This window comes from Salmo trutta, unplaced genomic scaffold (genome assembly GCF_901001165.1).
Source record: "Salmo trutta unplaced genomic scaffold, fSalTru1.1, whole genome shotgun sequence".
Lineage (NCBI taxonomy): Eukaryota > Metazoa > Chordata > Actinopteri > Salmoniformes > Salmonidae > Salmo > Salmo trutta.
In genome coordinates, this window is record NW_021823154.1 from 1,226,536 (window position 1) to 1,339,684 (window position 113,149).

The 113,149-nt window shown below is 41.9% G+C and overlaps 3 protein-coding genes across 3 annotated transcripts; 2 read left to right on the top strand and 1 right to left on the bottom strand.

Moving 5' to 3' along the window:
• Positions 1-19,122: 19,122 nt before the first annotated feature.
• Positions 19,123-26,452, top strand: LOC115189378 (uncharacterized). Its single transcript, XM_029747947.1, has 11 exons — positions 19,123-20,312; positions 20,396-20,569; positions 20,849-21,022; positions 21,918-22,091; positions 22,171-22,344; positions 22,984-23,157; positions 23,677-23,723; positions 23,860-24,433; positions 24,720-24,763; positions 25,387-25,542; positions 26,421-26,452. Exons 1-11 carry the CDS (start codon positions 19,159-19,161, stop codon positions 26,450-26,452), a joined length of 2,877 nt encoding a protein of 958 aa, XP_029603807.1. The 5' UTR covers positions 19,123-19,158.
• A 103-nt stretch (positions 26,453-26,555) lies between these two features.
• On the top strand, positions 26,556-33,766 carry LOC115189424 (NACHT, LRR and PYD domains-containing protein 1b allele 3-like). The gene is made up of 7 exons (XM_029748049.1): positions 26,556-26,713; positions 26,846-27,060; positions 27,249-27,511; positions 27,669-27,797; positions 32,519-32,645; positions 32,721-32,750; positions 33,234-33,766. Exons 1-7 carry the CDS (start codon positions 26,565-26,567, stop codon positions 33,566-33,568), a joined length of 1,248 nt encoding a protein of 415 aa, XP_029603909.1. The 5' UTR covers positions 26,556-26,564; the 3' UTR covers positions 33,569-33,766.
• A 14,738-nt stretch (positions 33,767-48,504) lies between these two features.
• Positions 48,505-74,310, bottom strand: LOC115189403 (protein NLRC3-like). Its single transcript, XM_029748013.1, has 17 exons — positions 74,228-74,310; positions 68,027-68,193; positions 66,115-67,915; positions 65,858-66,031; positions 62,071-62,244; positions 61,729-61,902; positions 61,103-61,149; positions 60,414-60,966; positions 59,411-59,502; positions 57,176-57,213; positions 56,137-56,201; positions 55,790-56,004; positions 55,342-55,601; positions 55,056-55,184; positions 49,625-49,751; positions 49,520-49,549; positions 48,505-48,884 (listed from the first exon to the last, which is right to left on the bottom strand). Exons 1-17 carry the CDS (start codon positions 74,296-74,298, stop codon positions 48,550-48,552), a joined length of 4,452 nt encoding a protein of 1,483 aa, XP_029603873.1. The 5' UTR covers positions 74,299-74,310; the 3' UTR covers positions 48,505-48,549.
• Between the last annotated feature and the right edge of the window lie 38,839 nt (positions 74,311-113,149).

The window sequence follows — 113,149 nt, forward strand, 5'->3', positions numbered from 1 at the left end:
ATGTATTGTAAGTGCATAAAAGCAGAGCCGGGGCCTGAGAAAGGGAGTTGTTCCGCGGACCGGCTCGGCTTTACTACTCTGTATTAAAGTCTATATTGAATTTACAAAGTTCTTGTAAGAAGTATTATTCTTAAGACAATTTTCCACGACATATTTTGGCGAGCATGCCAGGAGTCTGAAGAGTCCTCAGATAACAGCGTTTTTGGTTGGTGACGGTTTCCCTGGACAGTCTCGCAAACGGGTGGCCGCCCAACTATAATAAGGTAAGCTTGTTCTTACAATAGTTGAAATGTTTGTGTAGATTGCTTCAGAGATCCAGTCTCAACGAAGGAGACGCCACGTAGGTCTCTCTATCTAAAGAACTCCTAAAAACCCAGTAATACAAGGAGAGCTTTTTAAATTCAATGAACTGCATGCATGAATTGGGGGATTGCTATATGTAATATATGTACATTTTGTGAGGACTACATGCATAGTGAGTTGTGGACCTGCCGGGGTTGGGAGTTTAGCGGGGAGGACTTGCGCTTGCACTGATTGGACCGTTCTAACGGACCCACATGCGTGGTCTGGTTGGGTGGGGTTGTCCCGTCTGATTCTACTTGGCCGAGTCCGACTGTTTCAGGACCTGTTTTGGGATGTGCGTTAACACAGCCCAATCAACCTGATCAGGCGGTTCGTGTTGGGTGTGTGATTCGGGCTGCTCCTCTTGCGAGACCGCTCATCTGGGGACCTTGTGTGGCCCGGGAGGTGTGTGCGCCTGCTCACTGCTCACTGCCTGACCTGGTGTGGGGCTACTGCTACTGCATGCGTGTGGTCAGAACAAATTAATGAATAGATAGAAAATCCTGTGATACCGCTTCGAACAATATTTAACAAAGGACTGCTTGGACAGGCTATTTTGCTATGTGGATCTGCTAGGTTTGAAGAGCTACATAAATAAATAGATAGAAATCCTATACGATCGCGCCTGGGAGAAAATTAGAAGGCTTGATTGGGTGGGTTGTTCACAAAACCGCTCGAGAAACGAGGGTCTGTATGAAGTGAATAGGCAGGGCGCAGGAGAGATTCGACCTAGGATAGGCGAATGGTAACTGCAAAAATGAGTCAGGGCGCAGGAGAGATTCGACCTAGATAGGCGAATGGTAACTGCAAAAACTAATCCTATGGATAATAACGCTCCGCCTTGCTAACGGGGTCGGAAGATCAGTAGGGCGCACCGCGTAGCTGCTCTGAGGGACAGAGGATAGTACGGGTGGGCGAACTGAAAAAATCCTATAAATGCAAAGTTATCCTGTGTTGAGGAAGTGTATCAGGAATAGACTGAGGTTTATAGGTCGCTTTAGGTAAGGCGAGGTGTGAATAAACGAATGTGAATAAAGAGTGTATGAACGTAAATGGGAGAGGAAGGGAAACTGACCCGATTAGGCAGGACTTCCGTCATACCATAAAAAACTGAATGAGTGGAAGCTTCTCTGTGTTGAGGAAGTGAATCAGAGAAGCTAAAAACTGCAGTTAAATATAGAATAGGTGTGTGTGTGTGCCAACTAGTCAAGGGGAAGGAATGCGCAAACCTCTCTGTGACAGTTGATTGAGTGTAATTTGAGAAGGGCGTGTCTAGAGTGTACTAGGAAGAAGAAATAATAAATCAATAGATATTAGACAAAAGGAACCATGTAAAGATAACACGTTAACATAATAAAAGTGTTAAATAACTATTCTGGAATGCATAGAACTTGTGGTAATGTCACGTCCTGACCAGCAGAGGGCATATTGCTTAGTCTAGGTCAGGATGTGGCAGGTGGTTTGTGCTTGTTTAATGTTGGTGATTGGGACTTCCAATTGAAGGCAGGTGTGTATAGTTGCCTTTGATTGGAAGTCCTATATAGGTGTGTGTGTTTGTCTTTGGGGTTGTGGGGAATTGTTCTTGCACTGCGTTTGCATAGCCTGTGAGACTGTCCATGTTGTGAGTATCATTTATTGTTTTGTTTTCCGGTGGATGCTTTGCCTTTTACCATTAAAAGAAAATGAGTATCCACAATCCCGCTGCGCCTTGGTCCTTCTCTCTCCCATACGACATATTCGCCGAGGAGCACGACATATTCTGTGATAGGTAAAAAGTATTAAACAAGACACATAGTATATACGGTGTGTGAAGTGAGGAGATAGAACATACAGATAAGCAAAATATATACTATAAGGTTACAATAAACTCAGGCTAATTAGAATAAATAGTAACAACAAATACATAAAGAAGAAGGACCAAGGAGGAAAACAGTGGGTAACACTGTAGCTGCAGGACTCTTAGGAAGTTACAGCATCTAGGAGAGAGAGTGGGTCTGGAGAGACTCTACAAGTATAGAGAATAGGTAGGATAAATTAGGAATATAAGTAACAATAGGATGGAATATCATAAGTGAATACCCGGTAAACTGGATAAATAGAATCAAATAAAACCAGAATAAGAAGCTCAATTTACCAGTGTTTTGAAATCAGCATTCTATCATCAGAAAAGACACTGGAGATGGGGGCCAGATATGACTCTGATCGCCTCGCAGACGTGCGAGGGGTGAGTAGAGCCATAAAAGCCATACAATATCAAAACGTAAGAAGATAGCTCCCTGTTTTAGATATGGGACTATTAGATATGTGTGTAGGGAAACACTGGAGCCTGGTGCAGTGGCAGGAAATGCAGCTTACGAGAGTTTGCATCCTTTTCAATAGAGCAACAACTAATCGTTTTGAGGTTAGTAAGAATGGAACTTTCACATAGCGGTGTATGATCTCTGTTCGATCAATGAGGGGTTCGTAGAGATTACAGTTTCTATGTGACGGAAGACGTATTAGATCATGTTTTACCTAACTGTTATTAGAGCACCGATGGGATTTACAAATGGTTCCACTTGGTATCATTTTGCATTGAAACAATCGATAAAATACGAGGATGATTTGTTATTGGCGTCGAACGACGGAAAATAAACTTATATGAGAGATCACCACCTTAGTAAATTAATTGGAGGAACAGGCAAAGCAAAGTGTAACATATTTGAGGTTTTCAATTTCTGAAGGCAAGACTTAACCCGGGATCGGGTAGAAACTGCATTCTGTGGCATGGCTAAACTCTCCGCGCATGCTCAGGAAAACGTAAGGGGTTTTCAATATTGTTAGACATTGTATACCGTCATTCTCTGAAACTGCTAAAACACTTGTAGAATGGAATCAAGAGCGTGAGGAAATGTTTGTCGGTTTAACCTGTTTGGTATAGGGGGCAGTATTGAGAATTTTGGAAAAAATATGTTCCCATTTTTAACTGCCTCCTACACCAACTCAGAAGCTAGAATATGCATATTATTGTTCAGGTTTGGATAGAAAACACTCTGAATTTTCTAAAACTGTTTGAATGGTGTCTGTGAGTATAACAGAACTCCTATGGCAGGCAAAAACCTGACAAGGTTTCAAGCAGGAAGTACCCTGTCTGACAAGGAGTCGTGCGTCTTACCTCTTTTTATTGAAAAGTAAGGATCTTAGCTGTAACGTGACAATTCCCAGGGCTCCAATAGGCTCTCAGAGCCCGCGAAATAACTGAAGGTTTACGAGGGAACCTCAGGTTGAAACATATTATCGCCTTTTGTAAGTGGATGCTCGGAGGACCTTTCAATGATGCGCGTGCATGAGTCGCTTCTGAGGAGAAATTTTATTCGGCTGTTTAGGCTCAATGCATACTCCCGGTCGGAATATTATCACTTCTCTACGACATAAATGGCATAAAAATTGGTTTTAAACAGCGGTTGACATGCTTCGAAGTACGGTAATGGAATATTTAGACATTTTTGACACGCCAATGCGCCATGCGCGACACCGCGAAAAAGCATTCTAGAACTCACGAACAAAACGTCGCTGTTTGGATATAACGATGGATTATTTGGGACCAAACCAACATTTGTTATTGAAGTAGAAGTCCTGGCAGTGTATTCTGATGAAGAACAAGCAAGGTAAGAACATCTTTCTTATAGGAAATGTGATTTTGGTGGATGCTGACCTGGGTGGGTATCTAAATAGCTAGCCCTGTAATGCCGGGCTATGTACTTAGATTATTGCAAAATGTGCTTCATCCGAAAAGCTATTTTAAAATCGGACATATCGAGTGCATAGAGGGGTAATGTATCTATAATTCTTAAAATAATTGTTATGCTTTTTGTGAACGTTTATCGTGAGTAATTTAGCAAACTGTTAGTAAATTCACCGGAAGTTTGCGGTGGTTATGCTTTTTCTGAACGTCACATGCTAATGTAAAAAGCTGGTTTTTGATATAAATATGAACTTGATTGAACAGACATGCATGTATTGTATAACACAATGTCCTAGGTGTGTCATCTGATGAAGATTATAAAAGGTTAGTGCTGCATTTAGCTGTGGTTTGGGTTTATGTGACATGATATGCTAGCTTGAAAAATGGGTGTCTGATTTTTTCTGGCTGGGTACTCTGCTAACATAATCTAATGTTTTGCTTTTGTTGTAAAGCCTTTTTGAAATCGGACAGTGGGGTTAGATTAACGAGATTCTTGTCTTTAAATAGCTGTGAAATAGTCATATGTTTGAGAAATTGAAGTTATAGCATTTCTAACGATTCAAAAATCGCGCCACTGGATTTCAGTGGCTGTTACGTAGGTGGGACGAGTTCGTCCCACATGTACCAGAGAGGTTAAAGAGGTAATTGGGTTAAACGCCAGCATTGGGATTGCCAAATTTAAATTAAAAACTAACTAAAACATTTTAAAAGTTATGAACATGGTGATGGATTGAAACAAACATTTAATGATTGGAGTAAGGATAGTGGAATTATAATTATAATATTCAGTGTAAAAGTAATACTATTGGCTTGCTGACTAAAAGGTAACATTGTGAATACTAACGAAATGTACACTTTCTTTTCCAGAAGGGGTTTTCATTTTCTCTTGTCAGAAATGTCCTTGGAGACTGCGATACTGGGGAAAGCAGTTAGTGATAGTCGGCTGCCTTGAGATTGTAAAAATAAAAAAATAAAAAAATAATTTGCGGTTGGAAGCAAACAAGCAACTAGTGCGATGTTTGAAATGAAGGTATGAATAAACATTACTATTGTTTGGTTTTATAGTTAGATAACACTAGTAAATTTGAGCAGGAAAGTTATGTATTCTGGACATTGTAATCTGTTTGAATTACGTCCTGACTAACAAGATGATAAAACAGCATCAACTTTTTGAAGGTTCTACAGTGGTTAACCAATAGTTTTGTATTATATACTAAACTAATGACACAGGTTAAAATGATAAGATTACTGGAAAGGCCTCTGGGATTTAATTTGGATGGACCTTTTTCAATTCAGTTTTAAACTGGGTATACAGGAAGATGGAAATGTTTTGAAATGTGTCCAAATGGTTTCTGAAGGACAGGGACAGAGAAGGGAGAGGAACAATTTAATGGTGTCAAATGCCCTGAATCCTAAGAATTTCCCGTGAAGACTGATCAACTTCACTAGAAATTATTGGAACAGGTGGGATTTAAATATAAAATGACTAAGAAACACCAGTCTCTATGCAGAGTGTACAATTACTTTGAAATTCTATTATTTCCATATGAAAATGATGAAGAGTTGTAATCTTAAATTGACTAGTTACTCAAATAATTGTATTTTTGATTTAACATATTGTTGTTGAATCATGTGTTCATAGGGAAAATTATCAGTTCCATGGGGTTATGGTTTTTGGGTAAATATACAAAGGTGCTTTGTTCAGTCTGCATATAGAAGGGAATATCTGTTAACAAGGGATGACAGTTACTCCAAATGGATTATGATATAAGCAAAGATGATTTCATTTTGTGTTTTTATTTCAATACAAAATTTGCTACATTGGGATATTGAAGTTTGCGAGGGGTTATGTTGTTAAATTATCTGTAACTCGTCAGAGATCACCAGTAGAATAAGAGAGTTATAATGGAAGGTGATGTCAGAATGCTTTAATACATGGGAGAGATATTTTTACCACAACAAGTGTGTGTGAAGCTCAAAACCTCCCTAACCGGCTGAAGAGTGAGGGACAACTGCGTCTGATGACCTGTGAACTGTATCTGAAATAGACATGCTGGAATGATATGTGAAGGAAGACTAAAGGGGAATAGGTTACTGACCTTTCATTACCTGGCCTCTCATGACAGAAAAAAACAGAGGAAAAAGGGGGCTGTAATATGAATAGATAGTACTGGTACTACAAGTTTAGTATAAATGTACATTTTTAAGGGGATGAGGCACTAAGGACTGAATTCTGATTTGGGTTGGACAATTTATAAAACGTTGTAGTTATGATTTGGACATAGAACTGTTTAAATTTACTAGGCCTAGGGAAGCTCTGGAAACTAAATCCTGAGACAGGGAGGTTGACAGAATTTACAGAAGATTAGATTAAAGGTTTTTGTTTATTTTGTTTTATTATGTCATTAGAAATGTAATGTTAAATTGTATTGATATAATTAATTGCATAAAAGGTTTATAGTCTGTTTTGCGATAACACACAAGGATGAAGGAGGAGACCAACATAACATGGGCATAGAACGTAACGGATGAACGTTTTCCCCAGGTTCAGTTACATTATGAGTAGTGGTTTAGTTACATTATGAGTAATGGTTTAGTTACATTATGAGTAGTGGTTTAGTTACATTATGAGTAGTGGTTTAGTTACATTATGAGTAGTGGTTTAGTTACATTATGAGTAGTGGTCATAGAACGTAACGGATGGACGTTTTCTTCAGGTTTAGTTACATTATGAGTAGTGGTTTAGTTACATTATGAGTAGTGGTTAGTTACATTATGAGTAGTGGTTTAGTTACATTATGAGTAGTGGTTTAGTTACATTATGAGTAGTGGTCATAGAACGTAACGGATGGACGTTTTCCCCAGGTTCAGTTACATTATGAGTAGTGGTCACTTATTACAAATATGCAGTTATTGTGATTTCATTTTCTTGTCTGATCAATTTATTTTTTGTTTTAAGGAACATAAGTGTGTTTATTGTTCCTGAGGAGGGAATGATATAAATTGACTAAAATTGATTTGAGAATGTTTTGGTATGCATCAAACGGTGGAAGGAAATTAGAAGTAGGAAATTGTGATATGGGTTAGAAGTTAGAAAAACTGTGACTACATTGGGGATCTGAGGGGGCTCATAAATGAAGGTTGTGATAGTAGAGGGGTGTTATTTCTAGAGACTATGTATATTATTAGAGGAAGATAACTCACAGAAGAGAAAGGACAGCTGGCTGTCTAAAATATAGGGATGCACAACATAAGGACAATTCTAAGTAAATTGAACATTACACATACCTAGATTATGGTAAGAGTAAAAGTGATAGTGGTGAAATTTTTGAACACTATGGTAAAAGTTTAAGAGAGTTATGACTTGGAGTTTTAAAAGGTTGGATATTCTTCCAACTAGAAGACACTTGACTCATTACATGTTATTCTAACAGCAGTTGCTGTAGGGACCATAATTTGGCTATCATTATGTATAAGTATATCTGTGGCAGGAGGCCAGGTATTTGAGACAGAATGTTTACATAGGGCTGTTATTTAAATATTACAAAGTAGTGATCTTGACATAAGAGGAAAGTCTGTTGTCAGGAAATAACCCATGTGTTAGTGTGTATGTCCTCAGGAGAAAAAGCAGCACACAAGAAGCCAGAAATAACCAAGGGCACGGGCTGAATTCTGGAGATTGAGTGTACATCAAGATACACCAGGCTGGGGGTATACTTCTTACAGCACCTGCAGTGGTAAAGATCATCATGTCTCTCTTCGGTGGGCGCATAATTCTCACAAGAAGTCAGGTCCAGCTGAATAATGGGTGAGCTTGAAAACACCATGACAGAGGACGTGGAGAGAGCAAGAGAGACTAGATTCCACTGTAGACATACAGTTGTTGGGTTTGGGAGCTACTTATTTTATTGGTTAATGCATCATATGAAAAAGGACAGATGTTAGGGTAATTGTGCTCTAAACAACATGTTGAAGGCAATAATGTGAAAGCATATACAGTGTTGAATTGAGAAGATAAGATATAATGTTGATTAGGGATATGCCTATCGGGTGAAATGGAGCAGATGGGAAACAAAGTGAAAATGACATGACTTGGGAACACCTCTCAGAACCTGGGGCCGAAAGGGGAAGACTGGGTGGAAGCATGAGGAAGCTTTTTAGTGCTTTTATTTTTGTGGATTCCAGCAGAAAAGTATCCTGGAGGCATAGAGTCAGGTGAAGAGAGAGTGGGAATTGTCATGGTCTCAGATTTCGGTTTTCATGAATATATTTATGCATGACATATCACATTGTCAATACTGTTGTGTTTTTGTTTTACACTTTCCAGGTGCTTAGGAACCAGAAGGAGAGGGGTCGCCAGCTTCAGCTGGAATGTTAGTTGGTGTATGATGAGTGATGGAAATAAGTGGATGTATGGTGTAATCATAAAACAGAGGCCATAAGTCTCTAAGAAGGGCTATATAAATAAATTTGATTTGATTTGAATGCCTCACAGAAAGAAGGCAGAAACCTGAGCCAGGACCAGAGGTTCCACGTCTGGTGATCCAAGGTGACCAGGTCCGAGTGTTCCAGAAGAAAGGAATGAGCCAAGGAGGGAGGGTCCCTACAAGGTGGCTTGAACAACGTTAACTGCTGTCCAGGTGAAAGGAATGAGCCAAGGAGGGAGGGTCCCTACAAGGTGGCTTGAACAACGTGAACTGCTGTCCAGGTGAAAGGAAGCAACACCTGGTACCATCTAAACCACTGAACCAAAGTCCCGTCGGAAAGGAGGAGACAGGCAGGAGACAGGCAGGAGACAGGCAGGAGACAGGCAGGAGACAGGCAGGAGCCAGGCAGGAGCCAGGCAGGAGCCAGGCAGGAGCCAGGCAGGAGCCAGGCAGGAGCCAGGCAGGAGCCAGGCAGGAGCCGAAGAGGAGGTGGATCGAGGAGCAACTTCCAACAGCAAACAGACACTCTCTCCTGAATATACAGAGAGTCCAGGGATGGGGAGGAGTGACATGCCTGTTGCTCCTGATGACATACCTACGCTGGCAGATACCCTTGACAGAGGTGCTGTCCAAGGGGACGTAGAAACAACGACAGGAGAATGGAAAGGAGACTTTCTGTCCTCACATGGTCTTCCTAACAAACAGTGAACCAGGACAGATGAAGAACGGTAGAATGGCCTTGACAGCAACAGCGACAAACCTAGAAGAAATTGTAAAATCACCTCCCACTAGAGATTAGTACACAACAGCTAAACGTAGGATGGACAATTGCAATTTGTGTAGCAAATCACTTTTGTCTGATCTTTTAATAGTACCTGAACTTGCATCTTTTGAAGAATGTGTTAGATGGAAAATGTTCAATGTATTCAGAGAAAATACTGCATACCTTTGTGTAACATAGAATGCAGCTTGGCATTAGGTAGCACTAAAGGTAGAAGTGAAATAAACAAAAATATGTTGGGAGAACATGAATGTGCAACATATGACTTAAGAACTGAATTAAATGGTCCTCATAATGATAGGTTTACTATGGTAAAAAGTAGATATGAATGTTTCTACAGCTATGGAGATAATGGGATAGATGTGAGAAACACTACAGTTAATTGTTAAACTATTTGGGTGTTAGAAACTGCAGGAGTTAGTAAATTTGATGATAAAAGAATGATTATGGATCACAAAGGTACATGTGGTAATATAACTCAAGTAACACTATCTCTTGCAATATTAAAGAATCAGGACATGATTGCAATGATTATGGTGTTCAAGAGTTTCCTGTTTTAGTAAAGCTCCTGATTATTATGTGCTTGATTGAAAACTGGACTGATGCAATATGTATAACCTGGTAATCTGCTTTTAATACTGTTCAACATACCTTGTCTCAATTGAAGCTTATCCTCAATACTGACAAAACTAAACTACTGGTGTTTTCTAAAGCAAGAAATAGACCTCTGAACCTTTCACCTATTACTACCTGTCAGGGCAAGGAGATTGAGGTTGTAACCTCATATAAATATCTTGGAATTTTGATTGATGATGGCCTCTCTTTTAAAATGCATATTCAACAACTTACAAAAAAATTGAAGCTGAAATTAGGATTTTATTTTAGGAATAAGGCTTGTTTTTCTTTTGAAGCCAGAAGGAGGCTAGTATCAGCTACATTTATGCCTTTACTAGACTATGAGGATATTTTATATATGAATGCTTCCGCTCAGTGTTTGAGATCAATTGACACCCTTTACCATGGCACTTTGAGATTTATTTTAAATTGCAAAACCCTTACGCACCACTGCACTTTGTATACCAGGGTTGGCTGGCCTTCTCTAGTCACTCGTAGGCTCAGTCACTGGTTTACTTTTATTTACAAAGCCATTTTGGGTTTACTACCTTTTTATTTGGGCATTTTTATTGTTCAGAAATGTGGTGGGTACTCTCTTCGTTCGCGGGACTTTATCTTGCTAACTGTTCCAAATGTCCGAACTGAATTTGGTAAAAGGGCTTTTATGTACTCTGTGCCATCGTCTTGGAATGCCTTACAAAATACTTTTAAACTGGAAGAACTTGTCCCGATTGGTATTTTTAAATCACTGATGAATGATCTTGAGACTGATTCCTTGACATGTCAATGTTTTTAATTTGCTGTTTCTGATTTTGTTATATTCTTTGTTAATTCTATGGTTCTTACTAGATTACTTGTAGTTTTTCATGTTGTTTGTCTAATTTTTGTAATGACTTGGCGCTGCCTATCTTGGCCAGGACGCTCTTGAAAAAGAGATTTTAAATCTCAATGAGCCTTTCCTGGTTAAATAAAGGTTAAATAAAAAAAATAAAAAAATAAAAAAAATAACCTGGTAATCATTTACTATGGAGTGTATTGTCTATTTTCCTTTCTACCTTTGACAAGGGATAAATTAATTTAGAACTTCTGAATTTTGTATACTTAAACTTGTGGGTAAAATGTGGAAATTCCGGTTACAAGTGTCCATGGATCATGTCCTTAGTCTTGTCATGACGTTGGCCTCTTTGGGTACAGGAAGGACAGTTGATCCCCTCCCCTTTGTACCATCACCCAATCTACCTTCCCCCCAACCCAGGGTTGTAAAAATTCCAAGAGGAGAATCTACTACAACATGTTTCATAGAGAGACAAAGGAAATTCTTCCAACTCATAGAATTGGAGAACCGAGCGACATGTGTGTTCTGGAGAAGATATGGAAGATTGATGAAGACTCCAGCTACGAACTGATCCGCTTGGTACAATTTTGTGATACTCAGAAGAGACAATATAGCCATATTACCATAAAACTGTTTATATAATAGCCTCAGCGATGAGACTGGCATCATAATGGTTGTATAAAATGTATTAATAAGGATAAAGCTATTTGTAATACATTGAGATGCTATGTACTGATGTTAATGTGATAGAATTGTATTTCTGTAACCAAGTCTAACTCAGTCATAGGCACGCCCCCAGGGACACATACAGGACCAGGCGTCATTTGACAAGCCTGTTCTATGGGCACTATAAAACACCCCCTGATTTACATTTCTACAGACCAGGCCTACACTCCATTGCGAGTTGGCTCATAGGTTCGACCATCCAAGTACTCTACTGAAAGTGAACTATACCACGTGGTTAACTTTTACTATCGAGACCGACAGAATGAGAACAAGTCTTTGATATTAATTATTAGTCTGCAGCTAAGTAAATTATATCATCGAACGCGAAGACCAACCACATCCATTCTATGACGACATTAATGAATGTCGCTCTGAAAGATCCATTCTAACCGAGAGAGAGAGAGAGAGAAAACGCGGACAAACTCTCCATCAGAACATAACTCTTCCAAAGGGATCCCGACGACACATGAGCGTAAATATATATTGATTGCAATTGTTCCCGAATGAGTGAGCCTTCAATTGTCAATTGTGAATATTAATGAACTCTGTGTAACTTCTCAGCTTACCGTTTATGACCCATTGTCTAACAGACCAGCCATGCTTGTTAGCCATTAGGGCACATTACTATACCAATCCTTTGTGATGATAATTACTGTTTGTATGTTTTCTGTTAATTACTTAGTGTAGTAAAGAAATTATTTTAAGACAATTGATGTATCGATGATTTTAGTAAAGACTGGGTTCGTGCAGATACAACAATTTACGACGTTTGGGAATGAGACTTGACGCGAGGTAAAATACACCATTCAAACCAGAAGATAATCGGCCTATATTATAATATAGGAAAGTTATATTAGGAAAATTATAACTTTGTAATCTGAATATTTTTCTTGGTGCCCCGATCTCCTAGTTAATTACAATTAAACGATTAATCAGTTTAATCGCGTGATAATAATTACAGGGAGTTAATTGATAAACCTATCTTCAGTTTAATGGTACCCAAAGACACGACAGTCCTTTAGCAAGTGTTTTCATTTGGGATTTCACTGTTGTTACAGAGGTGTCTGCAAGGAAGGATCTTGTTTAAGTGTCGTATTTAGAATGACTATAGAAGGGTTTTCTTATTTTCTTTATGTTTTAAATAACTGAGATAACCTCAGGCAAGGCTATGTATTACATGCTCATGCTTCCTCATAGTATACCGATTTGTTATCATTTCTATTCTAAGTTTGACTGGATCTTTTACTCCTATATATATATGTTATTGAAATGGAGATGTTTTGTCCAGTATATAATTATGCTTTATCTTTTCACATTTCGTTCAACAAACTTACTATTCTATGATTATTATCGTTTTGCTTCCATCCCTATTTTCTCTAGTTTAACCATGTTTTGTGTGGGACTAATTAGTCCCAGAGGAGGGATTTATGTGGGAGAAAGGTAGACGTGCTGAAGGAAGGAAAAAACCTAGATACATTAGCGAGGGGAAGAGGAGACTGGCATCTGGCACTAAGTGGAGATAACAGGGATATATGGCCAGATGGATGAACCTAAGTAGGGACCACACAACGGCCAGGCAAGCTAATGTATGGCCATGACTAAATATATGGCCAGATGGATGAACCTAAGTTAAGTAAACAAGGCCCGGATACACTTAGAGAGAAACACACGAGAGGATAACAGGAACACAACCAAGCGTAAGCATGCATTGCATGCATTATTTTCTTATCCACATGAGGAGATTTTGGCCACCATTATGTTAGAAATAAGAGCAGATATGAGCGTTATCCTCAGATATGGGTGTTATCCATAGGGTTGAAAGATAATGGTGGCAGAAAGCATAGGGGGCTTTACTTCATTTACATAAAGGATGGACCTATGTATTATATGTGCATAAAAGCAGAGCCGGGGCCTGAGGAAGTCAGTTGTTCCGCGGACCGGCTCAGCTTTACTACTCTGTATTAAAGTCTATATTGAATTTACAAGTTCTTGTAAGAGTGTTATTCTTAAGACAATTTTCCACGACAGGATCTGAGAGGGTGGTCCGGCTCTAGGACCTGAGAGGGTGGTACGGCTCTGGGACCTGAGAGGGTGGTATGGCTCTAGGACCTGAGAGGGTGGTACGGCTCTAGTACCTGAGAGGGTGGTTCGGCTCTAGGATCTGAGATTGTGGTGTGGCTCTAGGACCTGAGATTGTGGTGCGGCTCTAGGATCTGAGATTGTGGTACGGCTTGTGCCAATATTCCATGTAACTCTTATGCTGTGAAAACTTTCAGCCCCGGGAACCAGGACCAGGAACCGCTCCGCCGAAATCACTATGATTTCTATCTTCCTGGACCTTCTCTCCACCTTGGCAGTTCCCTTAATTACCACAGCTATAAAGGCCACAAAGTCCACCTTCTCTCCACCTTGGCAGTGCCATTATTTACCACAGCAATAAAGGCCACAAAGTCCACCTTCTCTCCACCTTGGCAGTGCCATTAATTACCACAGCTATAAAGGCCACAAAGTCCACCTTCTCTCCACCTTGGCAGTGCCATCATTTACCACAGCTGTAAAGGCCACAAAGTCCACCTTCTCTCCACCTTGGCAGTGCCATTAATTACCACAGCTATAAAGGCCACAAAGTTCACCTTCTCTCCACCTCAGCAGTGCCATTAATTACCACAGCTATAAAGGCCACAAAGTCCACCATCTTAACCTTTAAAATGTCAGGATCCTGTTGGTGAAAGGAAACCCCTGCATCCTGCAGTGAAGGCCTATCCACCACCATGGACTCTTCTGATGCACCATTCAAACCCTCAACCCTTTTCACAGCTGCTGCATATGAAATGCTCTGTACAACCCTGACTTTGGCCACCTCGTTCTCTTTCCCACTTGTGGGGCATTAGGAAGACGTGGAATCATGGTTCCCACAGCAACTGCACTGGAGTAGGGAGAGACTCCATAGAGCCGTACTACCCTCTCAGGTCCTAGAGCCTTAGAAGGGAGATATGGAGAACTACAGAAGGAAGAAGTTGGAGTTTTGTTTGTTTTGGCTATGTACTATTTTTATTAGTGTGGATTAAGTTAGTTTCACTATTACGCATGGATTTATTTTAATTTGTTTTTTATTTTTGGGTTTCAAACCGTCCAGTTGGTGGCAGCAATACATATTTTTTGTGTATCGTCCGCCATAAAACCACAGAAGAAGAAGCAGAAGAAGAAGAAGAAGAAGGGACGTTGTCGGGGAATAAAGATGTTTCATATGTGAGTAGCGTTCTTTCACAATTTAATGTAGAAATCGAGAGAGAGATGATTTAGGGGGTAAGACATCCGCCAAGTTAATACAATATTGATTTAAACTTTCAAGAATTATTATTTTAGGCTTATTTACATTGTTGTTGATTCATAGTGATCAGCCTAATCAATAAGATGTGATTTGATATAGGCTACAGGGCTATGAGGTATGGTATTATTGTTATAGGTGACTGACAGCACATTAAGGTGATTATTATCTGCATGAAATATTGTGGAAACTGGCTCACTTTCACTTCCTGAAAGAAGACGTGCATCAGAATTATGTATAGCTGTCATTAAATAAAATAGTCTGTCTCGTCAAGTAAATGTGATGTTCAACAATGTGCATATAAACTATTTAAATGTAGGGCTAAATCACATGTTAAGTTTAAAGCTTTCTGGTGACAGATCAGGAAGGCGGTGGTCCGTTTGGCGACTGCAGGTGCGCTCGATATAACGTCACCGGCTCATCTATGCGCATTGTGAACCCCGGGTTGAATCATCAGCACTCCTTTTCTCAGAATGTAAACCCCGGTGCGCCGGGCGAGATAAACTGATCGCACCTCAAGTGAACTCAAGCACTGCACTGCAGCATGCGTCTATTCACTAAACCAGGGATGGACAACTGGCGGCCCGGGACCAGTAATAAAACATTGTTTTGGAACTCAGTCTGGGTCTCAACTTACTGTTGACCGTTAGAATAATAGAAAACACATGGTGCAGTGTGTAAATGTGGTTCTGTATCAGCAGTCAGTCTATTAGCCCATGTTAGCTACATGTTTTTAGATGGTAAATTAGGTAAATCTCCCAAAATATCAAATTGGGTATCAAATGAAAGCTAAGAGTTTATGTTTTGGAGAACTCAGAAGGCAACCATTTTCAATCTTAAAAATGATGCATAAATAATGGTTTTGATTTCTGGTCAAACAGATGGAAAAGGGGTCTTAGAAAACATCTACCAGAAACAGTCTAAAAAGGTTTTAAAAATACATCCAAACACAATAATGTTGAAGTTAAGACCCCTGACAACTAATATCAACACTTATATTTAGTTTTGGATAAATTATTGCCTTCTGTTAGTTTAAAAAACATTGCCTTGTAATTCTGTTACCAAACAACACATACACAGTATCTTTAAGATATTTGTAATTTCTCTCCTCATTAGGAGGGAGGATCATGAAAGTTCACCGAAGTACCAATTTAGTTTTTACTGATTTATTAAGTGATTAAAACTCCATTGCAAAATGTGCAGAATTGCAGGAAATGAACATTAAATGTGTTATATTCGCTGTTAAGAGGGGAGCCACTAAATATGTTTTGCTCGGCGAGGTGTAAGGTTGTGGGGTTACTAATATACATTTTTACTTATGAATTATTAAATGATTAAAACTCGTAATTATGTTACCAAATCTAAAGCTAAAATAATTAAGAAACTCGTTTGAAAAAATAAAACTATAATCATTGATTCCAAAAATAAAATAAAAACCATCATAAATTATGTTATGTTTTTTTTTCTCCCTTCTATACATTGTCTGGTAAATGCTGCCAGGAAATGATGATGTTTCAAATAGGCCTAACTTGTTCATCACTAGTCTCCCTAGACAGACAGGTTGCCTCCCACAATGTACCAATGTTCCTGCATGCAAGCAAAGACTGTCTATTATATTGAGAAGATACTCAAGTGACCGCTCTAACAATGGAAATGCATGTCCTCAAAGAGGGAAGGCAGGCGGGAGGAGGCGAGATCTGGTGAGACCATGTAGCCATTATAGCCTCTGTGAAAGCATGGGCAGTGCCATTGAAGATATCTCCATTTTAAAGTAGTACATTTTCTTATTCATTGGCTGATTGCTCCCAACTCATAGGAATTCCCACCCAGTTGACTACTTTATAATGGTGGAAGGCCTCAAGCACAATGTCCATTCTAAAACAGATTATATCCATGATGAGACCTCCATCTCTATGACAACAGGCACAACTCCAATATAAAGTATTTTCCCTCGTAACAACCTAACCATTACGAAACTTCTATTAGATCAAATAAGCCTCACGTAGCAAATTCGTAATTCCATTTTTTGTTGACCAAATTCGACAAACTCTCACTGACCTCCATACAACAACTCCTCACATCGTGGGCTTATTTTCGTGGACAGAGTTTTCACTGAGTAAAACCTCTCGCTTCGCCTCTTCCTCTCTGATACATGTCTGTAGAAGTTTCTGAGGTCAGTTGGGACAGAGAGGAAGAGGCGAAGTGAGAGGACTTACTCTGCCCAAAATCTGTCTTTTATTTTATTTCACCTTTATTAAACCAGGTAGGCCAGTTGAGAACAAGTTCTATGAGAGTGTGGAGTTACGTGAGGCTTATTTGATCTAATAGAAGGTTTGTAATGTTTAGGCTGTTACAGATGTACTGATATAAGTGGATGGATGTTGCATTCCAGTGTTATGATACTGATGATTTGTCTCCATAGATGGTTTGTTTATGTTTCTACGGTTGTTGTTAGAAGGAGTAGAGCTGTAGGCCTACAGCTCCATCTAGTGGTTGAGTTGGGGACAACAGATGTTGACAAATGTCAGCAAATGGGGATGCAAGTCAAATCAAATGAATAACATATTGGACTGTGTATGTTTGAATACAATATGAAGTCTGATTTAACTCTTGGACCTCAGACAGTAAATGTGTTGTTAATGGTTCTTCAGCAATGTTCAGAAATATTGACTGTTCTGTTATTTCTTATTGCAGCTGAGTGAGTTGTGACTTACATCTAAAATGAGTCTCTCTGGGGAGAGAGGGGAGGAGACCACTGCCTCTAAAACGAGTCTCTCTGGGGAGAGAGGAGGAGACCACTGCCTATAAAACGAGTCTCTCTGGGGAGAGAGGAGGAGACCACTGCCTCTAAAATGAGCCTCTCTGGGGAGAGAGAGGAGGAGACCACTGCCTATAAAATGAGCCTCTCTGGGGAGAGAGAGGAGGAGACCACTGCCTATAAAATGAGCCTCTCTGGGGAGAGAGAGGAGACCACTGCCTCTAAAATGAGTCTCTCTGAGGAGAGAGAGGATGGGACCACTGCCTCTAAAATGACTCAAGACACCAGTTCTAAGAGGTAAGAGATGACATGTAAAATATACAGTTCTCTTAAAGATATAAAACTAAAGAGAAAAGTGTTCCCAAATTACATTAAATGTAGGTCTATATCATTAATTTAAAAGACAGAAATGGATTTACCAATTGCAGACTGTAGCTTTATAAAGAAACATCAGGACTTCTAGAAGTTCCACTATACAGTTGTTAAAATGAAGTAGATGGGGTATTGATGAGATATTGATGAGGTGATCTGTCTCCCTGTTTTGTTCAGTGTCCAGAAGCCCAGAGCAGAGTCCCTTACAACCAGCCTGCTATCAATGAAGAGTGATCAGCCACCTGCTTTCAGCCAGGAACCATTTCCAGATGACAATAAGGAAGTGGAGAGTTTGGACAGTGACGATGCATTAAAGATCACACACAACCTTCTGGACAGAAGAAGTAAGACTGTATTTCATACAATATTACAAAGAACGGTACAAAGGCCCTTATAAAACACGCACACACAAACTTATGAGTCCCAACTCTCATTGTTTTCCTACAGGTCAAACTCTGCTTACAGTCCAACAAGACATTAAGGCTATACTGAAACACAAGTATCAACACATATCTGAAGGAATTGGACACCATGGAAACCAAAGTCTGTTAAAGGACATCTACACAGAGCTCTACATCACAGAGGGTGGAAGTGGAGGGCTCAATAATGAACATGAGGTTAGACAGATAGAGATGGCATCCAAGAAACAAACCACACAAGAGACACCAATCAAATGCAACGACATCTTCAAGCCTTTACCTGGACAAGACAAACCTATCAGAACTGTGCTGACAAAAGGAATCGCTGGCATTGGAAAAACAGTCTCTGTGCAGAAGGTCATTCTTGACTGGGCAGAGGGAAAAGCGAATCAGGACGTTCATTTCATGTTTCCTCTTCCTTTCCGTGATCTGAACCTGAAAAAGGACCAATACAGTCTGATGCAACTTCTTTCCCACTACTTCCCAGAGCTGAAAGAGATTGACAGCATTGAAGATGGTGAAACCAAAACTGTTTTCATTTTTGATGGTCTGGATGAGTGTCGACTTCCTCTAGACTTCAAAAACAATGAGAAGTGCTGTGATGTCACGAAGCCAACCTCAGTGGACGTGCTGCTGACAAACCTCCTCGAGGGGAATCTGCTTCCCTCTGCTCTCCTCTGGATAACCACACGACCTGCAGCAGCCAATCAGATCCCTCCTGAGTGTCTTGACCAGATGACAGAGGTACGAGGGTTCAATGATCCACAGAAAGAGGAGTATTTCAGGAAGAAAATCACAGATCAGAATCTGGCCAATGAAATCATCACACACATGAAGACATCAAGGAGCCTCCACATCATGTGCCACATGCCAGTCTTCTGTTGGATATCAGCCACTGTGCTTGAGATGATGCTGAAAGAGGCAGAGAAGGATGAAGTCCCCAAAACTCTGACCCAGATGTACTCACACTTCGTGCTCATCCAAACCATTGTGAAGAACAAGAAGTACAACAAAGCCACAGAGACAAACCCAAAAGAACTGTCTCAGTCAGACAAAGACATGATCCTGAAACTGGCAAAGCTGGCTTTCCAACAGCTGCAGAAGGGCAACCTGATCTTCTATGAGGAGGACCTGAGAGAGTGTGGCCTTGATGTCACAGAGGCATCAGTGTACTCAGCATTGTGTACAGAGATCTTTAAAGAAGAATCTGGGTTGTACCAAGAGAAGGTCTACAGCTTTGTGCATCTGAGCATTCAGGAGTTTCTAGCAGCAGTGCATGCTTTAGAATCATGTCTGGACAAGAAGGAAAATGTTTTCCCCCCCAAAGCAGTCACCAGTGATGATGATGATGAGGAGAAGGATGATGACGAGGATGATGGTGACGACAATGATGATGATGATGATGATGATGATGATGAGGAGGAGATTGATGATAAGCAGGACGAGGAGGAGGAGAACAATGACGAAGATGAGGATGATGACGACGACAATGATGAAGAGGAGTCATTCCAGTTGTCTGACTTACACATGAGCGCAGTGGAGCAGGCCTTAAAAAGTAAGAATGGACACCTGGACCTGTTCCTTCGCTTCCTTCTGGGTCTCTCACTGGAGTCCAATCAGAAACTGTTACGAGGCATTCTGACACAGACAGGAAGTACAACACAGACCAATGAGGAAACAGTTGAGAGAACAGTCAGGTACCTTTCATACAAGATCAACCAGGAATCCTCACCAGAAAGGATCATCAACTTGTTCCACTGTCTGAATGAACTTGGTGCCAACTCTCTAGTTGAAGACATGCAGACCTCCATGCGATCAGGAACTCTTTCAGAAACAAGACTAAAACCTGACCAATGTTCAGCCCTGGCCTACCTGTTGCTGATGTCAGAGGAGGTGCTGGAGGAGTATGACCTGAAGACATACAACACATCAGAGGAAGGTTATCAGAGGTTGTTGCCGGTAGTGAAAACCTGCAAGAGAGCACTGTAAGTTCTGTTATTGAGTTGATGTATACAGTATCATTATAATGAAGGATTTGTATATCTAACAGATTATCTCCTCTCTCAAGACTGGATCACTGTAAACTCACATATGAATCCTGTGAGGCTCTGGCCTCAGCTCTGCAGACACCAAACTCCCCCCTGAGAGAACTGGACCTCAGCAACAATGACCTGAGAGACAGAGGAGTGAAGCTGCTCTGTGTTGGACTAACCAGTCCACTCTGCAACATACAGACACTAGTGTGAGTTAAATATCTTCAGTATCCACTGTTTTTATACTGTTTATATATTGATAGTAATTATGTGTTATTATGTTTTTAACATTATTTGAACATCTTGGTAAATATGCAGAAACATACATGAAATGTGATAAATATATGAAACTAAGGTTAAACATCTTGAGTCAGTTAGTATGTTTTTAACATAGTCTAGTCATGTCCTTCTGTTATTGTCTTAATGCATCTCATTATTCTTAAAGCTTTGCATATTTAACAGTGTATTGACATATCTCCTCTCTCCAGACTAGTTGACTGTAAACTCACATATGAGTCCTGTGAGACTCTGGCCTCAGCTCTGCAGACACCAAACTCCCCCCTGAGAGAACTGGACCTCAGCAACAATGACCTGAGAGACAGAGGACTGGAGCTGCTCTGTGTTGGACTAACCAGTCCACTCTGCAACATACAGACACTAGTGTGAGTTAACTTTCTTCAGTATCCACTGTCTTTATAGTGTTTATATATTTGTAGTTATTATGTTAACATTATTTTAAAATCTTGGTAAATATGCAGAAACATTCATCAAATGTGATAAATATATCAAACTAAGGTTAAATATATTGAGTGATTTAGTATGTGTTTTTAGTAAAAAATATAAACTATAGGAACCAAGACTTAAAAATAACTGATATAGGTCACAAGATGGAGGGAATGTTGGAACATAACTAACAAAATTGAAGTTAGCAAAAATATATGATTTATCCAGTATAAACTAATGTATAGAGTTTATTACGCGAGACAAAATTAACAAATTGTACAGCACAACGACAGAGTCATGTCTTAAGTGTGAAACTAACAATGAGTCAATAATTCATGCTTTCTGGGAATGATATAATTCCAAAACTTATGGGAGGAGTTAGAAGTTGTCTGTCAGAAGTATTACAATGTAAACATACTTTGAATCCGTCTGTCTGCATAATTCATGACATGGTATATGGGGGGTGTAGAGAGATTCCCAATGACATGGTATATGGGGGGTGTAGAGAGAGACCCAATGACATGGTATATGGGGGGTGTAGAGAGAGACCCAATGACATGGTATATGGGGGTGTAGAGAGAGACCCAATAACATGGTATATGGGGGGTGTAGAGAGATTCCCAATGAGCTGGATGATTCTCTTCTCATCAATCATCTTGTAAAAACATATACTACAAATATATAAATAAATATAGATAAAAAAAATTAAAAGGGTTGTAAAAAGTATGTTTTTAACATTGGTTAATCATGTCCTTCTGTTATTGTCTTAATGCATCTCATTATTCTTAAACCTTTGCATATTTAACAGTGTATCGACATATCTCCTCTCTCCAGACTGGATGGCTGTAAAATCACATATGAATCCTGTGAGACTCTGACCTCAGCTCTGCGGACACCAAACTCCCCCCTGAGAGAACTGAACCTCGGCTACAATGACCTGGGAGACAGAGGAGTGGAGCTGCTCTGTGTTGGACTAACCATTCCACTCTGCAACATACAGACACTAGTGTGAGTTAAATATCTTCAGTATGAGGTATTATGTGGATGTTTTAAACATGTGTTTATCATGTGCTCTTCTGCCCTCTAGTCTAGGTCAGTGTGGTCTGACAGAGGGTTGCTGTTCACATCTGGCCTCAGTCCTGAGTTCACCCAACTCACAACTGAAACAACTGGAACTGAGAGACAATGACCTGCAGGACTCAGGAGTTACACTGCTGTCTGCTGGACTGGAGGATCCAGACTGTAAACTACACACACTGGGGTAAGTACAGCTGTTTCAGTCAGGTCTGTACTGAGCTGAGTTACACTGCTGTCTGCTGGACTGGAGGATCCAGACTGTAAACTACACACACTGGGGTAAGTACAGCTGTTTCAGTCAGGTCTGTACTGAGCTGAGTTACACTGCTGTCTGCTGGACTGAAGGATCCAGACTGTAAACTACACACACTGGGGTAAGTACAGCTGTTTCAGTCAGGTCTGTACTGAGCTGAGTTACACTGCTGTCTGCTGGACTGGAGGATCCAGACTATTAACTACACACACTGGGGTAAGTACAGCTGTTTCAGTCAGGTCTGTACTGAGCTGAGTTACACTGCTGTCTGCTGGACTGGAGGATCCAGACTGTAAACTACACACACTGGGGTAAGTACAGCTGTTTTTCAGGTCTGTACTGAGCTGAGTTACACTGCTGTCTGCTGGACTGGAGGATCCAGACTGTAAACGACACACACTGGGGTAAGTACAGCTGTTTCAGTCAGGTCGGTACTGAGCTTAGTAAAACAAGTACTCTGAAAATCTGACGTTTCTTCACAATGTTTGCGTCATGGACAAATGTATGGGTGTCCTACAAGATGATTGACACCAGTACACCAACCTAAACAGCTGTTGTGTCTCTCTGTAGGCTGTCTGGCTGTCTGGTCACAGAGGAGGGCTGTGCTGCTCTGTCTTCAGCTCTGAGGTCAAACCCCTCCCACCTGAAAGAGCTGGACCTGAGCTACAATCACCCAGGTGACTCTGCAGGAGGACTGCTTTCAGCTGCTCTGGTGGATCCCACATATAAACTGATGAAGCTGAAGTAAGTCAGAATATATGTCCTAATAGTGTGAGCAGTGGTTGTGTCATATGTAGTGTAGTAGGGTTAGAAACATGAGGACATGATGGTAGAATTAAGGGGAAGTTTACCCAGCAGGCTGAGCACTCCAACACAGCATACATCATCACCACATGAATACTCTTCTTCTGCATCTCTGATATCCTGTTGGAATTGTACTCCGTTCTGTATGCAGTAGGTAGGATAGAATACCTGTATGTCTCTAGTAATGAATTGTACTCTGTTCTGTATGCAGTAGGTAGGATAGAATACCTGTATGTCTCTAGTAATGAATTGGACTCCGTTCTGTATGCAGTAGGTAGGGTAGAATACCTGTATGTCTCTAGTAATGAATTCTATTCCGTTCTGTATGCAGTGGGTAGGATAGAATACCTGTATGTCTCTAGTAATGAACTTGGATAGTGCACCAGAACACAACAATATGGTTTAAATGTTGACTGCTTTATTAGGTCTTTGTCAGTCAATAACCTGTTTGTCCTACAGTGTGGATCATGGTGGAGAGTGCAGGCTGAAATCAGGGCAGAGGAAATGTAAGTCATTTTAATCCTAATTACCTGCATATTCAGAACTATAGTAACATAGTAACTAATCAATACTTGTTCTGTACCTACAAAACAACATGTTATATGAAGATGTGGTTTGATTAAACTCTCCTTTTGTCTACAGATGCCTGTCATCTCACCCTGGACCCAAATACAGCAAACCCAAACCTGATACTGTCTGAGGGGAACAGGAAGGTGACACGTGTGAAAGAGGAGCAGCATTATGAAGACCATCCAGACAGATTTGACGGTTGTCACCAAGTTCTCTGCAGAGAAGGCTTATCTGGATCTCGTTATTACTGGGAGGTGGAGAGGGATGGTGACAGGGATGGTGACGTGGCATTCATTGGTCTGGTGTACAAAGGAATAAAGAGGAAGGGACAGGAGAGTGAATGTTGGATTGGATTCAATAGGAAGTCCTGGTGTTTATTCTGCTATGATAAAGGTTATCACTTTTACCATGCTGGAGTCCGTACGAGATCCATCCCTCGTCCTCATTCTAACAGAGTTGGAGTGTATCTGGACTGGCCAGCTGGTACTTTGTCCTTCTATAGTGTGTCCTCCTCTGGTACACTGACACACCTTCACACAGAACACACCAGATTCACTGAACCCCTCTATCCTGGGTTTTGGTTTTCCCCCTCCTACTCAATGACCTCAGTGACCCTGTGTCAGATAGATGTCCAACACATTCAGAGGTGAGTCATAGCAATGTTTCATCATTTGTTTCCTCTGGAATAATTTCTATAATTACATTAGTAGTAGTGGTGTGTTTTAATGTGTTCTGTTGGACCTACAGACAGTTAGATTAGTAGTAGTGGTGTGTTTTAATGTGTTCTGTTTGACCTAGAGACAGACTGTATGTATGCTATATCAAGCCTTTATAAGTTGTATTTAGTTTAATCGCTGTCTATCTTTCTGCTTCTCCAACACCAGAGACCATGGTGGAGAGAGTTGTATCAAGCCTGGACCTGAGGACACCAGAGACCATGGTGGAGAGAGTTGGATCAAGCCTGGACCTGAGAAATGTGAGTGTTAACTGATAATTGTTTTTAAATCAAAATTGTTTTAAGCGTTCATTGTAGTTGAGTCCCAGTCAAGGAACCCAATCATGATCTATTTGGTCAATACAAACTTAAAGGTAGAGTCAGCAATATGACGTAGATGCACATAGTAAACAGCATAGTGGGTCAATTTCCACAACAACTAAGAGTGTTGTAGCACAAGGCTAAACTTCTCCGCTGTTTTGGTCCCGTGACTAACACTCTGTAAGAGAGTGAAGAGAACCCTTGCACATGGGCTGATACTGTGTGTGACTGTGTGAGAGAGAAGTCAGGCATCTTGCTCATCACAATATCTGTGGTGCTGCTCGTACAACATCATTTAACTGACTCTACCTTTAAGCTCTAATCCTAGGATCTACCAGAAATCAGGCCCCCAACAGCTAAAAAACATGGACCAGAACGATGTTGTTTCCTGCTTCCACAAACATTAATTAATATAACACTAATGTCAGATTATGGTATGCTAATGAGTGTACATTCTGAGACTGTTGATCACTAATATTCATTTTTATCTCAAGTCTATTTAATAATTATTAATTCAATATTCCATGAGATTGTCCATTTTAAATAACTACTTTTGACTTCAGGGATTCCTCAGAGCTGTAAGACTTGTGTCCATGTTGAGGTAAGTCATAATGTCAATTCTTACTTTTACATACCTGCAGGAGTCAGGCACAGTCTCAAAGCCAGGTGTGTACTGACCAACCATTCATACTGGGATATAGACAGTCCTGTGTTCTGCTTTAGTAATATAAACACAGTCTCAAAGCCAGGTGTGTACTGACCAACCATTCATACTGGGATATAGACAGTCCTGTGTTCTGCTTTAGTAATATAAACACAGTCTCAAAGCCAGGTGTGTACTGACCAACCATTCATACTGGGATATAGACAGTCCTGTGTTCTGCTTTAGTAATATAAACACAGTCTCAAAGCCAGGTGTGTACTGACCAACCATTCATACTGGGATATAGACAGTCCTGTGTTCTGCTTTAGTAATATAAACACAGTATCAATGCCAGGTGTGTACTGACCAACCATTCATACTGGGATATAGACAGTCCTGTGTTCTGCTTTAGTAATATAAACACAGTCTCAAAGCCAGGTGTGTACTGACCAACCATTCATACTGGAATATAGACAGTCCTGTGTTCTGTTTAAGTAATATAAACACAGTCTCAAAGCCAGGTGTGTACTGACCAACCATTCATACTGGGATATAGACAGTCCTGTGTTCTGCTTTAGTAATATAAACACAGTCTCAAAGCCAGGTGTGTACTGACCAACCATTTACACTGGGATATAGACAGTCCTGTGTTCTGCTTTAGTAATATAAACACAGTCTCAAAGCCAGGTGTGTACTGACCAACCATTCATACTGGGATATAGACAGTCCTGTGTTCTGCTTTAGTAATATAAACACAGTCTCAAAGCCAGGTGTGTACTGACCAACCATTCATACTGGGATATAGACAGTCCTGTGTTCTGCTTTAGTAATATAAACACAGTCTCAAAGCCAGGTGTGTACTGACCAACCATTCATACTGGGATATAGACAGTCCTCTGTTCTGCTTGTAGTCATGCAGGATTTTAGCTGTTGTCATATTTTGTAATTCGACAGTTGAATTGATAAATCACCAGCATTCCATGTAACATTGAATAAATACATTTGATTAGTTACTTTGGTTAATGGGCCAGTTTCCCAGACACAGATTAAGTCTAGTCCTGGACCGTAAAGAATTTTCTATTGAAACTTCCATTGAGCATGCTTTTTAGTCCAGCACTAGACTCAATCTGTGTCCAGGAAACAGGCCCCATATGTATTACTGACATGCTTGTCCTTGTTCAGGACTCCACACACTGGATTCAGATTGAACCCTTGACTTCTACTGTCCAGGGAGTGACAGTGTTCAGGTAAAATAACTACTTTTAACATTTCATTCCACTTGCTAGTGTATTTCCCCATTACCTTTGGGAATAGTCTTCTAATCCAACCTCTCCATTTGACGATTGACCCTCTCTACCATATCTTGTTGTTGCCCTCAGACACAGGACACCCAAAGGGAGTTATGAGTGCACAGTGTCTGGGCTCCGCTGGCTGTGTGAGAGAGATGTCATTCTGAAGTATCACTTCAGGAACTGGGAACCCTACAGTCACCGTCTGAAAGACATGCAGTACACACAAGGTGGTCCAGTGCTGGACATCACTATGGAGTTAGGTGAACTGGAGGAAGTTCATCTGCCACACTGTGTCTGTTTAGGTAAAACCAAATAGAAATAGTATTCAGAAAGACATTTCCATGTAACTGAGTTTCACTTCCTGAATTAATTAATTAACTATTCTGGGAGTTTGAGTTTACTGTGATCTGGTACTGCATATTCTTTGTGTTTTAGTTGGATGAAAACTACAATATTTGTCTTTCTGTCTCCTTTTTATTGTGTTGTTCAGGGACCAACCCTTCCCTGAGGAATGAGATGAAGATTCTTCATGTAGAGGAACATGGAGTGTCTTTAGAGGAAGTGCATGAGGTCACCAGATTCCATGCTAAGATTCTCCATCCCAAGTTCTCAGTTATCTCTCTGATACTGAGATTACTGTCTTGGAACGTCGATGTCCACTGTGAGCTGATGCTCTATCTGACAGTGATGAAGGAAATAAATAAACTAATTCCACATCTATACCTGTTCCCCAGTAACCCCGGCCAAATACTGGTGAGGTATCATTATTATAGAGATGACCTTAACTAACCAGTGGTGCAGTTTATGTTTACACTCATTAAATGAAGATAAGTGTGTTGCTAGTTTTATGAATAATGTTTGAATTAGACTATACATTGACTGCCTGTGTATTCCATGCCTCGTTTCGCAGTCTGTGGAACAACAGGAATCAAAGTTTCAAGGGTCTAAAAGGTTTCCTAACACAAGACCAGAGCAGTCCTTCAAACTGAATAGTTCCTTCAGACTGAACATTCCCTGTTCTACCTCCATCACTCCACCGGTACAGTTTTAGTTGACTTAAAAACATGTATCTGACATTTAAGTTACAAGTCACATCTCTCTCTCTCTCTGTCTCTGTGCATGCTGGCAGTGTTTGGTGCATGCTGGGTATTGTATGAGCGAATGTGAGTGTTGTCTTGAGTTAGATCGCCTGTGGTTTCTTTCTTGTTTACTTTTCTTGGTGGTTTTCCTTTTTCTGCTGATTCAGGTTTTTTTCAGTGGTAGAATTAGATATATTGTATTTCTTGTTGAATTGTTCTGGTTTTGGTGGGGATGGCGACCCACATGGGGATGTCACTGGAGATGGCGATGGCAGTGGAGGAGATGCCCGGTACGAGATATGTGGTACAAGTGAGGAGTGTTGAGAGGGATGTGGCAGAGGGGAGTCAGGGGTCTGTGGCCTCAGTTGAGGAGGATCAGGAGAAGGATATGGATATTTCTGATATGATAGCAGCTGGCGATGACTCAATCAATCAAGGTTAGACAGGTTGTATGTATCTGATCACTACTGTAGTAGTTAATGAAGGTGGTGTCGGTGCAGCAAGGTTAGACAGGTTGTATGTATCTGAGCTCTACTGTAGTAGTTAATGAAGGTGGTGTCGGTGCAGCAAGGTTAGAAAGGTTGTATGTATCTGAGCTCTACTGTAGTAGTTAATGAAGGCAGTGTCGGTGCAGCAAGGTTAGACAGGTTATATGTATCTGAGCTCTACTGTAGTAGTTAATGAAGGTGGTGTCGGTGCAGCAAGGTTAGACAGGTTGTATGTATCTGATCACTACTGTAGTAGTTAATGAAGGTGGTGTCAGTGCAGCAAGGTTAGACAGGTTGTATGTATCTGATCACTACTGTAGTAGTTAATGAAGGTGGTGTCGGTGCAGCAAGGTTAGACAGGTTATATGTATCTGAGCTCTACTGTAGTAGTTAATGAAGGTGGTGTCAGTGCAGCAAGGTTAGACTGGTTATATGTATCTGAGCTCTACTGTAGTAGAGTTGTAAGATAACATTACTCCTGTGGGTTTTTCTGATCCCCATATTGTTACTATTGATATTCACTTGTCCTGTTATTAAGGTCAACACCTTATTGGTATTTTAATGTGAAGATATTACATGACGCCATGTTTTGGGAAAAGTTTTTGTTGTTCTGGGAAAAATGGACGGTTATTAACCTGTTAGGGTATAGGGGGCAGTATTGAGACTTTTTTGAAAAAAGATGTGCCCATTTTTAAATGCCTCCTACACCTACCCAATAACTACAATATGCATATACTTATTATATATGGATAGAAAACACCCTAAAGTTTCAAAAACTGTTTGAATGGTGTCTGTGAGTATAACAGAACTCATTTGGCAGGCAAAACCCTGAGACAGATTCTGACAGGAAGTGGATACCTGATGTGTTGAATTGACTTTGAGCCTATGCCATTGAAAAACAAAGGGGGTGAGGTATATTCTGGCACTTCCTATTGCTTCCACAAGATGTCCCCAGCCTTTACAAAGTGTTTTGAGTGTTCTACAGTGAGATCTGACCGAATAAGAGCCATGGAACGTGATGGTCCATCATTCACCCTGGCGCGCGATTTGATGGTGGGTACTCTCATTCCGAAACGTTTTAAAAGAAAACCCAATGGTCCGCCTTGAATTTTATTCATGTTCTGGTTAAAAAAGGCCCTAATGATTTATGCGATACAACGTTTGACATGTTTGAACGAACGGAAATATATTTTTTCCGTTCTTGAAGTGAAGTGAAGTCCGGCTGGCTTAGATCATGCGCTACAACACGGAGGTTTTTCGACATAAATGATGAGCTTTTTTGAACAAAACTACATTCGTTATGGACCTGGGACTCTTTGGAAGTGACATCTGATGAAGAGAATCAAAGGTAATGGATTATTTATATAGTATTTTCGATTTTAGATTCCTCCAACATGGCGGTTAGTCTGTATCGCGATGCGTATTTTTCTGGCGCAGTGCTCAGATTATTGCAAAGTGTGATTTCCCAGTAAGGTTAATTTAAAATCTGACAAGTCCATTGCGTTCAAGAGATGTAAATCTATAATTCTTTGAATGACAATATAATATTTTAGCAATGTTTTCTAATATTAATTAATTATTTTGTCGTCATGACTTGACTGCCGGTATTGGAGGGAAACGATTTCCTGAACATCAACGCCATAGTAAAACACTGTTTTTAGATATAAATATGAACTTGATAGAACTAAAAATGCATGCATTGTCTAACAAAATGTCCTAGGAGTGTCATCTGATGGAGATTGTAAAAGGTTAGTGCATAATTTTAGCTGATTGTATGGTTTTGGTAAAGCCTGTCTTTGAATCGACAATGCATTGCACACCGCTATTGTCAATGTACTCTCCTAACATAACCTAACTTTATGCTTTCCCCGTAAAACCTTTTTGAAATCGGTAAACGTGGTTAGATTAAGAAGATGTTTATCTTTCAAAGGCTGTAAGTTAGTTGTATGTTTGAGAAATTTGAATTTGTACATTTATTTGGTTTCAAATTTGCCGCTCTTGAAATGCACCTGCTGTTGATAGGGTGCGCCACAGGTGGCACGCTAACGTCCCAGGTAGCCTCAAGAAGTTAATTAGAATTTGAATCCTTGAGACAATGGTGGGAGGTTGGGAAGTCCCAAATATGTGTGTCTTGTCAACAGTATACTGCTCTGTCTAGTATTGAAGTTAAAGAGACTATCAGGGCCCTTGAACAGGACATAAAATCTATTGAATTGAAGTTGCTCTCTCAGAGGGACCCCGGAGCCCCTGGCATCAATGTTTTACCATCTGAGTTCTATAAGCACTGAGGTGCTACCCCAGCTGTCTATTGGGGGGGATTTTTATGAAGTGGTGTGTGAATCTTTTCATGAGGATTCTCTTCCTGTATCCTGCCAACGTGCTGTGCTTTCATTGTTGCCAAAAGGGAGGATTTGGCCCTTTAAAAAAAACTGGCAACCTGTTGCATTGCTGTGTGCAGAATATAAAATGATATCTAAGTGTCTCTCAAACAGGTTGATAGAATATCTGGGGCTGTTGGTCCACAAGGACCAGTCTGACTGTGTACCTGACCGCTCTATCGTTGAGAACTGGTTTCTGATAAGAGATGTTTCAGACGTTTGTAAACTGTCTGATGTGAATGTGGGTTTACTTTCATTGGATCAGGAGAAGGCTTTTGACTGTGTGGACCACCAGTACTTGTTCAAAACAATGCAAGCCTTTGGGTTTGGGGATGTTTTTTTTGTCTTGGATGAGTTTACTGTATGCTGGGGCCTCATGTATGATGAAGGTGGGGGGGTGGGTTGAGCTGCCCCATCCCTGTCCAAAGGGGCATTAGGCAGGGATGCCCAACTTCAGGACAGTTATATTGTCTGGCAATTGAACCAATGCTTTGTTTTTTAAGAGCGAGGCTTACTGCTTTCTCTATGCCAGGGGTTATGAAGGGTCCCACGATAGCACTGTCTGCATATGCAGATGACGTGACAGTTTTTATTACAGGGGGTGAGGATGTTAAGGTTCTCTCAAACGCTCTAAAGGTGTGTGAGGGGGTCTCCTCAGGTAGAGTTAATTGGGGAAAGAGTGAATCGCTGTGGGCAGGTCAGCTTCAGAAAGGGTCCACTCCACGGTTGGGATGAAGACTTTTTCTAGGCTCCGATGTCTTTCTAAAAAATAACTGACATGGTGTAGTGGAGAAGGTGTGTTCCAGATTGTCTAGGTGGAAATGGGTGCTACCCCAGCTGTCTTATAGGGGAAGGGTGCTGGTAGCTAATAACCTAGCCACCTCTACCCTGTGGCACAGACTAATGATTCTACAGTCTGATACAAGAGCTGTCCATTTCTTCTGGTCTGGACAACATTGGATTAAAGATGCAGCCCTGTACCTGCCACTGCACGAGGATGGAAAAGGCCTGGTGGACATCTCTTCTAGGATCATGGCTTTCTTGCTTCAAGCAGCCCAGAGACTGTTGTACAGTGATGGTTCTAGCAGCCCAGAGACTGTTGTACAGAGACGGTTCTAGCTGGGTGGATACAGTCTACACATTGATGAGGAGAGCAGGCTGTTTGGGCTTAGACAAGCACCTTTTCCTCTTAAAGCTGGAGGGGGGTGATTTGTCTGGCCTGACTCCATTCTATGGGTCTGTTATGCAGGCTTGGAGAGTTTGTCATGTTGGGGAGGGGTGTCCATTCTGTGCTGAGTCTGAAACTCTGGCACATCTGTTCTTACAGTGTCCCAGGTTGGTGGGGATGATTGACCTGATCAGTGGTTGGTTCTCCGCTCTGGGAGAGGTTTTCTCTTCCCAAATGCTTATATTTGGGACAAAGTCCAGGTTTAGTAGAAGGGGTGTAGTTCTCTTAACTTTGTGTCGGGGGCAGCTAAATTAGCAATTTGGAAAACATGAAAGAACAGTATTCGGGGACAAGGGTCTGTGGACGTGGTGGGAATGCTGGAGGAGATGTTGGCAGCCAGACTGAGGGTTGAGTTTGCCTGGACAGGGGTCTCTGGACGTGGTGGGAATGCTGGAGGGGATGTTGGCAGCCAGACTGAAGGTTGAGTTTGCCTGTTACAAAATGATTAACATTGATCTGTTTGAGTATATGGGTATTCAGAGGCTGTTGTGTTGTTACTGTGGAGGAAGATTTGGTGTTGTGTTTTTAATTGATGTTTAACCATGTTTTTGTTTAACCTCTCTCTCTCTCCCTCTCTCTCCCTCCAGAGGATTCATCTCATAAATAGAGACACCACACCAAGCTTTTTCAAGGTGGTTATGGAAATTACAGGGATTGAGATGGAATTAATCGGTGATGATGAGAGGACAGTATGGAAAGAAACTCTACAAAAATGTAGGAGAATGTCAATCATCACTTTTTCTGACAGATGCTGTTTAGAGTGATATAACATATTTTTGTTTCTTTCAGATGAATACATCTCTGACACCCATTCAACTAGTAAGTAAACATGAGAGATACAAACCAATGACTTGAGGGTCAGTCAACATGGTTTACTGTAGGACCTGGACTAGTCCTGATTAGAAAAGACTATCTTCAAGAAGAATGACATCTCCCCCAGGACTTTATGTAGATTAGCCTGGTTCTGAATGACCCAATGACATCTCCTCCAGGACTTGATGTAGATTAGCCTGGTTCTGAATGACCAAATTAAATCTCCTCCAAGACTTTATGTAGATTAGCCTGGTTCTGAATGGCCCAATGACATCTCCTCCAGGACTTGATGTAGATTAGCCTGGTTCTGAATGCTCCAAACTGTTTTTCTATGTCTGTGAAAGCGTCCCTAAATGTGAATATGTGATATGTTCAGGTCGTTATTGTAAAAGATAATGTTTTCTCAATACTTTTATTTTAGTAGTCTGCTTCTAAATGACTGAAATGTAAATGTAAAAATGTAGTTATTTTGTAACCTGACTCTCTCAGGTGCTGTGTTGGGGGCAGGAGGTCCGGCTGAGAGCAGTCTGACTGGTTCTGCAGAGCAGCAGCTGCTTTCTGTACGGACAGAGTTTGTGAAACGAGTGTCAAGACCTGTCCTGAATGAACTGCTGGACGGACTCCTGCAACACACAGTCATCAACCAGGAGGAAATGGAGTCAGTGAAGGTGATAGCTGAGAGGGCAGAGAAGGCACGTGACATCATCGACATGGTGTTGAGAAAAGGAAATGAGTCATGTTCCAGGATGATCAACCTTCTTGGGGAGCTGGACCCCTGTCTTTGTTCACTGCTTCAGATCAACAGTGTTGGAGTACCAACCTAATGGTAGAATGGATAGTAACAGTGTTGGGGTACCAACCTAATGGTAGAATGGATAGTAACAGTGTTGGGGTACCAACCTAATGGTAGAATGGATAGTATCAGTGTTGGTGTACCATCCTAATGGTAGAATGTATAGTATCAGCGTTGGGGTACCAACCTAATGGTAGAATGGATAGTAACAGTGTACAAACGTTATGGAGAAAAAAATATTTTATATATTGTATATATATATTGTGTGTGTGTGACGACCCTCCCGCTCTGTCACTCTGTGACGACCCTCCCGCTCTGTCACTCTGTGACGACCCTCCCACTCTGTCGCACTGTGACGACCCTCCCGCTCTGTCACTCTGTGACGACCCTCCCGCTCTGTCACACTGTGACGACCCTCCCACTCTGTCACACTGTGACGACCCTCCCGCTCTGTCACTCTGTGACGACCCTCCCGCTCTGCCACTCTGTGACGACCCTCCCGCTCTGTCACACTGTGACGACCCTCCCGCTCTGTCACACTGTGACGACCCTCCCGCTCTGTCACTCTGTGACGACCCTCCCGCTCTGCCACTCTGTGACGACCCTCCATCTCTGCCACTCTGTGACGACCCTCCCAGTCTGCCACTCTGTGACGACCCTCCCGCTCTGCCACTCTGTGACGACCCTCCCGCTCTGTCACTCTGTGACGACCCTCCCGCTCTGTCACACTGTGACGACCCTCCCTCTCTGCCACTCTGTGACGACCCTCCCTCTCTGCCACTCTGTGACGACCCTCCCGCTCTGCCACTCTGTGACGACCCTCCCGCTCTGTCTGCAGAATTCTTTCTCTTTGATCTTGTTTTCTTTAATAGGATGTCAGTGGGCGGAGCCGGATGGGTCGTCAGTGAAATGGGACACACCTGGGCTCGGCTGTGTCCCGGGGATAAATACACCTTTCCCCCATTCATTGAGGAGACTCTCTCCACCCAGACACAATGTTGTTTTTGGTTGTGGCATTTTGGGGCTTCGTTGTGTTCATTTGTTTTGGCACCTCTCAACAGCCCTCATTATCACCATCTGTGAACACATCCACTACTGACTACACACCCCATTGTTACTTGTATATAGTTGACTTTATTTAATAAATATGTTTATCTATATCTCCACATTGTCTCCCTCTTTGTTACGGACTATGAGCCGGTTCATAACAGTGGATCAGAATTAGAATCTGAATCATTTGGACCGGGGAGAACTGATCCTAGATCAACACTCCTATTCAACACCATGGGGTGTATTCACTAGGAAACAGACCTGATCCTAGATTATCACTCCTATTCAACACCATGGGGTGTATTCACTAGGAAACAGACCTGATCCTAGATCAACACTCCTATTCAACACCACGGGGTGTATTCACTAGGAAACAGACCTGATCCTAGATCAACCCTCCTATTCAACACCATGGGGTGTATTCACTAGGAAACAGACCTGATCCTAGATCAACCCTCCTATTCAGCACCATGGGGTGTATTCACTAGGAAACAGACCTGATCCTAGATCAACACTCCTATTCAACACCATGGGGTGTATTCACTAGGAAACAGACCTGATCCTAGATCAACCCTCCTATTCAACACCATGGGGTGTATTCACTACGAAACAGACCTGATCCTAGATCAACCCTCCTATTCAACACCATGTGGTGTATTCACTAGGAAACAGACCTGATCCTAGATCAACCCTCCTATTCAACACCATGGGGTGTATTCACTAGGAAACAGACCTGATCCTAGATTATCACTCCTATTCAACACCATGGGGTGTATTCACTAGGAAACAGACCTGATCCTAGATTATCACTCCTATTCAACAGCATGGGGTGTATTCACTAGGAAACAGACCTGATCCTAGATCAACCCTCCTATTCAACACCATGGGGTGTATTCACTAGGAAACAGACCTGATCCTAGATCAACCCTCCTATTCAACACCATGCGGTGTATTCACTAGGAAACAGACCTGATCCTAGATTATCACTCCTATTCAACAGCATGGGGTGTATTCACTAGGAAACAGACTTTCACGTAGAGTAGGCCAGAAGGCTAAACTGGAAAACCTAAACTCTATCAAAATAAAAAGATGGCGGAGCCGCAAAAGTTCTTCTGTGCGTTTATTTACATAGTGATTCCGGAACAAAAACAACAGTACTGCCATCAAACATATACCTTATGGGACAGTTAAAAACAATGCTGCCCCATCCACAGCTCAATCCAAAATGCCTCTCCATGAACTGAAAGAGAGGCTCCTTTTGTAGGGCTAGCCCCTCCCCTCAGAACAATTAACACTAATTAATTAAGCAATTACCTATTCAAACCTTCATTTTCCGTTTAACTAAACATACTAAAGTATATACATTGCAACACGTTTTTTTATGAAACAATATCACAATATAGCATTTACAAAATTACATCACTACTGAGAGTGTCTTTCAATATGGTCATTTACATTCATATAAAAGGCTTTGTGCATTGTATGGATTTTAGAGCTCTCATAAATAAACGTTTTGACCATTGTTGGCTGGGTCTCCATCTGCTTCATTCAACCAGAATCTTCCACACTCTGGTGGGGCAGACTGAGTAGTTTAATTGAAGTTCGGTTTAAGAACATTGATAACTTAATTCCCGTAACAATTTGGTCCTTCGAGCCGGATTCCAAAATCTGTCCCTGTCTTCCTAAGGTAACACGCCAAAAACTTTGCACGGGCGGGTCATTGACTCTTAAATTAAAGACCTGTCCCCTGAAATTGGGGTTCCATAACAGTCCGGTAAATATCTAGGGTCGACAGAAACGGTGACGGAATCCAACCAACATTGCTTTTCCCAGCCTACAAGACGAAGGTCAATAAACCTTTATTTACAAATTTGGGGGAATGGTTTAAGATATCTTGGACTTAATGTTCTAAATACTTGGAATTTACCAATAATAGGAGCTTAGTTATTCTACACAGATTCACTAAGGTGTTTTTACTTTGTGAATTAACAAAATTGATAAGGGAGCAGGTCCGCAAAGACCTGAGGTACATGTGCACTACCATAAATAAAACTAGCTTAATTAACCTGTTATGGATAGGGGGCAGTATTTTCACGGCCGGATAAAAAACGTACCCGATTTAATCTGATTATTACTCCTGCCCAGAAACTAGAATATGCATATAATTATTAGCTTTGGATAGAACACACTCCAAAGTTTCTAAAACTGTTTGAATGATGTCTGTGAGTATAACAGAACTCATTTGGCAGGCCAAATCCTGAGAAGATTCTGTACAGGAAGTACCCTGTCTGACCATTTCTTGCCCTTCTTGATTATCTCTATCCATTACAGAGGATCTCTGCTGTTACGTGACACTTCCTACGGCTCCCATGGGATCTCAGAAGGTGGCAAAAAGCTGAATCGTGGCTTTGCAGGCTCTGGCTGAAAAACATTAGCGCGTTTGGATAGTGGCCAGTAACAATACTATGAGACTCAGGCTCGTGCACGAGAGGATAGCATGCTTTTATTTTCTCTCTCTTTGTACGCTTACACGCTTTCCCGGTTGGAATATTATCGCTTTTTTTCGAGAAAAATGGCCTGTTAACGAATGGCAAATTAACCATAGATCCGAATCAAGAGACATACCTAAATAAAGTCCTAAATTGAGGAGAGGAGAGGCTATAAAATAGGTTTAGTGAGATAGGACGGTAATTCTATGCGAACAAGATAACTGAAATGGTCAATTAACAAGAGTGAGTTAACCATAGATGCGATTCAAAAGACAACACTGAAATAAAGTCCAAAAAGGAGGAGAGGCGAGAGCATTAAATTAAACAAGACGAGGTAAATTACTTATAGATCCAAATTAACAGATTGGAATTAAACAAAACAAGGTAAGATAATCATACATCCAAATTAGTAGTCATAATAGAACAAAACCAGGTTAAAGTGAAAAGCAAATACACATAGATCGTGAGCATAGAGTGGTAGCACCCACATAGAGAGGAGTGACAAAATTCTAGATTGTGAGAAGAAGACACATAGATTGTGATACACATAGATGTTTTAAATTGAATTAGAGTTTTAATATAATTGTTATGCTTTTTGTGAACGTTTATCGTGAGTAATTTAGTAAATTGTTAGTAAATTTGCCGGAAGTTTGCGGGGGGTATGCTACTTCTGAACGTCACATGCTAATGTAAAAAGCTGTTTTTTGATATAAATATGAACTTGATTGAACAAAACATGCATGTATTGTATAACATAATGTCCTAGGTGTCATCTGATGAAGATCATCAAAGGTTAGTGCTGCATTTAGCTGTCTTCTGTTTTTTTGTGACATTATATGCTTGCTTGAAAAATGGGTGTCTGATTATTTCTGGCTGGGTACTCTGCTGACATAATCTAATGTTTTGCTTTCGTTGTAAAGCCTTTTTGAAATCGGACAGTGTGGTTAGATTAACGAAAGTCTTGTCTTTAAATAGCTGTAAAATAGTCATATGTTTGAGAAATTGAAGTAATAGCATTTCAAAGGTATTTGAAAATCACGCCACAGGATTCAACTGGCTATTACGTAGGTGGGACGAATTCGTCCCGCCGGTCCTAGAGAAGTTAATAATAACGGTAGAAAGCACTCACATAGAGATTAATAGTAAGTACACACAAATTGTGAGAAAAGCATAATAACAATGATAGTTATTGGATAACCATGGGTGGCAAATCCTCAAAGGAGGTGCAGGAATTAACGGGAGATGAGCGATACATGGAGTTAAATGTTATAAAATAAATATTTATTTCGGTCCAATGTGGAGAAGGAAGTATGAATTTGATGGAAGTTTGGATGTAGAAAAGTTGGGACTAATGATCAGAAAGATACATAAGGTATGTTGGGACAAGACAGGGAAACAGCAGGTCAAGGGTTAGATATAGCCAGGGTGTGGCTGTCTGAAGCCCGGAGAAGAAGGCAAGAAGGCAAGTGTAGAGAAAGAGAGAGAGAAGGTTTGAAGAAGGATATCAGCAGGGGGAAGACAAAAAAGGATGTGCGTGTGAGATAGGGTTATTGCCCAGTTAAAAGTCATAAGTTCGGTAACTCGTATATGTGTGAGACCTTATAACTTATCAAAAGTCACAATAGTAATTATTCCTAAATTCTGAGAAAGAGAAAAAGAGAGAGGCAGAGTAAACGGGAGCAAGGTTAAGGAGAGTAATCGCAGGCGAAAAGCTTAGACAATTACATTAAGGCTATGTTCTGGAAATTGTATCGGTAGTACGTGCCTAATTTTATGACTACAGACATTTAGAAATAGGGTTGTTTGCGAGGAGTCTCCATCAGTTCAATAGCACGTTGGTGGTTCAGCGGTAGAATTCTCGACTGCCAGGCGGGAGGCTCTGGTTTGTTTCTCAGCCTATGCATCAGTGGATTAAAATTTGAAGTGCTGATTGTCATTCAACTGTTGGTATATTTTGCCTGGAAAGATAAGGTTGTTAGTGGTTGTTTAAGATATAAACCGAACGTTTTGATAGCTTGTTTAGTTTAAATTGAAGAGACAGTTACCTAAATCTAATGAATTATAATGAGAGGATAGGTGACTGCGATAGAATAGCACCGACCAAAATGTGTTTTTATTTGAAAGGAGTTTTATTAAGTATTTTGTTAATGTGGTGATTTACATGGTACATTTAAAGTCGTAGACATTTCATAAGTGTGAAGCCGAAAGAGAGGAGAAAGTTGTAACATACAGTGGGGAGAACAAGTATTTGATACACTGCTGATTTTGCAGGTTTTGCTACTTACAAAGCATGTAGAGGTCTGTAGTTTTTTTTCATAGGTACACTTCAACTGTGAGAGATGAATCTAAAACAAAAATCCAGAAAATCACATTGTATGATTTTTAAGTAATTAATTTGCATTTTATTGCACACACATATGGAATCTTAGAAGTTATACACACATAGAATCGTTGAAGGAAGGGCAGACGGAGAAGTTCTCCCCCACACTGCTGAAACCTTGAGGGTTGGGGAGTAGCAGGAAGGAAGGAGGGGGGCCAGGAGGAGAAGATAGGAAGAGAATTTAGTTTGGTTTGCTTAGCTTTAGGATATTAATTCATGGAGCGACTATCGGCTCCATTGGCATTTATTTTAGTTTTGATTTTAAGTTCATGTTTGGTAAATTCGCTAGGAAGAGATATGATGATTTTGTTGAAAGTAGTTGTTACCCTAACTAAAAGGGGAATGAAAGCGTAGTTGGTTTCAGGAACTAAGGTGTTAGACACCGAACCACTGCCCAGACACTATTCTGCACAGCAGGCCGAAATAGCAGCATTGACTAGAGCCGGCGAGATAAGAAAGGAGAGAAAAGTTACTATTTACACAGACAAGCACATAGGCATTTAAAACCATACAAAGCAGCACAGATAAATCTTAAAGCAGAGAAGACACTTGACAGAGAATTGTTACAGGATAGCCGAGAACGAATGACCCAGGAAGAATTGGACATGTGGAAAATGAAAGGGGCAATCCTACAAGATAAGGTCTGACATAAGGATAATTTACTACTCTTACCAAAGACATTATTTAGATATGCAGCAATACATGGGCAGAGCCATGTATCAACAGGGGGGAAGGATGGTAGAGCAGGTGATAGAACAGGTTAGGAAACACTGCAGGTTAGGAAAGAGTGGTGGCCTAGAGGATAACTACTTAATGGCCTAGAGGATAACTACTTAATGGCAAAGAGAATAATTACTTGAAAAAAAAATGTAGAATATCCACTCCAACATTTGGAAATGGACCTTATTGAATTACTCCGAAGAGAGGGGAAGAAGGGGTGTTTAACAATAATAGATAAGTATAGCAAATGGGTAGAAGTGTTTCCAACTTACTTGGTGGACATGATTATGGTAGCTAAAATATTAGGTCAAGATATTATCCCTACAGTTGGTTTACTAGGATCTATCTCTTTAAATGATGGATGACATTTAACTAATCAGGTTGAACAAATAGAATGCCAGAGTTAGAGATACCAGAACAGGTAGACATGGAAGTTGAAGAAATACTAGCAGAGCACATGAGAAGACTGTTTGTTAACCAAACCCATATGTCCAAGATTTTGTGTACAACAGGTGAATTACAGGAGAAGGTGATTCACTCAATCCAACCAGGAGACTGGGTGTGGATCCTTTCCCTGAGGAGAAAAGACTGGAAGCATCCCCGTTGGGAAGGCCCATACCAGGTTCTGCTAAACCACTGCCTTTGCCATTAGAAAAGCTAAGAGAGTCACTTGGGTCCACGTTATCCACTGCAAGAAGGTATGTACACATATGAGCACTGCTGATCACACACAGAGTTAGGAGAAGAACCGAGTACCAACAGGGTCCGGGGGTTACCTCCTTAACGAAGATTCCCTATCCCGACCGTTCATCACTGTGTGTGCTCCTAGAGGTGTGAGTATGGGGCGGTACCTAGCAGACCGACTAAGGGCAGGAGAGGGTTGGCGGTTTTTGGGAAGAGTAGGGACTCTGAGCTGCATCATAGTCTTGGTAATCTTTCTGATATATACAGATCCACCACCTTCTGGTACTAATTAGATGACACCGTTGTCATTGAGAAGAAGTAAAAGATAAACTATATAATACAATGATGAGTGACTTATAGAATAAAGAGGCAAAGAAGATCAGAAGATGTAGGATTTAAGGTAAACATTAAACAATTCCCTAGGAAAGCAAATAACTTTACAGGGATTGGGTGGGCCAGATTGAAGTACTCGGCCAACCTACCTCGGTTCACTTTAACTTCTTGAGGCTACCTGGGACGTTAGCGTTCCCCCCGTGGCGCACCCTATCAACTGCAGGTGCATTTCAAGAGCGGCAAATTTGAAACCAAATAAATGTACAAATTCAAATTTCTCAAACATACAACTAACTTACAGCCTTTGAAAGATAAACATCTTCTTAATCTAACCACGTTTACCGATTTCAAAAAGGTTTTACGGGGAAAGCATAAAGTTAGGTTATGTTAGGAGAGTACATTGACAATAGCGGTGTGCAATGCATTGTCGATTCAAAGACAGGCTTCACCAAAACCATACAATCAGCTAAAATTATGCACTAACCTTTTACAATCTCCATCAGCTGACACTCCTAGGACATTATGTTAGACAATGCATGCATTTTTAGTTCTATCAAGTTCATATTTATATCTAAAAACTGTGTTTTACTATGGCGTTGATGTTCAGGAAATCGTTTCCCTCCAATACCGGCAGTCAAGTCATGACAACAAAATAATTAATTAATATTAGAAAACATTGCTAAAATATTATATTGTCATTCAAAGAATTATAGATTTACATCTCTTGAACGCAATGGACTTGTCAGATTTTAAATTAACCTTACTGGGAAATCACACTTTGCAATAATCTGAGCACTGCGCCAGAAAAATACGCATCGCGATACAGACTAACCGCCATGTTGGAGGAATCTAAAATCGAAAATACTATATAAATAATCCATTACCTTTGATTCTCTTCATCAGATGTCACTTCCAAAGAGTCCCAGGTCCATAACGAATGTAGTTTTGTTCAAAAAAGCTCATCATTTATGTCGAAAAACCTCCGTGTTGTAGCGCATGATCTAAGCCAGCCGGACTTCACTTCACTTCAAGAACGGAAAAAATATATTTCCGTTCGTTCAAACATGTCAAACGTTGTATCGCATAAATCATTAGGGCCTTTTTTAACCAGAACATGAATAAAATTCAAGGCGGACCATTGGGTTTTCTTTTAAAACGTTTCGGAATGAGAGTACCCACCATCAAATCGCGCGCCAGGGTGAATAATGGACCATCACGTTCCATGGCTCTTATTCGGTCAGATGTCACTGTAGAACACTCAAAACACTTTGTAAAGGCTAGGGACATCTTGTGGAAGCAATAGGAAGTGCCAGAATATACCTCACCCCCTTTGTTTTTCAATGGCATAGGCTCAAAGTCAATTCAACACATCAGGTATCCACTTCCTGTCAGAATCTGTCTCAGGGTTTTGCCTGCCAAATGAGTTCTGTTATACTCACAGACACCATTCAAACAGTTTTTGAAACTTTAGGGTGTTTTCTATCCATATATAATAAGTATATGCATATTGTAGTTAATGGGTAGGTGTAGGAGGCAGTTAAAAATGGGCACATCTTTTTCAAAACATTCTCAATACTGCCCCCTATACCCTAACAGGTTAACTCCTGATGAGTACCAGTGTTATAGATACAAGAATGGCACCGAGAACTTAGATGAATTTAATGGCTGTAATGCAATCGTTAATGTGACTGACAGGTTTGGAAGTACAGAGAAAATTCTTAACCTCACAGCAACTATAACTGAGGTAGGGTGGGCTAGTACCAGTAAAGGACGCAAACGACAGAAATGACCAAAAAGGGTGGTTAGGAAATTGCGCCCCGGGGTTATTGGTCCAACCAGGTCGAGTTAGTCATCAGAGGCCAGTTATAGGAGGCTAAAGTAGACACAGGGGGAGTTTTGACCAGTATGGGAGTAGCTTTGCCTAGAATGATGCTGTTGGCGTCCTCAGGGAAGTTCCAGATGAATACAAAGCTGTGAATCAAATGGGTGAAGACTTTACCACTACATTCTTTTGGTAGTTGACAGTAAATAAACATGTGGATTGGATTAATGACATCATTGGATTAATGACATCTATTATAATCAACAGAGATTCATGAGTGAAAACGGGGATGCAGTAAAGGGGTTCTCTGACCAATTATCCGCCACCTCCCTCATGACCTGGTAAAATAGACTGACTCTCGATATGTTATTGGCAGAAAAGGGCGGGGTATGTAGAATGATTGGGGTTCATTGCTGTACGGTTATTTTTTAAATAAACACAGCTCCAGACGGATCAATGTTGTAATCACTGTGTTGTGGGCTGCTTTCACCTGTATGAGTGTGTTTGTATTGTGTGGTTGTTGTTTGGTCCCTTGTGCGAGAGGTCTCATTTCCAGGGTTCTGGAGAGATCGATAACGGAGCAGATGGTGAGATACGGACCAATTCCAAGTTCAGACCAGTGGGACGACAAATATCTGCCGCTGAGCCTGGTGGAGGATTCATTCAATTATGAGGAGCCCATGTTAGATGAGACCATCTTTAGTGTTTAGGAAGACTGTTTCTTTAAAGGAAGGTCATAACAAAAATCCTAATCTGAAGAGTTATGATTGGAGATAGGCTTCGAACAGTCATCGATAAGTATGTGTTGACAGTATATGCATTTGTTTTCTTTGATGTCCTGAATTAGTTTGATTTTGTGTGAAATTTCTGAATCCAATAAAAATAGATGTGTTATAGTGTATGTGAAATATTTAGCTAATAGGGAGGATTGTAATGGAAATTATATGATTAAAGGTTTGACTAAATGATTTCACTCAGAAACCATATAACCTGTTGAAATGTATTAGAAATTATAAGGCTATAATAAGGTGTTATTAACTAGGCACGTCAGTTAAGAACATATTTTTATTTTCAATGACAACCTAGGAACGGTGGGTTAACTGCCTTGTTCAGGGGCAGAATGACAGATTTTTACCTTGTCAGCTCGGGGATTCAATCTTGCAACCTTACGGTTAACTAGTCCAACGCTCTAACCAACTGCTTTACATTGCACTCCATGAGGAGCCTGCCTGTTATGCGAATACAGTAAGAAGCCAAGGTAAGTTGCTAGCTAGCATTAAACTTATCTTATAAAAAAAAATCAATCAATCATAATCACTAGTTAACTACACATGGTTGATGATATTACTAGTTTATCTAGCCTGTCCTGCTTTGAATACAATCGCTTACGGAACACGTTGCTCCAACCATAAACATCAATGCCTTTCATAAAATCAATACACGAGTATATATTTTTAAACCTGCATATTTAGTTAATATTGCCTGCTAACATGAATTTCTTTTAACTAGGGAAAATGTGTCACTTCTCTTGCAAACAGAGTCAGGGTATATGCAGCAGTTTGGGCCGCCTGGCTCGTTGCGAACTGTGAAGACTATTTCTTCCTAACAAAGACAGCCGACTTCGCCAAACGGGGAATGATTTAACAAAAGCGCATTTGCGAAAAAAGCACAATTGTTGCACGACTGTACCTAACCATAAACATCAATGCCTTTCTTAAAATCAATACACAGAAGTATATATTTTTAAACCTGCATATTTAGCTAAAAGAAATCCAGGTTAGCAGGCAATATTAACCAGGTGAAATTGTGTCATTTTGCGTTCATTGCACGCAGAGTCAGGGTATATGCAACAGTTTGGGCCGCCTGGCTCGTTGCGAACTAATTTGTCAGAATTTTACGTAATTATGACATAACATTGAAGGTTGTGCAATGTAACAGGAATATTTAGACTTCGGGATGCCACCCGTTAGATAAAATACGGAACGGTTCCATATTTCACTGACAGGAAAAACGTTTTCTTTTCGAGATGATAGGTCATTAATATGGTCGAATCCAGAAACTAAGGCTCGAATTTCTGTGTGTTATTATGTTATAATTAGGTCTATGATTTGATAGAGCAGTCTGACTGAGCGATGGTAGGCAGCAGCAGGCTCGTAAGCGTTCATTCAAACAGCACTTTCGTGCGTTTGCCAGCAGCCCTTTGCAATGCATTGCGCTGTATATGACTTCAAGCCTGTCAACTCCCAAGATGAGGCTGGTGTAACCGATGTGAAATGGCTAGCTAGCTGGCCGGGTGCGCGCTAATAGCGTTTCAAACGCCACTCGCTCTGAGACTTGGAGTAGTTGTTTTCCTTGCTCTACATGGGTAACGCTGCTTCGAGGGTGGCTGTTGTCAATGTGTTCCTGGTTCGAGCCCAGGTAGGAGTGAGGAGAGTGACGGAAGCTATACTGTTACACTGGCAATACTAAAGTGCTTATAAGAACATCCAATAGTCAAAGCTATATGAAATACAAATCATATAGAGAGAAATAGTCCTATAATTCCTATAATAACTACAACCTAAAACTTCTTACCTGGGAATATTGAAGACTCTTGTTAAAAGGAACCACCAGCTTTCATATGCTCTCATGTTCTGAGCAAGGAACTTAAACGTTAGCTTTTTTACATGGCACATATTGCACTTTTACTTTCTTCTCCAACACTTTGTTTTTGCATTATTTAAACCAAATTTAACATGTTTCATAATTTATTTGAGACTAAAATGATTTTATTGATGTATTATGGCTTACTCGTGTTCTTCCATGCCGTCCCTGGGAGGGGTGCGTCACTTGAGCGGGTTGAGTCACTGACGTGGTCTTCCTGTCTGGGTTGGCGCCCCCCTCCTTGGGTTGTGCCGTGGCGGAGATCTTTGTAGGCTGTACTCGGTCTCAGGATGGTAAGTTGGTGACTGAAGATTTCCATCTAGTGGTGTGGGGGCTGTGCTTTGGCAAAGTTGGTGGGGTTATATCCTGCCTGTTTGGTCCTGTCCGGGGGTATCATCGGAAGGGGCCACAGTGTCTCCTGACCCCTCCTGTCTCAGCCTCCAGTATTTATGCTGCAGTAGTTTATGTGTCGGGGGGCTAGGGTCAGTCTGTTATATCTGGAGTATTTCTCCTGTCTTATCCGGTGTCCTGTGTGAATTTAAGTATGCTCTCTCTAATTCTCCCTTTTTCTTTCTTTCTCTCTCTTGGAGGACCTGAGCCCTAGGACCATGCCTCAGGACTACTCTTTAAGGAATACCTGGAATAGGACAAAGTAATCCTTCTAAACCCCCCCCCCCTAAACGATTTAGATGCACTATTGTAAAGTGGTTGTTCCACTGGATATCATAAGGTGAATGCACCAATTTGTAAGTCGCTCTGGATAAGAGCGTCTGCTAAATGACTTAAATGTAAATGTAAAATGATGACACCTTGCTGTCCCCAGTCCACCTGGCCGTGCTGCTGCTCCAGTTTCAACTGTTCTGCCTGCGGCTATGGAACCCTGACCTGTTCACCGGATGTGCTACCTGTCCCAGACCTGCTGTTTTCAACTCTCTAGAGACAGCAGGAGCGGTAGAGATACTCTCAATGATCGGCTATGAAAAGCCAACTGACATTTACTCTTGAGGTGCTGACCTGTTGCACCCTCGACAACTACTGTGATTATTATTATTTGACCATCTTGGTCATTTATGAACATTTGAACATCTTGGCCATGTTCTGTTATAATCTCCACCCGGCACAGCCAGAAGAGGACTGGCCAACCCTCACAGCCTGGTTCCTCTCTAGGTTTCTTCCTATGTTTTGGCCTTTCTAGGGAGTTTTTCCTAGCCACCGTGCTTCTACACCTGCATTACTTGCTGTTTGGGGTTTTAGGCTGGGTTTCTTTTTTTGTTAAGTTAAAAGGCTGGGTTTCTTTTTTGTTAAGTTAAAATAAGTGTTCATTCAGTATTGTTGTAATTGTCATTATTACAAATAAAAAAATATAAAACAATTCGGCCGATTAATCGGTATCGGCTTTTTTTGGTCCTCCAATAATCGAGGTCAAGAGGTCGACCTCTAATTCATATTCTAATTCTGATACACTGTTATGAACCGGCTCATAGCCCGTAACAAAGAGGGAGACAACGTGGAGATATAGATAAACATATTTATTAAATAAAGTCAACTATATACAAGTAACAATGGGGTGTGTAGTCAATAGTGGAAGGGAGTGGATGAGTTCACCGATGGTGATAATGAGGGCTGTTGAAAGGTGCCAAAACAAATGAACACAACGAAGCCCCAAAATGCCACAACCAAAAACAACAGTGTGTCTGGGTGGAGAGAGTCTCCTCAATGAATGGGGGAAAGGTGTATTTATCCCCGGGACACAGCCGAGCCCAGGTGTGTCCCATTTCACTGACGTCCCTTCCGGCTCCGCCCACCGACATCCTATTAAAGAAAACAAGATCAAAGAGAAAGAATTCTGCAGACAGAGTGGGAGGGTCTTCACAGAGTGACAGAGCGGGAGGGTCGTCACAGTGTGACAGAGAGGGAGGGTCGTCACAGAGTGACAGAGCGGGAGGGTCGTCACAGAGTGACAGAGAGGGAGGGTCGTCACAGAGTGGCAGAGCGGGAGGGTCGTCACAGAGTGACAGAGCGGGAGGGTCGGCACAGAGTGACAGAGCGGGAGGGTCGTCACAGTGTGGCAGAGCGGGAGGGTCGTCACAGAGTGACAGAGCGGGAGGGTCGGCACAGAGTGACAGAGCGGGAGGGTCGTCACAGTGTGGCAGAGCGGGAGGGTCGTCACAGAGTGACAGAGAGGGAGGGTCGTCACAGAGTGACAGAGTGGGAGGGTCGTCACAGAGTGACAGAGCGGGAGGGTCGTCACAGTGTGGCAGAGCGGGAGGGTCGTCACAGTGTGGCAGAGCGGGAGGGTCGTCACAGTGTGGCAGAGCGGGAGGGTCGTCACAGAGTGGCAGAGCGGGAGGGTCGTCACAGAGTGACAGAGCGGGAGGGTCGTCACAGAGTGACAGAGCGGGAGGGTCGTCACAATGTGACAGAGTGGGAGGGTCGTCACAGAGTGACAGAGTGGGAGGGTGGTCACAGTGTGACAGAGTGGGAGGGTCGTCACAGTGCGACAGAGTGGGAGGGTCGTCACAGAGTGACAGAGTGGGAGGGTCGTCACAGAGTGGCAGAGCGGGAGGGTCGTCACACACACACAATATATACAATACATACAATGTTTTTTTCTCCATAACGTTTGTACACTGTTACTATCCATTCTACCATTAGGTTGGTACACCAACACTGATACTATCCATTCTACCATTAGGATGGTACACCAACACTGATACTATCCATTCTACCATTAGGATGGTACACCAACACTGATACTATCCATTCTACCATTAGGTTGGTACCCCAACACTGTTTCTAGCCATTCTACCATTAGGTTGGTACCCCAACACTGTTACTATCCATTCTACCATTTGGTTCGTACCCCCACACTGTTACTATCCATTCTACCATTAGGTTGGTACCCCAACACAGGTGATCTGAAGCAGTGAACAAAGACAGGGGTCCAGCTCCCCAAGAAGGTTGATCATCCTGGAACTAGACTCAGTTCCTTTTCTCAACACCATGTCGATGATGACTCGTGCCTTCTCTGCCCTCTCAGCTATCACCTTCACTGACTCCATTTCCTCCTGGTTGATGACTGTGTGTTGCAGGAGTCCGTCCAGCAGTTCATTCAGGGCAGGTCTTGACACTCGTTTCACAAACTCTGTCCGTACAGAACGCAGCTGCTGCTCTGCAGAACCAGTCAGACTGCTCTCAGCCGGACCTCCTGCCCCCAACACAGCACCTGAGAGAGTCAGGTTACAAAATAACTACATTTGTACATTTACATTTCAGTCATTTAGAAGCAGACTCCTAAAATAAAAGTATTGAGATAACATTATCTTTTACAATAACGACCTGAACATATCACATATTCACATTTAGGGACGGTTTCACAGACATAGAAAAACAGTCTGGAGCATTCAGAACCAGGCTAATCTACATCAAGTCCTGGAGGAGATGTCATTGGGCCATTCAGAACCAGGCTAATCTACATCAAGTCCTGGAGGAGATGTCATTGGGTCATTCAGAACCAGGCTAATCTACATCAAGTCCTGGAGGAGATGTCATTGGGCCATTCAGAACCAGGCTAATCTACATCAAGTCCTGGAGGAGATGTCATTGGGTCATTCAGAACCAGGCTAATCTACATCAAGTCTGGAGATGTCATTTGGTCATTCAGAACCAGGCTAATCTACATCAAGTCCTGGAGGAGATGTCATTGGGTCATTCAGAACCAGGCTAATCTACATAAAGCCCTGGGGGAGATGTCATTGTTCTTGAAGACAATCTTTTATAATCAGGACTAGTCCAGGTCGTACAGTAAACCATGTTGACTGACCCTCAAGTCATTGGTTTGTATCTCTCATGTTTACTTACTAGTTGAATGGGTGTCAGAGATGTATTCATCTGAAAGAAACAGAAATAGGTTATATCACTCTAAACAGTATCTGTCAGAAAAAGTGATGATTTACATTCTCCTACATTTTTGTAGAGTTTCTTTCCATACTGTCCTCTCATCATCACCGATTAACTCCATCTCAATCCCTGTAATTTCCATAACCACCTTGAAAAAGCTTGGTGTGGTGTCTCTATGTATGAGATGAATCCTCTGGAGGGAGAGAGAGAGAGGTTAAACAAAAACATGGTTAAACATCAATTAAAAACACAACACCAAATCTTCCTCCACAGTAACTCAACACAACAGCCTCTGAATACCCCATATACTCAAACAGATCAATGTTAATAATTTTGTAACCGGTCAAACTCAACCTTCAGTCTGGCTGCCAACATCCCCTCCAGCATTCCCACCACGTCCACAGACCCCTGTACCCGAATACTGTTCTTTCATGTTTTCCAAATTGATAATTTAGCTGCCCCCGACACAAAGTTAAGAGAACTTCACCCCTTCTACTAAACCTGTACTTTGTCCCAAATATAAACATTTGGGAAGAGAAAACCTCTCCCAGAGCTGAGAACCAGCCAGTGATCAGGTCAATCATCCCCACCAACCTGGGACACTGTAAGAACAGATGTGCCAGAGTTTCAGACTCAGCACAGAATGGACACCCCTCCCCAACATGACAAACTCTCCAAGCCTGCATAACAGACCCATAGAATGGAGTCAGGCCAGACAAATCACCCCCCTCCAGCTTTAAGAGGAAAAGGTGCTTGTCTAAGCCCAAACAGCCTGCTCTCCTCATCAATGTGTAGACTGTATCCACCCAGCTAGAACCGTCACTGTACAACAGTCTCTGGGCTGCTAGAACCGTCTCTGTACAACAGTCTCTGGGCTGTTAGAACCGTCTCTGTACAACAGTCTCTGGGCCGCTAGAACCGTCACTGTACAACAGTCTCTGGGCTGTTAGAACCGTCACTGTACAACAGTCTCTGGGCTGCTAGAACCGTCACTGTACAACAGTCTCTGGGCCGCTAGAACCTTCACTGTACAACAGTCTCTGGGCTGTTAGAACCGTCTCTGTACAACAGTCTCTGGGCTGTTAGAACCGTCACTGTACAACAGTCTCTGGGTTGTTAGAACCGTCTCTGTACAACAGTCTCTGGGCTGTTAGAACCCTCACTGTACAACAGTCTCTGGGCTGTTAGAACCGTCTCTGTACAACAGTCTCTGGGCTGTTAGAACCGTCTCTGTACAACAGTCTCTGGGCCGCTAGAACCGTCTCTGTACAACAGTCTCTGGGCCGCTAGAACCGTCTCTGTACAACAGTCTCTGGGCTGCTTGAAGCCGGAAAGCCATGATCCTGGAAGAGATGTCCACCAGGCCTTGTCCATCCTGGTGTAGTGGCAGGTACAGGGCTGCAGCTTTAATCCAGTGTTGTCCAGACCAGAGGAAATATCCACCAAGCCTTGTCCATCCTGGTGTAGTGGCAGGTACAGGGCTGCAGCTTTAATCCAGTGTTGTCCAGACCAGAGGAAATATCCACCAGGCCTTGTCCATCCTGGTGCAGTGGCAGGTACAGAGCTGCAGCTTTAACCTCTCTAGCGTATGTGGGACGAACTCGTCCCACCTACGTAACAGCCACTGAAATCCAGTGGCGCGATTTTTGAATCGTTAGAAATACTATTACTTCAATTTCTCAAACATATGACTATTTTACAGCTATTTAAAGACAAGAATCTCGTTAATCTAACCCCACTGTCCGATTTCAAAAAGGCTTTACAACGAAAGCAAAACATTAGATTATGTCAGCAGAGTGCCCAGCCAGAAAAAATCAGACACCCATTTTTCAAGCTAGCATATCATGTCACATAAACCCAAACCACAGCTAAATGCAGCACTAACCTTTGATGATCTTCATCAGATGACACACCTAGGACATTGTGTTATACAATACATGCATGTCTGTTCAATCAAGTTCATATTTATATCAAAAACCAGCTTTTTACATTAGCATGTGACGTTCAGAAAAAGCATAACCCCCGCAAACTTCCGGGGAATTTACTAACAGTTTGCTAAATTACTCACGATAAACGTTCACAAAAAGCATAACAATTATTTTAAGAATTATAGATACATTACTCCTCTATGCACTCGATATGTCCGATTTTAAAATAGCTTTTCGGATGAAGCACATTTTGCAATAATCTAAGTACATAGCCCGGCATTACAGGGCTAGCTATTTAGATACCCACCCAGGTCAGCCTCCACCAAAATCACATTTCCTATAAGAGAAATTTTCTTACCTTGCTTGTTCTTCATCAGAATACACTGCCAGGACTTCTACTTCAATAACAAATGTTGGTTTGGTCCCAAATAATCCATCGTTATATCCAAACAGCGACGTTTTGTTCGTGAGTTCTAGACACTACCAGAATGCTTCTTCACGGTCCCGCGCATGGCGCATTGGCGTGTCAAAAATGTCTAAATATTCCATTACCGTACTTCGAAGCATGTCAACCGCTGTTTAAAACCAATTTTTATGCCATTTATCTCGTAGATAAGTGATAATATTCCGACCGGGAGTATGCATTGAGCCTAAACAGCCGAATAAAATTTCTCCTCAGGAGCGACTCGTGCACGCGCCTCATTCAAAGGTCCTCTGAGTCGACACTTACAAAAGGTGATAATGTGTTTCAGCCTGAGGCTCCCTCGTAAACCTTCAGTTATTTCCCGGGCTCTGAGAGCCTATTGGAGCCCTGGGAATTGTCACGTTACAGCTAAGATCCTTACTTTTCAATAAAAAGATGCAAGACGCACGACTCCTTGTCAGACAGGGTACTTCCTGCTTGAAACCTTGTCAGGTTTTTGCCTGCCATAGGAGTTCTGTTATACTCACAGACACCATTCAAACAGTTTTAGAAAATTCAGAGTGTTTTCTATCCAAACCTGAACAATAATATGCATATTCTAGCTTCTGAGTTGGTGTAGGAGGCAGTTAAAAATGGGAACATATTTTTTCCAAAATTCTCAATGCTGCCCCCTAGCCCGTAGAGGTTAATCCAATGTTGTCCAGACCAGAGGAAATATCCACCAGGCCTTGTCCATCCTGGTGCAGTGGCAGGTACAGTGCTGCAGCTTTAATCCAGTGTTGTCCAGACCAGAAGAAATGGACAGCTCTTGTATCAGACTGTAAAATCATTAGTCTGTGCCACAGGGTAGAGGTGTCTAGGTTATTAGCTACCAGCACCCTTCCCCTATAAGACAGCTGGGGTAGCACCCATTTCCACCTAGACAATCTGGAACACACCTTCTCCACTACATCATCTCAGTTATTTTTTTGAAAGACATCGGAGCCTAGAAAAAGTCTTCATCCCAACCGTGGAGTAGACCCTATCTGAAGCTGACCTGCCCACAGCGATTCACTCTTTCCCCAATTAACTCTACCTGAGGAGACCCCCTCACACACCTTTAGAGCGTTTGAGAGAACCTTAACATCCTCACCCCCTGTAATAAAAACTGTCACGTCATCAGCATACGCAGACCGTGCTATCGTGGGACCCTTCATAACCCCTGGCACAGAGAAACCAGTAAGCCTCGCTCTTAAAAAACAAAGCCTTGGTTCAATTGCCAGACAATATAACTGCCCTGAAATTGGGCATCCCTGCCTAATACCCCTTTGGATAGGGATGGGGCAGCTCAGCCCCCCCCACCTTCATCATACATGAGGCCCCAGCCTACAGTAAACTCATCCAAGACAAAAAAAATGGCCCCAAACCCAAAGGCTTTCATTGTTTTGAACAAGTACTGGTGGTCCACACGGTCAAAACCCTTCTACTGATCCAAAGAAAGTAAACCCACATTCACATCAGACAGTTTACAAATGTCTAAAACATCTCTTATTAGAAACAAGTTCTCAACGATAGAGCGGTCAGGTACACAGTCAGACTGGTCGTTGTGGACCAACAACCCCAGATATTCTTTCAACCTGTTTGAGAGACACTTAGATATCATTTTATATTCTGCACACAGCAATGCAACAGGTTGCCAGTTTTTTTAAAGGGCCAAATCCTCCCTTTTGGCAACAATGAAAGCACAGCACGTTGACAGGATACAGGAAGAGAATCCTCATGAAAAGATTCACACACCACTTCATAAAAATCCCCCCCAATAGACAGCTGGGGTAGCACCTCAGTGCTTATAGAACTCAGATGGTAAAACATCGATGCCAGGGGCTCCGGGGTCCCTCTGAGAGAGCAACTTCAATTCAATAGATTTTATGTCCTGTTCAAGGGCCCTGATAGTCTCTTTAACTTCAATACTAGACAGAGCAGTATACTGTTGACAAGACACACGTATTTGGGCCTTCCCAACCTCCCACCATTGTCTCAAGGATTCAAATTCTAATTAATAACCGTCCATTTTTCCCAGAACAACAAAAACTTTTCCCAAAACATGGCGTCATGTAATATCTTCACATTAAAATACCAATAAGGTGTTGACCTTAATAACAGGACAAGTGAATATCAACAGTAACAATATGGGGATCAGAAAAACCCACAGGAGTAATGTTATCTTACAACGCTACTACAGTAGAGCTCATATACATATAACCAGTCTAACCTTGCTGCACCGACACCACCTTCATTAACTACTACAGTAGAGCTCAGATACATATAACCTGTCTAACCTTGCTGCACCGACACCACCTTCATTAACTACTACAGTAGTGATCAGATACATACAACCTGTCTAACCTTGCTGCACTGACACCACCTTCATTAACTACTACAGTAGTGATCAGATACATACAACCTGTCTAACCTTGCTGCACCGACACCACCTTCATTAACTACTACAGTAGAGCTCAGATACATATAACCTGTCTAACCTTGCTGCACCGACACCACCTTCATTAACTACTACAGTAGAGCTCAGATACATATAACCTGTCTAACCTTGCTGCACCGACACCACCTTCATTAACTACTACAGTAGTGCATAGATACATACAACCTGTCTAACCTTGATTGATTGTTTGAGTCATCGCCAGCTGCTATCATATCAGAAATATCCATATCCTTCTCCTGATCCTCCTAAAACGGAGGCCCCAAGCCCCTGACTCCCCTCTGCCACATCCCTCTCAACACTCCCCACTTGTACCACATTACTCGTACCGGGCATCTCCTCCACTGCCATCCCCATCTCCAGTGACATCCCCATGTGGGTCGCCATCCCCACCAACACCAGGACAATTCAACAAGAAATACAATATATCTAATTCTACCACTGAAAAAAACCTGAATCAGCAGAAAAAGGAAAACAACCAAGAAAAGTAAACAAGAAAGAAACCACAGGCGATCTAACTCCAGACAACACTCACACTCGCTCATACAATACCCTGCATGCACCAAACACTGCCAGCATGCACAGAGACAGAGACAGACAGAGACAGAGACAGAGAGCGAGATGTGACTTAAATGTCAGATTCATTTACTTAGTGTACTAAAACTTTACCGGTGGAGTGATGGAGGTAGAACAGGGAATGTTCAGTCTGAAGGAACTATTCAGTTTGAAGGACTGCTCTGGTCTTGTGTTGGGAAACCTTTTAGACCCTTGAAACTTTGATTCCTGTTGTTCCACAGCCTGCGAATTGAGGCACAGAGTACACAGCCAGTCAATGTATAGTCTAATTCAAACATTATTCAGAAAACTAGCAACAAACTTATCTTCATTTAATGAGTGTCAACATAAACTGCACCACTGATTAGTTAAGGTCATCTCTATAATAATGATACCTCACCTGTATTTGTCCGGGGTTACTGGGGAACAGGTATAGGCGAGAAATTAATGTTTCCCTTTTCACTGTCAGATAGAGCATCAGCTCACAGTGGACATCTACGTTCCAAGAAAAGATATAGCTCAGTATAACAGAGATAGCTGAGAACTTGGGATGGAGAATCTTAGCATGGAATCTGGTGACCTCATGCACTTCCTCTAAAGACACTCCATGTTCCTCTACATGAAGAATCTTCATCTTATTCCTCAGGGAAGGGTTGGTCCCTGAACAACACAATAAAAAGGAGACAGAAAGACAAATATTGTATTATTCATCCAACTAAAACACAAAGAATATGCAGTACCAGATCACAGTAAACTCAAACTCCCAGAATAGTTAATTAATTAATTCAGGAAGTGAAACTCAGTTACATGGAAATGTCTTTCTGAATACTATTTCTATATGGTTTTACCTAAACAGACACAGTGTGGCAGATGAACTTCCTCCAGTTCACCTAACTCCATAGTGATGTCCAGCAATGGACCACCTTGTGTGTACTGCATGTCTTTCAGAAGTTGACTGTAGGGTTCCCAGTTCCTGAAGTGATACTTCAGAATGACATCTCTCTCACACAGCCAGCGGAGCCCAGACACTGTGCACTCATAACTTCCTTTGGGTGTCCTGTGTCTGAGGGCAACAACAAGGTATGGTAGAGAGGGTCAATCGTCAAATGGAGAGGTTGGATTAGAAGACTATTCCCAAAGGTAATGGGGAAATACACTAGCAAGTGGAATGAAATGTTAAAAGTAGTTATTTTACCTGAACATTGTCACTCCCTGGACAGTGGAAGTCAAGGGTTCAATCTGAAGCCAGTGTGTGGGGTCCTGAACAAGGACAAGCATGTCAGTAATACATATGGGGCCTGTTTCCTGGACACAGATTGAGTCTAGTGCTGGACTAAAAAGCATGCTCAATGGAAGTTTCAATAGAAAGTTCTTAAGGTCCAGGACTAGACTAAATCTGTGTCTGGGGAACTGGCCCATTAACCAAAGTAACTAATCAAATGTATTTATTCAATGTTACATGGAATGCTGGTGATTTATCAATTCAACTGTCGAATTACAAAATATGACAACAGCTAAAATCCTGCATGACTACAAGCAGAACACAGGACTGTCTATATCCCAGTATGAATGGTTGGTCAGTACACACCTGGCTTTGAGACTGTGTTTATATTACTAAAGCAGAACACAGGACTGTCTATATCCCAGTATGAATGGTTGGTCAGTACACACCTGGCTTTGAGACTGTGTTTATATTACTAAAGCAGAACACAGGACTGTCTATATCCCAGTATGAATGGTTGGTCAGTACACACCTGGCTTTGAGACTGTGTTTATATTACTAAAGCAGAACACAGGACTGTCTATATCCCAGTATGAATGGTTGGTCAGTACACACCTGGCTTTGAGACTGTGTTTATATTACTAAAGCAGAACACAGGACTGTCTATATCCCAGTATGAATGGTTGGTCAGTACACACCTGGCTTTGAGACTGTGTTTATATTACTAAAGCAGAACACAGGACTGTCTATATCCCAGGATGAATGGTTGGTCAGTACACACCTGGCTTTGAGACTGTGTTTATATTACTAAAGCAGAACACAGGACTGTCTATATCCCAGTATGAATGGTTGGTCAGTACACACCTGGCTTTGAGACTGTGTTTATATTAGTAAAGCAGAACACAGGACTGTCTATATCCCAGTATGAATGGTTGGTCAGTACACACCTGGCTTTGAGACTGTGCCTGACTCCTGCAGGTATGTAAAAGTAAGAATTGACATTATGACTTACCTCAACATGGTCACAAGTCTTACAGCTCTGAGGAATCCCTGAAGTCAAAAGTAGTTGTTACTTAAAATTGACAATCTCATGGAATAATGAATTAATAATTATTAATTAGAGTTTTAATAAAAATGAATATATACTAATCAAAAAAATAAAGGGAACACTTAAACAACACAATGTAACTCCAAGTCAATCACACTTCTGTGAAATCAAACTGTCCACTTAGGAAGCAACACTGATTGACAATACATTTCACATGCTGTTGTGCAAATGGAATAGACAACAGGTGGAAATTATAGGCAATTAGCAAGACACCCCCAATAAAGGAGTGGTTCTGCAGGTGGTAACCACAGACCACTTCTCAGTTCCTATGCTTCCTGGCTGATGTTTTGGTCACTTTTGAATGCTGGCGGTGCTTTCACTCTAGTGGTAGCATGAGACGGAGTCTACAATCCACACAAGTGGCTCAGGTAGTGCAGCTCATCCAGGATGGCACATCAATGCGAGCTGTGGCAAGAAGGTTTGCTGTGTCTGTCAGCGTAGTGTCCAGAGCATGGAGGCGCTACCAGGAGACAGGCCAGTACATCAGGAGACGTGGAGGAGGCCGTAGGAGGGCAACAACCCAGCAGCAGGACCGCTACCTCCGCCTTTGTGCAAGGAGGAGCAGGAGGAGCACTGCCAGAGCCCTGCAAAATGACCTCCAGCAGGCCACAAATGTGCATATGTCTGCTCAAACGGTCAGAAACCGACTCCATGAGGGTGGTATGAGGGCCCGACGTCCACAGGTGGGGGTTGTGCTTACAGCCCAACACCGTGCAGGACGTTTGGCATTTGCCAGAGAACACCAAGATTGGCAAATTCGCCAATGGCGCCCTGTGCTCTTCACAGATGAAAGCAGGTTCACACTGAGCACGTGACAGACGTGACAGAGTCTGGAGACGCCGTGGAGAACGTTCTGCTGCCTGCAACATCCTCCAGCATGACCGGTTTGCGGTGGGTCAGTAATGGTGTGGGGTGGCATTTCTTTGGGGGGCCGCACAGCCCTCCATGTGCTCGCCAGAGGTAGCCTGACTGCCATTAGGTACCGAGATGAGATCCTCAGACCCCTTGTGAGACCATATGCTGGTGCGGTTGGCCCTGGGTTCCTCCTAATGCAAGACAATGCTAGACCTCATGTGGCTGGAGTGTGTCAGCAGTTCCTGCAAGAGGAAGGCATTGATGCTATGGACTGGCCCGCCCGTTCCCCAGACCTGAATCCAATTGAGCACATCTGGGACATTATGTCTCGCTCCATCCACCAACGCCACGTTGCACCACAGACTGTCCAGGAGTTGGCGGATGCTTTAGTCCAAGTCTGGGAGGAGATCCCTCAGGAGACCATTCGCCACTTCATCAGGAGCATGCCCAGGCATTGTCGGGAGGTCATACAGGCACGTGAAGGCCACACACACTACTGAGCCTCATTTTGACTTGTTTTAAGGACATTACATCAAAGTTGGATCAGCTTGTAGTGTGGTTTTCCACTTTAATTTTAGGTGTAACTCCAAATCCAGACCTCCATGGGTTGATAAATTGGATTTCCATTGATTATTTTTGTGTGATTTTGTTGTCAGCACATTCAACTATGTAAAGAGAAAAGTATTTAATAAGATTATTTCATTCATTCAGATCTAGGATGTGTTATTTTAGTGTTCCCTTTATTTTTATGAGCAGTATATAAGTGAGCAACAGTCTCAGAATGTACACTCATTAGCATACCATAATCTGACATTAGTGTTATATTAATGAATGTTTGTGGAAGCAGGAAAAAACATTGTTCTGTTCCATGTTTTGTAGATGTTGGGGGGGCCTGATTTCGGGTAGATCCTAGGATGAGAGCTTAAAGGTAGAGTCAGCTAAATTATTTTGTACGAGCAGCACCACAGATATTGTGATGAGCAAGATGCCTGACTTCTCTCTCTCACACAGTATCTGCCCATGTGCAAGGGTTCCCTTCACTCTCTTACAGAGTGTTAGCCACGGGACCAAAACAGCGGAGAAGTTTAGCCTTGCGCTACAACACTCTTAGTTGTTGTACAAATTGACCCACTATGATGTTTACTTTGTGCATCTACGTCATATCGCTGACTCTAAGTTTGTTTTGACCAAATAGTTCATGATTGTTTTCCTTGCCTGGGACTCAACTATAACGAATGCTTTAAAACTATTTGGATTTAAAAACAATTATCAGTTAACACTCACATTTCTCAGGCCCAGGCTTGATCCAACTCTCTCCACCATGGTCTCTGGTGTTCTCAGGTCCAGGCTTGATCCAACTCTCTCCACCATGGTCTCTGGTGTTCTCAGGTCCAGGCTTGATCCAACACTCTCCACCATGGTCTCTGGTGTCCTCAGGTCCAGGCTTGATACAACTCTCTCCACCATGGTCTCTGGTGTCCTCAGGTCCAGGCTTGATCCAACACTCTCCACCATGGTCTCTGGTGTTCTCATGTCCAGGCTTGATCCAACACTCTCCACCATGGTCTCTGGTGTTCTCAGGTCCAGGCTTGATACAACTCTCTCCACCATGGTCTCTACTGTTGGTAAAGCAGAAGGATAGACTGTGATTAAACTAAATACAACTTAGAAAGGCTTTATATAGCATACATACAGTCTTCATAAGACACACAACAAGTTTATATGGGGTGAGAGAACAACTCCCTATGTAGGGCGCATTGCCTAAATGTGACATAACCCACTATGTCAACTTTCGTAGAGGCAATACTAATGAAGACATTGCATATCTTGAGGAAAGCCCTTAGAGATGTGAAGTCACCAGGTATCATGAGTTACATACCCCCGGTAGTGATGAGAGAGAGAATGACATTACAGAGAGGCTGTTCTATTTAACAGGTTCTGATGCCCTATAGTGGTTACAGAGAGAATGACATTACAGAGAAGCTGTTCTATTTAACAGGTTCTGATACCCTCTAGTGGTTAGAGAGAGAATGACATTACAGAGAGGCTGTTCTATTCAACAGGTTCTGATGCCCTCTAGTGGTTAGAGAGAGAATGACATTACAGAGAGGCTGTTCTATTTAACAGACTGAAATTAAATAGAGGACAGGAATCTACTAACACATTAAAACACACCACTACTACTAATCTAACTGTCTGTAGGTCCAACAGAACACATTAAAACACACCACTACTAATGTAATTATAGAAATGATGAAACAAATGATGAAACATTGCTTTGACTCACCTCTGAATGTGTTGGTCATCTATCTGACACAGGGTCACTGAGGAGGAGGAGGAGCAAACCCCAAACCCAGGATAGAGGGGTTCAGTGAATGTGGTGTAGAATGTGTAAAGGTGTGTCAGTGTACCAGAGGAGGACACACTATAGAAGGACAAAGTACCAGCTGGCCAGTCCAGATACACTCCAACTCTGTTAGAATCAGGACCAGAGATGGACCTGCTGACTCCAGGATGGTTAAAGTGATAACCACAGTGAGAGCAGACTAAACTCCAGGACTTCCTATTGCCTCCAATCTTACTGTCATCCTCCCATCCCTTCCTCTTCATTCCTTTGTACACCACACCAATGTCAGCCTTGCCACCATCCTTCTCCACCTCCCAGTAATAACGACATCCAGACAAGCCTTCTCTGCAGAGAACTTGGGGACTACAGTCAAATCTGTCTGGATGGTCTTCATAATGCTGCCTCTCTTTCACCCGTGTCACCTTCCTGTTCCCCTCAGACAGTATCAGGTTTGGGTTTACTGTATTTGGGTCCAGGGTGAGATGACAGGCATCTGTAGACAAAAGGAGAGTTGAATCAAACCACATGTTGATATAAAATGTTGTTTTGTAGTTACAGAACAAGTATTGATTAGTCACTATGTTACTATAGTTCTGAATATTCAGTTAATTAGGATTGAAGAGACTTACATTTCCTCAGCCCTGATTTCAGCCTGCACTCTCCACCATGATCCACACTGTAGGAGAAACAGGTTATTGACTGACAAAGACCTAATAAAGCAGTCAACATTTAAACCATATTGTTGTGTTCTGGTGCACTATCCAAGTTCATTACTAGAGACATACAGGTATTCTATCCTACCTACTACATACAGAGCAGAGTACAATTCATTACTAGAGACATACAGGTATTCTACACTACCTACTGCATACAGAACAGAGTACAATTCAATACTAGAGACATACAGGTATTCTATCCTACCTACTGCATACAGAACAGAGTACAATTCATTACTAGAGACATACAGGTATTCTACCCTACCTACTGCATACAGAACAGAGTACAATTCATTACTAGAGACATACAGGTATTCTATCCTACCTACTGCATACAGAGCGGAGTACAATTCCAACAGGATATCAGAGATGCAGAAGAAGAGTATTCATGTGGTGATGATGTATGCTGTGTTGGAGTGCTCAGCCTGCTGAGTAAACTTCCCCTTAATTCAACCATCATGTCCTCATGTTACTGACCCTACTACACTACATATGACACAACCGCTGCTCACACTATTAGGACATCTATTCTGACTTACTTCAGCTTCATCAGTTTATATGTGGGATCCACCAGAGCAGCTGAAAGCAGTCCTCCTGCAGAGTCTCCTGGGTGATTGTAGCTCAGGTCCAGCTCTTTCAGGTGGGAGGGGTTTGACCTCAGAGCTGAAGACAGAGCAGCACAGCCCTCCTCTGTGACCAGACAGCCAGACAGCCTACAGAGAGACCCACAACAGCTGTCTAGGTTGGTGTACTGGTGTCAATAATCTTGTAGGACACCCATACATTTGTCCATGACACAAACATTGTGATGAAACATTAGATTTTCACAGTACTTGTTTTACTAAGCTCAGTACCGACCTGACTGAAAGAGCTGTACTTACCCCAGTGTGTGTAGTTTACAGTCTGGATCCTCCAGTCCAGCAGACAGCAGTGTAACTCCTGAGTCCTGCAGGTCATTGTCTCTCAGTTCCAGTTGTTTCAGTTGTGAGTTGGGTGAACTCAGGACTGAGGCCAGATCTGAACAGCAACCCTCTGTCAGACCACACTGACCTAGACTAGAGGGCAGAAGAGCACATGATTAACACATATTTAAAACATCCACATAATAACTCATACTGAAGATATTTAACTCACCCTAGTGTCTGTATGTTGCGGAGTGGACTGGTTAGTCCAACACAGAGCAGCTCCACTCCTCTGTCTCCCAGGTCATTGTAGCTGAGGTCCAGTTCTCTCAGGGGGGAGTTTGGTGTCTGCAGAGCTGAGGCCAGAGTCTCACAGGATTCAAATGTGATTTTACAGCCATCCAGTCTGGAGAGAGGAGATATGTCAATACACTGTTAAATATGCAAAACATTAAGAATAATGAGATGCATTAAGACAATAACAGAAGGACATGATTAACCAATGTTAAAAACATACTTTTTACAACCCTTTTAATTTTTTTTATCTATATTTATTTATTTATATATTTGTAGTATATGTTTTTACAAGATGATTGATGAGAAGAGAAGCATCCAGCTCATTGGGAATCTCTCTACACCCCCCATATACCATGTCATTGGGTCTCTCTACACCCCCCATATACCATGTCATTGGGTCTCTCTACACCCCCCATATACCATGTCATGAATTATGCAGACAGACGGATTCAAAGTGTGTTTACATTGTAATACTTCTGACAGACAACTTCTAACTCCGCCCATAACTTATGGAATTATAGCATTCCCAGAAAGCATGAATTATTGACTCATTGTTAGTTTTACACTTAAGAAATGTTTTATTTATTTATTTTCATTTAGGCAGGAGTGTCACGTCCTGACCATAGTAAGATGTTATTTTTATGGTAGAGTAGGTCAGGGCGTGACAGGGGGTGTTTTTTTGTTGTTTATTCTATATGTTCTATTTCTATGTTGGTTTGTTTGGGATGATCTCCAATTAGAGGCAGCTGGTCCTCGTTGTCTCTAATTGGAGATCATACTTAAGTAGGGGTTTTTCTTCCTGGGTTTTATGGGTGATTATTTTGAGTAGTGTTTGTTTCTCCTCTGCGTCACGGTTTGTTGTTTTTTCAGTTTATTTATGTATTGCAAAGTTTCACAGAGTAAATAAAATGTGGAACGACACACACGCTGCACCTTGGTCCTCTCCTTTTGACAGCCGTGACAAGGAGGGAACAAACTGAACAGTACAGCCATATGTAGGGATGGCAGGAGGGGACAAACTGAACAGAACAGCCCCATATAGGGATGGCAGGAGGGGACAAACTGAACAGAACAGCCATATGTAGGGATGGCAGGAGGGGACAAAATGAAAAGAACAGCCCTATATAGGGATGGCAGAAGGGGACAAAATGAAAAGAACAGCCCTATATAGGGATGGCAGGAGGGGACAAACTGAACAGAACAGCCCTATATAGGGATGGCAGGAGGGGACAAACTGAACAGAACTTTTTATTTCACCTTTATTTAACTTGGCAAGTCAGTTAAGAACAAATTCTTATTTACAATGATGGCCTAACAAAATGTAAAAGGCCTCCTGCGGGGACAGGGGCTGGGATAAAAAAATATACAAGACAAAACATACATCACGACAAGAGAGACAACACAACACCACATAAAGAGAGACCTAAGACAACAACATAGCAAGGCAGCAACACATGGCTACACAGCATGGTAGCAACACAACATAACAACAACATGGTAGCAACACAACATGACAACAACATGGTAGCAACACAACATGACAACAACATGATAGCAACACAACATTGTAGCAGCACAAAACATGGTACAAACATTATTGGGCACAGACAACAGCACAAAGGGCAAGAAGGTAGAGACAACAATACATCACACAAAGCAGCCACAACTGTCAGTAAGAGTCTCCATGATTGAGTCTTTGACTGAAGAGACTGAGATAAAACTGTCCAGTTTGAGTGTTTGTTGAAGCTCGTTCCAGTCGCTAGCTGCAGTGAACTGAAAAGAGGAGTGAACCAGGGAGGTGTGTGTTTTGGGGAAATTTAACAGAATGTGACTGGCAGAACGGGTGTTGTATGTGGAGGATGAGGGCTACAGTAGATATCTCAGATAGGGAGGAGTGAGGCCTAAGAGGGTTTTATAAATAAGCATCAACCAGTGGGTCTTGCGGTGGGTATACAGAGATTACCAGTTTACAGAGGAGTATAGAGTGCAGTGATGTGTCCTATAAGGAGCATTGGTGGCAAATCTGATGGCCGAATGGTAAAGAACGTCTAGCCGCTCGAAAGCACCCTTACCTGCCGATCTATAAATTATATCTCCGTAATCTAGCATGGGTAGGATGGTCATCTGAATCAGGGTTAGTTTGGCAGCTGGGGTGAAAGAGGAGCGATTACGATAGAGGAAACGAGATCTAGATTTAACAGGCCTGATAGAGGAAACCAGGTCTAGATTTAACAGGCCTGATAGAGGAAACCAGGTCTAGATTTAACAGGCCTGATAGAGGAAACCAGGTCTAGATTTAACAGGCCTGATAGAGGAAACCAGGTCTAGATTTAACAGGCCCGATAGAGGAAACCAGGTCTAGATTTAACAGGCCCGATAGAGGAAACCAGGTCTAGATTTAACAGGCCTGATAGAGGAAACCAGGTCCAGATTTAACAGGCCTGATAGAGGAAACCAGGTCTAGATTTAACAGGCCTGATAGAGGAAACCAGGTCTAGATTTAACAGGCCGGTGCTGAAGGAGGACGAGCACCCAGCAACAGTCAACAACTATTTTAAAGTTTAATGCTTAAAACCAGCAAATCAAATTGTTTGGGGACAGACTTGGTGGAGACAACCGAGCACTGAAGGTGTTCCTAGGTAAAGATTTCCACTTCACCACCTTTGGAAGATGACTGTCGTTCTGCTGTAGAATTTGTTAATTTTGACTCGTGGAATAAACTCTATACATTAGTTTATACTGGATTAATCATATATTTTTGCTAACTTTAATTTTGTTAGTTATATTCCAACATTCCCTCCATCTTGTGACCAATATCAGTTCTTTTTAAGTCTTGGTTCCTATAGTTTATATTTTCTTCTAAACACATTCTAACTCACTCAAGATATTTAACCTTAGTTTGATATATTTAGCACATTTGATGAATGTTTCTGCATATTTACCAAGATGTTAAAATAATAACTACAAATATATAAACTCTAAAAAGACAGTGGATACTGAAGAAAGTTAACTCACACAAGTGTCTGTATGTTGTAGAGTGGACTGGTTAGTCCAACACAGAGCAGCTCCACTCCTCTGTCTCCCAGGTCATTGTAGCTGAGGTCCAGTTCTCTCAGGGGGGAGTTTGGTGTCTGCAGAGCTGAGGCCAGAGTCTCACAGGATTCATATGTGAGTTTACAGCCATCCAGTCTGGAGAGAGGAGATATGTCGATACACTGTTAAATATGCAAAGCTTTAAGAATAATGAGATGCATTAAGACAATAACAGAAGGACATGATTAGACTATGTTTAAAACATACTAACTCACTCAAGATATTTAACATTAGTTGCATATAATTATCACATCGTATGTATGTTTCTGCATATTTACCAAGATGTTCCAAAAAAAATGTAAAACATAATAACAAATAATTACTACAAATATATAAACACTATAAAGACAGTGGATACTGAAGATATTTAACTCACACTAGTGTCTGTATGTTGCAGAGTGGACTGGTTAGTCCAACACAGAGCAGCTTCACTCCTCTGTCTCCCAGGTCATTGTTGCTGAGGTCCAGTTCTCTCAGGGGGGAGTTTGGTGTCTGCAGAGCTGAGGCCAGAGATTCGCAAGATTCATATGTGAGGGTACAGCCATCCAGTCTGGAGAGAGGAGATAATCTGTTAGATATAAAAATCCTTCATTATAATGATACTGTAAACATCAACTCAATAACAGAACTTACAGTGCTCTCTTGCAGGTTTTCACTACCGGCAGCAACCTCTGATAACCTTTCTCTGATGTGTTGTATGTCTTCAGGTCAAACTCCTCCAGCACCTCCTCTGACATCAGTAACAGGTAGGCCAGGGCTGAACATTGGTCAGGTTTTAGTCTTGTTTCTGAAAGAGTTCCTGATCGCAGGGAGGTCTGCATGTCTTCAACTAGAGAGTTGGCACCAAGTTCATTCAGACAGTGGAACAAGTTGATGATCCTTTCTGGTGAGGATTCCATTTCGATGTTGTTTGAAAGGTACCTGACTGTTCTCTCAACTGTTTCCTCATTGGTCTGTGTTGTACTTCCTGTCTGTGTCAGAAGGCCTCGTAACAGATTCTGATTGGACTCCAGTGAGAGACCCAGAAGGAAGCGGAGGAACAGGTCCAGGTGTCCATTCTCACTCTTCAAGGCCTGGTCCACTGCTCTCCTATGTAAGACAGACAACTGTATTGACTCCTTCTCTTTATCATCACTAGTGGGGGAGAAAACATTTTCCTTCTTGTCCAGACATGATTCTAAAGCATGCACTGCTGCTAGAAACTCCTGAATGCTCAGATGCACAAAGCTGTAGACCTTGTCTTGGTACAGCCCAGATTCTTCTTTAAAGATCTCTGTACACAATGCTGAGTACTCTGATGCCTCTGTGACATCAAGGCCACACTCTCTCAGGTCCTCCTCATAGAAGATCAGGTTGCCCTTCTGCAGCTGTTGGAAAGCCAGCTTTGCCAGTTTCAGGATCATCTCTTTGTCTGACTGAGACAGTTCCTTTGGGTTTGTCTCTGTTGCTTTGTTGTACTTCTTGTTCTTCACAATGGTTTGGATGAGCATGAAGTGTGAATACATCTGGGTCAGAGTTTTGGGGACTTCATCCTTCTCTGCCTCTTTCAGTATCATCTCAAGGACAGTGGCTGATATCCAACAGAAGACTGGCATGTGGCACATGATGTGGAGGCTCCTTGATGTCTTCATGTGTTTGATGATATCATTGGCCAGAATCTGATCTGGGATTTTCTTCCTGAAATACTCCTCCTTCTGTGGATCATTGAACCCTCGTACCTCTGTCACCTGGTCAACACACTCAGGAGGGATCTGATTGGCTGCTGCAGGCCTTGAGGTTATCCAGAGGAGAGCAGAGGGAAGCAGATTCCCCTTGATGAGGTTTGTCAGCAGCACGTCCACTGAGGTTGGCTTCGTGACATCACAGCACTTCTCATTGTTTTTGAAGTCTAGAGGAAGTCGACACTCATCCAGACCATCAAAAATGAAAACAGATTTGGTTTCACCATCTTCAATGCTGTCAATTTCTTTCAGCTCTGGGAAGTAGTGGGAAAGAAGTTGCATCAGACTGTATTGGTCCTTTTTCAGGTTCAGATCACGGAAAGGAAGAGGAAACATGAAATGAACGTCCTGATTTGCTTTTCCCTCTGCCCAGTCAAGGATGACCTTCTGCACAGAGACTGTTTTTCCAATGCCAGCGATTCCTTTTGTCAGCACAGTTCTGATAGGTTTGTCTTGTCCAGGTAAAGGCTTGAATATGTCGTTGCATTTGATTGGTGTCTCTTGTGTGGTTTGTTTCTTGGATGCCATCTCTATCTGTTTAACCTCATGTTCATTATTGAGCCCTCCACTTCCACCCTCTGTGATGTAAAGCTCTGTGTAGATGTCCTTTAACAGACTTTGGTTTCCATGGTGTCCAATTCCTTCAGATATGTGTTGATACTTGTGTTTCAGTTTAGCTTTAATGTCTTGTTGGACTGTCAGCAGAGTTTGACCTGTATGAAAACAATGAGAGTTGGGACTCATAAGTTTGTGTGTGTGTGTGTGTGTGTTTAATAAGGGCCTTTGTACCGTTCTTTGTAATATTGTATGAAATACAGTCTTACTTCTTCTGTCCAGAAGGTTGTGTGTGATATTTAATGGATCCTCACTGTCCAAACTCTCCACTTCCTTATTGTCATCTGGTAATGGTTCCTGGCTGAAAGCAGGTGGCTGATCACTCTTCATTGATAGCAGGCTGGTTGTTGGGGACTCTGCTCTGGGCTTCTGGACACTGAACAAAACAGGGAGACAGATCACCTCATCAATATCTCATCAACTTCATTTTAACAACTGTATAATGGACCTTCTCTGTATAATTCCTGATGTTTCTATTTAAATGAATCCACATTTGGGAAAACAGCAGCACTGAGTGGTATCTACTCTGTCTTTTATAAAGCTAGCCATCTTCAGTTAGCTAGCCATTTTCAGTTAGCTAGCCATCTTCATTTAGCTAGCCATCTTCAGTTAGCTAGCCATCTTCAGTTAGCTAGCCATCTTCAGTTAGCTATCCATCTTCAGTTAGCTAGCCATCTTCAGTTAGCTAGCCATCTTCAGTTAGCTAGCCATCTTCAGTTAGCTAGCCAGCTTCAGTTAGCTAGCCAGCTTCAGTTAGCTAGCTATCTTCAGTTAGCTTCCCATTCCAGGTCAGGCTTCATCCATACTATGATAGTGTATACGTCCACTGCTAAGTCTAGTAGGCTTATAACTGTGTGTCGCACATGGCTAGTCGAACCCCAAACTCTTCATTTAGGCAGGTTAACTCAGAGCTAACTCCACTTATCCTGAATGAAGTGTCTGAGCCACTAGTTGAGGACCAATGAAATCAGATACCATTCCTCTCACACAGATTGGGTCATCCTCCCCTTCATTTGAGGAAGATGACCGATGTAAAGATTGGATTAATCATATAGCTCTGCATTGACATGATTGGTTGACGGTAGGTGGGGGCGGGAGGTCCTGTATAAACACAAACTCACTTCCTTGACAACAGCTCTGCACTGCTCCTCAAAGAACAGGAAGTATGAACGCCCTGACTTCTACAAAGGCCGTATCACCGTAAAATGCTGCATGGCAAATGCAGACGTCAGATTGATCATGCAGAGCCTTTATTTTTGTATTTAACCTTTATTTAACTAGGCAAGTCAGGCAAGTCAGCGGTGCTGCAATCTACTGCAGAGATAGCCTGCAGAGTTCTGTCTAACTATCCAGGTCTGTACCCAAACAATTTGAGTTCCTACTTTTAAAAATCCAACTTTCCAGAAACAAGTCTCTCACTGTTGCCGCTTGCTATAGACCACCCTCTGCCCCCAGCTATGCTCTGGACACCATATGTGAACTGATTGCCCCCCATCTATCTTCAGAGCTCGTGCTGCTAGGTGACCTAAACTGGGACATGCTTAACACCCCAGCCATCATACAATCTAAGCTTGATGCCCTCAAACTCACACAAATTATCAATGAACCTACCAGGTAAAACCCCAAAGCTGTAAACACGGGCACCCTCATAGATATTATCCTAACCAAATTGCCCTCCAAATACACCTCTGCTGTTTTCAACCAAGATCTCAGTGATCACTGCCTCATTGCCTGCATCCGTAATGGGTCTGCGGTCAAACGACCACCCCTGGTTACTCTTCAAAAGTGCCTTCCTACCATCTTAAATAAGCATGCCCCATTCAAAAAATGTAGAACTAGGAACAGATATAGCCCTTTGTTCACTCCAGACCTTACTGCCCTTGACCAGCACAAAAACATCCTGTGGCATTCTGCATTAGCCCCCATGATATGCAACTTTTCAGGGAAGTTAGGAACCAATATACACAGGCAGTTAGGAAAGCTAAGGCTAGCTTTTCAAGCAGAAATGTGCATCCTGTAGCACAAACTCAAAAAAGTTCAGGGACACTGTAAAGTCCATGGAGAATAAGAGCACCTCCTCCCAGCTGCCCACTGCACTGAGGCTAGAAAACACTGTCACCACCGATAAATCCACTGTAATTGAGAATTTCAATAAGAATTTTTCTACTGCTGGTCATGCTTTCCACCTGGCTACCCCTACCCCGGCCAACTGCCTTGCACCCCCCACAACAACTCGCCCAAGCCTCCCCCATTTCTCCCCATTTCTCCTAGCTGATGTTCTGGAAGAGCTGCAATATCTGGACCCCTACAAATCAGCCGAGCTAGACAATCTGGACCCTCTCTTTCTAAAATTATCTGCTGGAATTGTTGCAACCCCTATTACTAGCCTGTTCAACCTCTCTTTCATATCATCTGAGATTCCCAAAGATTGGAAAGCTGCCGCGAACATCGCCCTCTTCAAAGGGGGTGACACTAGACCCAAACTGCTACAGACCTATATCTTTAATATCCTACCCTGCCTTTCTAAGGTCATCGAAAGCAAAGTTAACAAACAGATTACCGACCATTTTGAATCCCACTATACCTTCTCCGCTATGCAATCTGGTCATGGCTGCTGGTCATGGGTGCACCTCAGCCACGCTCGTGGTCCTAAACGATATCATAACTGCCATCGATAAGAGACATTAATGTGCAGCCGTATTCATCGACCTGGCCAAGGCTTTCGACTCTGTCAATCACCACATTCTTATCGGCAGACTAAACAGCCTTGGTTTCTCAAATGACTGCCTTGCCTGGTTCACCAACTACTTCTCTGATAGAGTTCAGTGTGTCAAATCGGAGGGCCTGTTGTCCGGACCTCTGACAGTCTCTATGGGGATGACACAGGGTTCAATTCTCGGGCCGACTCTCTTCTCTGTATACATCAATGATGTCGCTCTTGCTGCTGGTGATTCTCTGATCCACCTCTACGCAGACGACACCATTCTGTATACTTCTGGCCCCTCCTTGGACCCTGTGTTATCAAACCTCCAGACGAGATTCAATGCCATTACAACACTCCTTCCGTGGCCTCCAACTGCTCTTAAATGCAAGTAAAACTAAATGCATGCTCTTCAAGCAATCGCTGCCCGCACCTGCCCACCCATCCAGCATCACTACTCTGGACGGTTCTGACTTAGAATATGTGGACAACTACAAATACCTAGGTGTCTGGTTAGACTGTAAACTCTCCTTCCAGACTCACATTAAGCATCTCCAATCCAAAATTAAATCTAGAATCGGCATCCTATTTCGCAACAAAGCATCCTTCACTCATGCTGCCAAACATAACCTCATAAAACTGACCATCCTACCGATCCTCGACTTTTGCGATGTCATTTACAAAATAGCCTCCAACACTCTACTCAACAAATTGGATGCAGTCTATCACAGTGCCATCTGTTTTGTCACCAAAGCCCCATATACTACCCACCACTGCGACCTGTACGCTCTCGTTGGCTGGCCCTCGCTTCATACTCGTCGCCAAACCCACTGGCTCCAGGTCATCTATAAGTCTTTGCTAGGTAAAGCCCCGCCTTATCTTAGCTCACTGGTCACAATAGCAGCACCCACCCATAGCACACGCTCCAGCAAGTATATCTCACTGGTCACCCTCAAAGAAAATTACTCCTTTGGCCGCCTTTCCTTCTCTATCGAAACTACAAATACTTATGAGTTACGTTGCACTTCCTAAGGCTTCCATTGGCTCTCTAAAGCCTTCAGAACGTGGATTGAGGCGTCTCCTGTCTCTGGGGAGATAATAGGAGCACAGTTTGTCAGTGGACTGCCTGGTGACTAAGAGATTGGAAATGCGCATTGACGTGAGAACGCTGTTTTTTCTTTTCCTCTCTGAATGAAAACACTATAGTCCGGTTGGAATATTATCGCTATTTTACGAGAAAAATACCATAAAAATTGATTTTAAACAGCGTTTGACATGCTTCTAAGTATGGTAAAGGAACATTTAGAATTTTTTTGTCTCGATATGCGCTCACTACCCTTTGGCTAGAGACCTGAACGCACGAACAAATCGGCGGTATTTGGACATAACTATGGATTATTTGGAACAAAAACAACATTTGTTGTGGAAGTAGCAGTCCTGGGAGTGCATTCTGATGAAGATCAGCAAAGGTAATACAATTTTTCTAATACTAATTCTGAGTTTAGTGTGCCACGAATTTGGCGGGTGTCAAAATGGCTAGCCGTGATGGCTGAGCTATGTACTCAGAATATTGCAAAATGTGCTTTCGCCGAAAAGCTATTTTAAAATCTGACATAGCGACTGCATAAAGGAGTTGTGTATCTATAATTCTTAAAATAATTGTTATGTATTTTGTCAACGTTTATGAAGAGTATTTTTGTAAATTCACCGGAAGTTTATGGTGGAAAATATATTTTTTCTGAACATCATGCGCCAATGTAAAAAGCTGTTTTTGGATATAAATATGAACTTGATTTAACAAAACATATATGTATTGTATAACATAATGTCCTAGGAGTGTCATCTGATGAAGATCGTCAAAGGTTAGTGCATAATTTAGCTGTGTTTTGGGTTTCTGTGACATAATTCCCTGCTTGGAAAATGGCTGTGTGATTATTTGTGTCTATGTACTCTCCTAACATAATCTAATGTTTTGCTTTCGCTGTAAAGCCTTTTTGAAATCGGACAATGTGGATAGATTAACGAGAGTCTTATCTTTAAAATGGTGTAAAATAGTTGATTGTTTGAGAAAATTGAATTGTGGTATTTTAGTACTTTTTGTATTTCGCGCCATGTCTTCCCATTGGCTGTTGGCTAGGTGTCCCGCTGGCGGAACGGGGTTCCGCTAGCGGAACGTCTAGATGTAACAGGTTAAGCATCTCCAATCCAAAATTAAATCTAGAATCGGCTTCCTATTTCGCAACAAAGCATCCTTCACTCATGCTGCCAAACATACCCTCGTAAAACTAACCATCCTACCGATCCTCGACTTCGGCGATGTAATTTATAAAAATAGCCTCCAACACTCTACTCAACAAATTGGATGCATTCTATCACAGTGCCATTCGTTTTGTCACCAAAGCCCCATATACTACCCACCATGGTCGGAACTGGAAGCACAAGCATTTCGCCAACCATTCATTCATAAAAGTGGGTACTGTGTGACAGAGTGATAGACTGTTTTGTCATCATGAAAGACAGGTGGATGGCATTTGTGTTTCTTTACAAGTAGGGTGAGTCAACATTATCTTTCTACTTGCACACACACAGCCACATCATATTTAGCTTATGTTGATTGGACTAAATTATTTTTGGTTGAACTGGTGTTGGAATAGTGGAGGCAGCTCCTGTTTTCTTTGTGACTTGCTGTAACTCTCTGTGGTTCTAAATCAATAGTTGTTCTGTGGTCAGAAAATGTCAGAAACATTACCTTGACCATGCTGTAGGTCATATAACTGTTTGTTACATGCAGTATGCTTTGTGGACTTCACTGGACAGAGGTTTCTATCCGGTTTTGTGATAAAACAAAGTTGTGGTTGAATTTATTATCCGTCTTATTGTCTAGGCCTTTAGTCCTATATATCACTGTGTCTTATTGTCTCAGCCTTTAGTCCTATATATCACTGTGTCTTATTGTCTAGGCCTTTAGTCCTATATATCACAGTGTCTTATTGTCTCAGCCTTTAGTCCTATATATCACTGTGTCTTATTGTCTAGGCCTTTAGTCCTATATATCACTGTGTCTTATTGTCTCAGCCTTTAGTCCTATATATCACTGTGTCTTATTGTCTAGGCCTTTAGTCCTATATATCACTGTGTCTTATTGTCTAGGCCTTTAGTCCTATATATCACAGTGTCTTATTGTCTAGGCCTTTAGTCCTATATATCACTGTGTCTTATTGTCTAGGCCTTTAGTCCTATATATCACGGTGTCTTATTGTCTCAGCCTTTAGTCCTATATATCACAGTGTCTTATTGTCTAGGCCTTTAGTCCTATATATCACAGTGTCTTATTGTCTCAGCCTTTAGTCCTATATATCACGGTGTCAAGGCATATGAACTAACAGGTTATAGAGCACACAATGAAATGATCACAACACATGGGTTTTAATATGGCTGCCTCCCCCAGTGATTTTACCCACGCACCACTACTGATTCAGAGTTGACCAAATCTGACTCTCTAACTCCTCATATCTGATGAACAGTGATTTGTTGACACCGGAGGGAGAAGAGCATCCGGCAGCGTGTGCAACGATGTCCGAGAGGGAAAAAAAACTGTGTTCGTTGTTTGTAGTAACATCTTTGTTGTTGTAACATCCCAAATGGATGGTTTCACCATTAAGGAATCTGGCTTTAAGAGAACTGTATATATTTACAATTAATCGCTTACCTCTTAGAACTGGTGTCTTGAGTCATTTTAAAGGCAGTGGTCCCCTCCTCTCTCTCCCCAGAGAGACTCATTTTAGAGGCAGTTGTCTCCTCCTCTCTCTCCCCAGAGAGACTCATTTTAGAGGCAGTGGTCTCCTCCTCTCTCTCCCCAGAGAGGCTCATTTTAGAGTCAGTGGTCTCCTCCTCTCTCTCCCCAGAGAGGCTCATTTTAGAAGCAGTGGTCTCCTCCTCTCTCTCCCCAGAGAGACTCATTTTAGATGTAAGTCACAGCTCACTCAGCTACAATAAGAAATAACAGAACAGTCAATATTTCTGAACATTGAAGAACCAATAACAATGACAACAGTTTTACGGTCTGTGGTCAGAGTTTAAACAGAGACTTCATGTTGCATTTAAACATTTACAGTCCAATCTGTTATTACTTTGACCTGGATCTCCATTAGCTAGTCGACCTGGTTGGATCCCCTGACTCCATAACAACAGCTGTCTACATGGGCTCCACACACAACTAAAATACATTATAGACATCTACTTTACATTGAAAGACGGTAGTAGACATTACAATGTGCAATCAATCGCCTATAACAACTCACTACCTCATAGCCTATAACATCACATATTAATTAGGATAATCAATATAAATCAACATAAAAGCCTACAATTATTATTCTTGAAAGTTGAAATTAGTATTGTAATAACTTTACAATTCTGCGGATGTTTTACCCCCTAAATCACCTCCCTCTACAATAGTCTAAGTTCTCAAACACTTTTCTATAATAAATTGTAAAAGGCTACAAACCTCAAACATGTTTCTTCGACCGTTATTTCTCTACTTCCTTATAAAATGTTGGCTAATTCCCATTTCAACACAGTGGTCGGGTTCAACACGTATAGCTTTATATTATATGTTCATATTTATGTAACATTAAGTCCCCTAACCCGGACGAAGCTGGGCCAAATTGTGCGCTGCCCTATGGGTCTCCAGATCACGGACGGTTACAGCCCGCGATCGAACCCGGGTATGTAGTAATGCAGTGTCTTAGACCGCTGCGCTACTCGGGAGCTTAAGTTAAAATAGCTGACAGATATTTCTTCCTAACCCTTTAAGAGAATACAGCCGACACACCATCGTTTCTTGTTCTGGTTTAGTAGTAGCCTACAAGGTGACACGCATTGCTTTGTTATGCAAGAAAATGTCCAAAAATTGACACATTGGTTTGTCTGGCAAGTACGTTTGATTATGCAATGATAATAATAATTCAGAGCTGGACCGACTTTTGGAAACCCTGATTTAGTCAACATTTACATCGTTTATGTGCCAATATGTTGCATGTCACTTTTACTTGACCGACTGGACGAGACGGACTAGTTTGTTTAGCGACAGATTTACAAAATTCCGACGCACGTCGTCTTTCAGGAATTGAAACAACGCAAAGTGTCGACTGTGTTGGGGATCATCGGATAGCAAATCACGATAATGTGCAATCAATCACCTATAACAACAACTCACTACCTCATAGCCTATAACATCACATCATATTAATTAGGATAATCAATATAAATCAACATAAAAGCCTACAATTATTATTCTTGAAAGTTGAAATCAGTATTGTAATAACTTAACAATTCTGCGGATGTTTAACCCCCTAAATCACCTCTCTCTACAATAGTCTAAGTTCTCAAACACTTTTCTATAATAAATTGTAAAAGGCTACAAACCTCAAACATGTTTCTTCGACCGTTATTTCTCTACTTCCTTATAAAATGTTGGCTACTTCCCATTTCAACACAGTCGACGCGTTCAACACGTATAGGTTTATATTATATGTTCATATTTATGTAACATTAAGTCCCCAAACCCAGACAACGCTGGGCCAAATTGTGCGCTGCCCTACGGGTCTCCAGATCACGGTCGGTTACAGCCCGCGATCGAACCCGGGTATGTAGTGATGCAGTGGCTTAGACCGCTGCGCTACTCGGGAGCTTAAGTTAAAATAGTTGACAGATATTTCTTCCTAACCCTTTAAGAGAATAAAGCCTACACACCATCGTTTCTTGTTCTGGTTTAGTAGTAGCCTACAAGGTGACACGCATTGCTTTGTTATGCAAGAAAATGTCCAAAAATTGACACATTGGTTTGTCTGGCAAGTCCGTTTGATTATGCAATAATAATAATAATTCAGAGTTGAACTGACTTTTGGAAACCCTGATTTAGTCAACATTTACATCGTTTATGTGCCAATTGTTGCATGTCACTTTTACTTGACCGACTTGACGAGACGGACTAGTTTGTTTAGCGACAGATTTACAAAATTCCGACGCACGTCGTCTTTCAGGAATTGAAACAACGCAAATTGTCGACTGTGTTGGGGATCATCGGATAGCAAATCACGATAATGTGCAATCAATCACCTATAACAACAACTCACTACCTCATAGCCTATAACATCACATCATATTAATTAGGACAATCAATATAAATCAACATAAAACCCTACAATTATTATTCTTGAAAGTTGAAATCAGTATTGTAATAAGTTTACAATTCTGCGGATGTTTAACCCCCTAAATCACCTCTCTCTACAATAGTCTAAGTTCTCAAACACTTTTCTATATTAAATTGTAAAAGGCTACAAACCTCAAACATGTTTCTTCGACCGTTATTTCTCTACTTCCTTATAAAATGTTGGCTACTTCCCATTTCAACACAGTCGACGCGTTCAACACGTATAGGTTGTTTTTATATTATATGTTGATATTTATGTCATATAAAGTGTTCATACACTTCATGCAGGTGTTCAGCCCATAAATTCATATTGTATCTGGTAAAAGTGGATTTGTATTAATGTGATGTGATTGAGTGATGTTTTGCAGTGCTACCAGCAGGGGGCAGTGGGACAACAACCAGGTTCGGCAGAAGGACGCTGGACGGGTCATATCTGTGTTGTTATGGTAACATGATAGGATGGGGAACCAATGATAGACAATGATTCTGCAGAACCCCAAAACAGACTGATTATAATGTATAGTATATGATGTTACATTGAAATAATCACATTTATTAAAGACCAACTCACAGAGACACATAAATACATTCCATAACTTTCATTTTATTTATTGAAAAGGAATTTGACAGGGATTCTGCACATCAATCAACATTTCTGTAAATGTAACAGATTTAGCCAGTTAGCTAGTTTTCAACTGTAGTCCCTGGGCAGGTAGATAAACATTTTAATAAAAACTAAATACATGTTTTTGCACTAACACAACTGATTCTTCTAATCAAAGGCTTGATGATAATTAGTTAATTAGTTTAATCTAAGGTGTTCGTTCTCGGTAAAAACTAAAACATGCAGCCCTTTGGGGTCCCAGAGGAGAGGTTTGGAATACACTGACTTAGAATAATGTGATACAAATTAACTCATTATTTATTAATTATCTCACCAATTCACACACAGACACACACACACACACACACACACACACACACACACTCCTTCCCGCTAAATTTAGACCATGTGTATGCACAGTTTCTAGTGGTTGAAGTATTGCATTTCAAGAAGGCCAGTAGATTAGTATTTAGTGTAAATGTGGGATATGATGGACACGCTTATTCATAACAATAAAAAGGTTAATAACAAGATGCAGTAATTTACCGTTACTGAGAAGAGAGAAAATCCATTTAGTTTATCTTTGCATTTTAAAATAATTATAAATAGCCATCTATTTCCTAGGCTTTTATTTATTTCGTTTCCATGATCGTTGCATAATAAATTCCTCACCTTTTCTGTGATGGTTTCATACTCACGAGGTAGCATATAGGCCTATAACGAGGTTACCATTCATCCCATCTCTCGTTTAACTGGACCCACTTCACAGCAGGAAATAGATGAGCTATTTCAAGTATTTTGCTCTATGCAAAATACCAGGGGCCACATTTGTAAACGTTGACTACAGACAAAATATGCCACAAAACATGCTTGTGCCAGTTTTCACACAAATGTTGTCATTTATAAAAAGTGAACTTGACGTGAGAATGTGCTAATCCTCCCGCTAACTTTAGACCAGGCATCCTTACAGTTTCTAGTGGTTGAAGACTTGCATTGCAAGAAGACAAAAGTAGACTAGTAGTAGCCTGGTGCAGATGGGGAATATATAACGAGACTCTTATTCAGAACTAAAGAACAGGTAGACCTGGCTAAATATAATAACAAGATGCAATCATTAGCTGTTAGTGAGAAGAGCGAAAATCGATGTATCTTTACATTCTATAATAATTAGAAGTAGGCATATATTTCCTGTTATTTATTTCATTTCCATGATCATTGCAGAATAAATCCTATACTCGCCAAATATCTTATAGGCCTATAACAAGTTAGGATTGGCTACTATTCGTCCCATCTCTCATTTAATTCGATCTCCAAGGCATTTCTAGTTGATCGCCAAACATTTCTGTAAAAACCCAACGATAAAGTCTTGTGTTTCTATTCTTTGTTATTAGTCTCGGGCTGTTGGGGTTAGGTGCTGCTGCCCTACGCGCCGGGTAGGCAAACTGTTGTGCCATTTCATGTGTCTGAATGTACAAACTGTTTCCATTTCTTGTGTCTGAATGTACAAACTGTTTCCATTTCATGTGTCTGAATGTACAAACTGTTTCCATTTCGTGTGTCTGAATGTACAAACTGTTTCCATTTCATGTGTCTGAATGTACAAACTGTTTCCATTTCGTGTGTCTGAATGTACAAACTGTTTCCATTTCATGTGTCTGAAGGTACAAACTGTTTCCATTTCATGTGTCTGAAGGTACAAACTGTTTCCATTTCATGTGTCTGAATGTACAAACTGTTTCCATTTCATGTGTCTGAATATACAAACTGTTTCCATTTCATGTGTCTGAATGTACAAACTGTTTCCATTTCATGTGTCTGAATGTACAAACTGTTTCCATTTCATGTGTCTGAAGGTACAAACTGTTTCCATTTCATGTGTCTGAAGGTACAAACTGTTTCCATTTCATGTGTCTGAATGTACAAACTGTTTCCATTTCATGTGTCTGAAGGTACAAACTCTGCTCCCCGGTGGGCCTGGGGAGGAAATCAAGAGCACCACACGTTTAAAACCATGACTAGAAAGAGACTGTCAATGAATACAGCAAAGAGCTGCTGTTTTTTTGAGTGAGTTCATATTAAGTTCTTACTCAGCACAGTCAACACTTTGTATTCAACACTTTTATAAGCCATAAAATGCGCGTTGTTCCTATTTCCACTCAGCTGTGCCTCACAAGTAATACACAATGGATCTATTACCGGTGTGATCATACAGCCTACCTCAAATATATATATTTTTAAATGTCCCGAACAACAATGCATTGGCAGGTAAATTAAAGCAAAGCCAGTATGTGGTGATAATGTATTGGGCCTATAGTTTACTGCACAAACCTCATTGCTACAGAACTGTTTTTAATTGGTTATTGTTGCATAGGCTTACATTTATTAAGTCATGGTAATAAAAAATCAGAGCGGTAGATCTCTGCTTGCATTTAGACTCAGAAAGTGATCTTGACTCAGAAAAGGTTGGTGACCACTGCTCTGTGCGATCCGATCCGAAGCACATTTTAACATTACAACAGACGACTCACCTTTTACATTGCCGTTTGTAGTCTACGTCTGAATATTGTAATGTGACATTTCTTGCGTAGACAATTTAATTTATAAACATAAAACTTTATCATAATCATTGAGTAATAAATTCCTCACCTTTTGTGTCCATGATGAGGTCATATTCCCGATGTAGCCGTACAACAAATAACCATGGGCATTTCTCATTTAATTGGGCCAATTAGAGGCTATTATTTAAAGTTTATGCAGATGACATGGTGCGCGGTTTATAACATACAGCAGAAGTAACAGGTGAACAGACAGCTGATCTGGTTTATAACATACAGCAGAATGTAACAGGTGAACAGACAGCTGATCTGGTTTATAACATACAGCAGAATGTAACAGGTGAACAGACAGCTGATCTGGTTTATAACATACAGCAGAATGTAGCAGGTGAACAGACAGCTGATCTGGTTTATAACATACAGCAGAATGTAACAGGTGAACAGACAGCTGATCTGGTTTATAACATACAGCAGAATGTAACAGGTGAACAGACAGCTGATCTGGTTTTTAATGGTTTATAACATACAGCAGAATGTAACAGGTGAACAGACAGCTGATCTGGTTTATAACATACAGCAGAATGTAACAGGTGAACAGTCAGCGGATCTGGTTTATAACATACAGCAGAATGTAACAGGTGAACAGACAGCTGATGTTTTGCATTGAAGTGTCTAGGTTACCTATAAACTGTCGTTGATTTATTTTTTTTCAAGTAGACAATGTTTCAGAAATTGTGGGCACTGCAGCATATTTAGGTTCGGGAAAAAGTCAATGCAAAAATTACTGAATTCAAACGATCAGTTTATAGGTCCACAACAGTTTGCAATTGCTTTTGTCTTTCAGAAACGGTCAGATATGCCTACAGCAAATGTCACTGTAAAAGAAAACATTCTGCCAACACCTCCAAATGTCACGTCCTGACCAGTAAAGGGGTTATTTGTTATTGTAGTTTGGTCAGGACGTGGCAGGGGGTGTGTTTCGGGGTTTGTTGGGCTATGTGTTTATGTAGAGAGGTGTTTGTTTAGAGTGTTCCGGGGTTTTTGTATTATGTTCTATGTTAGTATATTTCTATGTTCTAGTCTAGTCTTTCTATTTCTATGTTTAGGGTTGTTAATTGACCTTCAACTGGAGGAAGCTGTTCCTGACGGGACTGTTTAGTGTCGTTTATTTTTTTTGTATACGTGTTGATTTTGTTTTCTTTCTTCAAACAAAAAAGAAGATGAGTATACATATTCCCGCTGCGTTTTGGTCTACTCCTTACGACGCCCGTGACAGAACTACCCCCCACCAAAGGACCAAGCAGCGGAGGAAGGAGCAGCAGAGGGACTATGGGGAATCATGGACATGGGAGGAAATTCTGGACGGGGCTGGACAGGGGCACCAGGCTGGTTAATACCGTCGCCCACTGGAGGAAATAGAGGCAGCCAAGGCGGAGCGACGCCGTTATGAGGCATTATACGCGCCGATGGGCAAGTACGAGAGGCACCCCCAAGAAATGTTTTTGGGGGGGCACACGAGGAGATTGGCTATGGCAAGCAGTAGACCTGATCCAACTCCCCGTGCTTATTATGGGGAGCGTGTGGAGACAAGAGCGCCGGTGTATGCGGAAGTGCGCACGATCTCGCCCATGCGCACGTACAGTCCAGTGCGAGAGATTCCAGCCCCTCGCAAGTTCCGTGCTAGAGTGGGCATCCAGCCTGGAAGGAGGATGCCTGCGCAGTGCATCTGGCCACCGGTGCGCCTCCTAGGCCCAGGCTACCCTACGCCTGCTCTACGCACGGCAACCATCAGCCCTCTGCACAGCCCAGTTCGCCCTGTGCCAGCATTCTACTCGTGCAGGGCTACTATTACCATCCATCCAGGACGGGTTGTGCAGGAGGTGCGCTCCAGACCTCCAGTGCTTACCCATGGCCCGGTGTATCCAGTTCCTGCTCCTCGTACTAGCCCTGAGGTGCGTGTCTCTAGTCTGGTGCCTCCTAAGCCAGCACCACGCACCAGGCCTCCAGTGCGTCAGCCCAGTCTAGTACATCATGTTCCCGCTCCTCGCACTAGCATTGGGGTGCGTGTCTCCAGTCTGGTACCTCCAGTACCAGCTCCATGCACCAGGCCTCCAGTGCGTCAGCCCAGTCCAGCTCCTCCTGCTCCTCGCACTAGCCCTGTGGTGCGTGTTCCTAGTCTGGCGCCTCCGAAGCCAGCCCCACGCATCAGGCCTTCAGTGCGCAGTCCTGTCCAGAGTGTCCGGCAACAGTGCCCCGTCCAGAGTGTCCGGCAACAGTGCCCCGTCCAGAGTGTCCGGCAACAGTGCCCCGTCCAGAGTGTCCGGCAACAGTGCCCCGTCCAGAGTGTCCGGCAACAGGGCCCCGTCCAGAGTGTCCGGCAACAGGGCCCCGTCCAGAGTGTCCGGCAACAGTGCCCCGGCCAGAGTATCCGGCAACAGTACCCCGTCCAGAGACGGACCACAGTCCGGAGCCTGCAGAGACGGCCCACAGCCCGGAGCCTGCAGAGACGGCCCACAGTCCGGAATCAGCGCAGCCAGAGTCGCCCTCCATTCCGGAATTGGAGCTCCCAGAGTTGCCCTCCATTCCGAGGTCTCCAGCAACGCGCATCAGCCCGAGGTCTCCAGCGACGCGCATCAGCCCGAGGTCTCCAGCGACGCGCATCTTAGCCCTGAGACTTCAGCGGGGGTGGACAGGTTAGGTCTGGGACCTAGGCCGAAGCCTGAGCCACCTCCATAGTAGGTGGGTTGGGGAGGGGGGGTGTAGCACAAGAACCCTTGGTGATGGTGGCCACCCTCCCTTTCCCTCCCTTTAGTTGGGGATTATTTTTTTTCTGTGTTTAGAGTTATTGGATTAGGTTTTGTTTTGTTGTTTTAGGTTTTACTGCTTGCCCTATCCGGGGTCTGCACCTTGGGGGGGGGGGGGGGGGGGGGGGGGGGTACTGTCACGTCCTGACCAGTAAAGGGGTTATTTGTTATTGTAGTTTTGTCAGGACGTGGCAGGGGGTGTTTGTTTAGAGTGTTTCGGGGTTTGTTGGGCTATGTGTTTATGTAGAGGGGTGTTTGTTTAGAGTGTTCCGGGGTTTTTGTATTATGTTCTATGTTAGTATATTTCTATGTTCTAGTCTAGTATTTCTATGTTTAGGGTTGTTGATTGACCTTCAATTGGAGGCAGCTGTTCCTCGTTGCCTCTGATTGAAGGTCCTATGTATAGGGGTGTTTTTGTAATGGGATTTGTGGGTAGTTGTCTCCTGTTTTGTGTTTGTGCACCTGACGGGACTGTTAAGTGTCGTTTATTGTTTTTGTATACGTGTTGATTTTGTTTTCCTTCTTCAAATAAAAAAGATGAGTATACATATTCCCACTGCGTTTTGGTCTACTCCTTACGACGCCCGTGACACCAAAGACATTTAATCAAGTTCACCATCGATATTTCCTTTAGATATACTGTCTTGGCCTAATTTCAATACTTCCAAAGTATACAGCAAATAAGGGCGTTATTGTCACCATAAAGGGTGAATAACGGGCGTATTTCACCTGAAGTTATAACCGGTGCCCTGGATTTACAATATTTTTGTGAATGCACATTTATCAATGTATAAATATTGTGTAGAAACTATTCAAAAATACTACTTATAAACGCAATATTTAATGTTGGAATGCCTAGAAAGTGTGATTTATCAAACAATCCAATGACGCAAACTTAGGAGATCTCCATTGATAAATACCAATTGTTCTCAGCCTCAGTTCTTGTGTATTACCTTGGCTATTTAGCGTTTAGAAACGCCCCTAATTAACCATATATGGTCAAAACCATCCCTTTAACCTGTTAGGGCTAGGGGGTAGTATTGACACGGCCGGATAAAAAACGTACCCGATTTAATCTGGTTACTACTCCTGCCCAGTAACTGGAATATGCATATAATTATTGGCTTTGGATAGAAAACACCCTAAAGTTTCTAAAACTGTTGGAATGGTGTCTGTGAGTATAACAGAACTCATATGGCAGGCCAAAACCTGAGAAGATTCCATGCAGGAAGTTGCCTGTCTGACAAGTCGTTGTTTAGCTTGGCTCTTTTTATTGAAGTCTGAGGATCTTTGCTATAACGTGACACTTCCTACGGCTCCCATAGGCTCTCAGAGCCCGGGAAAAAGCTGAACGATATCGAGGCAGCCTCTGGCTGAAACACACTATCGCGTTTGGCAAGTGGCCGATCAGAGTACTATGGGCTTAGGCGCGTGCACGAGGCGACCCCATGCATTATTTTCTTTCGTCTATTTACCTAAACGCAGATTCCCGGTCGGAAAATTATCGCTTTTTTATGAGAAAAATGGCATAAAAATTGATTTTAAACAGCGGTTGACATGCTTCGAAGTACGTAATGGAATATTTCGGATTTTTTTGTAACGAATTGCGCCATGCTCGTCACCCTTATTTACCCTTTCGGATAGTGTCTTGAACGCACGAACAAAACGCCGCTATTTGGTTATAACAATGGATTATTTGGGACCAAACCAACATTTGTTATTGAAGTAGAAGTCCTGGGAGTGCATTCTGACGAAGACAGCAAAGGTAATAACATTTTTCTTATAGTAAATCTGACTTTGGTGAGTGCTAAACTTGCTGGGTGTCTAAATAGCTAGCCCTGTGATGCCGGGCTATCTACTGAGAATATTGCAAAATGTGCTTTCACCGAAAAGCTATTTTAAAATCGGACATATCGAGTGCATAGAGGAGTTCTTTATCTATAATTCTTAAAATAATTGTTATGCTTTTTGTGAACCTTTATCGTGAGTAATTTAGTAAATTCACCGGCAGTGTTCGGTGGGAATGCTAGTCACATGCTAGTCACATGCTAATGTAAAAAGCTGGTTTTTTATATAAATATGAACTTGATTGAACAAAACATGCATGTATTGTATAACATAATGTCCTAGGGTTGTCATCTGATGAAGATCATCAAAGGTTAGTGCTGCATTTAGCTGTGGTTTGGGTTTATGTGACATTATATGCTAGCTTGAAAAATGGGTGTCTGAGTATTTCTGGCTGGGTACTCTGCTGACATAATCTAATGTTTTGCTTTCGTTGTAAAGCCTTTTTGAAATCGGACAGTGTGGTTAGATTAACGAGAGTCTTGTCTTTAAAATGGTGTAAAATAGTCATATGTTTGGTTTGGGACTCTCAATTGGAGGCAGGTGCTTCCTCGTTGCCTCTGATTGAGAGTCCTATATATGGGGTAATTGTTTGGTGTAGGTTTTGTGGGAGATTGTTCTTTGTCTAGCATGTATGAGCCTGAGAAGACTGTTCGGTGATCGTGAGTTTGTTTTGTTGTTTTATGTTCTTTTTGAGTTAATAAATGTTCAAGATGAACGAACACAGTCCTGCTGCATTTTGGTCCTCCTTCACCAGCGATAACCGTGACAGGTAATGGAATATTTTGAAATTTTATGTCACGAAATGCGCCGGGCGCGTCACCCTTCGTTACCCTTCGGATAGTGTCTTGAACGCACAACAAAACGCCGCTATTTGGATATAACTATGGATTATTTGGAACCAAAACGACATTGGGTGATGAAGTAGAAGTCCTGGGAGTGCATTCTGACGAAGAACAGCAAAGGTAATCCAATTTTTCTTATAGTAAATCTGAGTTTGGTGAGTACCAAACTTGGTGGGTGTCAAAATAGCTAGCCATGATGGCCGGGCTATCTACTCAGAATATTGCAAAATGTCCTTTCACCGAAAAGCTATTTTAAAATCGGACACAGCGATTGCATAAAGGAGTTCTGTATCTATAATTCTTAAAATAATTGTTATGTTTTTTGTGAACGTTTATCGTGAGTAATTTAGTAAATTCACCGGAAGTGTTCGGTGGGAATGCTAGTTCTGAACGTCACATGCTAATGTAAAAAGCTGGTTTTTGATATAAATATGAACTTGATTGAACAAAACATGCATGTATTGTGTAACATAATGCAAGCGTCCCACCTAGCCCATAGAGGTTAAAGCAAATGGGGTATGTTCAAAGCTTTACAATGAAATGAAACAGCTCAAACAAAAAAAGCTAAGAAAAAACTTTTCCTCGACTGAAATAGATGCTAGTGTCAGATATTGAATATATGGTAAAAAATAAATAAAAATAAAATAATTCCCTTTAATTTTAATTACATTTTTACAAAATCCTAAAATACTAGTTATAAACGCAATTTTGAATGTTGGTATGCATTGAAAAGGAATGATTTATCAAACAATCCAATGACGCAAACTTAGGAGATCTCCATTGATAAATACCAATTGTTCTCAGCCTCAGTTCTTGTGTATCACCTTGGCTATTTAGCATTTAGAAACGCCCCTAACTAACCATATATGGTCAAAACCATGCCTTTAAAGCCCATGTGGAATATACTAAACCTTACAATTATTTTCCTAGATTGATTTATTTTGTTTTTTTTAACCAGGCAAGTCAGTTAAGAACAAATTCTTATTTACAATGACAGCTACCCCCGCCAAACCCGGACCAAACCCCAATCAACCTAACATAGAAATACAATAACCAGACTACACATCCACCTGTTGCTCCTTCCTCTGCTGCTTGGTCCTGTAGTGGTGGGAGATTCTGTCACGGTTATCGCTGGTGAAGGAGGACCAAAATGCAGCAGGACTGTGTTCGTTCATCTTGAACATTTATTAACTCAAAAAGAACATAAAACAACAAAACAAACTCACGATCACCGAACAGTCTTCTCAGGCTCATACATGCTAGACAAAGAACAATCTCCGACAAAACCTACACCAAACAATTACCCATATATAGGACTCTCAATCAGAGGCAACGAGGAAGCACCTGCCTCCAATTGAGAGTCCCAAACCCCAATCAACCTAACATAGAAATACAATAACCAGACTACACATAGAACTACATAAACATAGACCTTAAACCAAAAACCCTGAAATAATCAATCAAACGGCCTTTTACCAAAACACCACCCCGAACCACATAAAACAAATACCCTCTGCCACGTCCTGACCAAACTACAATAACAATTAACCCTTATACTGGCCAGGACGTGACAGTACCTCCCTCCTAAAGGTGCTAACCCCGGAAGCACCTCAAAAATAAACAAAAACCCCAAAACAAACAACAATATCCCCCTAAACTAAAGGGAGGGAAGGGAGGGTGGCTGCCGTCACTGACGGCACTTGTGCTACACCCCCCCCTCCCCAAACCACCTATGCAGGTGGTGGTTCAGGCTCCGGCCTATTGTCCTCCAGAGTGCCGACCGACCCGATCAACCTTGGACCGTAGGCAGACTCCCCCTGCTCTGGATCATGGGCAGACCTCCTCCTCTCCACCCTGTATGCAGACTCATTAATGAAACCGTTAATTACTTTAAGTTCTGAAATGTCAGGCTTACTCAGTTTAGGGTTGCTGCTAGACTCCCTTGATTCTTGGTCATCAGCAGACTCTGGGCAGATAGGCCACTCTGGCAGCTCCGGGCAGTCGGGCCACTCTGGTAGCTCCGGGCAGTCGGGCCACTCTGGCAGCTCCGGGCAGTCGGGCCACTCTGGCAGCTCCGGGCAGTCGGGCCACTCTGGCAGCTCCGGGCAGTCTGGGCAGTCTGGCATCTCCGGGCAGTCTGGCATCTCCGGGCAGTCTGGCAGCTCCGGGCAGTCTGGCCGCTCCGGGCAGTCTGGCCGCTCTGGCGGCTCCGGGCAGTCTGGCCGCTCTGGCGGCTCCGGGCAGTCTGGCCGCTCTGGCGGCTCCGGACTGGCGGGCGGCTCTGGCGACTCCTGACTGACGGGCGGCTCTGGCGACTCCTGACTGACGGGCGGCTCTGGCGACTCCTGACTGACGGGCGGCTCTGGCGACTCCTGACTGATGGGCGGCTCTGGCGACTCTTGACTGACGGGCAGCTCTGGCGACTCTTGACTGAGCCGGCGCACTGGAAGCCTGGTGCGTGGTGCTGGTGCTGGACGTGCCAGACTGGGAACACGCACCTCCAGGCTAGTGCGGGGAGCGGGAACAGGACGAGTCGGACTGGGCTGACGCACTTGAAGCCTGGTGCGTGGTGCTGGTACTGGACGTGCCAGACTGGGAACACGCACCTCCAGGCTAGTGCGGGGAGCGGGAACAGGACGAGTCGGACTGGGCTGATGCACTTGAAGCCTGGTGCGTGACGCTGGTACTGGAGGAATCAGCCTGGGAACACGCGTCTCAGAGCTAGTGCGGGGAGCGGGAACAGGACGAGTCGGACTGGGCTGACGAACTGGAGGCCTGGTGCGTGGTGCTGGTATTATCCTCACCAGACAGCTAGCACGCACCTCAGGACTATTAATAAACGCTACTTCAGGTGACAACCTTAGGACACGCTCTGTAGGGCGAATGTCGTGCCTAAAACACCAACATAGTAGCTCTCTCATCCTTTTCTCCTCCAATTTACCCATCAACTCCTTTACAGTCTCTGTTTCTCTCACCTCCCATTTTCCCCCGACTAGCTCTGGTTCCATCCTCGGCTCATCCGATCTGTCCGTGTGCCCCCCCAAAAAAATTATTGGGGCTGCCTCTCCGGTTTCCTCGCCAGTTTTGTACCCCGGTAGCATTCCCGGTCCTCACCGAATTCCTTCTGCTCCTTCCAGTCCACCTGTTGCTCCTTCCTCTGCTGCTTGGTCCTGTAGTGGTGGGAGATTCTGTCACGGTTATTGCTGGTGAAGGAGGACCAAAATGCAGCAGGACTGTGTTCGTTCATCTTGAACATTTATTAACTCAAAAAGAACATAAAACAACAAAACAAACTCACGATCACCGAACAGTCTTCTCAGGCTCATACATGCTAGACAAAGAACAATCTCCCACAAAACCTACACCAAACAATTACCCATATATAGGACTCTCAATCAGAGGCAACGAGGAAGCACCTGCCTCCAATTGAGAGTCCCAAACCCCAATCAACCTAACATAGAAATACAATAACCAGACTACACATAGAACTACATAAACATAGACCATAAACCAAAAACCCTGAAATAATTAATCAAACGCCCTTTTACCAAAACACTACCCCGAACCACATAAAACAAATACCCTCTGCCACGTCCTGACCAAACTACAATAACAATTAACCCTTATACTGGCCAGGACGTGACATTACCGTACTTCGAAGCATGTCAAACGCTGTTTAAAATCAATTTTTATGCGATTTTTCTCGTAACAAAGCGATAATATTCCGACCGGGAGTCGTTGTTTTCGTTCAAAGACAGAGAAAGTAAAATGGACTCTTCTCGTGCACGCGCGTGCCAGTCTCATTGTTCTCAGATCGACCACTATCCAAATGCGCTACTGTTTTTCAGCCATGGCCTGCAAAGTCATCATTCAACGTTCTGGCGCCTTCTGAGAGCCTATGGGAGCGTTAGAAAATGTCACGTTACAGCAGAGATCCCCTGTTTTGGATAGAGATGATCAAGAAGGCCAAGAAATTGTCAGACAGGGCGCTTCCTGTTTGGAATCTTCTCAGGTTTTGGCCTGCCAAATGAGTTCTGTTATACTCACAGACACCATTCAAACAGTTTTAGAAACTTTGGAGTGTTTTCTATCCAAAGCTAATAATTATATGCATATTCTAGTTTCTGGGCAGGAGTAATAATCAGATTAAATCGGGTAAGTTTTTTATCCGGCCGTGAAAATACTGCCCCATCCATAACAAGTTAATGTATTGTGACACAGCCCACCCCCCTCATTCCAAAACAACTTTTAAATTATAGTAACTGTCACAAATTGCATCCAAGTAATGTTTTTATAATATTGGATTTTAAAGCCAAGACATAAATAGAAATGTTGACCAAGAACGAATACAATGGGCAGCAGGAGAACGAAGAGTGAAAAAAAACAACAGTAAACCCTACCACACCCACTACAATGCTGCTTACCTTGTTGTGCATGCCAGCCAGAGGAACAACCACACCCACTACAATGCTGCTTACCTTGTTGTGCATGCCAGCCAGAGGAACAACCACACCCACTACAATGCTGCTTACCTTGTTGTGCATGCCAGCCAGACGAACAACCACACCCACTACAATGCTGCTTACCTTGTTGTGCATGCCAGCCAGACGAACAACCACACCCACTACAATGCTGCTTACCTTGTTGTGCATGCCAGCCAGAGGAACAACCACACCCACTACAATGCTGCTTACCTTGTTGTGCATGCCAGCCAGAGGAACAACCACACCCCCTACAATGCTGCTTACCTTGTTGTGCATGCCAGCCAGAGGAACAACCACACCCACTACAATGCTGCTTACCTTGTTGTGCATGCCAGCCAGAGGAACAACCACACCCACTACAATGCTGCTTACCTTGTTGTGCATGCCAGCCAGAGGAACAACCACACCCACTACAATGCTGCTTACCTTGTTGTGCATGCCAGCCAGAGGAACAACCACACCCACTACAATGCTGCTTACCTTGTTGTGCATGCCAGCCAGAGGAACAACCACACCCACTACAATGCTGCTTACCTTGTTGTGCATGCCAGCCAGAGGAACAACCACACCCACTACAATGCTGCTTACCTTGTTGTGCATGCCAGCCAGAGGTACGAATCTCCTGAATGAACTGAGATACTTGATCAATTAGATCGTCTGCTGAAGCAACATTTATCAGCCTCCCCCTAGCCCAGTCAAGGCTCCTCTGTATGGTTTCCATTCTGCAAGACGACAGTTTGGTAAAAATAGAGACCATGGATGGGACTGAGATTCCTGTTCAAACAGTGCCATAGTACTTAACGTTAACGTTCCTGGTTTAGGTCTGAAGTTGTTAATTTCTAGGTTTAGATGAAATATTCATTTTTCCAAAGGGTATTCAAAAGTAGTATCTGTTGGAAAGCTGATATGTTGTAGATATTAGCAAAAGTTTTTACAGGGTTGTCCTAGGTCAAAGAAGCTTTGTGAGCTTTGTAAATGTTTTTGAGCTAATCGCGAGGTAGTGCGGCTAAGGCTAGGTAGCATTGAAATTATAGCTAGCCAGCCAGCCTGCCTGAAGTTTTAAACCTTCAGTTGTTGTTTTGCCAATAAATACAAAAACATGTTTGACGTCAGTACTCCTCGATAATGAATCACCTTTATGTAACTAGCAGGGCTGTAAAAATATTACAAGACGGCGCAGTTCACTGTGGCTATGGCCGGGGTGTGCGGCTAAGGAACGTTATCAAGCGAACTACTAACTAATTTAGCAATCCAGCCATTTAAATACCAGCATTCATTACAACAAAATATATATATTCTACATATACTAGCTAAATATAAAATACTCCCTTGGCCTAATCAGACTTACAATATTAGCAACACATAGGCCTAAGTTACTTGTACTGCTCTCAGTGTCTGAGCCTCCAACATAGCTGCATAGCCATACACAGACCCGTCCTCTGTGTTAGCTGGCAGATCAACTTTATGATGAAGTAATAATAGTATTTACGTGGACTGAAGGGCATCAAGTCCAGGATTATCGGAGAGCAGAAGCCGAGTACAGCCATTTAGGGCCTGTTTGCGGCGGATAAGGGAGTTCCTTTTCGCCATCTTCAATTGTGGTGTTGTTGCATCAATCTGACTGTACACCAATTTAATGAAAGGAGGAGCTAGGGAAATTGGCTGGTAAAATTAGCATATTAAAGAACGCGTTAAGTTAGCGTGTGTAGGTGTATATTTAGCAGCTGTAGGTGTTAATTTAACGTGTGCAGGACCACTTGCAGCCGTTTATTTAGCACATTTGCACACGCTTATTTGATGCATGTAAGCGTTAATTTAGCGCCTGCACCTGCTTACTTTACTCACGTAGCATTAAAAATATCGTAGCCAATCCTAACTTGTTATCGGCCTATAGGATATTTGGCGAGTATAGGATTTATTCTGCAACGATCATGGAAATGAAATAAATAACAGAAAACATATGCCTATTTCTAATTATTATAGAATGTAAAGACACGTCGATTTTCGCTCTTCTCACTAACAGCTAATGATTGCATCTTGTTATTATATTTAGCCAGGCCTACCTGTTCTTTAGTTCTGAATAAGAGTCTCGTCATATATTCCCCATCTGCACCAGGCTACTACTAGTCTACTTTTGTCTTCTTTCACGTGAAAATTGGCACATGCACGTTTTGTGTGTAAGCAACCTTACAAATGAGGCCCCTGGTATTTTGCATAGAGCAAAATACTTATCTATTATCTGTTAAGTGGGTCCAATTAAACGAGAGATGGGACGAATGGTAACCTCGTTGTAGGCCTATATGCTACCTCGTGAGTATGACACCATCACAGAAAAGGTGAGGAATTTATTATTCAATGATCATGGAAACGAAATAAATAATAGCCTGGGAAATAGACAGCTATTTCTAATTATTTTAAAATGCAAAGATAAACTAAATGGATTTTCTCTCTACTCCCTAACGGTAAATGATTACATCTTGTTATTAACCTTTTTATTGTTATGAATAAACGTGTCCATCATATCCCACATTTGCACTAAATACTAATCTACTTGTCTTCTGTGGGAGTTAATGTAAAGAAGCTAGATGCAGCTACTATGCTGAAGGAACATGATTTGAATAGCAGGAAGTAGCAAGGACAATGAGTACAATGACCGGATAGAGAGCTAGGGGCTACTAGGGGCAGCTGATATGCTGAGCCACTAATGTAAACAATGAGTACATTGGCCGGATAGAGAGGTGGGGGCATGCAATACAATTGCCATCTCTGAGTAGGATGTCATGCCAAAGATTGCATTAGCTGAGAACATAGATACATTTGTGCCTTCTGACGTACCAATGTCAGGAGGAAGCAGGAGAAAAGATGGGGGCAAATTGACCGACATGTGAACCATATACAATAAATTTATTTTTGTTGTATAAGCTAGGGGGTTCTACCACCATTGTAATCCAAACCGGAACAGATGTGTGCGTTGTCAGGCGTTAACAAGCAAGAACTGATGTGGAGAGATAATGGTGAAGAACGGTCCAGGGAAGCTATTTTCATATAGAGGGAGGGGACTCTATACGTTATGCAAAGACAGAATCCTATAAAGATAGGACTGTAATATGGGAATTTAGTATTTTTCATGGAAGGGCTCGGCTTTGCTACTTTGTATTAAAGCCTATATTGAATTCAAAAGTTCTTGTAAGAGTGTTATATTTTTGAAGCAATATTCCACGACACTTCTTGAAATGCAATACTTCAAACACTAGAAACTGTGCACATGGTCTAAAGTTAGCGGGAAGGAGAGTGTGTGTGCGTCTTTGTATCTGTCTGCGCGTGTGCTTTGTGTGTGTGTGTGTGTGTGTCTGTCTGTCTGTCTGTCTGTCTGTCTGTCTGTCTGTCTGTCTGTCTGTCTGTCTGTCTGTCTGTCTGTCTGTCTGTCTGTCTTCACATATTTCTATATTTCTTAATTCCATTCCTCTACTTTTAGATGTGTGTATTGTTAGATATTACTGCACTGCTGGAGCTAGGAACACAAGCATTTCACTACACCCACAATAACATCTGCTCAATGTGTATGGACCAATAACATCTGCTCAATATGTGTATGGACCAATAACATCTGCTCAATGTGTGTATGGACCAATAACATCTGCTCAATGTGTGTATGGACCAATAACATCTGTTAAATATGTGTATGGACCAATAACATCTGTTAAATATGTGTATGGACCAATAACATCTGTTAAATATGTGTATGGACCAATAACATCTGTTAAATGTGTGTATGTGACCAATAACATCTGTTAAATATGTGTATGGACCAATAACATCTGTTAAATATGTGTATGGACCAATAACATCTGTTAAATGTGTGTATGTGACCAATAACATCTGTTAAATATGTGTATGGACCAATAACATCTGTTAAATATGTGTATGTGACCAATAACATCTGTTAAATATGTGTATGGACCAATAACATCTGTTAAATATGTGTATGGACCAATAACATCTGTTAAATATGTGTATGGACCAATAACATCTGTTAAATGTGTGTATGGACCAATAACATCTGTTAAATATGTGTATGGACCAAAAGCATTTGGTTTAAATGGTCCTGGAGTGTGAGAGTTCATAATTGAAAATATATTGAGAAAGGTTGGTAAACCAATACATAGTCAGGATTGGGGTCAATGTCATTTAAGATCCACTCAATTCAGAGAGTAGCTGACTTTGAATTTGGTTTATTTTCTGAATTGACTGGAATCCCTCTCCTTGTTCGGGCGGCGTTCGGCGGTCGACGTCACCAGCCTTCTAGCCATCGTTGATCCACTTTTCATTTTCCATTTGTTTTGTCTTTGTTTTAAACACCTGGTTTCACTCACCCAATTACATGCTCATTATTTAACCCTCTGTTTTCCCCATGGTTCTTGTGCATGTTTGTTTGTTGCATTTACGGTCCGTATTGTGGGCTAGGTACTTTCGTCTTGTATTTGTAAGTCTTGAGTAAAATGTACATGTATTACTCATCTCTGCTGTCCTGTGCCTGACTCCTCTGCACCAGCTACACACAGACCTATTACAGTGTGTGTGAATTGGTGAGATAATTAATAAATAATGAGTTAATTTGTATCATATTATTCTAGGTCAGTGTATTCCAAACCTCTCCTCTGGGACCCCCAAGGGCTGCATGTTTTAGTTTTTGCTAAAATAAATGTTATGTTTATCTACCAGCCCAGGGACTACAGTTGAAAACTAGCTAGCTGGCTAAATCTGGCACATTTACAGAAATGTTGATTGATGTGCAGTATCCCTGTCAAATACATTTTCAATAAATGACAGGAAAAGGAACAGAATGTATTTATGTGTGTGTCTATCTGTGAATTACATTTACATTACATTTTAGTCATTTAGCAGACACTCTTATCCAGAGTGACTTACAGTAGAGTGCATACAATTTATTACATTTTTTTTTAAATACTGGCCCCCCTGTGGGAATCAAACCCACAACCCTGGCGTTGCAAGCACCATGCTCTCCCAACTGACCTACAGTGGGACTATGTGTGTTGGTCTCTGTGTGTGAATGTGTCTTTAATAAGTGTGATTAGTTCAATGTAACTTCACATTATAAGTAGTCTATTTTTAACTTCATATGCTATACATTATAATACATATTTTTGGGGTTATGCAGAATCATTGTCTATCGTTGGTTCCCCATCCTATCACGTTACCATAACAGAGAAATGATCGTCTAGCGTCCTTCTGCCGAACCTGGTTGTTGTCACAATGCCCTGTCCTGGTGGCACTGCAAAACATCACGTAATCAAATAATACAAATCCACTTTACCAGATAAATTAATATTCTAGGCTGAATACTGGCATTAAGTGTGTTACACCTCTTGGAGGGAACACAACACCCTACTACACTCAACTCCCCGTGGAGTGATAGAGGTATGTGACTGTAGGTGGAGTGATAGAGGTATGTGACTGTAGGTGGAGTGATAGAGGTATGTGACTGTAGGTGGAGTGATAGAGGTATGTGACTGTAGGTGGAGTGATAGAGGTATGTGACTGTAGGTGGAGTGATAGACATATGTGACTGTAGGTGGAGTGATAGAGGTATGTGACTGTAGGTGGAGTGATAGAGGTATGTGACTGTAGGTGGAGTGATAGAGGTATGTGACTGTAGGTGGAGTGATAGAGGTATGTGACTGTAGGTGGAGTGATAGAGGTATGTGACTGTAGGTGGAGTGATAGAGGTATGTGACTGTAGGTGGAGTGATAGAGGTATGTGACTGTAGGTGGAGTGATAGAGGTATGTGACTGTAGGTGGAGTGATAGAGGTATGTGACTGTAGGTGGAGTGATAGAGGTATGTGACTGTAGGTGGAGTGATAGAGGTATGTGACTGTAGGTGGAGTGAGAGGTATGTGACTGTAGGTGCGGGTAAGCATGACTGAGACAGAGAATTTTACCGTTAACAGGGAATGTATTCCTTCACACGGTAATTTTGGGAAAAAGGGGCTGGACGGAAGCAAAGCAAAGAAAGTAAAAGTTAGAGCCCCCTCTCCTACCTTACTAGCACCACCTGGCGCACTAACCAAAATACAGGGGGTGGTCCGCCCAGGTCTTACCTAGTGTGTATAGACAAAGTACATACTACGGGTATATGTATGCCCGCAGGCCTCTTGCCTAAGCACTCCCAAGGTGCCTTCCCCTTCCCCCGGGAACAAATGAAACAATAATACAAACTTAAAGTGAACAATTTCACTAATCAAAAACACAGTCCTATGGCATACACAAATGTCAGCAGGACCTGCTGCCAAATACTTCATAAATTATACAGACCAACACAGGACATCAAAGCAGCGCTCTCTGAGCACCAACCAATACAGGACATACCCAGACGCTCTCTCTGAGCACCAATCAATACAGGACATACCCAGACGCTCTCTCTGAGCACCAACCAATACAGGACATACCCAGACGCTCTCTCTGAGCACCAACCAATACAGGACATACCCAGACGCTCTCTCTGAGCACCAACCAATACAGGACATACCCAGACGCTCTCTCTGAGCACCAATCAATACAGGACATACCCAGACGCTCTCTCTGAGCACCAACCAATACAGGACATACCCAGACGCTCTCTCTGAGCACCAACCAATACAGGACATACCCAGACGCTCTCTCTGAGCACCAACCAATACAGGACATACCCAGACGCTCTCTCTGAGCACCAACCAATACAGGACATACCCAGACGCTCTCTCTGAGCACCAACCAATACAGGACATACCCAGACGCTCTCTCTGAGCACCAACCAATACAGGACATACCCAGACGCTCTCTCTGAGCACCAACCAATACAGGACATACCCAGACTCTCTCTCTGAGCACCAATCAATACAGGACATACCCAGACGCTCTCTCTGAGCACCAAACCAATACAGGACATACCCAGACGCTCTCTCTGAGCACCAATCAATACAGGACATACCCAGACGCTCTCTCTGAGCACCAACCAATACAGGACATACCCAGACGCTCTCTCTGAGCACCAACCAATACAGGACATACCCAGACGCTCTCTCTGAGCACCAACCAATAGAAGACATACCCAGCAGCTCTCTCCTCCTAACAGAGGAACAGTGGCTTTTAAAGCTGCAGAAGGAGTCTGTAATTGAAAACAGCTGTTTCACCTGAGGAGAGGGTGGGGTCAGAACTCCGACCAAACAGCTGCTTAGAATCCAGGAAGCCATTTCCTGAAATACACATATAAACACATACAAACCCACAACAACACAGAAACTGGGGAACGTAACAAAGTTTATTAAGCCCTTACATGACATAAATATGAACATATAATCAATGTTTAATGTGTAAATCGGGAGGTCCGGAAACACATAGTCAGAGGGGGAGGGGGCATCCGGGGGCCTCAGGCTTCCGGAACACTGAGAAAAAACTTTTCAAACACATTTAACACTGATCGCTTTTATTAGAATGTATTCAGTGCGAACAGTGAAACCATTAATACATCATGCCGCGAGAGGTACCGGATCAGGGCAAATAGGTGCCAGAACAAACTATGTCAAATCTGCTAGAAACCTATACCTGTTGAACTAGAAAGTACATTCATAAGGAACTAGAGGAAGAACTGGACACTATCGGACGGAGAAAAATGTTTCTGAGGTTTGTACTGAAGCGTTATTTTACCATTTTATGACGAAAAGTGTTTTGGAGAAGTTAGGCCATCGCAGAGGGAGGTGATTTAGCGGGTAAGACATCCGCAGAATTGTTAAGTTATTACAATACTGATTTCAACGTTCAATCATTTTAGGCTTCCTTACATTGATGCAGATTCATATTGATCAGCCTAGTCAATATGAATCAATATTATATTATAGTCTACAGGGCTATGAGGTAGGGTATGGGGTTATATTATAGTCTACAGGGTTATGAGGTAGGGTATGGGGTTATATTATAGTCTACAGGGTTATGAGGTAGGGTATGAGGTTATATTATAGTCTACAGGGTTATGAGGTAGGGTATGGGGTTATATTATAGTCTACAGGGCTATGAGGTAGGGTATGGGGTTATATTATAGTCAACAGGGTTATGAGGTAGGGTATGGGGTTATATTATAGTCTACAGGGTTATGAGGTAGGGTATGGGGTTATATTATAGGCTATAGCGCTATGAGGTAGGGTATGGGGTTATATTATAGTCTACAGGGTTATGAGGTAGGGTATGGGGTTATATTATAGTCTACAGGGTTATGAGGTAGGATATGGGGTTATATTATAGGCTACAGGGCTATGAGGTAGGGTATGGGGTTATATTATAGTCTACAGGGCTATGAGGTAGGGTATGGGGTTATATTATAGTCTACAGGGCTATGAGGTAGGGTATGGGGTTATATTATAGTCTACAGGGCTATGAGGTAGGGTATGGGGTTATATTATAGTCTACAGGGTTATGAGGTAGGGTATGGGGTTATATTATAGTCTACAGGGTTATGAGGTAGGGTATGGGGTTATATTATAGTCTACAGGGCTATGAGGTAGGGTATGGGGTTATATTATAGTCTACAGGGCTATGAGGTAGGGTATGGGGTTATATTATATCCTACAGGGTTATGAGGTAGGGTATGGGGTTATATTATATCCTACAGGGTTATGAGGTAGGATATGGGGTTATATTATAGTCTACAGGGCTATGAGGTAGGGTATGGGGTTATATTATAGTCTACAGGGTTATGAGGTAGGGTATGGGGTTATATTATAGTCTACAGGGCTATGAGGTAGGGTATGGGGTTATATTATAGTCTACAGGGTTATGAGGTAGGGTATGGGGTTATATTATAGTCTACAGGGCTATGAGGTAGGGTATGGGGTTATATTATAGTCTACAGGGTTATGAGGTAGGGTATGGGGTTATATTATAGTCTACAGGGCTATGAGGTAGGGTATGGGGTTATATTATAGTCTACAGGGCTATGAGGTAGGGTGTGGGGTTATATTATAGTCTACAGGGCTATGAGGTAGGGTATGGGGTTATATTATAGTCTACAGGGTTATGAGGTAGGGTATGGGGTTATATTATAGTCTACAGGGCTATGAGGTAGGGTATGGGGTTATATTATAGGCTACAGGGCTATGAGGTAGGGTATGGGGTTATATTATAGTCTACAGGGCTATGAGGTAGGGTATGGGGTTATATTATAGGCTACAGGGCTATGAGGTAGGGTGTGGGGTTATATTATAGTCTACAGGGCTATGAGGTAGGGTATGGGATAATAATATACTCTAGATGGCTATGAGGTAGGGTATGGGGTTATATTATAGGCTACAGGGCTATGAGGTAGGGTATGGGGTTATATTATAGTCTACAGGGTTGAGGTAGGGTATGGGGTTATATTATAGTCTACAGGGCTATGAGGTAGGGTATGGGGTTATATTATAGTCTACAGGGCTATGAGGTAGAGTATGGGCGATTGATTTATTTGCACTCTTTCACATCCCGGAGAAAGACGTGTGTCACGTCATCTAGTTTCTTTGTAGAAAAATAATTGTCCCTCTTGTCAATTCGGTAAAAAGTGACATGCGGTATCGGGCATTGAAACTAAATGTGACCGACAGACTTGATTCGGTCTTATGTAGCAACATTTGAAATTGTGTTTTTTACATTGGAAAAAAAGCAGAGACAGAGGCACAAAATGGTATATCATACACTGCATTTGAGGAACAATGGGAAAGTAATTCTACTTTGAAAGTTGATAAACCTGAAACCCCACCTTTGTGAAAATGGCCTCTGAATATTTTTGGTACGCCTACTGGAGAGCTCTCCTTTGTCTCCACCCATTCAGCATTGTTCACACCCTCTTAAGCCTTAGCCCCACCCATCTCTTTAAGGATTCACATGTGAGGTCATGTGGTAAACAGTGAGTAGTGTAGTAAAGATTAAGACTAAAAGTAGTAGCCTACAATAAGGAACAATTCCAGGTAAACAGAAAGTGTCCAGATAAAAATGTTGTATAAATGTTAGTTGACGCTAATCTAGACACTAAACTGATGGGTCATGTGAAAGAAATGCTATATCCCCCAGCCACATCTAGCTAAGTGGATGGGTCTCTACAGAAGGTGGAAACTGTACAGACAAATGGTTACTTACATAGTAGCAATATCAGAAATATATTGTGTCAATATAAATAATTTAAATAAAAATATCAAGTGTCAATGTAGAGAAAGAACTACATAATATACAGTATGTAGAAGAACAATATCAATGACCATATCAGTGATACTGGTGATAGATGAGGTGGTTAGTTATACAGTATGTAGAAGAACATTATCAATAACCATATCAGTGATGCTGGTGATAGATGCGGTAGTTATATGTCGATATACAGTATGTAGAAGAACATTATCAATAACCATATCAGTGATACTGGTGATAGATGCGGTAGTTATATGTCGATATACAGTATGTAGAAGAACATTATCAATAACCATATCAGTGATGCTGGTGATAGATGAGGTAGTTATACAGCATGTAGAAGAACAATATCAATAACCATACAGAGGCTCTCTGGATGTTTACTTTTTGCCAAAAACAAGAAAATAAAAATAAACCGTTAGTTTTATTAGAACATTGTAAAAACATTTTTTAAATTAACGATATTTTAATATTGCATTTTTTTAACCAAACGTTCTAATATTTGTTTAGCGTCCCTGTCAGTCACAGGCCCTTAGAATTGTCCTATCTTTTTCCCCCATATGGCGCCCCTGGGCCTATATGATATTTGGTGAGTATAGGCTTTATTCTGCAATAACAGGAAATATATGCCTACTTCTATTTATTTTAGATTGTAAAGATAAATGGATTTTCACTAACGGCAGATGATTGCATCTTGTTATTATATTAAGCCAGGTCTACCTGTTCTTTAGTTCTGAATAAGAGTCTCGTTATATATTCCCCATCTGCACCAGGCTACTACTAGTCTACTTTAGCCTTCTTGTAATGCAAGACTTCAACCACTAGAAACTGTAAGGACGCCTGGTCTAAAGTTAGCGGGAGGATTAGCACATTCTCATGTCAAGTTCACTTTTTATAAATGACAACATTTGCGTAAAAACTGGCACATGCATGTTTTGTGGCATATTTTGTGTGTAGACAACGTTTACAAATGAGGCCCCTGGTATTTTGCATAGAGCAAAATACTTATCTATTATCTGTTAAGTGGGTCCAATTAAACGAGAGATGGGAGGAATGGTAACCTCGTTGTAGGCCTATATGCTTCCTCGTGAGTATGAAACCATCACAGAAAAGGTGAGGAATTTATTATGCAACGATCATGGAAACGAAATAAATAATAGCCTAGGAAACAGATGGCTATTTCTAATTATTGTAAAATGCAAAGATAAACAGAATGGATGTTCTCTCTTCTCACTAACAGCAAATGATTACATCTTGTTATTAACCTTTTTATTGTTATGAATAAGCGTGTCCATCATATCCCACATTTACACTAAATACTAATCTACTGGCCTTCTGGAAATGCAATACTTCAACCACTAGAAACTGTGCATACACATGGTCTAAAGTTAGCGGGAAGGAGAGTGTGTGTGTGTGTGTGTGTGTCTGTCTGCGCGTGTGTTTTGTGTGTGTGTGTCTTCACATAAACCTGTTGAACCCGCCCACTGTGTTGAAACAAGGAAGTACATTTATAAGGAAGTAGAGGCAGAACTGGACACTGTCGGTCGAAGAAAAATGTTTCTGAGGTTTGTAGCGTTCTTTTACCATTTTATGTAGAAAAGTGTTTTGGAGAAGTTAGGCCATCGCAGAGAGAGGTGATTTAGGCGGTAAGACATCCGCAGAATTGTTAAGTTATTACAATACTGATTTCAACTTTCAATAATGATCCTTTTAGGCTTCCTTACATTGATGCTGATTCATAGTGATCAGCCTAGTCAATATGTATCAATGTTATATTATAGTCTACAGGGCTATATTATAGTCTACAGGGCTATGAGGTAGGGTATGGGGTTATATTATAGTCTACAGGGTTATGAGGTAGGGTATGAGGTTATATTATAGTCTACAGGGCTGTGAGGTAGGGTATGGGGTTATATTATAGTCTACAGGGCTATGAGGTAGGGTATGGGGTTATATTATAGTCTACAGGGCTATGAGGTAGGTTATGGGGTTATATTATAGTCTACAGGGTTATGAGGTAGGGTATGGGGTTATATTATAGTCTACAGGGTTATGAGGTAGGGTATGGGGTTATATTATAGTCTACAGGGCTATGAGGTAGGGTATGGGGTTATATTATAGTCTACAGGGCTATGAGGTAGGGTATGGGGTTATATTATAGTCTACAGGGCTATGAGGTAGGGTATGGGGTTATATTATAGTCTAAAGGGCTATGAGGTAGGGTGTGGGGTTATATTATAGTCTACAGGGCTATGAGGTAGGGTATGGGGTTATATTATAGTCTACAGGGCTATGAGGTAGGGTATGGGGTTATATTATAGTCTACAGGGCTATGAGGTAGGGTATGGGGTTATATTATATTCTACAGGGTTATGAGGTAGGGTGTGGGGTTATATTATAGTCTACAGGGTTATGAGGTAGGGTATGGGGTTATATTATAGTCTACAGGGTTATGAGGTAGGGTGTGGGGTTATATTATAGTCTACAGGGTTATGAGGTAGGGTATGGGGTTATATTATAGTCTACAGGGTTATGAGGTAGGGTATGGGGTTATATTATAGTCTACAGGGCTATGAGGTAGGGTATGGGGTTATATTATAGTCTACAGGGCTATGAGGTAGGGTATGGGGTTATATTATAGTCTACAGGGTTATGAGGTAGGGTATGGGGTTATATTATAGTCTACACGGCTATGAGGTAGGGTATGGGGTTATATTATAGTCTACAGGGCTATGAGGTAGGGTATGGGGTTATATTATAGTCTACAGGGTTATGAGGTAGGGTATGGGGTTATATTATAGTCTACAGGGCTATGAGGTAGGGTATGGGGTTATAATATAGTCTACAGGGCTATGAGGTAGGGTATGGGGTTATATTATAGTCTACAGGGTTATGAGGTAGGGTGTGGGGTTATATTATAGTCTACAGGGCTATGAGGTAGGGTAAGGGGTTATATTATCGTCTACAGGGTTATGAGGTAGGGTATGGGGTTATATTATAGTCTACAGGGCTATGAGGTAGGGTATGGGGTTATATTATAGTCTACAGGGTTATGAGGTAGGGTATGGGGTTATATTATCGTCTACAGGGCTGTGAGGTAGGGTATGGGGTTATATTATAGTCTACAGGGCTATGAGGTAGGGTATGGGGTTATATTATCGTCTACAGGGTTATGAGGTAGGGTATGGGCGATTGACTGCACATGACCGTGGCTTTTGTCTTTTCACTCATTCACTTCCTGGAGAAAGACGTGTATCAGGTAAACTAGTTTCTTTGAAAAATAAAAGTCCTTCTCGTAAATTCGGCCAAGTAAAAGTGACGTGCAGCAATGGGCATTGAAACTAAATGAAGGAATAATGTGAAAATTTATGCCGCGTTCACAACAACAGGGAACTCGGAAAAATACGATGTCAACGCTCGAGGAAGAGGACAGTCCAAATCGATTTTTCTCAGTCGGATTTGTTTTATTCCGAGTTCCCTGTTTGATTTGAACGCGACATTAGGTTGAGAAACTCAGAATGGTGGTGATCTGCTTAGCTCACTAGTTACCACAGCCACAAAGTCAGAAGGTCCGCCTACCCAACCAATCAGATGAGGGAGTGTGATGACGTTAAATCTTACCGACCAATCATATGGTTGCGGGAAACGCTGCATTCTCCAAATGGTAAATCTCGAGTTCAAGTTCTGAGGACCAAATAACGAAATACATTCGGGAACAAGAATTGGCATCGTCACTGAAATTCATAACATTAGGAAAATACAAAAGTTTTTGCCAAAAAAGTAAGTTGTTTTTCTTTTTTTGGATAACTAGTATTTAATTATTAGATCACCTGTTGTTTTTTACGCACTACAAAGCCTTGACCAGAATGACGCGTCTCCCCACTATTTATTGTTTCTGCAGTCAGGATTCACCCTCTTTAGAGAATTATTGTGTCACTTATCTGCAGGTAATCGTTGTTTTGAGCTCAAAAAGCACCTCGTAGCTGTATGTAAACCAGGGAGATAAATGAACGGCTCTTTCACCGATGCAATTCGGTTACCGACGTTCACCAAAACGATCCGTTCAAAAACAACCTTTCGTTACCGAACGACCATCACTAGTTGAAACAGGAAATACTAGAATAAGGAAGTAGAGGAAGTAACGGACGTTATCGTCGGAGAAACATGTTTCAGAGGTTTGTAGCGTTCTTTTACAATGTCATGTAGAAAAGTATTTTTGAGAAGTTAGGTTATCATAAAGAGAGAGATGATTTAGGGGGTAAGACATCCGCCAAGTTAATACAATATTGATTTAAACTTTAAAGAATGATTATTTTAGCCTTATTTACATTGTTGTTGATTCATAGTGATCAGCCTAATCAATTAGATGTGATGTGATATAGGCTACAGGGCTATGAGGTATAGTATTATTGTTATAGGCTACAGGGCTATGATGTATGGTATTATTGTTATAGGCTACAGGGCTATGAGGTAGGGTATTATTGTTATAGGCTACAGGGCTATGAGGTATAGTATTATTGTTATAGGCTACAGGGCTATGAGGTATGGTATTATTGTTATAGGCTACAGGGCTATGAGGTATGGTATTATTGTTATAGGCTACAGGGCTATGAGGTATGGTATTATTGTTATAGGCTACAGGGCTATGAGGTATGGTATTATTGTTATAGGCTACAGGGCTATGAGGTATGGTATTATTGTTATAGGCTACAGGGCTATGAGGTAGGCTATTATTGTTATAGGCTACAGGGCTATGAGGTATGGTATTATTGTTATAGGCTACAGGGCTATGAGGTAGAGTATTATTGTTATAGGCTACAGGGCTATGAGGTAGAGTATTATTGTTATAGGCTACAGGGCTATGAGGTATGGTATTATTGTTATAGGCTACAGGGCTATGAGGTAGAGTATTATTGTTATAGGCTACAGGGCTATGAGGTATGGTATTATTGTTATAGGCTACAGGGCTATGAGGTAGGGTATTATTGTTATAGGCTACAGGGCTATGAGGTATGGTATTATTGTTATAGGCTACAGGGCTATGAAGTATGGTATTATTGTTATAGGCTACAGGGCTATGAGGTAGGGTATTATTGTTATAGGCTACAGGTCTATGAGGTAGAGTATTATTGTTATAGGCTACAGGGCTATGAGGTATGGTATTATTGTTATAGGCTACAGGGCTATGAGGTATGGTATTATTGTTATAGGCTACAGGGCTATGAGGTAGGGTATTATTGTTATAGGCTACAGGGCTATGAGGTAGAGTATTATTGTTATAGGCTACAGGGCTATGAGGTATGGTATTATTGTTATAGGCTACAGGGCTATGAGGTATGGTATTATTGTTATAGGCTACAGGGCTATGAGGTAGAGTATTATTGTTATAGGCTACAGGGCTATGAGGTATGGTTTTATTGTTATAGGCTACAGGGCTATGAGGTAGGGTATTATTGTTATAGGCTACAGGGCTATGAGGTAGCGTATTATTGTTATAGGCTACAGGGCTATGAGGTAGGGTATTATTGTTATAGGCTACAGGGCTATGAGGTAGGGTATTATTGTTATAGGCTACAGGGCTATGATGTATGGTATTATTGTTATAGGCTACAGGGCTATGAGGTAGGGTATTATTGTTATAGGCTACAGGGCTATGAGGTATGGTATTATTGTTATAGGCTACAGGGCTATGAGGTATGGTATTATTGTTATAGGCTACAGGGCTATGAGGTATGGTATTATTGTTATAGGCTACAGGGCTATGAGGTAGGGTATTATTGTTATAGGCTACAGGGCTATGAGGTAGGGTATTATTGTTATAGGCTACAGGGCTATGATGTATGGTATTATTGTTATAGGCTACAGGGCTATGAGGTAGGGTATTATTGTTATAGGCTACAGGGCTATGAGGTATGGTATTATTGTTATAGGCTACAGGGCTATGAGGTATGGTATTATTGTTATAGGCTACAGGGCTATGAGGTATGGTATTATTGTTATAGGCTACAGGGCTATGAGGTATGGTATTATTGTTATAGGCTACAGGGCTATGAGGTATGGTATTATTGTTATAGGCTACAGGGCTATGAGGTAGGGTATTATTGTTATAGGCTACAGGGCTATGAGGTATGGTATTATTGTTATAGGCTACAAGGCTATGAGGTATGGTATTATTGTTATAGGCTACAGGGCTATGAGGTATGGTATTATTGTTATAGGCTACAGGGCTATGAGGTAGGGTATTATTGTTATAGGCTACAGGGCTATGAGGTATGGTATTATTGTTATAGGCTACAGGGCTATGAGGTATGGTATTATTGTTATAGGCTACAGGGCTATGAGGTATGGTATTATTGTTATAGGCTACAGGGCTATGAGGTAGGGTATTATTGTTATAGGCTACAGGGCTATGAGGTAGGGTATTATTGTTATAGGCTACAGGGCTATGAGGTATGTTATTATTGTTATAGGCTATAGGGCTATGAGGTATGGTATTATTGTTATAGGCTACAGGGCTATGAGGTATGGTATTATTGTTATAGGCTACAGGGCTATGAGGTATGGTATTATTGTTATAGGCTACAGGGCTATGAGGTATGGTATTATTGTTATAGGCTACAGGGCTATGATGTATGGTATTATTGTTATAGGCTACAGGGCTATGAGGTAGGCTATTATTGTTATAGGCTACAGGGCTATGAGGTATGGTATTATTGTTATAGGCTACAGGGCTATGAGGTATGGTATTATTGTTATAGGCTACAGGGCTATGAGGTATGGTATTATTGTTATAGGCTACAGGGCTATGAGGTATGGTATTATTGTTATAGGCTACAGGGCTATGAGGTAGGGTATTATTGTTATAGGCTACAGGGCTATGAGGTAGGGTATTATTGTTATAGGCTACAGGGCTATGAGGTATGGTATTATTGTTATAGGCTACAGGGCTATGAGGTATGGTATTATTGTTATAGGCTACAGAGAAATGAGGTAGAGTATTATTGTTATAGGTGATTGACAGCACATTAAGGTGATTATTATCTGTGGAAACTGGCTCACTTTCACTTCCTGAAAGAAGACGTGCATCGGAATTATGTATAGCTGTTATTAAATAAAATAGTCTGTCTCGTCAAGTAAATGTGACGTTCAACAATGTGCATAGAAACTGTTTAAATGTAGGGCTAAATCACATGTTAAGTTTAAAGCTTTCTGGTGACAGATCAGGAAGGCGGTGGTCCGTTTGGTGAACTGCAGGTGCGCTCGATATAACGTCACCGGCTCATCTATGCGCATTGTGAACCCCGGGTTGAATTATCAGCACTCCTTTTCTCAGAATGTAAACCCGGTGCGCCGGGCGAGATAAACTGATCGCACCTCAAGTGAACTCAAGCAGTGCATGGGTCTATTCACTAAACCAGGGATGGACAACTGGCGGCCCGGGACCAGTAATAAAACATTGTTTTGGAACTCAGTCTGAATCTCAACTTACTGTTGACCGTTAGAATAACAGAAAACACATGGTGCAGTATGTAAATGTGGTTGTGCATCAGCAGTCAGTCTATTAGCCCATGTTAGCTACATGTTTTTAGATGGTAAATTAGTCTAGCAGCTAAACTTGTAGTCAGCATGGTTGAATTACCAACCGGGGTGGGGCCCATTGATCATCAGTTATCATATTAAAAACTGCTAACATTTGCCTCCACCCTATGGCAACATGAGTAGAATTGCTGGATATGATCTGTAAAACTGAACATGTTTTCTCCCGACCCATGTGGGTGTATGGATGTGGGTATGCAGACCCATGGGGGTGTATGGATGTGGGTATGCAGACCCATGGGGGTGTATGGATGTGGGTATGCAGACCCATGGGGGTGTATGGATGTGGGTATGCAGACCCATGGGGGTGTATGGATGTGGGTATGCAGACCCATGGGGGTTTATGGATGTGGGTATGCAGACCCATGGGGGTGTATGGATGTGGGTATGCAGACCCATGGGGGTGTATGGATGTGGGTATGCAGACCCATGGGGATGTATGGATGTGGGTATGCAGACCCATGGGGGTGTATGGATGTGGGTATGCAGACCCATGGGGGTGTATGGATGTGGGTATGCAGACCCATGGGGGTGTATGGATGTGGGTATGCAGACCCCTGGGGTGTGTATGGATGTGGGTATGCAGACCCATGGGGATGTATGGATGTGGGTATGCAGACCCATGGGGGTGTATGGATGTGGGTATGCAGACCCATGGGGATGTATGGATGTGGGTATGCAGACCCATGGGGATGTATGGATGTGGGTATGCAGACCCATGGGGATGTATGGATGTGGGTATGCAGACCCATGGGGGTGTATGGATGTGGGTATGCAGACCCATGGGGGTGTATGGATGTGGGTATGCAGACCCATGGGGGTGTATGGATGTGGGTATGCAGACCCATGGGGGTGTATGGATGTGGGTATGCAGACCCATGGGGGTGTATGGATGTGGGTATGCAGACCCATGGGGATGTATGGATGTGGGTATGCAGACCCATGGGGGTGTATGGATGTGGGTATGCAGACCCATGGGGGTGTATGGATGTGGGTATGCAGACCCATGGGGGTGTATGGATGTGGGTATGCAGACCCATGGGGGTGTATGGATGTGGGTATGCAGACCCATGGGGGTGTATGGATGTGGGTATGCAGACCCATGGGGATGTATGGATGTGGGTATGCAGACCCATGGGGGTGTATGGATGTGGGTATGCAGACCCATGGGGATGTATGGATGTGGGTATGCAGACCCATGAGACACTGCGGCCCCTCATGATGAGTGCCGTTTTTTTGTGGCCCCCACCCCGTCAATGTTCTCCATCCCTGCACTAAATGATAAGGAGAGGGAACTACATGAATTTGTCCAATAGAAACTCTCGTTGTTGAAACATTTTGCTATCCTACCATGTTAATTATCCTAACCTGCCATGTTAATTATCCTAACCTGCCATGTTAATTATCCTAACCTGCCATGTTAATTATCCTAACCTGCCATGTTAATTATCCTAACCTGCCATGTTAATTATCCTAACCTGCCATGTTAATTATCCTATCCTACAGTGCCATGTTAATTATCCTATCCTACAGTACCACGTTAATTCTCCTAACCTGCCACGTTAATTCTCCTAACCTGCCATGTTAATTCTCCTAACCTGCCACGTTAATTATCCTAACCTGCCACGTTAATTATCCTAACCTGCCATGTTAATTATCCTAACCTGCCATGTTAATTATCCTAACCTGCCATGTTAATTATCCTAACCTGCAGTACCACTTTAATTATCCTAACCTGCCACGTAAATTTGCTATGTTGTAAAAATGAATAAAAACAGCTATTTTCTTTTTAGTCTTAATTTAAGGTAATGGTTAGGCACAAGGTTAGCAGTGTGGTTAAGGTTAGGTTTAAAATCATATTTTTAAAAGATAAATTGTAGATATATGCATTGAATAACAGATTCATTACACGGAATCACAGATAGTCATTACTGCTATTAGCCAATAGAAACCCATTGAATAACAGATAGTCCTTACTGCTATTAGCCAATAGAAACACATGAATAACAGATTACTGCTGTTAGCCAATAGAAACACATTGAATAACAGATTACTGCTATTAGCCAATAGAAACACATTGAATAACAGTCATTACTGCTATTAGCCAGTAGAAACACATTGAATAACAGATTACTGCTATTAGCCAATAGAAACACATTGAATAACAGATAGTCCTTACTGCTATTAGCCAATAGAAACACATTGAATAACAGATTACTGCTATTATCCAATAGAAACACATTGAATAACAGATAGTCCTTACTGCTATTAGCCAATAGAAACACATTGAATAACAGATTACTGCTATTAGCCAATAGAAACACATGAATAACAGATAGTCATTACTGCTATTAGCCAATAGGAACACATTGAATAACAGAAAGTCCAAAACAGAATCTAAAGGAAGTCTGTTCTGGAGTGTCTGTTCTCTATCTGAGAGATCAGAAATATCAGGAAACATGTATCTATTTACATGTATTTATCCCCTTATTTTAGTGCCTAAACTCTCCATATTTACTTCCATTCATTTTTTAACTGGTACTGGGGACCTTCAGATGATCTTGTGAGGCTTGAGGGCGTCCTAGAGGAAAACAGAACACCATCATGTTCTCCCAGAGACTCTCATCTTTCAATAGGGTGGTCATAATAGTTTGTAGGACAAACCGTTCAGACGCTACATAAGATTTAGTGAGAAGACTGATTTTCAGGATGTCTCATGGTCTGACATACACCGCTCTAGCTCTGCCACCTTTCACCGCAGATGCGGAAGGACGATATCCGAGGATGGAGTGGATTGAGACGCAGCCCATGCAACAAAAAATAATCTCTCTCGTTTAAACAGACGGATTTTGATGGGGATTGTTTTATTATGTTAATTAGATTTCTGCGGAGGCGCGACCATTGTAGGCTAAGGGTTTTATAGTTTTAACCGTGTTTTAACCTGTTTGGGGTAGGGGGCAGTATTGAGAATTTTGGAAAAAATATGTTCCCATTTTTAACTGCCTCCTACACCAACTCAGAAGCTAGAATATGCATATTATTGTTCAGGTTTGGATAGAAAACACTCTGAATTTTCTAAAACTGTTTGAATGGTGTCTGTGAGTATAACAGAACTCCTATGGCAGGCAAAAACCTGACAAGGTTTCAAGCAGGAAGTACCCTGTCTGACAAGGAGTCGTGCGTCTTGCATCTTTTTATTGAAAAGTAAGGATCTTAGCTGTAACGTGACAATTCCCAGGGCTCCAATAGGCTCTCAGAGCCCGCGAAATAACTGAAGGTTTACGAGGGAGCCTCAGGTTGAAACAGATTATCGCCTTTTGTAAGTGGATGCTCAGAGGACCTTTGAATGATGCGCGTGCATGAGTCGCTCCCGAGGAGAAATTTTATTCGGCTGTTTAGGCTCAATGCATACTCCCGGTCGGAATATTATCACTTCTCTACGACATAAATGGCATAAAAATTGGTTTTAAACAGCGGTTGACATGCTTCGAAGTACGGTAATGGAATATTTAGACATTTTTGACACGCCAATGCGCCATGCGCGAGACCGTGAAGAAGCATTCTAGAACTCACGAACAAAACGTCGCTGTTTGGATATAACGATGGATTATTTGGGACCAAACCAACATTTGTTATTGAAGTAGAAGTCCTGGCAGTGTATTCTGATGAAGAACAAGCAAGGTAAGAACATTTTTCTTATAGGAAATGTGATTTTGGTGGATGCTGACCTGGGTGGGTATCTAAATAGCTAGCCCTGTAATGCCGGGCTATGTACTTAGATTATTGCAAAATGTGCTTCATCCGAAAAGCTATTTTAAAATCGGACATATCGAGTGCATAGAGGAGTAATGTATCTATAATTCTTAAAATAATTGTTATGCTTTTTGTGAACGTTTATCGTGAGTAATTTAGCAAACTGTTAGTAAATTCAACGGAAGTTTGCCGGGGGTTATGCGTTTTCTGAACGTCACATGCTAATGCAAAAAGCTGTTTTTTGATATAAATATGAACTTGATTGAACAGACATGCATGTATTGTATAACACAATGTCCTAGGTGTGTCATCTGATGAAGATCATCAAAGGTTAGTGCTGCATTTAGCTGTGGTTTGGGTTTGTGTGACATTATATGCTAGCTTGAAAAATGGCTGTCTGATTTTTTCTGGCTGGGCACTCTGCTGACATAATCTAATGTTTTGCTTTCGTTGTAAAGCCTTTTTGAAATCGGACAGTGGGGTTAGATTAACGAGATTCTTGTCTTTAAATAGCTGTAAAATAGTCATATGTTTGAGAAATTGAAGTAATAGTATTTCTAACGATTAAAAAATCGCGCCACTGGAATTTCAGTAGCTGTTACGTAGGTGGGACGAAATCGTCCCACATACCCCAGAGAGGTTAAGGCTATGGTGTTGATTTACAAACATTGGAGTAAAACAAGCTTACATTTTGGCTTCTGATGGAGTACGACAGTTGAACTGAGCTCATGAGGCATTTATAAGTTATATTCTTCAAGAATGAATCAGTATACAGTATATCATTAATTTATACGTCCAAAAATGGATGTAGCCGCTAAGGATTCTAGTTTTAAAGACCCAATGCAGGCATGTTTATATCAATATCAAATCATTCTGGTTAACAATTAATGAAGTACTTTGCTGGAATAGATTTCCCCCAGAAATGGGCTGTTGTTATGGAGTCAGGGGATCCAACCAGGTAGACTAGCTGTTGTTATGGAGTCAGGAAATCCAACCAGGTAGACTAGCTGTTGTTATGGAGTCAGGGGATCCAACCAGGTAGACTAGCTGTTGTTATGGAGACAGAGGATCCAACCAGGTAGACTAGCTGTTGTTATGGAGTCAGTGGATCCAACCAGGTAGACTAGCTGTTGTTATGGAGTCAGAGGATCCAACCAGGTAGACTAGCTGTTGTTATGGAGTCAGAGGATCCAACCAGGTAGACTAGCTGTTGTTATGGAGTGAGGGGATCCAACCAGGTAGACTAGCTATTGTTATGGAGTCAGGGGATCCAACCAGGTAGACTAGCTGTTGTTATGGAGTCAGGGGATCCAACCAGGTAGACTAGTTGTAACGGCTGTCGGGAGAGAGAGTAGACCAAGGCGCAGCGGAGTTAGTGTTCATCATGATTTTAATTAACGTAAGAACACTATACAAAACTGAACAAAAACACGACAGCAAAACAGTCCTGTTAGGAAATAATCTAACAGAAACAATTACCCACAAAACCCCAACGGAAAAACAGGCCCTGATGTGTGACTCCCAATCAGCAACAACCAACAACAGCTGTGCCTGATTGGAAGCCACACGGCCAAAATCAATGAAACAGACAACATAGAAACAGAACATAGAACGCCCACCCAATGTAACACCCTGGCCTAACCAAAATAAAGAACAAAAAAACCCTCTCTATGGCCAGGGCGTTACACTAGTTGTTGTTATGGAGTCAGGGGATCCAACCAGG

What these genes read in the sequence shown, in the direction of transcription:
- LOC115189378 (XM_029747947.1), top strand. Translation starts at nt 19,159, where the DNA reads ATGAAGACATCAAGGAGCCTCCACATCATGTGCCACATGCCAGTCTTC. An exon ending in TGCAACATACAGACACTAGT is followed by an intron (nt 21,023 to 21,917) that starts GTGAGTTAACTT and finishes TCCTCTCTCCAG; the next exon opens with ACTGGATGGCTGTAAAATCA. An exon ending in TATAAACTGATGAAGCTGAA is followed by an intron (nt 23,158 to 23,676) that starts GTAAGTCAGAAT and finishes TTTGTCCTACAG; the next exon opens with TGTGGATCATGGTGGAGAGT.
- LOC115189403 (XM_029748013.1), bottom strand. Translation starts at nt 74,298, where the DNA reads ATGAGTCTCTCTGGGGAGAGAGAGGAGGGGACCACTGCCTTTAAAATG. An exon ending in TATAAACTGATGAAGCTGAA is followed by an intron (nt 61,150 to 61,728) that starts GTAAGTCAGAAT and finishes TTTCTCCTACAG; the next exon opens with TGTGGATCATGGTGGAGAGT. An exon ending in CTACCTCCATCACTCCACCG is followed by an intron (nt 49,752 to 55,055) that starts GTAAAGTTTTAG and finishes CTCTCCCTCCAG; the next exon opens with AGGATTCATCTCATACATAG.
- LOC115189424 (XM_029748049.1), top strand. Translation starts at nt 26,565, where the DNA reads ATGCTTTTTAGTCCAGCACTAGACTCAATCTGTGTCCAGGAAACAGGC. An exon ending in GTAACCCCGGCCAAATACTG is followed by an intron (nt 27,512 to 27,668) that starts GTGAGGTATCAT and finishes CTCGTTTCGCAG; the next exon opens with TCTGTGGAACAACAGGAATC. An exon ending in GAAAGAAACTCTACAAAAAT is followed by an intron (nt 32,646 to 32,720) that starts GTAGGAGAATGT and finishes TGTTTCTTTCAG; the next exon opens with ATGAATACATCTCTGACACC.